The sequence below is a fragment of the Myodes glareolus genome, chromosome 4 (genome assembly GCF_982192425.1).
Source record: "Myodes glareolus chromosome 4, mMyoGla1.1, whole genome shotgun sequence".
Taxonomy (NCBI): Eukaryota; Metazoa; Chordata; class Mammalia; order Rodentia; family Cricetidae; genus Myodes; species Myodes glareolus.
This window is the reverse complement of record NC_142029.1, coordinates 22,768,759-22,911,273: the sequence shown is the minus strand read 5'-3', so window position 1 is coordinate 22,911,273 and position 142,515 is coordinate 22,768,759. Positions and strand designations below refer to the sequence as shown.

The 142,515-nt window shown below is 49.9% G+C and overlaps 1 protein-coding gene across 3 annotated transcripts; it reads left to right on the top strand.

Annotated features, from left to right (window-relative positions):
• Positions 1 to 49,903: 49,903 nt before the first annotated feature.
• On the top strand, positions 49,904 to 124,029 carry Smad6 (SMAD family member 6). Of its 3 annotated transcripts, none has more exons than XM_085689219.2 (5): positions 49,904 to 50,010; positions 51,058 to 52,395; positions 59,931 to 59,987; positions 64,514 to 64,591; positions 123,078 to 124,029. In XM_085689219.2, the coding sequence occupies exons 2-5, from the start codon at positions 51,573 to 51,575 to the stop codon at positions 123,608 to 123,610; spliced, it is 1,491 nt and encodes a 496-aa protein (XP_085545345.2). In that variant the 5' UTR covers positions 49,904 to 50,010; positions 51,058 to 51,572; the 3' UTR covers positions 123,611 to 124,029. The 3 variants fall into 3 exon arrangements, with proteins under 3 accessions (XP_085545345.2, XP_085545344.2, XP_048280215.3); XM_085689218.2 differs by lacking the exon at positions 49,904 to 50,010 and adding an exon at positions 50,460 to 50,596; XM_048424258.3 differs by lacking the exon at positions 49,904 to 50,010 and adding an exon at positions 50,603 to 50,970.
• The last annotated feature ends 18,486 nt before the right edge of the window (positions 124,030 to 142,515 follow it).

Sequence of the window (142,515 nt, the reverse complement as noted above, 5' to 3'; positions counted from 1 at the left end):
TCCCACAAGGTCCCCAGAGAAAAGCAGGAGGCCAACCCTGGCTCACTTCTCTTCCTCTTTCCCCCATGACTAACTTTATTTTTAAGTTGTATGTCTCTGTGTGCATGCGTGTGTGCTTGTGTTTCCGCATGAGTGTGGAGGCCAGAGGTTAACCTCAGCTGTTCTTCAAAATTCTCCACCTTGTTTTTTGAGACAGCATTTCTTTTCTTGCTGATCTGGAACCAGCTGCCAGGGGCGTCTCCTTTGCTGGGACTGTGAGTGTGAGCTACCATGTCCGGCTCTTGTAGAAGGTGAATTTTGCGGTTGAACTCAGGTCTTTGTAGAGCTTAAAAGGCAAGCGCTTTACTGACTGAGCCATAGACTCCATCCTTCCCTATGACTAACTTTAGAAAGAAATAAAGCTCTTTGTTCCCCCTTTCCACCTGCTCTCAGACCCCTCGGGGAAAGCCCCTAGCCCGGGAGCCAGGGCTTCAGCCCTCACCCTGAGTCCAGTGGCACCCCAGAGGCTGGGAAAGCTGGCTCTTCTAGATGGCTGGAGGGTGGGAGGGGTCTGAAATTTGGAGCCAGAGAACCAATTCCTAGCCTGACTTAGCTTCCAACTGGCTATGGAACTCTGGCCCCAGCCAAAATCCCCAAGACCACTGTACCCGCGGCATGCTGTGAGGAGACACTGGCGCAGCAGCCAGCTTGGGAATCAGGACAAACTCAGTGACTGCCGACCGGACCCACAGCGCCTCCAGCATCCTGCCGCCAGCTCTGCAGGCTGCCCAGCCTGCCAGGGCAGCTGAGGCCCCTTGGAGCCGATGGAATCAGGGCCCTTCCCTTCTTTGTGTGCTGGTGCTTCCTTCCCCTCACAGAGAGCGCTTGTTGCTGCTTTATCAGGCCCTGGGGAAAGCCGGGGCCAGCCAGGCTCCCAGCTCAGAGCCCCTGGGAGGCCGCCAGCCGGGAGGGAGCAGACATCCAGGCTCAGTCTCCAGCCAGTGGTGACTGGTGGCTGGGCCATCCCCTCCCTGCCCCTGACCCCAGCAGCTCCAGTCTGTCGGCCTGGCCCAGGAAGCCAGCCCTTTCCTGGCATGTCCTGGGGCCTCACAGCTTGTCTGTCACAGCGGTCCCTAGAGACAACAAGTGCCTGGGAGAGCTTTGCCCCCAGCTCAGGGCTTCTTCCCTAGTAGCACATAACCTTGGGTTTCTTCAAGATCAAGAGTGAAGTAAGGGGTCTGAGGTCTGAAAGTCGCTGTGCATCCAGGCCCATGATACCCTAGGTTTATGTATTTGAACAGTAGCGAAGATGAGGTCCACTCCAGTACTGAAGGAGAGAAGGCACGTGTTCACTCAGCCTACAGCATGTACTCTCAAAAGTTAATAGTGAGGACATATGAAAAGATAAAAAAAAGCTTTAAATCATGGGACAGGTACGTCTCAGTGAGTAAAGTGCCTGCCTCAAGTTTAATCCCTCAGAACTCCACAAAAAACCCCTGGGCTTGGCGGCATCCACCTGTAACCCTGGCATCGGAGTGGCAGAGAGAAGAGCTTGCTGATCAGACAGTCCAGCAGGATCTGTGAGCTCCAGGTTCGGTGAGAGACTCTGTCACAAAGAACAAGATGGAAAGAGACTGAGGAAGGCCCCCGGTGTTGACCTCTGACCTCCACATGCACTCTCACATATGTTCGCACACACATAATGCAAGCGTGCAGACATCTTGAACTGTGGATACACACATGTGTAAGCAGACATAAGTCTTTGATCTCCAGGATTCTGCAGTGGGAACGATTAGAGAAAACTTTCTCAGCTGCGGGGGGAGGATGGGATGAAACGGGGGAAGGGAGGACTGGAGTGATGGTGTCGGAGTGCCTGGCACGGCTGGGCTGATCTGGTTGTGTCTATCTTTGCAAAACATTTGTTCGCTCGTTCAGGACTCTCACCCAATGTCCCAAAGCTTTCCGGACAGCTAGGTGCTGTTGGTCCCAGACTCTGATGTACAGCCAGGACAAAAGGCTGGGAAATGGGACATACTGGCATAGCCTTGGGAGCAGGTCTCAGTGGTGGCAGACTTGCTAGAGAACAAGGGACATGTGCGATGGGTTCTGGTGCATGAACAAAAGCTCTTTAATCTAGAAAAAAACATATTGAAGTCACCCAGACCCAGAAAGACAAATATCATATGTACTCACTCCTAGTGGCTTTTAGACATCAAGCAAAGAAAAACCAGCCTACAATTCACAACCCAAAGAACCTAGACAACAAAGAGGACCCTAAGAGAGACATACATGGATCTACATGGGAAAGAGAAAAAGACAAGATCTTCTGAGTAAATTGGGAGCATGGGGGTCACAGGAGAGGGTAGAAAGGAAAAAGGGGAGGAAAGGAGAGGAGCGGAGAAAAATGTATAGCTCCATAAGAACAATACCCTCCCCCGACTCATAATGTTCTCACAGGAGACACAGACCCATGGGTCTGGAGGCACAGATGTAGGACAGGAGCTTAGAAAACAAGGGTGAGTCAGGTCCCCTTCTCCTGCATAAGTAATGCTAAGTCATACTGGACTCTACCTGGTGACAGTGTCCTCTTTTGTAACAGGAGATGTCTGTGAAAGCCAGAGCCTTTAGTACTTTTCTGTGCCTATCCTTCGACCTCAACAGTCCCCATACTCCTCAGACTCCCAGGCCTATGTTGGATTTGTGTGTGTGTGTGTGTGTGTGTGTGTGTGTGTGTGTGTGTAGTATACTTGTTTGTGTGGGGGTACATGCGCATATGTGTGCTGTGGAAGGTGTCAGAGGTTAACATGGAGTATCTTCCTTGATTATTCTTCCATTTATTTATTTATTTATTTACCACACACACACGCATGGTACGCACCTTTTCTCCATAGATCATGCCTTCAAGCAAGCTATGTCAAGACTCACCTCTGTAGAACAATCTGGAAAAACAGCCCTTGCTCAGGTGCCCAGGACTCAGCATTCTGGAGACCAGCACTGAGTCAGTGACCAGAGTGCCTGGGTGACCAGAGAGCACAGGTGGTTCTGCTTAACCCCGAAACCCCAGCATGTTAAAGAACTCTTGGTGTATAGAGTGTCCTGGAAATCTGTGGATGAACGGGTAGGAGGACAGGTGGATGGGTGGAGGAATGGAGGAGGGGCAGCTAATACATCACTACTCTAAAAGTCAACGATTCATTGACTTCCTCTGTTGCCAGCATCTGGGGTGTGGTGTAAATATTAACAGGTGAGCAGCTGGGTATGGGGGCTGCTAACTGAGCCTTCCTGGGCCTCTGCTATATACAGTGGACTTTTTCTGGGGAAGCTCTTACAAGGCTGGGAGAAGTGGTTCCGGAGGTTGGCAGTGGCCTGGGCCGACTTCCTGGCTCTCCAACTTGTCAGTGGCCACGGCACAGGAATGGACCCGTCAGTGCTGGCCATCCATTAGATCTCTCCTAACTGTCATAGTGTTGGATGCAAATGGAGGAACTGAGGCCTTTGGGAAAGAAGGCCTTGGCCCAGATCTGATCATTGGCCTGCTGAAAGGGTGGAAGGTCATTCAGGTCCAGTTCTATGAATGATTGATTGTTCTCAGCAGGTACCTTGGAAAACTGGAGGAGAACCAAACCTGAGGCCTCTGTGAGAGCAGTGGGTGTTCTTAACTGCTGAGCCATCTCCAGCCCCTAATGTTCTGCCATTTTTAAATGTCTGTATTCTCTTCTTTTCCTTCAAAGTCCGTGAGATCACTATAAAAGCAACTACATGAAAGAAGTCACTATATGCAAGTCTGTGCATTTCTGTGTTGATAATTATTATTTATTTATAATTTCTCTGTGTGAAAAAGAATATAAATGTGTGTGCATGATCTTTGTGTGTGTGTGTGTGTGTGTGTGTGTGTGTGTGATGGTGCCCATGTGCTAGGACAGGTGCTTAGAGGTCATAGGTCAACCCTGGGTGTTGATCTATACCTTTCCATCCTGTTAATACAGGGTCTCTTGCTGCTGTGTCTGCCAAGCTAGACTGAATAAACTTGTAGCAATTCTTCTGTCTCAGTGCCTCAGTAGAAGGGCTGGGATTGTATACACTTGCACTACTTTTTCCTACTTTTATGTGGGCTCTGGGGTTCCAAACTGGGACCTCAGGGTTGTGTGGCAACCACATTTACCCACAGAACTGTCTTTCCTGACCCATTCCTTGATTTTGTTCTGATGGAAGGAAATCTGGGCCATGCTGAGGGTCTGTAGCCCGAGACTCACATTCCCATAAGCCAACTGTCTCCTTTAAACCACACACCCTCCCTGCAAAATCTTTTCGTGAAGGGGCTGGAAGAAGGTTAGTGGGCAAAAGTGTTTCCAGAGCAAGCATGAGGATCTGAGTTCAGTTCCCAGGACACATGTAAAAATCCAGGTGTGGTGGCATACCATTGTAAACCTAGTACTGAAGACCAACCACAGGAGGATCCCTGGGACTTACTGGTCAACCAGTGCGGTCTTATTGGCAAGCCCAGTCTCAAGACCTTGTCTCAAAAATAAATGAATAAAGCCAGGCGGTAGTGGTGCATGCACTAAGAGGCAGGTGGAGCTCTGTGAGTTTGAGGCCAGCCTGGTCTACAGAGCTAGTTCCAGGACAACTAGAGCAGTTACACAGAGAGACCCTGTCTTAAAAAACAAAACAAAGTATAAATAAATAAATAAATAAATGGAAGAATAATCAAGGAAGATACTCCATGTTAACCTTTGACACCTTCCACAGCACACATATGCGCATGTACCCCCACACAAACAAGTATACTACATACACACATACACTCACAGTTACTAAGAAATAACTAGGGATATATCTTAGTTGCTAGAGTGCTTACCTAGCATTCATAAAAGTCTGAGTTTGGTCCTCAGAAGCATAAATCTAAGGTGGTCCATACCCGTTATCTAAGCCCCTGGAAGGTAGAGGAAGGAGGGTCAGAAGTTCAAGGTCGCCAGCCGGTAGCTCACGTCCTTAATCCCAGTGCTTAGGAGGCAGAGGCAAACAGATCTCTGTGAGTTCATGGCCAACTTCATCTACATAGCGAATCCTAGGCCAGCCTAGTCTACATGGTGAGATCCTGACTCAAAGGCATGCCAAACTGAGCACATTGTGAGAGACTGGGTCATAACTGTCCTGAGTGTCAGCCTTGGCAGGAGTCTGTGCCTTGAAGCTTCCCCCCAATATCAAGTGCAGGGAGGCTTCCTGGGGAGGGAATCTTTGGGCAGAGTCTGTAGACAACCAGGAGGAAGACACAGGAAGTCAGAACTTGGTTCTGAGGCTGACATGGGACACAGAGACAGCACTAACAGAGAAGAGGAGCTGGAACAAAACTGTCTTTGGAGGACAGTGGATGTGGCAAGGCTAGCTGAGTGCCTAGAGATAGGAAAAGCTGGGAGGAGGGGTCACTGTGCTTCTTGCTGGGGGAGGCGTGGGGCATTTAGACCTGCTGTGTTCACAGAAGCCGGAGAACGGTAGTTAGGGTTGTTACTGGGGTTGTTAGGTCAGAGCCTGTGCCTGAGCAGACCTAGCAAGCTAGGCTTGGCTACACAGCCTCAGTGGCCAGTTAGATAAATAACATTGAAAACAGACAAAGAAGAGCTATTCATTGTGACCACATGGAAAGGGGATCAGAGAGGTCCAGTCACTTCCGAGTCCATCTTTGGGGTATGCATAACTAAGCAACTGTGGTCTTAGTGGTCCCGCCCACCATCTTGTCTCAGCTTTGGTTCGTCCGGCAAGGTGGTTTGATAAGAGGTCAAAGCAGCACAGAATCTCTGGGAGACAAGCTGTCTCTGTAGCTGGTGCCAGGATTTTAGCCTTTTCCTTATACCCAGCATGAGATTCCTGGGGGGGATTTCCAGGTTCCTGAGGTCCCTAATCTAAACAGTCTCTGTAGACTATCTATCACAGATTGTCACCATACAGCCCCACAAAGGCAATTAGGGTCTGAGGTCACTCCTGTCTGGGTGGCAGCAGTATCTGTGAACAGAGATATCTTGAGAGTGGGAAGGGGGATCCGAGGAGGGGACCTGGGATGGAGGACACTCCGGGTAAGGGGACCACCGGGAGTATATTTGGCCCCAGGAAGGTCAAGCTGCCAACTGCCTATTGGGAGGCATCCAAGACAGCTGAGGACAAGACCCCACATTACTCCCATGGACACCTGCCACTGTCCCCTATCTGGCTTCCCCTTATCGTTACACAGTGGCCACAGAATTCTTATAAACCAGACCACAGCACTCCTGGCTTCTAACTGCCTGCCTTCAGCGTCTTCACCTGGACCCCCCTGACTCCCCCGGGGTTTCCCTTTATTTTATTTCATTTTTTTGAATATTTATTTATTTATTTATTTATTTATTTATTTATTTATTTACTATGTATACAATATTTTGTCTGTGTGTATGCCTGAAGGCCAGAAGAGGGCACCAGACCTCATTACAGATGGTTGTGAGCCACCATGTGGTTGCTGGGAGTTGAACTCAGGACCTTTAGAAGAGCAGGCAGTGCGCTTACCTGCTGAGCCATCTCTCCAGCCCCCCCCCCCGCCCCCCCCCCCCCCCCCCCCCCCCCCCCGGCCACCAGGGGAGTTCCCTTTAATGCTGTTTTTTTCTGTTTTGTTTTGTTTTATTTTTCGAGACAAAGTTTCTCTGTGTAGCTTTGAAGCCTGTCCTGGAACTCACTCTGTAGACCAAGCTGGCCTTGAACTCACAGAGATCTGCCTGCCTCTGCCTTCTGAGTGCTGGGATTAAAGCCCTAGGCCTAGTGACTTTTTTTTTTTTCAGGAAGCACTAGAACATGCCTCTTAGCTGCCAGTAACTTCAAATTCCCATTTTATTAGGCCAAGCTCCCCCTGCCTCACCTACCCTCATTAGAACAGGAATCATATGGGGGGTGGGGCGCAGCTCTGCTGTGGCCTCCACAGTGACAGGCAGAGCAGAACCTAGCACTGAGCAGGGACCTGGGAAATATGAATGCTGGATTTTGGGATGAAAATAAAGAAAGAGCAGGAGGAATCTAATGTATATAAGAGCCATTATGCACCGGATGCTGAGAGGAAACTTGGGGGGATTGAGGTTTTAGCCAGGGTGACTTCCAGTCTGTCTTCCAGTTCCTAGTTGGAGGGCAATGATGGCCACCGCTGGACACACAGCGTGTGTTCAGAAGATGCTGGTAACCGAATGTCCTCAGACCTAAAAGGACAGTCCCTGGGGTCCCGGGACTAGACAATAGATTCCTCAGAATGGTGGTTTTCCAGAGAGGGAGGATCCTTAACTCCACTCTGCATTCCTGGGCCACCTAGGGTATAACAGCTCCTTACCTTCACTGGCCCCTGGAGGCGGCAGAGTGAACATTGGGGTGGCCAGGGGCCCCCAGGCCGGATGTCTGAGCCCGGCCTCAGAGCCGCCTTATCATCGTCTGCCGCCTGCCGCCTCCCTCACAGCTGTGCCGGCTCCGTGCTGGCGGCAGCGTCCCCCGGGGCTGTGCGCGGGCCGAGCTGGCTCTGGGTTCCTGGGCTATGTGACCTGGGAGCAGCAGAGCTGGGCTAGAAGAGCTCTGGGAAGGACCAGAAGGAGTGGGGAACACTGTCCAATCCTCCTTTCATGGAAGAGATATTTGGAGTCCATTGCCCAAATCATCCATGTTCTCATGAGATCCTGCGCCCCTGCCCCCCTCATCCCCTCCCTCTCCCCCGCACCTCACCATAGGCCTGGAAAGGTGGCAGAAGTCGGGCCAGCTAGTCCCTATGGTGTCTGGCTCTGAGGTCAGCCTGCAGGTTAGGCCCGATTGGACTCTGGAATCCACTGGGTTCCGTCTAGCCTGGGTGAAGACAACCAGGTCTCCATACGTTCCTGGCCTCTCTGGCAACCTAGAGAGACGCTTTCTCAAAACAAAAGGTTAAACAGGGTTAAGGCTAATTCAGTAGGAGCACTAGCTAGGCCCTAGATTTATCTCCAGCTTTGTAAAACAAAGCAAGACCTTCCAGAACAGATGGATGCTGAGGCCTAGAGCTCCCTCCTTGAGGTGGGGCATGGTGATAGTGAGGTTCCTCTCTGCTTGTGCACCCAGTAGGGCTCCTGGCCCTAAGGAGAGTCTGAGACACCGTCATCAGCAACCCTGGCCAGGTTGTTTTATGGTGTGTCAGACAAAGGGAGGATCTGAACTGAGAGGAAAGGCAGGAACTGGCCTTGTGGGAGTCCTTGGGAAGAAGAGGAGCTGGTGACACCTGGGAGGGGACCAGGGGGTAAACCAGATGGTACGGAGGAGGAAGGCAGTGCACCAGCAGACCCGGGCCTGGAGGCCTGGGAGAGGGATTTAGACAGAAGGATGCAGAGGTGGCTGGGGAGTGGGGAGAAAGGTAAGGCTGGGCCCCGCTGAGCAGACTCATACACCCAAGACCAGCGTGGGGAGTTGAGCTTATATCCCGTAAAATATAAAAATCACAACAGTCAGTGGCATGCCCATTTTACAGTTGGGTGCATGCTCCCCAAATTGGGAATATGAGCATAAGAGAATTATCCTATTGTAGAAGCCCCAGCTGCAGGGAATGCAAGTATAGCAGAGAGGCTCTGGGTTCCCGCATGTCAGTCTCCTCCTCTTTCTTTCTTTCTTTCTCTTTCTTTCTTTCTTTCTTTCTTTCTTTCTTTCTTTCTTTCTTCTCTCTTTCTTTCTTTCTTCCCTCCTTTCTTTCTTTCTTTCTCTCTTTTTAGACACGGTGTTATATAGCATGTGAGGATGGCTTTGGATTTTTCTTTTTTTAAATACTTATTTATTTACTATGTATACAGTGTTCTGCCCTAATGTATTCCTACATGCCAGAAGAGAGTACCAGATATCATTATAGATGGTTGTGAGCCACCGTGTGGCTGCTGGGAATCGAACTCAGCATCTCTAGAAGAGTACCCAGTGCTCTTAAGCTCTGAGCCATCTCTCCAGCCCCCTGGATTTTTCTGTGTAGCCAAGGATGACCTTAAACTTCTGATCTTCCATTCTTCATCTCCTGAGTGTTGGGATTATAGGCATGTACCACCACCACCATGTCCAGTTATTTAATATAGTACCCAGGGCTTCATGCATGCTAGATAAGCACTCTACCAACCCCAGCTGAGCTACATTCCCAGTCTCAGCTATGCCTTTATGAATACTTAGGGGTCCTAAGAGGTGCCTGGCTTGACTTCATGGGCCTAGAGCTGGGCCCAGGATTCTGTATTATCACACCACCAGTGTCTTAGCTGGTCTGGGTCTGCTGCTCACCCCCAGGCATTTGGGGGTCTTGCAATCTCTTTCCACTCTCACCCCAAAGGCACACACTCCCCACTCCCTCCACTGTGTGCACCCCAGGCCCTTCCTTTTCAGGCTCCCCTTGCAGAAAAGTGAAAACACATGGTTTCCTGGGCAACCACATCCCTCCTCCCAGCTTGCTTGAGACCTCCCAGCAACTAACTCTGCAACTCTGTGTGGTTCAGAGGAATATTTCAAATACCAGCCTCCCCAGGCATGATCCAACAAAGGCTCCTCCCTCTCAAACCCTTCTGTCTGAGGAGCCATAGCTCTGCTCCTCTCAAACCTGTGGGCATGGGATCTTGGGAAACGGTCCATTCCATCACCTTGGTTACCACATAGGTTCGTTCTGCTTACCAACTCTCACTGAGAAGGTCATTGCTCTGTGGCCTTAGGGGTCAGTTTAGCTGGGGAGGTTAGAACTTGAGAGAGAGGGAACTCATCTTAGGGCATACAGCAAAACTGGTTTGACAAGGTACTGAAGTGGAAGAGAGGAGAGTTGATGGGTACTTACTGTCTGCCAGATGTAGGGTTGGCATCTTTGAAAACTAACCCTATAGGGCCATTTTTAAAAAGTTTATGCATATGAATATTTTGTCTGCATGTATGAATGTATGTATACCACATGCATGTGTGGTGCCAGCAGAGGCCAGAAGAGGGTGTCAGATCCCCTGGAACTGGAATGCTGGGAATTAAATCTGGGTCTTCTGCAAGGACAACCAGTTAGTCATTAAGTCGTCTCTTCAGCCCCTACAAGACCGATTCCTATTCCCATGTTATAGCTGAGGACAGAGCTCAAAGAGGTAGGGGACTTTACCCTGGATCACTCAGCAAGTAGATGACATGGCCAAAGACTGTCCCGAAAGCCACTGTCTCCAGATTAGAGTCAGAAAAGTCATGGGCACTGAAGATGCCTGCCTGGTGTTCACCTTTTCTGTTTGGAGAATTTGACTAATGGTCTCTAGGGGCTCAGATGAGGGCCTCTCTTCTGTCTATTCTTAGCCCAGATCTCCCCTGTCAATATTCCTATATATTCCTGGACATCTTTAGATGGGTGAATAGAGACAGGAGCCATTTCTGTTCTCTCTCTCTTTCTTTCTTTCTTTCTTTCTTTCTTTCTTTCTTTCTTTCTTTCTTTCTTCCTTCCTTCCTTCTTTCCTTCCTTCCTTCCTTCCTTCCTTCCTTCCTTTCAGACCCATTTATTATCTATATAGTGCTCTGCCCACATGTATGCCTGCAGGTCATAAGAGGGCACCAGATCTCATTATAGATGGTTGTGAGCCACCACGTGGTTGCTGGGAATTGAACTCAGGACCTCTGGAAGAATAGCCAGTGCTCTCAACCTCTGAGCCATCTCTCCAGCCCCCACCATTTGTGTTTTTCATGCCATCTTTCTGGACCTCAGTTTCTTTCCTGGTGGCGGTGTTTGTTCAGCTTTGTTTTTGAGACAGGGTTACACTATGTAGCCCAGACTGGCCTTGCTGCATTAAAGGTGTGAACCACCACGTTTAGGTGTTTGGAATAGAAGAGACCAAGCACACACGTGCATTTGTGAAAATGTGGTATGTCAGTTTCTCTATGTGCAATCAGGAGTACGTAGGTCATTTCTGTGTCATTAGGTGGAGGGGGACAGGTGAGCATTTGGGTATAATTTTATCTGTGTAGGTTGAGTATGACTGTGCAAGTGGGTGTGATCAAGGTTGAGGGTGATGTGAGATCAAGTTTATTATAACTGCTGTGAGAGGGTCCTTGTGACTGGTTATCTGTGTTGAAGCATGTGTATGTGAGAGTCTAGGGACACTTTGGGCTGTCTGGTGGTATGTTGTCTGTGATCACGTGTGTTCATATGTGAATATGCATGTGATTTTGTGTGTTACTCTTTCTGATCTCTTCAAGTGTTGATTGGGCACAACTTTCCTCCTCATGTTCCCATAAGGGTGACGACGCAGGATAGAAGAGGGGACCCTAGAGGTACCCATGATACTAGCAGGAGGCTCAAGTACACTTCCCTATAGCCAACTCAGGGGACCTCCTATTGGTGCTCGCTCCTTGCTAGAGAGCTTAGGATGTGTGGGACATGTTTTCCACCCTTTCCACCCCAATCAGGTCTCTCTAGGGAGTAAAAAAAAATACACTAAGAGGGGGAACACTCCCCAGAAAGCAGATTTTATTGAAACATTTTATGACACACAGCCACCAGATGAAAGATTTTCTAATTGTAGCAACTTTCTCTCAAGGCCTCTGCTTTCCGAGCTTAGAAACGAATGGGGATAGAAGCGACTCAGGGCAGACGCTGTGCTGTACCAGGCTTGTCCTCCCACTCGTAGGGTCAGCTTTGCCTAGTTTTGCTCTCGGTAGATGGGCAAATGACCACTGGAGAAAAGGAACATTGAGAGGACCAAGGAAGACTGGGTGATAGTCGGGTCAGGCGAGGTCGTTCCGGTCCCTTCTCAGGAGCTGGAGCTACTCTAGACCTTTGGCAGATGCCACTCCAGCTCCATCCGGGGATCCTAGGCCGGAGGGTGTTCTACCCCAAAGGCATCTGAAGATGCCTCTGTCGGAGGTTGGAACCGAAGCACAGGGTGCTGCATAAGCACAGGAGAGCACCTGACTAGTGGATGGAGCCCAGGACCCTACTATGCCTTCTCTTCATTTGACGGCAAGCAGGGGTAGTCCCTCGGGACTCGTCTGAGGAAAGCTCAAGGAATACACAGATGAGGAGCGTGGTGTGGGAGGGGTGAGGTGACAAGTAAGCTCAGGGAGTATAGATTGGCCAGTGAAGTCAGGGAGGGCTTCCTGGAAAGGGTGGCATTTCAGTGGTGGGAGGGCTAGGCTTGCAGGGCTGCTTTCCAGCAGACACACACACAGACACAGTCAAGTCGGAGCTAAAAACAGGTTAGCACTTACACACTTAAATAAAATTCTTCTAATCTGAGGGCACACTAGGGCCCACTGTAACTGTGAGTGAACATCACGATTGTCATGACACAAAACTAGGGATCCCTAAGACTGAGGCGGTATTCCTTGCCTGACGGCATAGGATGGGGGCAGTGGCTGGCAGCTAGACTCCAGGCTGGGCCAACAGGCCTGCGGCTCGACACGTCCCTTCTATTCCACAAGGACTTCCTGGGAATGACCAGGGCCTCTGTGCAGTTCCTGTTCCCAGCGGCTCACAGTCGCCAGGCCCAGGGAGACAAAACGTGCAGGAGTGTAGTAGTGCGGGGAACAATATGGCTAGGGTGGAGGAGGGTCACAGGAAGCGGGCAGGGACAGCCAGGAGCGGGGCTGGCCTGGGGCTTGGAGGGGGGGGCGGTCATTCAGGGACTTGTGACTTGATAAGGTAAGATGACCACAAAGGAAAACAGTCCAATGAGGCGCCAAAATGACCCATTAGACGAGATGTCCAGCACAGGGTCAGATGTTAGCTCTGGAATCCTCAGACCTTCCTAAAACAAGGACCTTTAACGGTATCAAACCCAATTTATAGTGGTCACTGACATCATCTAGGTATAATAACCCTGACCTCACAGAAGAAGAAATAGATGTTCATAGGGGTGAGATGGCATGGCCATGTTTATCTCAGGCATGGCTGAGCCAGGCTATGCCACAAGCCGGTCTGACCGTAGAGTTTTGCTTGGTGTCACCTTTGGCTTTCTGCATGGCAACAGTACCCCTAGAAACTGCATACACCTGTGCTCAGGCCCAGGGCCTCTTCGTGGGCCTTACTTAGGTCATTGCCCACAAGGTCAGCATTCCCGTCCCTCATCATTCCTCCTCACATGACCTCCAGTAAGCTGGCATAGTCGTCCACGCTATAATCCCAGAACTTGGGAAGAAAGAGACAACTTGGGCTATAAGAGACCCCGTCTCAAAACAAATCGACAGATTAACCAAACCAAACCAAAAAGCCTCCAACAAATAAGGCCATTTTATCACTAGAACATAGAGTTGAGGAACATGTTTGAGAGCTGGAAATGGGGCAGCATCTGCCTGATATAGAAAAGGCCTGAAGTTCAATCTCAGGTACTAAAGAAACAAAAGATCTGAAAACTTTCAGGAGGGGGCGGATCTTGACTCACAAAAGTAACAAGAAAACTGTAAGGGGCTGGAGATGGCTCAGCAGTTAAGAGCACTGGCTGTTCTTCCAGAGGACCTGGGTTCAATTCCCAGTACCCACATGGCAGCCCACAACCGTCGGCTACTCCACTTCCAGGGGAGCTGGCACCTTCACATAGGCATACACACAGGCAAAACACCAGTGCACACAAAAATAAATACATTCTTTAAAAAAAGAAAACTGGGGAGGAGGAGAGGGAGTGGGGGGAATGGGAGGGTGTTGGGAGGAGGGGCAGAAATGGAAACTTTTATAATTTAATAAACTTTGAAAAAAATAAAAAAAAAGAAAACTGTAAATCAAATTAATAAACAGAATAAAATCCCTTGTGCTACAGGACTAGTGGACTTAATGAACATCATGGTGGTGGGGGAGCAGCCTTTGAACGACTATAGGCTGAGTTGTGGCTGGGAGGCTTCTAGGCTGGTAGCTCTGTGACCATGAACCAATCCTTCAACTTCATTGAGCCTCTGATGGTTTTATTAGTAAAATGTAGTTCTGTTTTTTGCTTTGTTTTTGCTTTTGCTTTTTGTTTGTTTTGTTTGTTGTTTGTTTTTTGAGACAGGGTTTCTCTGTAGCTTTAGAGTCTATCCTGGAACTCACTTTCTAGACCAGGCTGGCCTCGAACTCACAGAGACCCACCTCTCAAGTGCTGGGGTTAAAGGTGTGCGCTGCCACTGCCCGTGGTAAAATGTAGTTGTAGCGGCTTGTTTACGTGGGGTAGGAGGGTGAAGCACACTGGGGGACAAAGTACCTGGCTGAGCATGGAGTCACAGTCAGCTGCTGATATTGGTTCAGGCTGCCCCGCCCAATTTCAGGAAGCCCTTTATTTCTTTAAAAACAAGAAAGGAAACAAAATACCCAACAATTATTTATTCTAATTGTATGCTGTAGCGAGCAGTGTGTGTGTGTGTGTGTGTGTGTGTGTGTGTGTGTGTGTGTGTGTGCGCGCGCGCGCGCGCGCGCGTGCACGCGCTCGCAGTCAATGCACAAGTGGAGGTCAGAGGACAGCTTGCAGGGTTGGTTCTCTGCTTCCACTGTGGTTGCCAGGTTTGGTGGTGGGTGCCTTCACCCACGAAGCCATCTCGGTGGCTGTACTTTCTTAGGGCGAAGGAATGCTGGTGACAGCCTTAGAGATAAGGGCAAGCTGATCCAGCCTTTTGTGTAGGGAAGATGTCAGCTGCGTCTCCTTCAGCTCCTCCCCAGCCAGCCTAGCTGAAAAATGACCTGTGCGTTCAGCCTCAGGCTTGACTCCGTTGTGATGAACAGCCAGCTTCTCCTTTCCACCAAGGTCTGCCAGGGTTCTGGAGCCCAGCTCAGATTCATCTCTGTTTCTTTCATTAAAAATAAATAGGAAGCTCCATTGAGATGCAGTTGACATACAGTGATGATGATATGTTACTCGGAATGTCCAAAGTGATAAGTTTTGATGTATGTTTCTGCTCATGAAGCCATCCCCATAATCGGGGAAACCAACAAGCCCAGAATTGCCAAGTTCCTGAATGCCAGTCTGGTATCCTACCTACTCTCTCTGCAGTTGACCCCATCCCACCCTGCCCCTGGCAGCACAGCCGCCTCCTGTGTTTAGACATTAACTTGCATTTTCCAGAATTCTGTGCAGGTTTGGCGAGGTGGCTCAGTGGGTAAAGGAGCTTGCTACCAAGCCTGAGGACCTGGGTTTGATTCCCCGGAACCGACATAGTGGAAAGAGATCACCAACTCCACAGAGGTGCTGTGGAATCCATGCCCCTCTCAGACAATACTTAAGTGTAAAAAATGTGAGTGCATGTGGTGGCGCACACTTTTTGTAAAATGTATTTTTACTTTATGTGTGTGAATGGTTTGCCTGCAAGTATGTGTGTGTACTACTGTGTGGGCCTGGTACCTGAAGAAACCAGAAAACGACTCTCAATCACCTGGAACTGGAGCTATTGATGGTTGTAGGGAATGAAACTGGGGTCTTCTGCAAGAACAGCAAGTGTAGCCAGACGGTGGTGGCGCATGCCTTTAATCCCAGCACTCAGGAGGCAGAGGCAGGTAGATCTCTGTGAGTTCGAGGCCAACCTGGTCTACATACTGAGTTCCAGGACAACCAGGGCTACAAAGAAAAATCCTGTCTCCAAAAACAAAACAAACAAACAAACAAGAACAAGTGCTCTTAATCTTCTGCCATTCCTCATCCACATGGCAAACACTTATAATCCCAGCCTTAGGAGTAAGGAAACCCCAGAGCTCAGGGTAAACAAAGTAGAAGAAGGGAAGTTAGAGTGATGTCTTAGTGGGTAAAAACCTTTGCAGCGCAGTTCTGAGAGTGGAGTTCAATCCCCAGAACCCCTCCCTCCACCCTCTTTAAACCAGACTCTATGGCCTACATGTGTAATCCTAGCTCTCCAATGGCGAGATGGAGGCAGCAATAGAAGAACTGACAAGAAGCTCACAGGCCAGCTAGCCTGGAGCTTACAGGTAGTCATAAAAACAACCAGGTGGGAGTTGAGAAACACCTCCTGGCCGGGCGGTCAGGCAGTGGTGGCATACGCCTTTAATCCCAGCACTCGGGAGGCAGAGGCAGGTGGATCTCTGTGAGTTCGAGACCAGCCTGGTCTACAAGAGCTAGTTCCAGGACAGGCTCCAAAGCTACACAGAGAAACCCTGTCTTGAAAAAACAAAACAAACAAACAAAAAACAAAAAAATACCCACCTCCTGGAAGTTGTCCTCTAGTCTCTACATGTGTCCCATCATGCATGTGCTCACACACACACATACTACTTAAAAAATTAAGTTACAAAAAAAGGTCAGTGGCTGGAGAGATGGATCAGCGGTTAAAGAGCACTGACTGCTCTTCCAGAGGACCTGGGTTCAATTCCCAGCACCCACAACTGTCTGTAACTCCAGTTCTAGGAGATCTGACACGCTCACACCAATGCACATATAAAGCAAAGCTAAATAAAGTACTAAAAAAATTTTTGAAAAGAAAAGAGAAAGAAAAGGTCAGAGTAAAAAGCTAAATAAAGTACTAAAAAATTTTTTGAAAAGAAAAGAGAAAGAAAAGGTCAGAGTAAAAGTCAAAGAAATAAAAACCACAAAAAAACTGGGTGGTGGTGGCCCACATGCCCTTAAATCCCAGCTCTCAGGAGGCAGAGACAGGCAGATCCCTGTGAGTGAGTTCCAGGACAAGTAGGAGGGTTGTACAGTAAAACCCTGCACCAAAAAACAAAACAAAACAAACAAACAAACAAACAAAATTAAAAACAAAAACAAAAAATACACAAAAAAATGAAAAGCATAGCTGGGCAGTGGTGGCTCACACCTTTAATCCCATCACTCAGACAGAGGCAGGTAGAAGATCTCTGTGAGTTTGAGCCTAGCCTGGTCTACAGAGCAAGTTCCAGGACAGGCTCCAAAGCTACACAGAGAAACCCTGTCTTGAAAAACAAACAACAAAACAAAACAAAAACAAACAAACAAAAAAGAATAATAAAGCCAGCAAGAAGAGACATCATTACCAATTCTAAACATGCTTTTAAAAAATGAAGGCATTTTTATTTCCTGGACACATGTTAATACATTTGACAACCTTTCTTTCTTCCTTCCTTCCTTCCTTTCTTTCTTTCTTTCTTTCTTTCTTTCTTTCTTTCTTTCTTTCTTTCTTCCTTTCCTTTTCTTTCTTTCTCTCTCTCTTTCTTTCTTTCTCCACAGGGTTTCTCTGAGAAACAGCCCTAACTATCCTGGAACTACTAGCTCTGTAGACCAGACTGGTCTTGAACTCACAGAGATCTACCTGCCTCTGTCTCCTAAGTGCTGGGGTTAAAGTCATGTGCCACCACCACCCAGTCACATTTCTTAAAAGACATACTTTTCGAAGCTCATTCAAGGAGAAGCAGGTAACACAGACAGTCCCGTAACTATTAAGGATATTCATTTTATCATGAAGCGAATGGCAAACGCTCACTAGAAATGAGTCTTTCAAGAACCCTGGTGTCTAGGCCTTCACACTGGGCATATGTTGGGCACAGGTCACATACAGAGGAACTCTACGTGACCATTTGTCTTTGCGACCATCCATTCCTGCCTGGAAAGAGTTGGATATCGCGTGGGAGAGTAACGGTGGAGTCTGACACAGAGACCTAAAGCAGAATAAGCTGGAGTGGGGGAGGAGGGGACCTCAGAAAGACGAAGAATATGTAGAATATCTGCTTGCTTTAGTTAGGGCTGTGATAATGAAATGCTATCCACCTGGGTGGTTTAAGTAACGAATTAAATTTCCCACAGTGCTGGAGGCTAAAAGTCCACAGTCAAGGGACAGGGATGCTAGTTTTCTCAGAAGCCTCCTTCCCTGGTTGCAGGAAGCCGCCCTTTTGTTGTCCCACCGTGATCCTTCCTCTCTGGGTGCTCATCCCTGGGCGTCTCTGGGTAGCTAGAGCCCCTCCCTCCAAGGTAGCCAGTTGGATTGGAAAGGGCCCCATGTTAATGGCCTCATTTTGCCTTAATGACGCACGTGTGTGTGTGTGTGTGTGTGTGTGTGTGTGTGTGCGCAGGTGTACCTGCCTGTGTCTATGAAGGCCAGATGACAACCTTGGATTTCATTCTTCCAGGGCACTGTACATCTTTTGTTTTTCACAAAGGGCCTATCCCAGGCCTAGAACTCACTGCTTGGGTTCGGCTAGGGGGCTGGAGAGCCACAGGGATCCCCTTGTCTCTGCCTGTGTGATACTGGGATTACATGTGTGCCTGTTTGTTTGACTCAACATGGATTCTGGGGATCAGATTCAGGTGCAAGGCAAACACTGTACTAACCGAGTCATCTCTCTGGACTCTTGAAGGACCTCTTTAGAGCCTCTGCTTCCGAGGACAGCCCCACTCTGAAGTTCTGGGAGTTAGTCAGTCAACCGGTGAACTTGGCAGTGCCACAGTTTCGCTCATAAAAATCAAATGGCAACCAGAGCTCATCCCTGGGCCGAGAGGACAGACCTGGAACTTCCAGGAAGGTGGAAGCATTCCAAGAAGATTTCCTGGAAGGGAAATTTTAAATTTTGGTCAAAAGGGAATTAGAAAGAAAGACTGGAAATTCCAGGCGAATGGAACAGCAAGAACACCAGCCTGGAAACAGGACGCGGTTCAGGAAAGATAAGCTGACTGTCTGGATGAATCACGGGGCTGATTGTCCTGGAAGGTGGAGCACGGTTGTAAAAGGCCTTGAAAGTTGGGAGAGCTCAGGGCTTTATTCTGCTGCAATAAGGAGCAGAATAAATTGTTATCAATAAATTGATAACATTTGGGTTCAAGAAAGAGGGGAGAGTTATACGAGAATCAGGGAAATCTATGCGGAGCAAGCTAGTCATTTAGAGTGGGCGACAGAAGCTCCTGGCCTGCTAGTTACGTGGTTGGCATTATCACCAGGTTCCTGGTTCAAAGCGCCTGGAACGGCATACCCTCGATGGCCCCTGTAATTTAGGAGCAAGGCGGGCGGAGAAAGAGGGGGGCAGAGGTGTGACTCCTCCTCTTCCCTCCTGACTCAGCAGCGTTCACCCTGGAGGGAACTAAAGCCTGTAAGGCTAAGGCCTCAGTAGAGGTGGCGCCAGCTCTGGAGACTCATCTTGTGTCTGGTTGCCATGGCATCCGGCGCTGCATAGGAGGGACAATCCGGGTTCCCCGCACCCCACACCCCCTCTGGCTCCCGGAAGGAGGGTGATCACCTGGCCTCTGCGCTTTCCTCAGCGCTGAGGGTTTTTTTTTTTTTTTTTTTGGTTTGGAAGCAACACCAAATAGCTAGGTCTCCCGGAGCTTGTAGCCGGCGGAACAATTCTAAGGGCAGTACTTTCCTTTCTAAACTGGGGGTGTGCTTCTAGGCTCGTCTGGGCCCCGCCCCCTCCAACCTTTCCACTCCGGCCACGCCCACTCAATTTAAACTTGCCGTTGCTGCCTTTGGCTCCACTCAAACTCACCCCTACTACCCTGTTAAGAGCAGCCCTGTCTGTCCTTCCTACTGACCGCGGGGAAGATACTCAACTCCTCTGTAGTCGTACCCACACCTGTAGTTTGGAAGTAAAGCGCCACCTCCTCTGCTTGCTAGGAGGAGTGAGGGTGAACTTGGAAAGCCCCAGAATCCTAGCAAGCATTATGATGGGCATGCTAAACTTCATTGACAACCATCAATGTTCTTGCCTTTGCTCTTTTGGAGTGTCTTAGTCACTAGCCTAATGCGCTTTATTCGTTTTTACACCCACCGGATGTGGTGCAGAACTGGAGGTTCAAGGCCAACATTGCCTATACAGTGAGTTTGAAGCCAGTCCACACTCCCTGAGACCCAGCCTTGAAAAAACATAAAACAAACCGAATTCCATTACAATTTAATTCAGGAGAGAGAGAGAGAGAGAGAGAGAGAGAGAGAGAGAGAGAGAGAAAATCCAATTTAAGAGAAATAAAATATAGAAGCGTCTGCTCAACTTCAACCAGGCCTCAACCTTGTTGGAGTTTCTAGAATGTTCTACCTCCCACCTATCCTCTACACTTTCACAGGAAGTGAGAAATGCAGGCAGAATACAAACTGACTCCTGCCTTAAACTGCTTCAAGCTCTCCACCTCTCTCGTAAAATGCAGACACATGCTTTTATGTACAGAACCCTTACACCCAACCTGCGCTGCTACTTTCTGCTGCTGGTATCTGCCACCTCACACTAGAGTGTCCCCTGGAATTTCTTAGCCATGCTTTGTTCTTTATATATGTTGGGCTCTCTCTGCTTGGAGTCCTCTGTGTTCATTCTTTTTTTTAAGGAGAGGCATCATCAAAACTGCTGTGTTCAACTGGGGTTTCAGTGTGTGTGTGTGTGTGTGTGTGTGTGTGTGTAAGCACCTGGACATCCAGTTTGTAGGCTGTAAAGGCTCTAACAAAGAATACAGAGGTAATCCTTGGGGGCTCCACTGCGGAGAAACTGTAAAGAATGAGTTCCTTTGTCTCCCAGGGTCTTCTTCCAAACCCCTTCCTGCTCCTCCTCTTCCTGGTCCCTGTCTTTTTTTTTTTTTGAGCTCCCAAGAGGAGTGGCTCTTTCCAGGAACTAGATAGCCCATCAAAGTGCTAGCCAGGCCCAGCCGTGCTCAACTCCTGAGATAGATTACATCAGGAGCCTTCAGATAGCAGAAGGCCTTCCTGGGGACTCTGATGGGAGACCTGTAGTAACCTTTGCTATTTGCGGGGTAGCCAAATAGAAACTAAGTGACCCCAGGCAACTTTGGTTCAAGGAGCCAAAAGCATGTACTTCCTGTGAGGCCCAGGTTCCCAGTCTTGTTCTGAAGGAAGTACTTACCAACTGGAGGATCTTTGAGCAGACTCAGTCTCTAGTTAAGCCAAGAGTCACCCAGGCGCGGAAGGACATTTGCTTCTTGATATTCTGAATTGTGTACCATGTTTGCATCTGACCTGTCACTTATTTATTTAATGTGTATTTGTCTGTGTCTATATGTGTGTCTGCCATGTTTGGGAGGGTGGCCATGGAAGTCTGAAGAGTGCGGCATTGGAACCTCCAGAGCTGGAGTTACAGACAGCTGTGAGCCACTCACCATGGGTGCCAGCAACTGAACTTGAGAATTTTGGAAGAGCAGCCAGTGTTCTTTACCAGTGAGCTATATCTCCAGACCCAACTTATTTTTAAAATGAGTATGTGTAGGCAGAGAGTGTCGCGCTTGCCTACCATGCATGAAGCCCTCACTGGATTCAGTCCCCAGCATCATTTAAACCATACATAGTGGCCCTTGCCTCTAATCACAGAACTCAGGAGGAAGAGGCAGAAGGACCAGAAATACAAGGTCATCCTTGGTTACTGTGGTGGTTTGAGTGTGAATGATCCCCATAGGCACATATATTTGAATATTTGGTCCCCAACTGATGGAAATGTTTGAGAAGGATTCAGAAACATGGCCATATTGGAGGAGATCTGTCACCATGGGCATGCTTTGAGGTTTCAAAAGCCCACTCCATTCCCAGTTAGCTCTCTCTGCCATGTGGAGATGATGTAAGCTCTCCGCTACTGCTCCAGCACCATGCCTGGTCGCCTTGTCCCCACCATGATGGTAGGAAATATCCTTTGGAGTTTCTCAAAGAAACACTTTCTTTAATAAGTTGCTTTGGTCATTGCGACATATCACAGCAATAGAAAAGTAATTAAGATAGTTATATAGCAAGTTCAAGGCCAGTCTGGGCTCCCCAAGATGCTGTCCTCCCCTCAAAAATGTATCCTGAATAGTAATCAGAGGAGACACTTTTGGTGTTAAAATAACAATTGTGGCTTCTGGTCTTGGGATCTGAGTGTCACATTAGTGACTTCTCAGATCTTAGGGGGGCTCAGAGTAGACACAGGGAGATACCTATGTAGACTTGAAGGGTTTAACGTCCTTTTCTCTGACCTAGACACTGCCTGCAGCTCATTTCAGTTGATCCTAAGGAAGGCTCAGGCTGGTGGGTAGAGTGGGTGGCCTCTGAGAATCTGGTCATAAGAGAGAGTATGTGTGCGTTTGTTTGTGTGTGTGTGTAGATATATACACACCTGCACATGTGGTAGTAGGGCCTGGTGCAACTCTGAAGTCCATAACATGATCTCTGTCCTCAGGTGATGCCCAGGATATCTGTGTGTGTGTGTGTGTGTGTGTGTGTGTGTGTGTGTGTGTGTGTGTGTGTAGGCCATCAGTCGACATCAGGTATCTTCTTCCATCACTTCTCCATTTTATTTTTTAAAAGAATTTTTGTTTGGGGAACTGGAGAGATGACTCAGAGGTTAAGCGCACTGGCTGTTCTTCCAGAGGACTTGGGTTCAATTCCTAGCACTCACTGACAGCTCACAACTGTAACTCTAGTTCCAGGAGAACTGGCACCTCACACAGATATGCAGGCAGGCAAAACAAACAAACAAACAGACAAATAAGTAAACAAACAAATAAATATTTAAAAAAGAGAATTTTCATTTTGTTGGGCGATGGTGGCACACGCCTTTAATCCCAAACACTCCAGGCAAAGGCAGGTGGATCTTAGTTTGAAGCCAGCCTAGTCCACATAAATTTCAAACCTGGGAGAAATGACTGAGGTGCCTATTTAGCATAGCAAAGCTGACCTGGTTGCCAGGTTCTCCCTGCATCCCTCGGTCCCTACCTGTTATAGGATCCTTCTAGCTGGTATACCCCACACCCGTACTCTGACCTCTCCGGCTCTGGGGGCTGGGCTGTTTTGCTATTCCTTATATAATCCAACTATCTTGGTTTCCCATTCTTCTAGTACCTTTAGGCCTCCTGGCTGCTGCATGTGGTTCCCTTCTCCCCACATACATGGTCCAGCTCAAGGTTGTGTGCACTCTGGACTCTTCTAGAGGTCCCTGCCTGTCAGGGTCCAGCCTTGACGGGGTTTATGTGTTCTAGGCTAGGGGCATGTGGATTAGAAATTTTAGGCAGAAGGAACAGAGATACAAGAGAAAAGAACAGAGACACAGAATAGAATCAGGAAGGAAATCCACTTAATACTGAATCTGCCCAGTTTCTTTCTTATGATCTTTAAATACCCCAATCCAAAAGAGGGGAGGAAAGCAAAAAACTTTTTTACCATCTTACCCAAAATACCAAATAACCACTCTCTAGGTCAAGATATCCTATTAATAGCCACACCTTAAATCAAATCTCAGTAACCTCGAAGGAGCAAGACTAGGCCTGAACTCTCTGGCCTTTAGTCAAGGCGGAATGGATCTACTTCTGTGGGCCCCACACCTGCCTCTGGCTATGCTCTCCCACGTATCTACAACCTTCTCCTCCACCCACGTAGGAGAAGCCAGGTCCTATCCACTCCTTTTTATTTTATTATGGTTTTCATTCAATAGTGAGTTCAAGGATGGCCAGGGCTACACAGAGAAACCCTGTCTTGAAAATGACAAACAAAAACAAAAAAACAAAAAAAAAGTTATTTTATTTGTATGTGTCTGCATCTGTGTGAGTGGATCTCACATGTGTGCAATGCCCGTGGAGGCCAGAAGAGAGCACTGGAACCCTTGGAGCTGGAGTTACAGGAGGTGATGGGCGCTTTCTATGGGTGCTGGGAATGGAATTTGGGTTCTCTGCAAGTGCAGCCAAGTGCTCTTAACTGTTGAAACATCTTTCAGCCTACCTCCACCTTAGTGGAGGCAGAGGCAGGAGGATCTCTGTGAGTTTGAGGTCCAGGACTGGCTCCATAGCTACTGAGAAACTTTGTCTCAAAAAAAAAAAAAAAAAAAAAAAGTCCGCTGTGGTCTAGTGAACGGCTCAGTGAGTAAGGCACTTACTGTCAAAGCCCAAGAACTTGAGTTTGATTCCCTGGAACCACGTGGTGGAAGGGAGAGAACTGAATCCCACGAATTGTCCTCTGACTCCACACAAACATCATGAAATGCATACCCCTCCAAAATAAATAACAGCTAAAAATTTCAATGTTGGGCATGACCTAGAGTGATGTGGGGCTGGGAGCCATGTTGGGCTAATGACAAGGAAGCTGTTCTCCAGCCCCTGGTGCCATGGCTTTCACTGAGCTCTCTCTGGCCCTTTCGGAAGTACTTTACTGCATTTGTTTAATGGGGTGTGGACTGGAACATTCTGAAGAGCATCCTCCAATTGTAGAGATGACGCTGGTGATAATGATGTCTTGCAAAACCATGAAGTTAAGATCCCTGAATCTTTGAGACCAAACAGAGCTTTTCAGGTTATGATACCACTCTGGCCTTGGCTTCTTCAGTGAACAGTCAGTCAGCTAGCCACCCCATACTAAATGTTCAGGGGCCCCAAGCCAGGGCAGCCTCTGGATTCCCACTGCTGGGCGCCGCCTCGGGCTTATCGCCTCCCGACTCCCTAGCAGGCAGACTGTCTCCATTGCTGCTGAGGGTAGCTGATAAAGAGGACAGACCCTCCTGTTTATTGTGGCCCAGTCTGTGGAGAAGCAGGCCTCCCAGTGGCGGCCCTGTCTCCTCTGGGAACAGGCTGTCTGTTTGCCAAGATACCATCACATTCCTGCAACCAGAGGCCACCCCAGGATGGGTGGGGGCGGGGTGGACAGTGGAGGAGGAAACAGGACAGCTGCAGGCCTCTCTGTTCCCTGGGGCCAGTTCTGAGAAGGTCCATTGGGGGGATTCTCAGTTCCCAGCCTGCTAAGTGCACAGCAAAGCCTCGCAAAGGGCATGCACAGCCCACATTGGGCTCATCACCCTGCAGAGTGTCCACGGGTGGTTGTGCCCAACCCATAGCTCATGGGGGCTGCATGCCACTGAGGCTAATGATGAGTGTTACCCAACACAAAGTCATAACGTTACTTAAAACATCACAAGGTTGCTTTGGGAATTTGCTGTTGTTGTTAACTCTATTATGTGTTTCTTAACCATGGACTTTGTACATGACAATATCATGTCACAATGTCAGAAGGTTGCACCCGCCTGCACAATTTCCCGCACATTCACACAAACTTGAGGTCTGTCTTCCAAACAGCTTTCCATTTAGGTAGTCAGGGATCATACAAGGTTTGGTATGAAGGGAGATGCCTGGCAAGATTGAGACAAGATAGGGGCCAGGTGATCCTCCAATGGCCAGATCAGCTGACATTCATGGCCAACCCGAAAAGGGTGCTCGTTGAGGGCAAATACTGCCAAAAGCACTATGGGGACAGGCTAGAGGGATGCATCAGTGGGTAAAGTGGGTGCTTGCTGTCCAAGTGTGAGGACCTGAGTTCAATTCCCAGCACCAGTGTAAAGAGCTGCCTGTTGTGGTGTGCATGTGCCAACCCAGGGTTGAAAGGTGGAGACAGGAGGATCCTGGACTCACTAGCCATCAAGTCTGACTGAAGCAGTAAACTTCTGGGTCAGTGAGAGACACTACCTCAGAAAAACAGCTATAGAGTGACCGGGTGGACAACAAACAAGGGACTAGACGTGAAATTTCCCTGATTGGCAGATAGAGAGAGGGTCTGTGAGTAGGGAATAAAGACGGTGAAGTTCCAACTTCCAAAATAACCCTTCCAGCTGCCAGACAAAAGCTTAGGAGCTGAAAACAAAGACCTGGCTGCCGTTTTCTATAGCCAGTAGGGCCCCTTCGGCTTTGGACCTTGGACTGGTTGGACAAGTTCAAGGATGAATCCAGGCTTGTTTATCCTAAAGTTGGGATCCCATCAGCCTCCCTGCCTTTGTTCAAACTGACCAACCCTAAATTAGGAGAGGAAGACTCCTCAAAAGCCATTCACAACCTCCAGCCCGTTGGGCCGCAGCTCCAGCCCCGCCTCTTCTCTCATAGGGCTTTTCTCTCTGTGCATTGCTGTGTGAGTTTCCTACCCCTAAAAATTTGTTTGCAGCTGCAGAGATGGGCAGCTCCAGGGTGAACTGGCTTTGGAGTCAGGCCTGTGTTCTACTGCTTGGACCAGTGCTAAAGAACCCTGCCGTGGAGAATGAGCTCACTGAGCCTCGGCTTCCTCACACAACATATACAACATATACAGTAGTGTTATCCTCCATTGTCCTCCTGGATAAACTGCCAAGGTCTTGAGGAGTTTTGCTGGGACCTCTCTGGGTGTTGATGTTTCTTCACAGAAGGAGGGGGCAGGTCCCTCACCTGAGTGTTTAGCCACCCCTCCCAAACAGTTGTAGGCGATTCTATCCTAATTGCCTGTAGCTTTAGGACCTCTGGGTGGGGCTGGCATTTATAGCCAGGGGAAATACTAGGAAGGGGGCTCCATCTAAACAGCCTTGGGGAAGTCAACCACCTTGCTGGCTGCTGGTTCCAATGGGGCATGGTTATTTTTTTGTTTGGTTTGTTTTTGGTTTTTCCAAGGCAAAGTTTCTCTGTGTAGCCTTGGTTGTCCTGTAGACCAGGCTGGCCTTGAACTCAGAGAACTGCCTGCCTCTGCCTCTCAAGTACTGGGATTAAAGGAGACCCCACCACACCCAGTTTCCACGTGGCTGTTTTAAGGTCACCATTGCTTCTGCTCAGTGCTCTGTAAGTTAGCCTCATAAACTCTTTGGTTCCCCGAGATGGCACTGATGGAGTGCAGCTTTGGTTTGTGACTGGGACTTCAGGGGAGACTGTGGGTAGATGTTGCCCAGTTGCACCCCCACCTCCAGGGTGAAAATTCTCAGCCACGTATGGTTAGAGGAAGTGTATGTGGGGTAAGGATCTAACTGCTGAGGCACAGGCAGGTTTGGAGTGATATTTTATTTGTATTTTAATAAATAAAGGTTGCCTAAAGATCAGAGTGCAAAGCTAAACCACTAGCAGCCAGGGCGTGGGGACACTCACCTTTAATCCCAGGACTCAGGAGACAGAGGCAGAGGGATCTCTGTGAGCTCAAGGCTACCCTGAGTTACAAGATACGGATCCAGAAACAGATCTAGGGGGTGATGGCTCACACCTTTAATCCCAGTGTTTGGGACTCACATACCTTTAATCCCAGCACTAGGGAGGTGGAGACAGGAGATATATACTAGGCCGAGAGAGGAACATAAAGGGGAAAAGACAGGAACTCACTGGAGTGTGGAGTCTGAGGTTTGGTGGAGACGCAGTGCAGTCTGGGCAGTCTGAGGATCGCTCCTTTGGTCTGAGGTAGAGGGAAAAGGACTCTCTAGTGGCTTACTGCTCTGCTTCTCTGATCTTGAGCTTTAACCCCTATATTTGCCTCTGGGTGTTTATTAGTTGTGCTACATGGGTTGTCTTGGCAGAGGGTGGAGAGGCAGCTTCTCTAAGTGGGAACTTCAGAAGGGAATCTGTAAAGAGAGACGCTATCACTCGGTGAGAGAGCACAGAGGAGTACTGACTTCAAAGGGGGTGGCTAGAGTGAGTGGTTGAGACCATTACTTTGGGACTGGGAAGACCTGAATTTAAATCCAGTATCTAGCCCCGACTCCATCATTCCCCTTTAAATGGAACTGGCTGCTGAATCTGGGGACTCTCATGTGCTAGCACTTTGCTCTCCCACTGAGCTGTATCCAGCTTTCTTTTTACGTGTTATTTTGGGACAGCATCTCCTGTATTAGTCACTTTTCTTGTTGCTGAGACTAAATCTCTGAGAAAAGCAACATCAGGAGGAAGGGCTTGTTTTGACTCGGTCTGAGCGAACACTGTGGTGGGAAAGGCCTGGCGGCAATGGCAGCCGGTCCCTTCTTAGCCACAGTCAGAAAGCAGAGAGAGACAAATGCTGGTGCTCAGCTCCATTTCTTTTTCCTGAGTCCAGGGTCTTCAGCACACAGAAGGCTTCAGCTCACAGTGTGAGGCTTCCCACCTTGGTGAACCCAGTGAGAAAGTCCCTCACACACATACCCAGAGGGTTGATTCCTACATGTTTCTAGAGTCTGTCTCATTGACAATCAATGTTACTTAGTCTCACTAAGTTGTCCAGGCTGGCCTTGAACTTGTCATCCTCCTGCCTCAGCCTCTTGAGTAGCTACGCTGCCAGGCCCAGCTTAATACCTAGCACTTGATCTGCATAGTTTTGGGGAGCCGCTCGGTGCCTCAGTTTATAGAATGAAATCTCTAAAGTAAGGTTCCCCCTAGATGTGCGCAGAATGGATGGCATCGTTTAGAGAACTTTGGAGAGAAGTTGGGTGGGGGGTTCTGGCAAGGCACACAGTAAATGCTCAATATGTGTGCCTGTCAGCATTGTTCACAAGGACCTGGGGGTGAGGAAGAGACGGGAGTATGGTTTGTTGCATGATGGCCCAAAGATGTCAATGTCCCTGGAAACTGGGACGGCACTAGGTAACATAATCAGGGAGAATGAAGGTTCAGATGGACCTGTTGTTAACCAGCTGACAACGTATGGAGATTGTCCTGGGTCCTAGATTGTCCTAGGTCCTAGAGAGGCCTTAATCACAAGAGTCCTCCCTGCTAGGTGGAAACAGAGACAGAAGAACCACAATGAGTAGTGTGAATGACTCTCCCCAAGTCACTGTGGCTGTGACATGGAAGAGGACCCACAAGACAAACAATGCAGGCCACCGCTAGAGGTTGCACAGGGCAAGTGAGTGACTTCTTTAGTCCCCTGAGCTTCTTCAGAGGCCCAGAGCTGAGCTGCTGAGACAGTGCAGCAGGTGAGTGTGCTCGCGGTCAAGCCTGATGACCTTGGTTCAATTCCCAGACCCATGTGGTGAAAGGAGGACGCTGGCTCTGGCAAGTTGTCCTTTGAGCTCCACATGCATGTTATGTATGTATGTCTCACTCCAAATAAGTAGATAACATGTCTGTAGGTTTGGGGTCTTAAAGAAAAGGCAGGAAGCACTAACGACACTTATATTTTAGCACAAGGATAGCCATTCATGTTTCAGACGTCCAGAACCGTGAGAGAATGGATTGGAATTGTGTGAAGACACTGTGTGATTGTCACTACAGTGAAAGGAAGGGAACAGGTGTAGGCAGACTTTCTGTCCCACCAACTGCTCCCCAAATAACCACACAGAGAGTTAATATTAACTATAAATGCTTGATCAACAACTGAGGCTTTTTGTTTGTTTGTTTTTGTTTTTCTGAGGCAGGATTTCTCTGTGTAACAGTCCTAGTTGCCCTGGAACTAGCTCTTGTAGACCAGGTTGGCCTCGAACTCTCAAAGATCTGCCCGCCTCTGACTCCCTAGTGTTGGGATTAAAGGCGCACACCACCACCACCCCGTTTGTTTAGACTTGTTTTTAGTTAGCTCTTTTAACTTAAATTAACCCATTTCTATTAATCTACGTGCTGCTCTGAACCTTGTCTACCTCATGGACACACTTCCCATCCTGCTCGCTCTGCATCTCATGGTGCCTCCTCCCACTCTTCCCTTGTTCTTCCCAGCATTCTCTGTGTCTGGTGGTCTCACCTGTACCTCCTGCCTAGCTACTGGCCAGTCAGCTCTTTTATTAAACCAATCAGAAGGTGCCTTGGCAAAGACACATTTTTACAGTGTACAGAAAGATTATTCCGTAACAGCCAGGGATGCTGAGCCTTGAACACTAGAAGGCTGGTGGCAGACAGAGGTAGACAGGGATTGGAGGGCAGCAGCATCAGGAACAGGGGAAAACCTGTGTGTCTACGCAGAAATAAAGAAATGGACAGAGTTCTCCAGTCTGTAGGGTCAGTGTCCTTGGCAATGGCTGAGCCACTTCCTGGCAAGAGTTGGGATCTTCTTCTTTATCCCTTCAGGAAGGTTGAATTTGTGTGTCACCTGCTTTGGTCAAACTTTTGTAGGTTTGGGGCCTGGCCTCGGGAGGTGTTGTTACAGCGCCAGCTGTTTTTACCACCTGCTCTAACCCAGAACCAAGCCTGAAGGGACAAACAGCTTCTAACACGGCCCAGTGACCCCCCCCCCCCCCGGCCCCGCACCGCTTCCCGCAGCTCATATCATACTGTCCCCAGTTACTTCTTCCATTGAGTATGGACTATACACATGGTTTCTAACAGTGTACTTCGTTGTCCATGCTTGGCTGGTGCTTTTGGCTGCAGAGCTTCTCTCTCTCTCTCTCTCTCTCTCTCTCTCTCTCTCTCTCTCTCTCTTCTTTTCCTGTTGGCTTTTCCTGGAGGAACATGGCTTCTATGTCGTAAGCTGCTCATGTGGTAAGGAAAAATGCCTCCAGCGGAAGCCAGGAAGGACCAGAGCCATCAAAAGCTGTATGAAGGAGCTGTGTGTGGTGACACACATGGAACTCCAGCATTCAGGAGGCTGGGCAGGAGCATTGTGGACTTGAGGCTAGCCTGGGCTACATGGTGAGATCCTGTCTTAAGGGAGAAGAAAGAGGAGAGGGAGGAGAAGGAAAGAAGAGAAAAAGCAGAAAAATGAGGAGGAGTTGGGAGGCAGAAGAGGACCAAACCAATCAACCAACCAACCCACCACCAACTCAATGACCGACCAACTGACCAACCAACCAACCGACAAATCAACCAACCAACCCACCACCAACTCAATGACCGACCAACTGACCAACCAACCAACCAACCAACCAACCAACCAACCAACCAAAGAGACCCAGTCCAGAAACGAAGCCATGTAGCCGTGTGAGGGACTTAGAAGTGGGTTACTGTTCTTTGAGGTTTTCGTTTTGTTTTGTTTTGTTTTTAAGGCATGGTCTCAAGTACCCCAGGCTGTTTGCAAAGTAGATAACATGCCTGTAGGTTTGGAGTCTTAGAGAGAAGCCTGAGGATGACCTTGAACTACTTATCATCTTGTCTCTACTTCCTGAGTATTAGGTATACAAATATGGTCCTCTATGCTTGGTTTGTGCCATGTAGGAGACTGAGCCTGCACATCTTTGTGCATGCTGGGTGAGTGGTCAGCTGAGCCAGTCCCCACTTCCTGGACCTCGGAAAGTATGAGGATCTACATTTGTTGTTTTTAGTTGTGTAATTTGTTATGAAGCAACAAGCAGATGACTGATACACCTCCAGGCTGGTCACGATGATGCTGACATGTGACCTGGTCATTCCTTTTCATCTAGTGGTGGTCAGATGGTCTTCAGACATGGAACAAACCACTCCTACCTAGCCCAGAGTGGTAAACAACAGTTGGCCCTACGATTGTCAAATCATCTCAGGCATTTTGTTAAGCTGCTGACTTTGGAGCGGTGTGCCCACCCACAGCTAACCCAGGTTAGTTGGAAGACGTAGTAGGAACTGACGTAGAAAGTGGGTGGGGCAGGCTGATGGGAGATTCAGGCAACGTGGTGTCTGGTTTGCTGACATCGTAGCGGGTATTTGAGAGGTGCAGCCTGTAAGGAAACTTCTAGCAGTACAAGGTACATGACTCAGAGGTACAGGGAACTTGGGGGGCCTGCTGTCATGAGGTAGACAAACAGCTTGGGGAGGCCTGGCAATGAGTTAAGTGGAGGTGTGGGAGAGGCACTGGGGTAGGACTCATAGAAACAGTTACAGCAGACTATGGTAGGGCAGGATGTCCTGATGCCTGTAGCTCCCTGGCAACGAGGTTGGTGCCGTCCCCTCCAGAGAGACCTCTGTGGAGGCAGGTAAAGGGGGTTGCCATTTTGTCAGAACAGGCTCAAGTTCAAGCTTGCTCTTTCATAACTGTGAGACTCTGGTTCACCTCTCTGAGACTTGCTTTCTCATCAGACATGGTAGAGCAAGTTAAAACCCCAACTTCAACTCAGAATGCTGGTCTGAGAGACAGCCTTTCAAAGAATGGCTTCTTCCTCTTCATCCTCCCTCCTCCTTCCTCCCTCCTCCAGGAGCGAGAGAGGAAAGAGTTCACATAGCGACATAAAGCAAGCCCATCAAAGCAAGAGTGTGTCATCCTGAGTGCGGAGACTGATGTGCCCCATAGAAGCGTCTGCCACATCTGCAGCTGGAGTGTTGGAATGTCTGAACAAATAAACAAAACAAGGAAGGAGTAGGAGAGCCCAGGGGCAGTGGTGCACTCCTTTAATCCCAGCACTCAGGTGGAGGCAGAGGCAGGTGAGTTCGAGGCAAGCCTGGTCTACAGAGTGAGTTCCAGGGTTATATAGTGAGACCCTGTCTCGAAACAACAAACAACAAACCAACCAACAAACAAACAAAAACAAAGGAGTAGGAGGGCTGGGAAGATGGGGATGCTCACCCACAGAGAAGAAAGTAGAGAGAAGGTTTTGAGAAACTCCAATGACAGTGACCAGGTAACAGATGGCCCTCAGGATAGACAAACATTTCCCAAATCCCTGTGACTTTCAGTCATTGAATTTTTTAGTTAATTATCATTTTTCAAAACTCTTTTTCTATTATTTCTATTTTCTATTAGGATGTCTTTGTTTTTCGAGATAAGGCATCACTTTGTAGCCCTGGCTAATCTGGAACTCACTGCATACAACAGCAGGGTGGCCTTGAACTACAGAGTTTTGCCTGCCTCAGCTTCTTGAGTACTGAAATTAAAGGTATATACCAACCATGCCCAACTTTATTAGGATTTTTTGTTTGTTTGTTTTCAAGATAGAGCTTCTGGCTGTCCCGGAACTTGTTCTATAGATCAGGCTGTTCTCAAACTTACCGAGATTCTCCTGCCTCTGCCTCCCAAGTGCTGGGATTAAAGGTGTGCACCACCATGGCCAGCCTTAATTAGGATTTTTGAAAACATTTTTAAAAGTGTGTATGTGTGTGTGTGTGCATGTGTGTGCGTGTGTGCGTGCCTGCGCGCGCAAGAGAGAGAGCGAGAGAGCACTCAGGCATACTTAGCATGCCATAGTGGTTTGGTGACAAGAAGTTTTACCTGCTGAGCTGTCTTGCCAACATTTAGTATCATTAGTTTTGTTTGTTTGTTTTTTCAAGACAGGGTTTCTTTGTGTAGCTCTTGCTATCATGGAACTCACTCTGTAGACCATGCTGGCCTCAAACTCAGAAATCTTCCTTTGCGTGGGATTAAAGTGCTGGAATTAAAGGTGTGTGCTGCTACCACCGGGCAGTTTTGTTTGTTTGTTGACACTGGGTCTGAACTCTGGGATCATAGACCTGCATCTTTGTGCCTGTTTTTGGTGGTCACCAGTGTGTTCCAAGTTTTAGTCACTCATGGACCCCTGCTGGAAGAAGCACCAAGTTGACATGCTTCCCCAGGGACAACAGCAAAGAAAACAGACGGTGACAACCCCAGGCTGCTTCTCAAGTGCTTAGCCTCATTCTGCTTATACTGCACTGGTCAAGGTCATGACTGAGTTCAATAAGAAAGACAATAGAGAGGCTGGAGATGGCTCGGTGGTTAAGAGTGCCTGGTGCATTTACAGTCCCAAGTCAGTTCCCAGCATCCATGTTGCTCACGGGGGAACTAGCTCCAGGGGAACCGACCAATGCCTGGTCTTCTGACCTCCACAGGCACCTGCACTCTTCACACATCAAGTACATTTGACTTTTGAATGCGATAGTTTGTTTATTATGACAGTCTCCTACAGCCTAAAGCGGGCCTCAGACTGTCTAGGTAGCCCAGATGGGCCTTGAGCCCCTGCTCCTCTGTGTCCTAAGTGTGTAACTACAGGCACAGGCCACGGTGTCCGTCTTAGGTCTGAGATTTTGACTAGCAGGTGAGAGAGAGCGTTGTGGAAGGAAGCCAGGATAGGAGATAAACTCATAAAAACCACAGAATGGTCTCGATGGAGGCAGTGATGTTCAAGGCCCAGGTACTAGTGGATTCAGTATCTGTCTAGGGATGTGTGACTGATTCACACAGATGGCCATATTTTCACTTTGTCAGCACAAGGCAGAAGTCAGGGCACCCCCTGGACCTCCCTTCATAAGGTGACCTAACCATTCCCTGATACTCTCTCCTCTAATGCCACCATGATGTTGACTGAGTGTCAACATGAGGAGGGGCACATGCATTCTGTCCATTGCAGTAATCCCAGTTATTTAAGTTGAATTCAGTTGGATAGATTATAAGAGAAAACTCAAAATAGCAGCAACTAAGTGAGGTGTTTTCTCCTCACAGACAAAGGCAGGAGACGAAGAGGCAATCCAAGCCAGATAAGGTTATCCTAGCAGTCTAGGCCCGAGGTTCTTCTCTGTCTCGGTTCTGCCATCTCTAGCGTGTGACTTCAGTCTGCAGGGCTGCTCAGTGTTCTATAATGTCTCCTAGAGACCGTCATCACAACCTTACTCTAGATCACAGAGGAAAGAGGGTAAAGGTCACGGAAAGAGGCTTCCCACTGTGTTGGCTTCCATCACACAATGTTTCTGGAAGTTTTACATAGTGTTTCTACTTAACCTTATTGAGCTTAAATAGCCAGCACAAAAGGTAGGGATGATCATGTGACTATACTCTGGCCTGCCTAGTTCCCCAAACCCACAGTATAGAATCTGTACATATAAAAATGAAGTTTTTTTTTTTATTTTGTTTTGGTTTGGTTTTGGTTTTTCAAGATAAGGTTTCCCTGTAGCTTTGGAACCTGTCCTGGCACTAGCTCTTGTAAACCAGCCTGGCTTCGAACTCACAGAGATCTACCTGACTCTGCCTCCCGAATGCTGGGATTAAAGGCATGTGCCACCACCACCCAGAAAAAAAAATGAGTTATTTTGTATTTGAGAAAAGGTGTGTCTATGTTACTGTTTTATTGCTGTGAGAAGACAGCTTTAGAGAGATGGTCCATGAGCATTGTGGGAGGAAGCAGACAGGCATGGCTTTTGAAACCCACCCCCAGTAACATACTTCCTCCATCAAAGCCACACCCCCCAATCTTTCTTAAACAGTTCCACTCCCTGGTGATGGTGACAGTGATTAAACATTCAAGTCTAAAAGCCTTTGGAGGCCACACTCAGCCAGACCACCACAGGACATACTGCACTTGCCATAGGCACCAAGCTCTCCTGTCCAGAAGCCCACTGTTCTAACATGCTGGAGTGATGAAGCAGGTATCTGGCTCACCCTGGGCCTGATCTCAGCTTGGCACAACCTCTACCCTTCCCTAGCACCTTAGCAACAAAGGTCTGCCTCTAGTTATCACTGGGTTGATGCTACGATTTGATTTTTTTCTTTCTTTTTTTTTAAAAATATTTATTTATTTGGTACTAGACAGAAGGCTCTATTGTTTAGAGCATGTGTTGCTCTTTTAGAGGCCTGGGATGTGTTTCTTAGTACCCACATAGCAGTTCATAAACCTCTCTAACTCCAATCCCGGGAGATCCAATGCTCTCTTCTGACCTCTCTGGGCACCAGGCATGCATGTGGTACATATACATGCATGCACATAAAACAGAACAACCAAATCTAAACCAAAACAAAAAATCAAAAAACAACTTAAAATGTATTCATTTATTCTTATATATATGAATGTTTTGCTTGCATGTGTACCCCATGTGTACAGGACCTACCGGCAGAGACCATGGAGATAGTGTTCAGGTCATATCTCCTGGAACTGGAGTTACAGTTAAGCACTCTATAGGTGCTGGGAACAAAGCCTGGGTCCTCTGCAAGAGCAGCAAGTGTTCTTAGCCACTGAACCATCTCTCCAGCACCTAGATTTTGTTTTCTAAAAGGAGGAATAATTCCTCTTCCTACATCTTTAAGAAAAAGACCAAAAGTTTTAGGGAGACATTCACCTTTTAGGAAGAAAAAGAGAGATGTCTCAGTTGGTAAAGTTCTTGCCATACAAGCACAAGACCTGAGCTCTATCCTCAACACCCACATAAAGACACAAAGCCCACATGTAGTGGTGCACGCCTGAAATCCCAGCACCAGGAACCCGACTGAAGTGAGGAACCCTGGGCTAGTGAGAAAGCTCAAAACTAAGGTGGAGAGTGGCTGAGGCTGATGCTCTGTGTTCCTCTCTGGTCTCCGTGTGTGCACTCACATGGGTACGTGCATCTACACACATATTTATATGTATGTGCACACAGGTTTGTGTTTTTTGTTTAATTTTTCCAGACAGAGTTTCTCTGTGTATCCCTGGCTGTCCTGGAAGTCGCTCTGTAAACTCAAAAAGACCTGCCTGTCTCTGCCTCCCGAGTGCTAGGATTAAAGGCGTCCACCACCACCTGGCTAGGGGAATCGGATCCACTGGAACAGGAGTTACAGACAGCTGTGAGTTGCCATGTGGGTGCTAGGGATTGAACCTGGGTCCTGAAGAGCAGCCAGTGCTCCTAACCTCCAAGCCATCTCTTCAGGCCCAGGTTTTTGTTGTTGTTGTTGCTATGTTTTTTGTTTTGTTTTGTTTTGTTTTGTTTTTTTAAGCAAGCCTATTTCTATGGAGAGGGGAATATGACCCCAGCTGTGTGATATGCAGTCTAGGTGGGTGGGAAAATCCATCTTCCCTAGGCACGCATAGCAGCTACCTTAGATAGAACTCATCACACAGGCCTGGCCTGAGCTTTCTGGGCAGGTTTCTCCCAGGAAGTCAGCGGTCTCAGTCTGGCTGGTTATGCACAGCCCAGCTCTGTTTCTGGGAGGAGGCCAGCCGGGGTCATCTCACCCCACTTCCCCCTTATTTGAAAGGACCTTGCCCTTCTTTGTATTCAGGGCTTAATTTGAACAAGTTCAAAACCGCCTTGTAGAGTTCAAGATCATTATAACAGCAAAAACGCAGTGGAATAGCACACCACTGCCAGTTAATTATGAAAAATCCCTTAATAGCCAACATTATTATAAATTATATACCCATTATGACAGGAACAATTGAACTCTCTGTTTTTCTTGCCCAGCATTGGAGCTCCAAACAATACTGTCTTGTTGGGGAGAATGACCTGGATGTACTTGGAGGCAAGTTGGCAGTTTCTGTGGGCTACCTTTGCTGACCACAGGGACCGTGGCCCTCTAAGGACATTCTGCTTCTGGGAGAGATGAGGCAATGGGCTGGCCAGGCCTAAGAACTACACTTGTCTCATACCTGCCATCTTCCCCACTGCTATGACTGCAAGATTCTTCCCCACAAGGCCTCCCAACCACCTCTGCCCTGGTCCTCGCTTCTCTCTACCTATTCGTTGACAAAAGGATGCCTCTAGGCAACCTCCCTTATTTAGCCCTCCTCCAGCTCCAGACCTGTGGAATATGAATCCCCTTCTGATAGTCGGATATTTGCAGTCAGATAGATAAAGTAAGGGAAAACTTTTTTTAAAAAAAGCCAAAACACATGTATACTATGGAATTCCTTCCAGACCAAGATGTGAGCTAGAGAACACAGGTTCTCCCTTAACTCAAAACTGTTACTATGAAGCTGACCATGGAGACATGTTCCTGTCATCCCAACACTTGGGCAACAAAGGCAGAGAGAGAAAAGTAAGTTCAAGGTGAGCATCAGCTGCAAAGCAAGACCCTGTCTCAAAAAAAGGCAAGAAAAAAGTTAAAGGGTCACAGAGCCCAAGATCTCCTGGATATGTGTGTGAAAAACACAGGCTTTGACTAAACCATGTAGGGTTATTTAGCAGACCTGAGATGGCTTTGGGAAGGTTGGTATGTAGGGGGACAATACCAAGGCTCCAAGAAACCACTGACAGAGAGTCCTTCAAATTACCTTTCTAGTTATAAGGAGTGTTCCCTGTCCCCTCTATCCCAGGGTCCCAGAAGGTTCTGGGCTGAGAGTGGCACCCAAAGTAGATCCAGGACACTTCCTCCATCCTCCCTCCCTTCCTTCCAACTGGCTCTCACCTCACGCAGCCCAGGATAGTCTTGAACTTGTTGTGTAGCCTAGGATGGCCTTGAACTTCTGACCTTCCATTTCTTGAGTGCTAGGATTACAGGGTGTACCACTACACCCTGTTTATTTGGTGATAGAGGATTGAATTCATGGCTTCATGCATGCTAGGTAGGCACTGTACCAATTGAACTACATCCCCAGCCTGAGAGATTGTCTTTAAGAAAAAGAATACAGGGGTGGGGAAAGCTGGAGAGATGGTTTAGTGGTTAAGAACAGTGGCAGCTCTTCCAGAGGACCCTGGTTCAATTCTCAGCACCCACATGATGGCTAACAACCATCTGTATCTCCGGTCTCAGAGGATCAGACATCCTCTTCTGGTCTCTGAGGGAACCAGGCACGCATGTGGTACACAGACATCCATGCAGGAAAAACACCTATCTACATAAATGACTGTATCAATGACCAGTATGGCATGGTACCCTAAGGGTATCTTGACAGTGACCAATAGCTCTCTAGACTTCTGACCCCTTCATGAAGAGGGAAGCTATGGTCCTGGAAACTTAGCTAACTGCTCAGTGTTAGTGAAGTCATGGCGTTTGGAGGAGAATATACAACGGCAAATTTACTAAACTAGCATAATCTCTAGCAACAATCTGTAAACATTTGTCCTTAGACCCATGGATAAGTAAGTGTAGTCTTGACCCCCTCATCAAGAAACTTGCTATTGCCACAGACAGAGACCATTACCGAAAACCATAACCCGTCAGAATGCAGACTTGTGGAACCCAGTTCCAGCAGATACACTGGCAAAACACTCCCATGGTCAAGGCTCAGAACACATTGCGGAAGGGAGGGTGGAAAGAAGATAAGAACCCGAGGGTCAGGCATTTGCTGTGAGACTGTGTCTCTTAGTAATGTCAGGAGCTGTGCCATTAAAGTCTCACCAACATGACTGCCCAAACTCGAGCTGACACCAATGTACATGCCAAGATGGACATATATATATATATATATATATATATATATATATATACACATGCATGTAATTAGTGAAGAAAGAGGCCATGGATTTGAAGGAGATTGGGGAAGGGTATATGACTTGGAGGGAAGAAAGGGAAAAGAGAAATGCTGTAATTATATTATTATCTCAAAAATTGTTGAAAAGTAAAGAATATAGTGTTAAAGACAGGGGTTCAGAAGGGCCTCAGGTGAGGAATGTCAACTCTGTTCTGCCTCTGGCAGCCCCTGAGGGACCTTATGGTCTCAGAACTTGCCCAGGTGAGAGGCACCTGCCCTGGCTTACTCCTTCTTACTACAGCAAGGAGTTTGTAATGGCAGGGCCTTAGGCTGTGTGTTGGATGGAATGAGAAATGTCCCCCACAGCCTCTGGCATTTGAAACTTGGCCCCTGGTTGGTGGATCTGTTTGGGGAGCTTTAGGTGAGGCAGCCTGGCTGAAGGGGGCGGGCTTTGAGAGTAGAACAAAGCCCTGCCTGCGCTGGCGTCCAGTTTGCTCCTTCTGCATTGATCTTGGGGTGTAAGAGGTGAGCATCCAGCTCTCTGCTCCTGTCGCATGCTGGTTCCCATGCCCACCCAGCGTGGCGACTCACCCCTCTGCAGCTGTGAGTCCAAACAAATGCATCCATAGGTTGACTTAGTCATGTGTTTGATTACAGCGACAGACAAGTAGCTAATGTGGCCCGTGTTAGAATTACCAGCGGGGCTGCAAAAACCCAAACAAAGGCCAAGACTGAGGGTAGAGCTCAGTTGACAAGAGAGCTTGCCCAGCACGCCATGGTGACTCTCACCTGGAGGACCAGGATTTATCAGGCTAGGCTAGCTCCAGGCTTACTGTGGCTACATCATGACAATAACAAATAGGCACCAACAAATCCAGCCTGAGGGATGTGGTTCTTATGTCAGCACACTTGTCAAATATGTTTTCAATTATTTATGAGAGTACGGAAAGATGGCCGCATCTCGGGCCTGCAAGAGTCATTATGCTGCCCGTTTACAGCACCAGGCCCTGGAGGATGCTGGTGACTCTGGCCTCCATCCCTTTCCTGAATGAGGACAGGCAGTGTTTCTGATGGGTTTTCTGCACACAGGGTCTGGAACAGGCAAAATCCTGAAGCCAGCCCTGGCCTGGCTGGAAGGAAGACAGAACACACAGAAAGTCCCAAGCAAGGCAAGACAGGACGTGCCCCACTGTCATCAGCCCTTAGCACTGCCTCTGCTTGCTCCTGTCGGCTTCATTTGTCACTTAGTCATGTCCTGCTCTGCAGGCCAGTGGACAGTCTCAGAGACGAGAGTTCTTTGATAAACAATTCTTTTGTTGCTTTTCTTTTTTCTGCAACCGATGCTTACAATTTGGACGACAAGTTCGTTGTTTCCGAGCCTTTGGTTGAACTGTTTCTGAGGAATCTGCCTGGGGAGAGAGCAATCAGAAGGGACAGACAGGTGCCACCAGGGACTGTAGGCCAGAGGGCAGGAGACAGAGAGTAGGATGTAGCTTTTGTCCCCAATAGCACAGTCTAGATTTTGTGCCGAGTGCAAGTATTAGTGGTTTACTATTAGATGACTTAAAAAAAGCTGTATGTGGGGGGACTGAGATGATTCAGTGGGGAAAGTACTTGCCACCAAACTTGGTGTCCTAAGTTTGATCTCTGAGATTCACATGGCAGGAGAAAGCCAACTCCTGCACGTTGCCCTCTGCCCTCTCTCTCCAGGACACATATGCCCTCCAAAATTAATTAGTGATAAAGACAAAAAAGAAAAAAGTTGGGTGTGGTGGGGGACGCCGCCGGTAATCCCAATCCAGGTGGAAGACTGGGGCAGAAGTGGGTAAGTTTGAGGCCAACCTGAACATAGTAAGACTCTGTCTTGAAACACAGCAACGACACAGCCCAACCAAACGAAACAAGCAATTGAACAACACCCCAAACAGTTCTGTGCTGAAGCGCGGTCTAGCTTCTGTCTACCTGTGCCTTCCTCTAGCATAGTGCTTTCCAAGCTTCCTCGTGTTTCGACCCCTTAATATAGTTCGTCATGCTGTGGTGACCCCCCAACCATGAAATTCCTTTTGTTGCTACTTCATAGCTGTGGTTTTGATACTGTTATGAATTGTAATGTAAATATCTTGTGTTTTCCAAGAACCCCTGCTCTAGAGGCACGCATCCATATTTACCAGACATAGCCCCAGACGGTCTCCCATGGTAGCCTGGAAGTCACAGTAATCCACCTATGTCATGACAAGCAGGTACCACCAATGCCTGGCTGTATTGTACATCTTTCCAAAGACTGTTTAGACATCTGTAAACAATTTTTTTGGGGGGTGGGAGGTGGTTTTGAGACAGGGTTCCACTGTGTAACCCTGGCTGTGCTGGAATTCTGTAGATCAGGCTGACCTTAAACACACAGAGATCCACTTGCCTCTGCCTCCCAGGTGCTTGGACTAAATGCTTGCACCACCACTGCCCATCTGCAATTTTTTTTTTTATGTGAGGTGAGCAGGGTATAATGGTACACACCTGTAATCTTAGCAACCAAGAAGCAGAGTCCAGGGAATCAAAAGTTCAAGTCATCCTCAGCCACACAGTGAGTTCATGCCCAGACTGGATTACATTACACCCTGCTTCAAAAACAGGACGAAAAATAAACAAGAATGTGAAGTTTAGTTTAATGGGGCTAGGGATGCTGCTCAATGGTTAGAGTTCCCGCCTACCACTCACATGGGTGCAGTCCCTAGGACAGTGGGAGTGGACCTGCAGCACAAGGCCAGTTGTGGTCAACCCTTAGCCCTTTTTAAAAATCATTAAAGATTTGTTTTAGTTTATATTTTATGGGTATGGATATTTTGCCTGTCCGTATTTCTGTGTCCTATGTGCATGCAGTGCCTGCAGATGCCAGAAGATGGCGATGGACCCCTGGAACAAGTTACAGAAGATTGGGAGCAGCCATGTGGGTGCTGGGAATTTAACCTGGGTCCTCTGGAAGAGCAGCTAGAGGCTAGGCTGGTGTGGTGGTGCACGCCTTTAATCCTAGCACTTGCAAAACAAGGCCGGCTTGTTCTATACAGCAAGTCCAGGACAGCCAGAGGTACATAACAGAGGGACCCTATCTCAAAACCAACCAAAGAAACAAGAAAAGGTAGTCAGCGCTTAACCACTGAGCCATGTCTCCAGCCCGTCCAGTTATTTTTTCAATTGCTTTCTATCTTGTTCTTTCATCTTCAGGATGACTCTTTTGTTTTCAGCAGCTGACGGTGAACCATCATTCCTCTATTAAACACTATAGTGAAACAATTCAGGTTGTTTTTAATATTTTGTCTCCTCCCACCCCAAGATAGGGTTTCTTTGTATAATTTTGGAGCCTGTCCTGGCACTCACTCTGTAAACCAGGCTGTCCTCAAACTCATAGAGATCCTCCTGTCTCTGCCTCCTGAATGGTAGGATTAAAGTCGTGCACCACCACAGCCCGGCATATTCTGTCTTTTGTTATAAAATAATATTTATGGAGTGTAACTTCTCGTTCTTCAGAAATAGCACAGACGGAAGCACATCTGTCTGGGGTGTAATTGGCTGAGCGTGAGGACCAAGAGGTACAGGCTGAGTGTGAGGACCAGCAGGCCAGACCTAGCTGCAGAGTGGAGACCCCATTGGACTGAATCTGACAGAAATTCCAATCTGCCTCCCTTCTCCCAGCATTTCTGGAGTAGTCCCAGGGTGCTAGACTAAGGATGTGGAAAGTTATCTCCAAGAACGTGCTGCCAGGAGGTGGTGGCACACGCCTCTAATCCCGGCACTCGGGAGGTAGAGGCAGGTAGGTGGGATCTCAGTGAGTTTGAGGCCAGCCTGGTCTACAGAGGATTGTTTCACAGGCAAACCCTGTCTCATAAAAACAGACCAAAAAAAAAAAAACCCAAAACCAAAACCAAAAACTAAAAACCAAACCAACCAAACAAACAAACAAAAAAAACGTTCATGCCAATACTGGGGCCCTGCAAGGAAGGGAGACTCAGGGTTCAGAGAAAAAGGCAGATGGACTGCCAACAGTAAAACCTGGGGTGTTGGAGAGCTTGTGGGAAGCTCTCTGAGGTCAGGAATCCCAGAGAGAAGAGGAGAGATGCAGGTGAGCTATCTAAGGGCATGGCAGCTGGAAGGCTACCCTTTAATCTCTGGGGGACCGACTGAGGGGGTCTCCAACTGGCAGCCTGGTTAGAGAGGAAGACAGAAGGCTCCCTCTCCATGTGTGGAGGAGTGACTGACTGTGCACATTGTACTTGGTTCTTCAGATAATCTAGCCTTGGAAGGCTGTGCTCAATGTGAATGTGCTCTTGAATTCAGGCATGCATCCGTGTTGTTGGATACTTTCTTAAATGAGGATCTCTGTGTGTCTCTGAAGGTTGGGAAAGTGAGGCTTTCCTTGAATCAGGTCTTGGGTCAGTCTGGGGAAAACGTTCATAGTGGTAGTGACAGTCTTGAGGGGTCTTGCCTCACTGGTCAAATATTCATGGACATTTTCATTCTACTCCCTGGTATATCTGGATTAGTTTTAATATTCAAAATGGAATATGTTATAAATAAATATATACCATAGAAGAGGGAGGGAGGGATCTGAGAGAGAATAGGGAGTGGGACAATTAAAACTCATTATGTAAATGTATGGAAAACCCAAGCAATTAAAAAATTTAAATTGTACATATATGTATGTATTGTATATATATATAAAACATATATATATATATAAGAAAAATATATCATGTAAAAATACATTTCCTGGTGCTGGGGAATGTAACTCAGTTTGTAGAGTGTTACCCAGCATGCCGGAAGTCCTGGGTTATTGCTAGCACCTTATAAATCTGCCATGGTACACTCCTGTACTGCTAATACTGGAAGGGTAGAGACAAGAGACTCAAGAATTCAAGTTCATAGTTGATTATACAAGTTCAGGGCCAGCTTGGACTGTATTACACTGTTTTGAAGGAAGAAATAATTTCCCAACACCTGTGAATCAAGTCACTTGTCCAGGAAAAAACCCTTAACTTCCCAAGGCCCCAGAACCCTCACTGCCGGGGTTGACCTCCTTGGCCAGCCTTGGTTGTGATCCCACTAAAGCAGGCTACCCAGTACCCATGTATTTCCTGGAGACTGACTGTGGTACCCTGGCAGCAGAGCAGCCACATCTCCAACTGCTTCGCACACATGCCACCTCAGTTACTTCCCTCCATGTCTGGGCCCAGTTCTAAGACTTCTGAGGCTCATTTATCGCTTGTTAAGCAGGCAGGTCCTGCCCCGCCTGACTCAGGGTCGTCCATACACAATCCTAACCCTGATTGCCAAGCCAGCCACTTTACAGTGAGAGGGGGCCTGCCCCAGAGATTAAGAGTTTTCAACGTTGCCACTAATGTAGCGGTCCCACTGGGTGATGACTGGCTCTGTTTTCACCTCCCTACCATGAGCTATGGTTTACTGAGCTCTTATTCCAGGTCAGACACCATGCTTGTCTTTTCTTTTTTCTGTTTTTCTTTTGTATTCTGTTTTCTTTTGTTTTGTTTTTCGAGACAGGGTTTCTCTGTAGCTTTGGAGCCTGTCCTGGATTTAGATCTTGTAAACCAGCCTGCCTCAAACTCACAGAGATCCACCTGCCTCTGCCTCCCAAGTGCTGGAATTAAAGGCATGCACCACCACTGTCCAGCTGACACCACGTGGTGTGTGTGCATACTTGTGGAAGCCAGAGTTCAACCTTGAGTGATGTCCTTCCTCCAGCACTGTCTTTTTTTTTTTTTTTTTTTTTTTTTCTTTTTGTGATACAAAATCTCTCACTGGCCTGGAACTTGCCAAGTAAAGCTAGGCTGACTGGCCAGGGAACCCTAGGTCTCCACCTGTCTCTGTCTCCCCATTGCTAGGATTTCAAGCATGTACCACTACGTCTGTGTTTTAAATTTTTATTAATTTTATTTGTGTGTATATGCCTCTCTCTCTCTCTCTCTCTCTCTCTCTCTCTCTCTCTCTCTCTCTTCTTCCTGAGACTGGATTTCTCTGTGTAACTGTCCTGGCTGTCCTGGAGCTTGCTCTGTAGACCTTGAACTCCTGCCTCCCTGGTGCTGGGATTACAGGTATGTGCCACCACTGCCTGGCTGTGTATGTATCTTTTATGTGGGTATATGCCCATGAGTACAGGTTCCTGAAGAGATCACAGACTCTGGATTCCCTGAAGCTGGGGTTACAAGTGGTTGTGAGCTGCCAGATGGAGGTGCTGAGAACTGAACTCAGGTCCTCTGGAAGAGCAGCAACCGCTTTTCACCGTGGAGCCGTCTCTCCAGCCACCATACCCATCTTTTTTACTGTGCATTTTAGGACTTGAACTGCTCCCCATGCTCACAAGGCAGCTATTTTTCAGAATGAGCCCTCTCTCTAGCCTCTCTACAGTGAACTTTGATATTCCAAACCTCCTTCTAAGGTCTCAGTCCTCTAAGACTCAGATCTTTATAAACTAGAAGTGATAGGACAAGCCTGTAACCCCAGTAGTGCTGGTGGGGGGATGAGGTGGGGGTGGAGTCAAGAGGATTGGAAGCTTTAGGATAACCTGGGTTACTGACTGAGCTCTAGGCCGATTTGTCGCAAGACCCGTTCTCAGGGAGGAAAGAAAAAGAAGAAAAGGAGAAGAAGAAAGGATTGGGCAGTGTAAAAGAAAGATTTGGAAGGTAGCCCAGCTGTAGTATGTTCACCTCAAAAGCATGAGGCCCTAGATTCCATCTGCATTCAATTCACCTTCATGACCACCACCACCACCACCACCACAAAATACCCCCCAAAAGGAGGAGGAAGAGGAGTTGGGGAGGACTCAGGTGGTCTGTTTGTAGTCAATCATCTGGTAGAAAAATTGGATTTCCTGTCTAGGTCAGTTGGACATTGTGGCCCAGTCTCTTAATCATTAGTCTTCCTTGCCTGCACCTCTCCGGTGCAGGAGGCCTGGGGTGGTTAGAATAACACTAGCAAGTGATTCAAGAGGGCTATGGAGCTGGGCATGGTGGTGCATGCCTTTAGTCCCAACACTTGGGAAGCAGAAGCAGGGGGCTCTCTGTGAGTTGGAGGCCAGCCTGGTTTAAAGAGTGAGTTCCAGGACAGGCTCCAAAGTTACACAGAGATCCTGTCTCAAAAAACCTAAAAAACTAAAAGTAAAAATAAAAAAATTCAAAGTTACCCTTCACTATATATCAAGTTAGAGGCCAGCCTGGGTTATATGAGGCCCTATCTCAAAAAATACAAATAAATTCCAAGTATTATGGGCATCATCTTCAACATGTAACAGAAGAGCCTAGATATGTACATCTCAGCCATATCTACTGCTCCCCTTCCTCCACTGCTTCCAATCTGGTCCCAGCTGCTGCTGATCTGATCACTACCTGTAAGGCCTCCTCCCAGGCTCCTGCACTGGCCTCAGGCTACTCTCCACAGCAGTTAGAGGAAATCTACCAAAACAGAAGATCAGCCTGAAAGCCAGCCTCCATTAAATGGTAGAACACTTGCCTAGCATGCACAGGACCCAGGGTTTGGTCCCTAACATTGCAAGTCAACAATATAACTTAGAAAGTTTTGCCTCCCCCTTGCTCAGAACCTTCGGTATCTTCCAACTGACTTAGAATACAAGCCAAAGACCCAGCAATGGCCTGCATGAGCCCACATCTGCCCCCAGTATTTCTCTAACCTCTTTACCTCTGTGAAGGTCCTGGAATGTTCTAAACACATGCATCCCAGGCATGCTCCTGCCTCAGGGCCCTTGTGCTCGTTGCTACCCATCCCTATAGCTTTTTGCAAGCAGACAATGTGATAGAAAGCCCCCCCCCCCAACTACCACTATGATTTCAATGTCACCACAAAGACTTCAGTTTCATTATAGCTTCAATAAAACCTCATTCCCTCATTCCGATGTCACCTTCCCAATGAAGCCTTCCCTCACCTACCTCCTCTCTCTTCCCCCTTCTTTCTTTTACTTAGACCTTGGTGTTTGTTTCTAGTACTCTGAGCACTGTGCTTGTTTTGTGGTGGTCTGTCTCTTCCTACCAGATTCCATGATCTCTGGAATTTGCTTATTGAAGGTTCCCCAGCTCTGAGAAGAGGGCAGAGCTCCCAGCAGAGCTCAACAAATACCAATGAACCCGAAACTCCATTAGAGTATATGGACATTTTTCCCCCAAGGGAGAGTCTGGAGAACATGTATCAGAGTTTCAGAGGACTCTCTACCACTTTCAAGTGTGCCTCAGCTCTTCCACTTGGGGTTATGCTGGCAAGTGGATTTGCCTACCAAAGGAGCAGACAGCTCCGCTTAGCCAGTTGGCCCTATGGTTGGTCTATAAGATTTGAATGTATAATTGTTCTCCATAGAGTTAATAGGCAGGATCTGGGGATCTGCATCAGTCTCTGTACAGGGGTTATCATGAGTCTTCTGGTTAATCCATTTAGTTATGACAAGAGATGGCCAGGCTTTGTGATGACTTCTTTGTTTGTAAACTGTGCTCCCTAGATCCAGATTCCTTCCCACCACCCAGAAAGCAAGCTCTAGCGTTTGTGATTTCTGCTGTCTCATGCCTCGTTCCTCACCAGTTAGTGTGGAAACTTCCCAAGGGCAAAAGACCAATTTTTTTTTTTTAGAACCAGGTGTACTCTAAGGAGGTGCTCACTCACCTGGTTTCTACTCTGCCACCTACTGGCTGTATGACCAGAAACAAATAGTCTAACCTCTCTGTGTTTGTGGCACTTTAAAAGAGTCTAGGAAGAAAGAACAAGATCTTTCTTGTATTGCCAGGAGGATGGGAGAGGAGGATGCCTAGGAGGGTTTGGCCAGGTAGGATGGAGAATTCAATGAAGTGGGGGATTTTAACTCAGCTGCCCTACAGAGACTGAGTGTTTGGGGGGTCAGGAGAAGTGAGGCAAGTGTCCTCTCAGACAGAAGGGTTCCCAGTAGCCTTATTCTGATCCATGCTGATGAGGGTGGCCTGGCCTGACAAGTTGCCCATCTCTGCCCTTGTAGGCTTTGTCTCAGAAGAGAGAACACGGAACCGTGCTGTGGGACAGTACTGAAGTGCAGACACATGGAGTGCTCCGAGGAGAGAGGAAGGATGGAGGAGACAGAGGGCTCAGAGTCACCTCTTCCTGGGTGACTTCCTGCAGCTGTAGGACCTTGAGGATGGGCAGCTGGGATCCTGCCTTCCTCCTTCCCTCTCTTTTCCCTACATCCTAGGGAATCCTGGCTGTTTAATTGGGTGGAGGTCAGAGCTGTGGCTCCACAGGCCTGTGAAGCTGCGCCCTACTGCACACACCCTCTAGTGGCTACAAGGTGTGCCAAGCACTAAGCTGGATGGGCCCTGAGAAGGAGCAGGCCTTCAGCAGAGTGCAGATCTAAGGCTTCTTCTCACTTAATGTTGGCAGCTGCCCCCTGTGGTTCCTATTCCCACTTTATAGCGGATAGATAACCCACACTTATCGAGTGGAGAAGTACCGTAATATTGGTCCTGAACTCAGGTCTACCAGACTCTGGTCGCAGTGAGGGGTGTCCTTCCTAGGTACTGTCCCCACCCTACATCTCCCACTGAGTAAGTGCCAAGAAACTAAATTTTGCTTATGTTAGCAGCCCTCTTACTGATTCCTTTTTTTTGATCATTTATTTAGTGTGCGTTTACGGTATATGTGTTGTGGGTGTGTGCATGTGTGAGATCAGAGGTTGACATTGGGTGTCTTCTCGATGCCTCTCCTTATTTCTTTGAGACGGGATCTGTCACTGAAGCTGGAGCTCATCCATTCAGCCAGGCTGGCTGGTCAGAGAGCCCCAGATATCTGCCTCTCTGCCCGAGTCTCCCCACATCTGGGCTGCAGACCAGCACCGCTGTGTCTGGTTTTTACATGGACCGCTGGGCATCCAAATTTAGGCCACCATGGCAAGTACTTTAGTGAGAAGCCATCTCTCTAGTCCCTGGTTTGAGGTAGCAGGCTTCTTGAAGTCCTGCTTTAGTCTCTCCTGGCCTGGTATTCCTCAAGGACCTTGCAGGAAGAGATGTTTGTGCTAGGAGTGTAAGGGGCAGGAGAGACAAAAGCCTCAGCTCATATACTTCTCCAGGGCTGGGGGTATGGGAACTCTTTTGGAAGTATCCTACCCTTCTGTGCCTCAGTTTCCTTATCTGCACACAGAGAAAATAAAAGACCGTGAGATGTAAGTGAATACATGCTGGTTGGCTTGAAACTTCTGCTACCGGGTAAAGAGCTCAAAGCACAGGTTGTTATTATTGTAACCTAAAGTCAAGGCAACAAATATCTTCGTAAAAGAAACATACTTGATTTCTTTTTATATTTATTATTTTATTTTGGGCGGACTTTTGGAGACAAGGTCTTATGCAGCCCCAGGCTGGCTTCCAGTTCAAGATGTAGGCCAGGATAGTCCTGAACTCCTGATCCACCTCCTAAGTGCTGGAGCTAATGGGCGTGCACAATCCCATAGGGCTTTCTTTGTATTTTAGGAGCCACCAATTTCATGGATGAGAAAGAGACAAACCAAAAGGCAAGTTCGTGTGGGTGCTGCCGGTCCACTTGGGTTGTGTACACTTATTAGTAAGCCCTATTTCCTGTAATCTTCGCTCTGTGAGGCAAGCATCATCTCCAGCATTTTTAAAGGAGAAACAGTGGTGAGGACTATTCCTATTTCACCGTGGTCAAAACAGTAAGGGGTGGGCGAGACAATCGGCCCTCGCAGCATAGGAGTACCTGACTCCAGGTAAGGCTTGCAAGCAAGGCCCCTCCTCCCAGCGCACACCCAGACCTGGCCCTGGGCTTACACGCCGCGACGACACCAGCCCATTTCAGGGGTATCCTAATAGGAGGGGGGGGGAAATCACAAGTCCACACCCCATCCACTGCACCCTGCCTCCCTCGGGGAGCGGCGTCCAGCCCTAAGCCAATGAGAGTAGCGGAATTTCTTTCATTGAGCTCCCGGCTCGGCTCCTGCCCGGAAGGGGGCGTGGCGCTGCGCCGGGGGTGGGGCCGCGACTCACCAGGGGAGGGCGGGGCCGGCCCCGCGGCTGAGCCAATCGGCGCCACGCCCGGGAGGGGGAGGGGGAACAAGGCCTTTTTTCCCCTCCGCGCGGGACCAATCCGGACTTTACAAGCTTGAACTTTTGCCACCCTCGGACAAGCTAGCACGCCCGAGGAGGTACCCCGCCGCGCCGGCTCCAGGGCAGGAGCGGCCTTAACCCTTCCCGTGCCAGGCCCTGCAAGTCTGTCCCCCAACTTGCCCCTATTTTCATAGTGGAACATAGCTGGGGAAAGCACGCCCCTTCATCCACATCCCTCTCGAAGGTTCAGAAAGTAAATCAAAGAAGGGAAAAGGAAGCGCCCGGCCTTGAGGGGGCCCTGGGACGCCAGGCAGCCTGGCGGGATAGCCTAGGCGACCGAGAGGAGACTTCCAAGAGCAAGCGCACTCCCGCCTCTACCCCACCCAGTCCAAGTCCCCACCTCCGGCTATCCTGGAGCTCTCTCGGTCGAAGTGTTCTCTGCCCCCGTAGCCTGTAGTGAGACCCCCTAGTTCTGAGAAGGAGGTACGTGGAGCCTTCGTGGGTCACAGAAGATCCCGGTACCCCAACTTCTCGGCCGCCCTCCTAGTTCCCCAGAGACGCAGGGCAGGAAGGCGCACACACACGCCCATTTTTATTAGCCGGCGCTGAGGCTGGGGGTTTGGACCGACTCTAAAGTGCGATGAGTGTTTGCAAGTTTGTGCACAAGTCAGGGTTGAGGCAAAGGGCCTCCTTGGAATCCGGGTCGCTGTGGGTTCACCGAGCAGAGCTGGGTAGCAGGGTGTGTGTGTGTTTGCTAGCGCGTGTGCGGGATCGCTCGTATCCGTGCCCAAGGCGCGACGTGAGCTAGTGAGCAAGTCGCGGGCGCTGTAAACCTCCGGGCGGGGGTGCAGGGGCGGGAGAGGGGCGGGGGCCCGGGTTCGTCCCGCCCCGGGAACCAGCCCCCTCGGAGCCTCGGGCTCTGCAATGGGACGTGTTCTCCTTTAAGAGTTAAGAAACTTGAAACCTTGTTTGCGCAACAATCAGCGCCGCGGAGCCGCCAAAGTGTCTAGACTGGCATATGATGGGAGGCAGCCAATGACTCCGCGGCGCTCCTCCGGGGGCCCTCAGTGTGCGTTTGAGGAGAACAAAAAAGAGAGAGGGCGCCGAGCGGGGGAGCGAGCGAGGGAGCCGAGCCCAGAGAAAGAGCCGCCGGGCGCTGCCTCGCCAAACCTCGCTGGGACCGCGGGGCCACCGGGAGGCACTTTGGTGGAGGGGGGAGGGGGGGCGACCTCGGCAGCCGCGGCGCCCGGAGCGACCCAGCGCAGCGTGGGGCGGGCTGCGACCTCTGCCTCGGTGGATTGCATTTTTAATTAAGGATTCCTAGCAGCTCTTGGGATTTTTTTTTTTTTTTTACGGCTTCCACTCATGTGTTGACACTCGCGTTCAGGAGAGATTTGCCCCCAGAGCACCGAGCGCCCGAGACCTGAGACGGAGTTGCTTTTCGTGCGTGCAAATCCAAGCATTTGGGGTTTTGTTTGGGATCTTTTTCTTGCTTTGCTTTTATTTTTATTTTACTTTATTTCATTGCAGGGATCTGGGAGTTATTCACAAGCCTGAGTTTCGGATCCTGCAGGGAAAGCCCATGCAGCGCAGCACTTGGCTCTTGAAGGCAGAGTTGTGCAGACACATTTGGGGGTACGACGCAAGGGCTTTGTGCTCGTGTACCAGCCGCGCAACTTTTGAAGACTCGCCGTCCCATGCGGGGTGTTTCTAGCATCGCTTCGCCCGCGACTCCCCTAAGGCTCCAGGGCGGCTGGAGTTGAGCAGTCCCGGCCCACCGCGGTCCATGTAGCCCGCTGGTCCCGCGCGGACTGCGGCTCGGCGCGCGCGTGTTACCGGCCCGGCCCGGCCCGGCGCGAGCTCCCTCATGTTGCAGCCTTGCGGTGCCCCTTCGACGACAGGCTGTGCGCGGTCTGCACGGCGCCCCGCGGCAGAGCTTCATGTGGGGCTGCGGCCCGCGCAGCCGGCGCCTCGTTGAGGGAACGGACACCTGGTAACCGGAGACCGCCTCCCCTCCCACCACCCCAGGCGCCAAAGGATATCGTATGTTCAGGTCTAAACGCTCGGGGCTGGTGCGGCGACTTTGGCGAAGTCGTGTGGTCCCTGATCGGGAGGAAGGCAGCGGCGGCGGCGGCGGTGGTGGCGACGAGGATGGGAGCCTGGGCAGCCGAGCTGAGCCTGCCCCGCGGGCACGAGATGGAGGAGGCTGCGGCCGCTCTGAAGTCCGCTCCGTAGCCCCGCGGCGGCCCCGGGACGCGGTGGGACCGCGAGGCGCCCCGATCGCGGGCAGGCGCCGGCGCACTGGGGATCCCCCGAGGCCGGTATCGGAGCCGGGGGTCGGAGCTGAGGGCTCCCTGCTGGATGTGGCAGAGCCTGGAGGCCCGAGCTGGCTGCCTGAGAGTGATTGCGAGACGGTGACTTGTTGCCTCTTCTCCGAGCGGGACGCTGCGGGCGCGCCCCGGGACGCCGGCGATTCCCCAGCCGGGCAGTCTCTGGAGCCTGAGGAGGGTGGCGGGCCTCGGAGTCGTGAAGCCCGATCGAGGCTGCTGCTTCTGGAGCAGGAGCTCAAGACGGTGACGTACTCGCTGCTCAAGCGACTCAAGGAGCGTTCGCTGGACACACTGCTGGAGGCGGTGGAGTCCCGCGGCGGCGTGCCGGGCGGTTGTGTGCTGGTGCCGCGCGCGGATCTCCATCTGGGCGGCCAGCCCGCTCCACCGCAGCTGCTGCTCGGCCGCCTCTTTCGCTGGCCAGACCTGCAGCACGCAGTGGAGCTGAAACCCCTATGCGGCTGCCACAGCTTCGCCGCCGCCGCTGACGGGCCCACGGTGTGTTGCAACCCCTACCACTTCAGCCGGCTCTGCGGGCCAGGTGAGAGCGCGCACGGGGTCGCCTCGACCTACTCCTTCATCTTCTGATCCTTTTCTGTGGCCACCTCTTTGTGGATGCTCTCGGGATACTCCCTGGTACTGGGGAGCCTGCAGTGGGTTGAGGAAAGCTGAGGAGTAGGTGTCTGCAACTTCAAATGGTAACTTCACTTGTAGCGCCAGCAAATTTAGAAAGGGGCATGTTCGGGTTTTCTATATCCAGCTTCTGGGACTTAAAGTAGATTGCAGCTTTGTGAAAAGGGACAGCAAGCCATGGAGAGGCCAAAGGAGTAGGCGACATCTCCCGTTTAGGGATTCACTCCCGTTGGTTGCCAGCTTCTAGCATTTGTGTGTGTATTCCTATACCCTGTCTGTGCTTTTCTGCACCTAGGTTGATATGACTGTAAAACTGTTTGCGGGCAAATGGTGCCTAGCGTCAAAAGTGTTTGCAAAATGTTTTACTTGTCCCTTTCTATGCTCTGAGCCCAGATTCAGCAGGACAGTCTCTCTTGTTTCCAACATCCTTTGGGGGTGGAAGGCCAGGCTCCTTCATCATTATAGCTCCTATAATTCTTGCCTTCAGCTTCCCTCTAGAGTTGAGAGGGTCCTCAGGCATCTGAGTCAGAGGCTTCTAGCTCTTTTGTTACTAGCCCCTTTGTTCTCCTGGGATCTTACGCACACACCCTTGCTTACCTAGGCAGGCTCAGGTGCAGGAGCAGAGGTGAGGACAGATGAAGGCTCCTAATGGGCCCAGAGCTTACACACACATACACACACACACACACACACACACACACACAAACTTTTTTTTTTGTACCACGAGAAACACTCATTTTAGATGTAGTTGAACACATTCCAGGCATTGGAGGTTTTGCTGGGGAGAATGGGACAGGTAGTTAGGCTCTGGTCAGTTCTCAGGTCTTCCTGACTCAGTGTGGAAAGAAAACAGGAGTTAAGGAAGCTTGACCTCTCCCCTGTGTACAGATGAGGGTCTACTGGCTTGAAGAGAAAGAAAGTGGCCCTCCTGTTATTGTGATTCCTGACGTGTGTCCCTCGTGGTCTGTCCTTCCAGGCTCAGTGTGGAGACTTTGGGTAGTCCGTGGCTTTCTGTGCCTGGAGGCTAACTGACAGCTTCCCCTGGAGGAAACTGCAGTTTCTCTCTCTGGGGGAAGGACCCTATTTGTGCTTGTATTGCCTCCTCTCAGTTTTTTTCCTAGTAGGAGATGGATGGTGGGGCTCGCTATACTCTTCCTTAGGGCCCTACCTAATGGATTTCTTCCCCCTGTGGCTAAATCGCAGTATTAACAAGTTTGCTGAGCATTTACACTGCACCAGGTACTTTGTGTGTGTGTTGCGGGGGGGGGGGGGAGTGGGGAGAGAAGGGAGAGAGAGAGAGAGAGAGAGAGAGAGAGAGAGAGAGATTCATGCTGTCAAGAAATCCTCCTGGGAGGTGGGAAGAAGTGGGAAGGAGGTGAGGGGGTGGGGCTAGGTCAGTGGTCTGAGCCATCGGGAGGGCTGTGGGTGTTCCTGTAACTGGATCACCTCTGGGAGTGCCACGCCTTTAACCTGGAGCAGCCTCAGAGGAGGGGGTGGACCTAAGGAGGGCTTGCTCAGGTGGGTGAACCGGATAAGGAGGAGCTTTTTGCAGGAGGCCTTAGGATCGAACCCCACTTAGTTCCTACTCTTTGCCCTAAGAATTGGCCCTGCTTGGCCAGGGGGAAGTTGAGAGGGGTCTGATGAACTATAGAATCGGGACCTAGGCTCTGTACAGTGACCTAGGATGAGTGTGTACGTGTGGAAAGGCTCTAGAGACATTTTCAATTGTACTGAATATGGGAACCTAATTCCCCACTTTCCCCCACGAGGTACTTCCCCCTGGGCGGGGGTGTGGGGGGACATGCAAGATGAATCTGTTCCCTGCCTCTGCTAACCCGAACCTAGGGAGGGCTCTAGTCATCCAGCTGGGGGCACCTTTGAGGACTGTGGTTGTGGGAAAGAAGCAAGAGTTTCCAGTAAGCCCGGTTGACCCTCTTGCCTTCCCTGAGACTGGGGACTGGGGAAGCCCTTTGCTGCGCACTCCGCCCCCGGGGCTGGCCGCCAGCCTGGCTCCTCGAAATGGGCGGGCACATAGCAGGGGTTCAGCCGAGCGCGTCCTGATAAGGAGACCGCTCCTCCCTACTTTCCAGCTCAGGGAAGCGGGTTGGGGCATGGGGCAAGCAGGCAGGCAGACAGACAGACTGTCTGTTCGCGCATACAACTAGAGTAAAGTGCATGGGAACACCCAGCACCAGTCATTCGCGCCTGGCCTCCACCCTCAAGGATTCCCAGTGTGAAGACACGTGGGAAGGATGGGCCCCCCTCCTGTTCTGAGCCTGAGAAGTTGATGGCCCTGGCCTCCTCCCATCTGTAAAGTTCTGGGTTAGCCAGAACTGAGGTGAAGAGGTTCCAGGCAGGTTCTAGGGCCCCTAGGTTTTGTCTTAGAAACTGGTGTCTCGCACAGAGGCCTTGCCCCGAGTACCAGGCTCAGTGCGTGACAGTCCGGGGCCTCTGGGAGCTGTCTTTCCTGGGCTTTTCTGTTTAGGGCTAAAGGCAGCGCTGAAGCTTGGTGGGTGCCTATGTGGACGGAAATGTGGAGAAATACCTTAATCACAGCTCTGACCTGTTTATAGAGTTCCTTTCTCCTGCAAGTATCCATTAACTCTGGAATGAATCTCCTGCTCTTTGCTTCCCTACTTTTTTTTTTCTTTCTGTAATTATATTCAGTAAATTACTATTATCCAAATTGTGCCCGGGAAAGAGAGAGAGAACTTCTAAAGGGCTGGAGGAGGCTGCCTAGGAAAACACAGGGTTCCCAGGCCAGGCCTGGAGGAATTAGAATGGGCCAGAAAGTTGTTCCTTTTATTTGGCCTGGCATTATCCCTTTGAAATGAGATCAATTTCAAGTTGGGCTTCCCGGCCCCACCCCTCCCCCTCGCGGCCCCTCGGCCTGTCTGTCGGCTCCCCGCTCCTCTCTTGGAGGTGAGGAAGCAGTGATAATGCCCAGTTTGCCTCTTGCTGGCGCCAGCCGGCTGCGCTGTTTATCTGGCTGCTGGGGGAATCTGGGCAGTTAGGCTCCTTCGGCCTTAAAGCGCCAGGAGCTCCTTTTCTGTCCTCCCGAACCTGAGACTTGGGGTTGGAGCCTTTAGGTTCTGAGGGAAGAAGAAACAGGCACCCAGAAGGCCCCCTCCACGCCCGCCTGCCTGTCATTTCTTGGGAGGGGAAAAAAGTCGGAGGCCCAGGCAAGCGTGTGGGCTTGTCCCACAGCAGAGCTGCCCTACAAAGATGGGTGGAAAGTAATGTCACATGGAAACTCCTGCCAGGCTCCGAGAGAGGCTGTGAGCTTCCTTCTGGCGCAAGATGAAGGTCTAGATCCCAGAAGGCTAGGTAGCCCCTGAGGGCTGACCAGAGGGGGGCTGGGCTGCGCTGTTGGCTCCTGACTGACAACTCAGTTTTTGGAGGAAGTTAGGGGGAGATTCTTCTAGTCCATGACTTGGTGCTGGAGGTCTGAGGGGCTTGGAGTTTCTGATGTCTTTATCCTTTTCTCTTGATCATGTTCAGTTCTCTCAGAGGATCCTGCAGAGACTGGGAAGGCTCCGTTAGAGTTTACAGTGTGTAAATTTCCAAATCAACATAAATCTTATTTATTTATTTATTTTGGTTTTGCGAGACAGGGTTGCTTTGAGTAACAGCCCTAGCTGTCCTGGAACTCTTTCTGTAGACCATGCTGGCCTCGATGGCACTGAGAGCCGCCTGCCTCTGTCACCCAGGTGCTGGGAAATTAGCATAACTCTGAACAAGGGCGGGAATATCTTCTAGACAGTGGGTGGAGAGCGCTAGGGGTCAACTTGAAGATTCTCTCTGATCCTGTGTCTTACCCAGTGGAGGGCTCACCTAGCCTGCCTGAAAAGTGTCCCTATGGTTCCATTCTCCTAACTTCTGGAGGATGTGTAGGAGGGGAGAGGGAACGACAGGTAAGAATTATTGGTATTGTTCACAGCACATCATTCATAACAGCAAAATGTGGAACCAACCCAAATGTCCATTTGTGGTGAATGGATAAACAAAATATGATGGAGCCACACAATGGAATACCATCCAGCCGTAAAAAAGGGTGAAGTGCTCACACATGCCAAGGCATGGAGAACACTGTTGAGCAAAAGAAACAGACACAAAAGGCCATATAGTGTATGATCTCATGAACATGAAACTTTCAAACTAGGCAAATCCATAGAGACAAAGGGTAGATTAGTGGTTGCCTGGTGTTTAGGGTTGGAATATAGGAAGTGACAGCTAATGAGGATAGGTTTTTGTTTGTTTGTTTGTTTTTGGTTTTTTTTTTGTAATGGTGAAAATCTCCTATGGTTAGATCATGGTGATGGTCACGCAACTCTTTGAATTGTACCCCAAATAACTAAACTGTATACTTTAAAAGGATGAATCTTGTGATCTGTGAGTTTGCCTCCCCCCCATTTAAGATTACCTGGTGTTGGTTTCCAACAGCGACAGGGATGATTTATGTAGCTGCCTTCCAGCATGGCCTTGGGCATGTCCTTTACTGACTGGATATGAGGTGCCTCATCAATAAAAAAGGAGCTGAGAGCTTTTGTTGGTGGTGTAGGCCTGTAAGTCCAATTCCAGTGCACAGGAGGCAGAGGCAGGAGGATGCGTGATGTGTTTGAGGCTAGATTGAGCTATGCATTGAGACCTTGTTTCAGAGCCAAAATAAAAAAAATAAATTGAAAAAAAAGGGGGGGGGTTGAGTTTGGCCAAGCCTTCCACTTCCTTTGACCTTTGACATGCTAGAGCACTGTATTCTGGGCTGGTTACTGTAAGTTTTATACTTTTTACTTTCTAGAAGGATCTGTGGTTAGACTAAGTCCCCTCCAGAAGCTTAGCTGTCCTTCTCTGGCTGCATGTCTGCCATCCTGACATCTGTTTTCTTCTGTCTCACTGACGATGCTAGGAACCTCTACCCAGGTGTGACTGAATAGTGGGTGCTTCAGATGGGGAAACAGGATGAACATTTCAGAGTCCCTGGAAGAGACCCTGGGGATGGCCAGGGATATGCCTGCAGTGTGTTCAGGAGGTAGAGACAAGAGGATTAGTCGTTCAGGGTCATTCTTGGTTATACACTGAATTCAGGGCTATACGAGATACTGTTTAAAATAACTGAGAAAGAGATGTTGCATGGGAAAGGTTGGGATTGGTAATAGTTGCTTGTCACACTCTGGCTACTGCCTCTGTTGCTGGAGACGGGTGTGAGGGCAGATGTCTAGTCATGCCCTGGGTTTCAGGGGTTGTAACAGGGTGGGCACCAATTCCCCAGGGAGTCACTTCCACTCCCCAGACTCAGTCCCCTCTCCCACGGAGCTCTAGGCCTTTCCATGCTGGGCTGCTGGACCTCTCTCAGGTCTGGCCTCTGGGGCTGAGGAGGAATGCGAGGAGCTCTTACTCAGAGTGTGTAGTCTCCCTCCCTGGGTCCTGTTTGAGGTCACGGTAGGTCCCTTTGGCTCTCAGATCCTTTCTCCCACTCTTTTGTCTTTGCCTGGAAACATTGAGCAAGTGAGCACTGAGTGCAGAGGGGCCAAAGTCAGGCCTGAGCACAAATCCCAACTCTGCCATGATTGTCTTTGGTGGCAGGAGCCAGTCAGTTTGCCCATCTGCAAAACGGGAATGTGGATACCATCTTCTGTGTTTATTTTTTATCCCTGAGAAAAGATTAAATTGAAACAGGTGTCTGATGAGCATGATTAACCATCATGTTCCTGAGGTCTGTAAGAATTAGAGATGGGGCTGGAGAGACAGCCCATCAGTTAAGAGCGCTGACTGCTCTTCCCGAGGACCAGATTCAATTCCCAGCACCACACAGCAGCTCACGAGTGTCTGTGACTCCAGTTCCCAGGGGATCTGACGGCCTCCCACAGACATGCATGCAGGCAAAACACCAAGGTACTTGAAATAAATAAGTAAATCTTTGAAAAGAAAAAGCATTAGAAGCAATACAGAAATTTCGAAGTATCTGGCCCAGAGTGAATGTTCAGGTCTCCAGTGTTTTTGCCCCCTGGCCTCTCCTGGCCTCCGTCCACAGAGAGTCCCTGCTCTAGATTCAGCCTTGACTTTGGGGAAGCCACTTCTGGCTGCAGAGGACAGGTTGGTAGGAGAGGGGAGCCTCCTTTGGGTGTATGGAACGCACATAGCTAATGCTCCTGAAACTAATGGTGCCTTATTATAATTGCGAAAACACTCATTACCCCTGTGTCATTCCTGATACCCACCTAATAATAGTTATTACCCCTTTATTACTGTGGAGTTTGTTTTAGCTTGCGATCAGATGGGGTTCAGTTTCATTTACAGAAAATGGAGGGTCATTTCATTCACCCAGATTGTTACTTAGTTTAGCAAATTGTTACTTCCCCGTAAAGCAGAGCCTAAGAAATTCCTCTGAAGGCAAAGTATATGTTTTGAAGGAGGAGTATTTTAGGCAAATGAAAGGCAGCCCAAAGGAAAACACCGTAGACAATCAGGAATCAGGAGTCTGAGCTGCAAGACTGGGACCCACCCCTGGCCTTGACAAAACGAGAGGCTGAGGCCAGGGTCTGGAAGGAACGGTCTTAGAATGGGAATGGATCCAGGGTGCCAGTAACCCTACTGTCCTCTCCACACCCAGGAATGGTGGTTCTCATGTGGATGAAATACTTTTTAAAGTTTATTGTTGTTATCATGTATGTAGTGGGGGCGCATCCATGGAAGGAAACACATGAGAAGATAAGAGGGCAACTTGAGGTCATCTGTCCTCCCCTTCTACCATGTGGGTTCTGGGGATCAAACTCAGATCCTTAGTCTTGGCAGCAGCTTCTTTCCACGCTAAGTCTATCTAACCAGCGCTCTTCCCTGCCCCCTTCTTGCTCCCCAACCATGTTTCCATGTGTGGGCCTTCTGAACTCTGAGCTGGCTTGTCGAGCTTAACAAATAAAAATTTAGGGTTGCCCATTCAGTTTTCCTTTCAAACAAGCAACACAAAATTTCAAAGTGAGTATATCCCAGCTATTCTGAGGCCTGTGCTTAGACCAAGAGACTGTACTCGGTGTTTAGCCCAAATGCAAACAGAGCTGAGCCTCCTGTATATGATCTGGCAGCCCAGGCGCTGACTACTGCCCTGGTGTTTTCCTAGTTGTAACGATAATAAAGATGCTGTTTATGGGATGTGACCAAAAGCCGTGCTAAGCATTTCACATATGCTATCTTTTGCCCTTCTGGCAAAACCAAGAGGTCTATGATTATCACCCCTGTTTTATAGTTGAGGAAATCGTCTTAGAGAGGTGAGGGAACTCTCTGGCGCTCAGAAAACATAGGTGGCGCAAGTAGGGGCAGAGCCCGAGGGAGCGGCAGAGATGGTGAAGGCATGGAAAACTTCCTGGGGTCAGAGGTTATTATTTGAGGAAGCTAATAGTTAAAAGCACGTGGAACACCAGGTGTGACATGCTGTATCCTGTCTTCCAGAATCACCGCCACCCCCCTATTCTCGGCTGTCTCCTTGTGACCAGTACAAGCCACTGGGTAAGTGTGCCCTCCCCTGGAGGGGGTGGGCTGAATTGGGTGCTTTCAAACAGGGCGAAGTTTTACAAACACTCCCACGGTTGGGATGCTGTAGAGAGAGAGAGACTATTTACATCTTCAAATTCCAGGCTCCTCGTTAACCTCTATATGACCCTTAAACATGGGCCTGTGGGAGATGAATGGGTTCTGACTTAAGCTGCTCTTTGGAGGTGGGTTGGGATTTCTGGGTCTCTTTTCCTCCCTTCCTCTCCCATCCTTGGGTTATCGTCCACCAGTGTGTTAACTGGGAGTGTGACAGGCAGACCGGGCATGGTGTCTTTGTTGAGTTGTATCTGTCCTTGTCCCCCACCTGGAAGGTAGACAGGTGCCCTAGCTGTCTCTGAGGGAACTTAGTGGAGACGGTGTGTCATTTCAGATAAGTCCCCTGCAATGGCAAGACGTGTTTTCTCTACGACTTAAGTGTCAGCTCATGATCTGGGTGCACTCATACAGTTTTAAAAGCAGACGAGGGGCTGGAGAGATGGTTCATGGGCTGAGAGCGCTTGCTGCTCTTGCAGAGGATGTGGGTTCAGTTCCCAGCACCTACATTACACTAGGTGGTTCCCAACTGCCTGTAACTCCAGGGAATCCAATGCCCTCTTCTGGTCTTCAAGGGCACTTGCTTGCCCTTGGATGTGTGTGTGTGTGTGCGCGTGCACATGCACACGCACGCACGCATGCACATGTACACACACACACACACACACTAAATGAGTATTAAAAACAGAGATGCCCTAGGTCCTGGGCTCTCCTCAGTGGATTTAGAGCAGTGCTGTAATCTGTGGTGTTCCAGTAGCAGGTGAACCAGCCTTAAGAGTTCCAACACAGCAACTTTGTGACCAGCAGTTACTGTGAGGCCCAGGCCTCCAGAGTCCGTTGGCATGGTCTGGGTGCTAGAACATTCCCAGTTGACCACAAAGACTAAGTTTATGGTTGAAGCTTCCTCTCTGGAGTACATGAACTCTGACTTGAAAGGTTACCTTCCAGGGACTCGGGCTCACCCCAGGTTCCTTTCAGCTCTTCATCCCCAGTGAGGTCAGAAAGATATCCACTCCAGAGTTGCTTGAGGAGTTTGATCCATGGCTAATGGAGCAAGGGCTGCTCCTCAAGGGTGTTGGAGGCGGTGGCTGAGTAGCGATGATTGTGTGCCTTGTGCACAGGGAGCTTTGTTTACTTCTTTGGGAACTAGAGGGGTCATGGTCTTGTGGTACATGAGGAGGAGTCAGCTGAGTGAGGAGAGGGAGACTCCTAGCTAAGGAGCTGCAGGGCTGAGGCACCAACCCAGGGCAGGCACAGCTCAGGCTATGGCTTCCCCATCTTCCTGCCATAGATAGGCCGGCCTCAGCATCTCCTGAGTCAAGGCAGTCATACCTGTAGAAGATGCCTCTCTCCATTAGCGAAAGAAAAAGTCAAAAGTTCATAACCAGTGACAGGATCATTGCTAGAGGAACTGTCAGTCAGCTCGGGGGCGGGGTGGGGGGAACAGACAAGCCCTGGGGAGTGACTATTTAGAAGCTAGCAGGTATCCCATTACTTCACAGGTGGGACACCTGAGTCCCAGAAAGCAAACAGGACCCTTGCTGGGGCTCACATAGCTCCTTCTTAGCATAAGAAAGAGATAAGAATGGCCTTTACTAATTTGGATTGAAACAGGATCTCCTTATACAGTCTAGACTGCCTTTGCTTCAAACTCTCCATCCTCCTGCCTCAGCCTCCTGCTCGCTGGAATTACAGATGTGCACCACTGTGGCTGGCTCTGTTCTTATTGTTTTAAATGGTGTGGAAAAAAGAAAGAGAGTTGCAAGAACCTTGCCCTGAACAGGGAGGGTGCACAGAATGTAGGCGGTCTGAAGGCAAACAGCCGGCACCCAGTCATGCTCCCCCACGTTGCCCATGGCTGCTCCCCTTTTTGCTACTGTGCAGAGCTGAGCAAGTGGAGCACGTTGTGAGGCTCCCATGACTGAAGATGGTTGCTCTTCTAGAAAAAGATAGTGACCTCTGATGCTGCCGGTTGCTGCTGGAGGCGCATCGTGAACTGGGACTCCCATTCATCCAGGATTCCTCCATGGCTTGAGGTGGTGTTAGAGGCTGGGAGAGATCTAGGAGAGATCTTTCTATAGCAGCCACCGCAGGAAGACTGCCCTTGAGTGCTTCCCTGGAAAGACTGGGTCTGAGGGCATGGCAAGGGTGTGCCAGGTGCTGAGTGGCTTCACACGGTAGGAGTCACTCGCCGCCTTTCCTACCCTTTCTGACAATTCAGGATGCTACCTATATAGATGTAGCAGTTTGGTTCCCGGCACCCACGTCAGGTAGCTCAGAATTGTTGGTGATTCCAACTCCAGTGTACACATACCTACACGGAGCCACACACCTACGCATACAAAGAATGTCAATTTAAAAAAAAAAGTATTAGGACCCAGCCCTTGACCTGGTGCTGCTCCTTCAGATGGAAGGTGGTACCGAGGCTCCAGGCATTCTGCACGGGGACAGTGGGTGTTAAAGGAGAACTCAAGATGGGGAAGATGGCTCAGTCAGTAAAGTTCTGGGACATGAGTTCATTCCCTAGATATGGAGGTATGCCTGTCCTACCCCTGAAGAGGCCCAGACAGGAGTTCTCCCTGGGACTTGCTGACCAGCCAGCCTAACCTGCTTCGTGACCTAGGCAAGAGAGAGACTCTGCTCGTAAAGCAAAGTGAGGAATGGCACCCAGAGCTGACTTCTGGTGAATACCACACACATTTACAATGTGCACCTATGTATACACACACACACAAACATGCAAACAGACTTGCAAAATTTTAAATCTTTATCATTGAAGAGTTTTTTTTTTTAATATTCTTGTGTCTCTATTTTCAGTACTGTTACCAGCAGATAATATTTTTTGTTGCCTTGAGAAAGAGTACAATATCTTAAAAAGTTGGGGCTGGAGAGATGGCCCAATAGTTAAGAGCACTGGCTGCTCTTCTAGAGGGACCTCGGTTCAGTTCCCAGCACCCACATGGCAGCTTACAGCTGTCTGTAGCTCCTGTTCCAGAGGATCGGATGCCCTCACACAGACATGCATGCAGGAAAAACACCAATGCACATTTAAAACTATTTTAAAAGATGATTATTTCCTTTACCTTGAATTTTACACACACACACACACACACACACACACAACTAGTTAATTTCTGTGGCTCTCTGATCACGAGACCAGTAACCAAAATAAAACTCAGCATCTGGCAAGTGGGAAATGAAAAAAAAAAAAAGCCAAATTAGTTAATGTTTCATCTTTCCTGCTCTTCAAGCTATGTGGTAAAAGGAAAAAAAAATTCCTGCAGGCTGAGATGGAATTCTAGCTAGCTGGAGCCTAAGCTGAGGGACTTGTACCAGGAAACCTCCGCTCCTGGTGACTGCCGGGCCGGCTGGGGCTAGCCGAGCCGGATCTGGCTTGTGTTGGGTGACCAGAAGATGAAAAGGTTTTAGGCCTTCTGGTCCATGCCTTCTCAGCTCCTGGCCAGGCCTGTCCTTTACTAGGGACAACCCTAAACTGCTCGTTGCAGAGGCCCAGACCTAGGGGGAGAAAACCTCCCCAGTCTTCCCGTCCCCCAGAGCATCAGTTTATGAAACTGGTGGGGTGGAAAACGTTCCCTTCCGTCTCAGCGCACCGCAGGCAGGGGATGGCCGATGATGCATGCCCTATGAAGTGCCTAATTAAGCCTGCTTTAAAACACAAGCATGAATGCAAAACCCGGCCCAAGCTCCACAGGCAGTTTTGATGGTGGGGAGTGGGAGAGGTCAGAGAAAGCAAAAGTTAACCTGAGAACAAACACTTGGGTCTTAATTAGAGGCATGTGGGGACAGAGGTGGCTGGTGATTTGTTACGTTCCTCCAGCTCCAGGAGGAAGAGAGGAAGAGAAGAAGGAAGGAAGCAAGAACGAACAACTTCAAGAATTTTAATGGTTGTGATTAAGTTTAGCAGCTATGAATTGTTCAGGGACTTAATTTAACCTTACCCAAACAGGCTTCAAGTTGGTGCTTGCTCAGTCCCCTGATTGTGTACTATTTCTGTGGTCAGGGCCACCGAGACTCTTCCAGGTGTCAGGGTCACAGTGGTCTGCGTTTTTCCAGAAGAGTTCCGGGGCTGGATGGTTGACCCGGTCCTGGGGAGATCCTGAGACTGGGTCGTCACAGAGTGACATCAGTAGCTTGTGAGGGGGCCGTGGGTGTAGCTCAGTTGGTAGAGTGCTTGCCTAACATGCATGAAGCCCTGCATTGCATAAACACAGCTTGGTGGTACATGCCTGTAACCTCAGCATTTAGCAGGCAAGAGCAAGAGGATCAGGAGTTCAAGGTTCCTTGGGCTGCATACTGAAATAGAGGTTAGCCTGGGCTACAGGAATAAATACATACTGAATAAGTGGTCGCCAGGGACATCTGACATTGTGCACAGGAACAGGTATCTTTCAGCCAACTGAGTTCTCTTTCTTTTCCCCCTCGAACAGATCTGTCCGATTCCACATTGTCTTACACTGAAACCGAGGCCACCAACTCCCTCATCACTGCTCCGGGCGAATTCTCAGGTTGGCATATTTTCTTCTCACTTATTGCTGTGGCCAGTACCAATGGGGATAGATGTGGGTGCATTCATGGAAGGAGTTTTGGAAAGATTTTGATGTCTTGTGATTTTTGTGCTCTGATCCGCCCACCCTGTGAATGGGAAGATGGCCAGTATGTATGTGTATATGTGTGTATGTGTGTGTGTGTGGTGTTGTTGGAGATAAGAACTGGGTATGGCGTTGCATGCCTGTCAGCCCAGTACTCAGGAGGCTGAGGCAAGAGTTCAAGACCAACTTGTGCTACAAAGCTGTGTGGTTTATGTGGTTAGAAACCTGAAGATAACTTGCTGGGTTTTAACTGGTGTCTCCACCATGTTTCTCTTATTCCCGTGACTTAGAAAGGCCTCTCCATTATTGTAGTCAGGGACATATTCCTCAAGGTGGATGGGTCACACATAAGTTGTCTTTCCTCTGTTCTCATGGGGAGGGCCCATGGGTAAGCAAAGGGGATAGCTTGGGCAGACTGGCAGGGGAGAAGTTTGCTAAAAACTGGTGGTGTCTATGCCCCGTACTTGGCAGTGGATGGCAGGAAGCAGGGGAAGGAACCCCAGCTTTGGTGCTGTCCCCTAATTGTCTGAAATTCCCAGCTGCTGGCCCTAAAACCCCTTACATTCTTGTGAAAGGGAGGGTAGGGGGAACAGGGGCAGGAGGGCCAGGGACTTGGTTGGTGAGGTCTGAGTGACCTTCTGGAAGCATGGCAGGTAGGGTGTGCTGTGCGGCAGCTGGGTTTGTGGCCTGGGGGCAGGGGTGGCTTGCTGAGCCTCTGCGTCTTTTCCGGACTCCACACCCAAGCTGTAAAAGCAAGGTGGTGGGATGAGTGGTCACTGTGAGCCAGGCCCCACCCCAGCACCTTCCACGGTCTCAGGACAGCTGAGCTGTAGAAACTCACAGGTACAGTGATTCCTTGTGTCCCTCAGGGCCACAGGAACCTTGCTACTCCAGCCTGAGCTCCTTGCTACAGCTGTGCCATCCCTTCCCCTCATCTGGGACAGTTCAGTGTAGCCCAATGAATATATTCCCAGAGTTCCCCTCTGTCACTTGTCTAAAGTGACACAGTTCTGGCTGCTCCCAGACACCTGTCCATTTCCCTAGCCTTGCGCCCTTCTTTGTCCATTCCCTGGTCTCCCCACAGTCCTGGGAGGAAACCCCAAAAGTGTGCCTGTTTTAAGAGATGGAGACAGAGCCAGGCGGTGGTGGCGTACCCTTTAATCCAAGCACTTGGGAGGCAGAGGCAGGCGGGTCTGAGTGAGTTCAAGACCAGCCTGGTCTACCAAGTGAGTTCCAGGACAGCCAGGATTGCTACACAGAGAAACCCTGTCTCTAAAAACAAAACAAACAAACAAACAAACAAAAGAGGTGGAGACAGAAAGCAAGACCCTACAATGAGCTCATGGCTGCCGTGGTGCAGGTATCCAGATCTCCTGTTTCCAGCTCCTGTCTGCTCTCTGGCCCCTGATCCTCTAATCAGGCCACTTTTACTCTCTCCTCTTTTTATTCGGTATATTATCCCATCCTCAAAGATCCAGCCCAGGTAGTTGGATGTGGTGGCACACGTCTTTAAGGCAAGCACTCTGGAGACAGGAGCAGGTAGATGTCTGTGATATAGACCAACCTTGTCTGTAGTTCCTGCCAGCTGGGGATACATAGTGAGATCTGTCACAAACAACAGCGACCACCCCCACATACCCCGTGACAAAAACCATGTTAGAGATCCAGCCAGCTAGGTGGCACACAGTTAGGCCACAGCATTCTTTCTCATCTGTCACATGTGACTCTGGAACAAGGGGCTCTGATTTTTTTTTTTTTTTTGCATTTATGATTCTGGGTTCCTGCCAGTTCTCGTGGCTATTGTTAGCTGGGTTGCAGGACAGATGGGCACTTTGACATCCTCTTTCCTTGTTAATAGTGGAGACTTGCCTGTGGCTTTCACAGTGTGTTTGCACCAGAGGAGGCCTGGTGCCTGATTCCTGCTTGAAGGAGTGAACCTCAGCACACCTCCGGAGGCTTTCCCTCAATCTGGCCCCTGCAGAGAGCACCCCACTGCCCCAGCACGTGGGGACTGTAGGCTGAACTGTGTTGAGGTGGTCTGTGCTGGGGATTTCTGCCCAGATAAATCAGAGCTGAGTCTGTAATACTGGGCAATGAAGAGACCACTGCTGGTCTTGACTGTCATGAAGAAAACGTCTAATGGTTGGCATTCTGAGAGTCTAAAAGATGAGGGAAGAAAGTTTGGGGTTTCCCATGTGGGAGGATGGAATGAGGTGGTAATGGGCTTTGGACTGGGCTCCTGATGGCCCGAGTAAGCAAGTGGAACATTTTTTTTGGGTCCTCCTGGGCCTTGGGCTTTGTTGGTATTGGCTGTCACTGGAGGACAGACTGGGGGAGGGGGTCCTTTGCAGGTGGGGAAAGGCCCAGGTGGTAGCAGGCCTTTGTGGAGAGTAGAGTCATGGCTACTTCATCCTGTGGGGATAGAGTGATGTCACACAGGAGGGCATCGAGGAGTCCAAAGGTCAGGGGCGGAGTGGGCACAGGGTGTGGGTCACACTGGGGCATTTGATGGTCAGGGACCACTGGGTGGCTGCAGTGCTGATAGTAATGTTGGTGTCCTTTGACCTCACACTCAGATCAGTATCGGCTGTTCTTTCTCTCCTTGACTCTGTCCTGCCATCCAGTGAGACAGCTGGGATCCTTCCAAGTGTACCCACAAGGTCCCTTCTTGTACAGCACCCCAAAGCCCAGTCAGACTGTCTTCTCTGCACGGCTTCCTTTCACTGCTGAGTGGACAGTCCCAGTTTGCAGGATGCACACGGGGAGGTTTGGGCAGAATAACTTGACAGAGACTTGGCCGGCTTCAGTGCCAGAGCTGGGGTGAGGTGAGGGCTCACTGACATGGGACTTGATGCGACCGTGCAGCCACTGAGCAAGCCCACCAACCGACTGTGCCATCCTTCCCTTCTCCTATGTCTTGAGGGCTTGGTGCCCTTGACGACCTGGTCCCTTTCACAGAACAGACGTCTTGCACACAGAGACAGTCACAGCCTGGCAGAACTTCCTGACTCTCTGCAGCTCCTGTTCAGAGTCTCTGTTCTTTCCTGTCCTGTGACTGAGGCCACACTTGGAGATGGCAGGATTTAGGGGTTAGTCACAGGCCCAGGCAGGCAAGGACACGTGAGGAACTAACTGCAGGAAAGGCCTCTTTCTTGGGGATGCTTGAAACTCTGGTGCTATGGTTTCCTTGCTTCGTTTGGCTCTGAGGTACCGTCCCCTGTTTATCCAGGGTCCCCTTAGGTATCCAGTCTTAGCATGGGCTGTCAGTTGGGCTCTGTGGTCTACACAGGGACACTGAAGGTCAAAGGGCACAGGTGATTGCACCCACATCGCTCAGGTGGAAGAGGTAGATGTGGGACTTCAGCCAGATTCCGGAGACCCTCGCACCCAGTGTCTTCAGTGGGATTTGAGTCAAATATCCAGCCTCAGGGTCTCTTCGGGGAGTGCTCTTGGAGCTCTGGTGCTGTGGGTGCCTTGATTCCCTGCGTCTGGAGTGCTGTCCCCTGGCTACCCAAAGTCCCACTGGGCGTTTTTCTTACAGCACTAACATTCCTCTCCTGTTCCCTCGACTTCAGCTCATTTGAGGATGAGGTATGTTGAGATAGAGGAACTCACTCCAAGGTGTGAGTGGCTGTGGGTTACAGCTTCTGGAAGGCAGACTATGTTCTCGTTCAGAGAACTGCAAAACAAGAGGGCAGAGAGAACTGGTGTTTTGAGGAGAGCTGGTGGGGCAGGCAAAATTCGCCCAGCATCCCCTACTCCAGCCTAGAAGGACAGTTCAGTGCTCCTGACATGGGAACTTGGCGCCCTGGATGAGGGGAAAGAGGAAGGAGTCTCTGCCAGTCCAGGCTGTGTGCTGGCTGTCCTGTGAACTCGACTCATTTCATGAGAACTCAAGGTGGTGTGCCTCTGAGCACTTAGGCCTGCCTAATCCGGTGCCAGGGCATCTACCTGGTATTTTGCACCTCACCATCACCCTTTGGTGAATAATCAAGAGCCTATCAGGTAATTGGCCAGGTGTTTATTTAGCCTGGCATTATCTGTATGCCATATAAGCTGCTGGTAACGAGGACTAGGCAGTCGCTTCCCATTGGCCTTGACTGTGTGTGCTGGCTTCTCAGTCTGAGCTCTGTCAGTGAGGGCATACTCCTCCTTAGGAGAAGGCAGTACCACTGAGGTAGTGGGGCTGAGCTAGATCTGGTATCTACCCAGTCAGAAGCTCCTTAGGGACCCAGGCCCTGTTCATGCTTACATTCTCCATGCTAGCCGTTTGGCTTAGAGAAATTAAGAGACCGGCTGTGAACCACACAGCAAGTGGTAGCTGGAGCTAAGTCAAAAAGTAGGTGGACCTGTGTTGTTTATCCACCTGCTCCCTGGTAGGGATGGTACCTCTCCTATGACTGTTGCCTCTCGGCTGAGTGTTCATTCTTTGCTTACATCTTCAGGCACAGATGACAATGTCACTGTCTCTCCTTGATTGCTGGGATCACACAGGCAATCTAGCATAGGCTCTGTGTCTCTGTGTCCCTAAGGGCTCCATCAGCGTCAACCAGCACACATCTAGCCTTGCAGCAACGGTGAATGACAGGCACGGGCTTCGCAACAGTTAGCTCTGGGTTCAAGTCCCTGCTCTGCCTCCTGATTAGTTGAAAGGGGGTGGTTGCTTAGCTACCCTGCCCCTCAGTTTTCCCACTTGTGGAATGGGGACAATAATAACCTTTAAAGAAGGTAACTGAGCCTCCGGTCAGTTACCTGTGTAGTCCTGAGTGAGGTGTGTGGCTATTAAGAAGTATCTGGCCAGGAGATGAGACCTGTATCAGTTCTGCCCTCCAGGTGCCCATATCAGGTGCTGTGGCAGGAGGCAGTTGGGAACTTGTTGAGAGACAGTCAGAAGTCTCAGAAGAGGGGGTACCCAGGTGGGGTTTTAGAGAATGGCTGGAAGTCTGTCATCCGTTTATTTATATGTGCATACGTGTGTGAGCTTGAATGTCACAGTACACGTGTGGAGATTACATGACAGCCTACGGGATGTGGTTCTCTTCTACGACACATGTGTGTCCTGGGGATGCAACTCAGTTGTCAGGGCTGGCAGCAGACACTTTTATTTTACCCAATGAACCATCTCACCAGCCCTGGGTCAGATTTTAGCCAACATTTTTACCAAGTCCATAGCATGCAGGGATACAGGGCCAGCTTAGCCAGTTTCAGTGCAGTTACACCTAGTGGCCAGCGGGGCCTGGATGCTACTGTCACCGAATGGTGTTCCTGGGGGGAGCCTTAGGGACACTAGGTGGTTTGGAGAATGGGGACAGTGAGGAGGAAATGCTAGCTGAAAGGTGGTTTTCTTAGGCTTTGGAGTGAGGATGGTGGCTCTCTGTGGGGGGTGGGGCGGTCTCATACTTGATCCTGGGGCCTCTCTGGATTAGAGAGGCACCTTGGAGTGATTGCGGGGGAAGAAGTGAGGCCCAGTGCTGTCCCCACATGAGCTGTATCTCCAACTGGCAAACCCCATCCCAGGTGTTTTTTTTTTAATCTCCATTTCCCTCCTCTAAGCTCCTGGCACTTCACAGAGGCTGCCTTCTCCCAGGCTGGATGCTGGAGGTGACAGGGCATGCAGAGTGATAGAGGTGGCTGTGTGTGTGTGTGTGTGTGTGTGTGTGTGTGTTAAGGCCAAGGGCCATGCCAGGGAGCATCATGAGAGAAGGCCGATTGCCAGGGTGGGTTCCAATCTTAGCTTTATCCTTTCCTGCCCGTGACCCCAAGCCAGCAAGGTCCTTGCCTCCCACATCTCAGACTGTGGTGCGCACAGGAGTCCACTGGGTCAGGGATTTCAGGCTCCATGGTGCCGGTGTGCCCCTGGATGTTGGTTCCAGATCTTAGACCATAGGAGGAGGATGCAAAACTGGCCTTTATGGCCTACACCGTCTTAGCTGCTCTTCTCATTATTGTCCTGAAGCACAGTAGTGGCTTGAGACACAGCAACCCAGGCGGAGAGGACTGGTGTCCCGGGTGCCAGAACTCTGTTGGGAATGTGGGTGTTAGGAAAAGCTTCACGGAGCGGGCCATTCTGGGTTGGGTTTTGTAGGCTGACTAAGCGCCTGCTCCGAACAGACTCTAAGTGTTCTCCTAGTAAAGGGGACAGCTTGTGTAGAAATAGCTGAAGGTAGGCGTGGGAGGGATGGGAGGATGTAGAGAGACGAATCCCGAGACGTCGTCCTGTATGTTGAAGGAATGGTTAAAACAGAGGGATTGTAGCCACTGGGGCCAGGGAACCCTAGGAAGTCCTTGGTCCTGAAAGGACATTGTGTAGCATCAAGCTGTCTCATAGCAGGGGCTCATTTTGTGAGCAGAGAAATCCTGATAGAGTTCATGAAGATCAAGACAGAGCAATCATCACACATAAATTTAATGACCTTGGGAGCACAGAGCCCTGTGCCAGGCGCTTTCTCAAGTGCCATACATCTATGAGTTCATGGAATTTTCCAGCACCTCTATGAGCAGCCGCTTTATTAGCCAAATTAAAGGAAGAAATGACTGAGGCTCAGAGAGGTGAAGTTGCTTGTCTTGGTTCACTCAGCTGGAAAGTGGTAGAATTTGGAAGCTGGAACCCTTGGCTGGCCCCCATGGGGTCTCCCAGAGTCTAATAAGGTGCCCTGTCTGCCCCCTGGAAAGTGCACAGTCTTTGAGCTTCTGGGGCTTCTTTGCCCTCAGGGAACTAAGATTCAGCATGAACAGATGTCTGTTGACTCCAAATAGGGCACCAGTGACCAGCATTAGGATTTTATCCCAATCCAGCTTGGAGAACCAGCAAGTTTACTGGTTTACTCACAGAACATGGGTGAAGGGTACTTAGAGGAGCTTTTATGATGACTCCAAAGTGCCCACATCACTGCAAAGTTCCACCCTACCATGAATGGCGATGTCATGGGAGCCGTACCATAGTCTCCTTGCTGTTAACGTTCTTCTTCTACACCCTAGCACCTTCCCAGAGCCCTGTGACTGGGGAAAGGCAGAGGCAGTAATGGCTGGACTCCCAGGATCTTGTGATCCTCACCTCCCTCTCCCTAACTAGGGACTGTCAACAGCTCCTTGACTGTTACCATAGACCTAGCTTTCATTGTATCGTTCTGCTGAATTAGTTGCCAGGGCTACCAGGCCAAGATGGCGATGGAGTAGCGGGCATCTTGTCCTATGCCACAAGGCATCTCTGCTCCTCGGCTGGTGGCGGGAAAGGAGTGAATTACCAGGGAGCCGCTGGGCTTGGCGTGCATGGCTGGGGGTAGGGGGGCTGGAGATGTTTTCTGGGGTGCCCTGACTCTAAGCCAGATTAGATGGCCTCATTCTGGTCTATGGCACTGTGAAAGCAGCAAGTTTTCTGAGGACCTTCCGGAAGGGGCAGTTAGCTACCTCTGTTTAATTTTGGCCATGTGCACCCTTGGCCTTCCCTCACACTTCCTCTCTAGTCCAGTCTCTGCGAGCATCTGCAGCACTCAGGGGCTGCGCTCGAAAGTTTCTTTGTCTGGGTTGAGTGGCATCTCTGTCATGAAGAAAATATCTCCTGAAGATGCTTGACCAGATATTTTCGTATGAAACAGTTTCCTTCCATGGTCTTTGGCTGCTTGTCCCTTTTTTGTGGAAAGAATAATTGAGATGCACGGGCCTGTCCCCACAGTCACCAGCCTGAGAGGGTAAAGTCTGAGGTACTGACTCCCCAGAGCAGTCTATCGTCCCCCTTCCCCAGCCCTGAGTTCGAAGGTCCTACTCATCTTATGATAGAAGTTTCTGAATTCGGATAAACAGAGGTCTCAGGTTTGGAGCTGACCTCAAAGCCACCAGCCCTGACTGTGAGGTGAGTCCTTGCCAGCACACTGGTGACCTTTAAGAGAGGAGTGAGAGGCTGGGAAAATGGTTTAGTTGGTAGAGAGCTTGCTTAGCATACACACCGCCCTGAGTTCAATCCCCAGCACCTCATATACGGGGCGTGGTGGCCATACCTGTAATGGCAGCGCCTGGAAGGTGGAGGCAAGAGGATCAGATGTTCATGATCATCCTCTGCTACATAGTGAACCGGGGGGTCAGTCTGGGCTACATGAGACCCTGACTCAAAAACCCTGCGAGTGATTTTATTCTCTGAGTCACCCAGGATCAGGCTAGAGTGGACAGAGTTGGAGAAGCCAACCACCATTGCCCGGTTGGGGTGGCGCCAGATTGGTGAGGTGACAGGAAGGTCACTCAGGTGAGCTTGGGGAGGACTGGGCTGGCTGGCCTGTGTGCAAAGAGGACTGAGAATCAAGGAATTCCACTGATAGGCCCATTTTACAGTTGGAAAGGCCGTGTGGTGGCAGTTTGAAAAGACCAAAAGGCAGAAGGCCTGGGCTTCCTGGGTCCCTGGCTGGGTGGAACTACTTTCATACTTCAGAACCACTGGGGCTGTCTCTGTTCTCTGCTCAGCGAGACAGAAGGTGGCAGCTATCTCTAGATGGGCAGCCATGCAGAATTCGGACAGAACCAGAGTTCTAGAGGTGGTACAGCCCAGTTCTGTGTTCCAGACCAGACGCCAGAGTTTCCTCAGCTAGACTGGAAGCCCCAGCAATCCTCCTGCCTCTGTGCCATTCAGGTTGGGACTACAATTGTGTTCAGGACCACACCCAACTACTTATGTTGGTGCTGGGCTCTGAACTTTGGTCCTGATGTCCGCAGAACAATGCTCTTTTTACTGATCTGTCTCTCTGGGCCCCGTGTCTAGTTTCTTTCATTCAGCAGAGTGTGGATGTCAACACTCAGCGCTGCTGCTGGGGTCTGACTGCCTGCCGTTCTCACTTCTGGGCCGAGTTTTGTGGGACAGGTGGAGGGTCAGTGAGCTCTATGCGTCTAGGTCATTTATATCACAGTTCCAGGAATCTGGGGCTCCTAGTTTGAAGCTCCTACCCGTGATGCAACAATAAACGTTTTTGAGCTGGCCTTCTCAAAGACACAGGGGTAATTTCTCTTGGGCACATACCTGGGAGTGGAGATGCTGACTAGCCATTAGTAGCCTGTCACCTTTTACTAAAGGCTCTGGGGATTGTTTCCAACGTTGTAGCCTAGGTGTGCATGTATGTGTTTGTGTATATTCAGGTGTATTTGAAGGCCGGGGGGCAGCCTTAGGTGTCATTCCTTGGGATGCCATCCACCTTGGTTTTTGAGACACAGTCTCTCCACTGGCCTGGAACCTGCCGAGTAAGCAGGGTTGACTAACCAATGAGCCCCTCAGCAAGCTGCCTGTCTTCACTTCCCCAGTGCTGGGAGTAAAAGCACATGCTACCACATCTGGTTTTTTGTTTTGTTTTCCTCCAGCCCTTTAATATTGGCCTTGGGTATTGAACTCGGGTCCTCACGTTCACAAAGCAAGCCTTTACAGGCTGAACCTTGGAGACAGTCTCCCGTGCATCCTCCTGTCAGGGAGGCAATAGAAGGGGAGGATCTGCTCGTTCTAAGCAGCAGAACTGGGCCTAGACGTGGGGTCTTTCCTCTGGGCCCAGGGCCCTGTCCATAGGACAGCAATGCCCAACCTGTCACTCAAATAGACCTGAGTGCTGAGCCTCGAGCTTCTCAAGCAGAGGCCCTGGGCAGTGCACTCTGGGAAAAACAAAAAGGAGAAAAGAGTGGAAGGAAACTCAGCACTGGAAAAGAAGCATGTCTCCAATGAGCCAGGCCTTTCACTGAGAGCCAAAACAGGACATTCCTGGGCCCCAGGAGCCACAGCCAGCTTGGCCTCTCCGAGCCGTAAATCTTGCCGGGAGCTGGGTTGAGATCGTCCCTGGGACACAGAGACAGGCAGTGTCCTTCGGCTGTTTGATGATGCCTGGCTGCGGGGGCAACTTCATCATCTTCTCCGTGCGTTTGCTGTGGCCCAGGTGCCAGGGGCTGCTTGTAGGCTGCAGGAGGGGCAGTGGGCCACTTACCCTAAGGGTCTCCTCTGCCTGCCCACCCTCCCTTTCTTGGGTCCTTTGATGGGTAAGAGGTGTTTATAGGCTTGATTCATGACCCAGTTACCAGGGTTTTCCACGGAAATAACTTATTAAAGGGGCCGGGCACACAGCAACACTAAAGTCAAGAGGGTGGTGTGCATCAAAGGCAGCCCTGGGACCTGCAGTCGGAGCTTCGAGGGGTCCAGGGCTGGAGACAAGGACCAGGCCTCGGAGGGACAGGCAAGGGGGTGGCTGTGCTGCAGAGAAAACACTTAGGCTTAAGAAAGTACCACAGCCAAACTGACATTCAAGCTATCGGAAAGAAACACGCGAGCTGGGATCTGTGTATGGGTGGGGGTGGGGTGGGTAAGGCCCAAGGTCCCAGGCCAACCCCACCCACAAGGAATGGGGACACACATCCAGTGCCTCAGCTCTGCTGTCATGCCCCTTGGCACAGGGCTGTTTGGGGGAGGAAATGCCAAGGATGCACACTGCCAGGCGCCAGCCCTAGGAGGATGGGCAGAGCCATCTGGTGGAGAAGAGAGGTTCGGGAGAGGAATTTTTCAGGCCTTCCCTGCCCAGGTTTTCGTCCTCTTGATTCAGTATCCTATTTGGTTTGGTTTGTTTATTTTGAGTTACTCTCCTATAGCCCAGGCTAGCTTTGAACTTGCTACGCATCTCAGAATGGCCTTGAACTTCTGATTCTCCTGCCTCCACGTCCTGAAGGCTGGAAATATAGGCTTGTGCCGCTGTGCCCAGCTTTCCATGATCTGTGGGTCTAACCCAGGGTTTTGTACATGCTAGGCAAGCACTCTACTGCCTGAGCCACAGACTCAGACTCTTTTTTTGCCTTTGTATGTGTGTGGTATTCATGCATGTGTATGTGATGGACATGTACAGAGATGGATGCTAGATGCTTTCTATGGCTTTACCGCTCTGGCTGGAGCTGACTCTTTCTTAGGCTGGATCTTAAACCTCTGGGGTCTGCCTGCTTTTGCTCACTTTCCCTGCTCCAGGATGGGGGTTCTAAGTACGCTGGTGTATGTGCATGGTACCACCCCCAACTTTTATTTGAGTGTGGAGATTTGAACTCAGTTTCTTGTGTGTTGCTTACACTTCACCTGCTAAGAGATTTCCACAACCCCTAACTTGGTTCTGAAGTTTACTAAAATCCCTCCTTTTCCAGGAAGCCTTCGCAGACTGTAGCCCTCAGGAGCTTCTCTTTTCTGTGTTTTCAGTGACTGTTTTATTTCTACTGCACTCGTGCAGAGGATGCAGAGGACTGACTTTGTGTAGACCTTCTGTCTCCTGTGAGACAATGCATGGCTTTTGGGCAGGACCTGGGTCCGCTTCTGCCCTTTGGCAACACATCATGCGGGAGGTGTGGTTCAGAGTCACTCCCCTATGACTAGACTGCTCTTTGATATAGTCATGATGGTCACAGCAGGTGTATCATAGTGACCAAGTACAGAATGAAGGGCAGACATCATGCTATGTTTCTTATTCTGCACACTTACTCACTCCTAATAAGATAGGTCTGATAGTTATTTGTGTCCATTTTATGGAAGGAAAACCAAGGCTCAGAATGGAGAAATAAGGTGCACAAGGTTGACAAGTGAATAGGGTAGCTGGTACCTGCACCCAGATCCGCCTGTCTCCAGAGCCTGTAACCTTGGAAAGACACTGTACCTCTCTAGGTTGGCATGGCCCTTAGACTCTATCACTAAGTTCACCTGTAGCTAGAAAAATAAATCAAGCCATCTGGAGCCAGCAGGGTTTGTTGTTTGTCCCAGGTAAGGTACATTGTATGGTGGTTTTTTGAGACAGGGTTTCTCTCTAGCTTTGGAACCTGTCCTGGAACAAGCTCTTGTAGATCAGACTGGCCTCTAACTCACAGAGATCCACCTGTCTCTGCCTCTCGATTGCTGGAATTAAAGGAGAATGCCACCACTGCTTGGCACATTGTGTGTTCTGGAAGCTTTGTTTCAAAGTATCCCGTTGCATGAAGTTTGCCCCTTTGTAACCATTACCACACAATTAAGATAGAAAATAGGGCTACTAGGGAAGTGTAGTCATAAGGTGCTCTTATATAGGCTTGATGTGTGTAGACGATACCATGAGTTTAATACTCAAGCATCTGAAACACTAGGTAGGACTGGGCAGGAGGTTCCCGCCTGTAATCCCAGCATGAAGAGGTAGAGGCAGGAGAATCAGTTTCAGGTTGTAGCACAATTAATAAAAACCCAGAGACAGAAATTGGGGTTCAACGTGAAGGTCAGACAGGAAAGCAAAACAGCCAGCCACTGGTTCTTACCTCTACCTCAGTTGGAAATGGAGATCCTGCCTCCAGGAATCTCAGAATGAGACTGTGCCTGAGAGCTGTCTCCTCCCATCTTATATTCCTCTCTAGGGCTGGGATTAAAGACGTGCCCCACTACCGCCTGGTTTCTATGGCAAACTAGCATGACTGCTGGGATTAGAAGTCTGTGTCACCACTGCCTGGTCTGTAAGACTAATCAGTGCGACTCTTTTGCTCTCTGAACTTCAAGCAAGCTTTATTTAAAAAGCATTGTATTTGTTAAAGTACAAATGAAATGTCATTACACCAGGTCATCCTCTGATGCCTCAAGTTTAGGCTAGCCTGGGCTGTGTGAGGCATCTCAAACAAACAAAAGACAAACATTGTCTTTGGGTTTCCTCATGAAATCCAGGGTTCATGTCACTTGTGTAAGTGTCCAACTTTTTTACTGGTGATATATATTGTTTCTCTGCATAGTTTACTTCTCTATATTTTCTTGGGTGACGTATTTATCAAGATCTTTATATGACTTTTATATTGTATTGCATGCTTATTGACTTAGGCTGTTATTTATATATTCCAGGTATCAGCCATGGAGAAGATATTTGAGATATTTTCTCTCAGCTTATGGCTTGTCTTTCCGTTTTCTTCATGGTGTCTTTTGAAGAGCAGAAGGTTTCCATTTTGTTGAAGTTCACTTTCCCAATTGTTCCGCCTCATGCTTTTCTTGCCTTCTGCAGGGCTTTTCCAAACTTCAGGGCCACCAGATTTTCTGCTGGAGATTTTATTGTTTTGTGTTTAGGTGTCTATAATCTATGCTGAATTTATTTTTGTAAAAAGAGGATAGATAGATAGATAGATAGATAGATAGATAGATAGATAGATAGATAGAGGGAGAGAGGTCTAGACTTTGTTTTAAAGACAGGGTAGTAGGATAGTAGTAGTAGTCTTGGCTGACCTGGAACTCACTCTGTAGACCAGGCTTGCCTTGAACTCAGGGATCCTCTTGCCTCTGCCTCCTAAGTACTGGGTTTAAAGGCGTGTACCACCACCATCACCCAGCAGGTCTAAATTTTTTTAAATGAATATCTCCTACCATTGATTCAAAAGACACTCTCTCTCCTTGGGAATTACATTGGTAAGTACCTTTGTCAACAGCCAATTATGAGACTGGGCTATGGCTCAGCACTCTGGTGGGTAGAGTGCTCGTCTGGCATGCACAAAGCCCAGTGTTCAATCCCCAGCACTGCAGAAGCGAGATGTGATAGCTCACACACATAATCCCAGAACTAGATGGTGGAGTCAGGGGGATCACAAGTTCAAGGTCATTTTCTATATATAGAAAATTCAGAGGCAGCCTGGACTACCTTGTTTTCAAACAAATAAAACCGTCCCAAACCAACAACCCATCCCCCTCAAAAACAAAAACCACAAATGTTTTCCAGTTACATACTACTAGTCATTAGAAGTACAGTTAGCTTAAAAATTTTAAAAAGGTGAGTTTTCCTTTTTTTGTGCTTGTATATGTGGAGGGTGTGCTGCCACAGTCAGTACATGTGTAGAGGTCATAGGACAACTGTGGGGGTCAGTTCTCTCCTACCAGGAGGGTCTCAGATGGACAGTTCAGGTTGTCAGGTTTGGAGGCAAGTGCCCTGACCTGCTGAGGTTTGGGGAATGGCTAAGACCTTATTTTGGAATTTTCTCCTTTTTCCATGGATCAGAAAGGGCGGAGTCTTAGCCTAGGATGGCATAGTGACTGATGGGAGAGCCCTATCTCCTCTCCCTCCACTCTATCCCTGCTTTGAGCTACGTAGTCTCCAGAAGGAGACTCCGAGGCCAGAGGCAGCCATAGGTGCTGGCAGCAAGGAGGCCCGAGGCCCTTCCAGGATTGCTGACACTCAGAGGTGGCCAGTTATGTTTGAGCGTTATCAAAATCTAAAAGCCCCAGGCTTGAAAGAGCGGATTCTGACTGACCTCACCCTGAGGTACTGAGTGTGGAGTTTAAAGGCCTCTGTAACTCTTTGGTTTGGAATGGAGCTCTGGACAGGGCTGGGGAAAACACTGGGACCTGTTAGGACTGGCCTCTTTTGCTCCACCTTTGGGAAGGGAGGCAATTGTCCCTCCCTTTGTTACCACAGAAGTCCCAGGAACCTGGCAGACAGGGTGCAGAGGGGCAGACCAGGGCTGGTGAGGGCCCTCGCTAGGCCTTCAGTTCAGAAGGCCAGAAGTGGCTCTAAACATTTGCGGACTGTCCATTAGTCCTGACTTGCATTGGCACCTCTGAGTTATCCCATGTTACAGGTGAAGAAGTTGAAACCCAGAAGGGTGACCCTCACCTTCTAATCACTCTGGGAGCGAGTGAAGGAACTGTGATTCAAACCCAACTGTGTGTACTCACGTGTGTGTATCTGTATATGGGAGGGTAAGCATGAGAAGAACCTTGGGGTGCCACTTTTTGTTCTGAATAAAGTTGCTCATTGGCATAGAGCTTCACCAAGTAGGTTAGGCCAGCTGGCTGGAGAGCTTCCGTGGTTCCCATGTCCTGTCTCTGTGTGTCTCTGTCCCCATCTTGCATCAAGAATGCAAGTGTGCCCATTGCGTCAGGCTTTTTTTTCACTCTTGCACAGCAGGCGTTGTATCGTTGGAACTGTCTCCCAGCCCCCAGTGATCCAAACTCCAAAACTGTGCAGTGGAGTGTGGCGCCCTGTAGCGCAAGGGGTTCTGGAGACAGACAGTGGTGTTGGCTGTACGGTTTTGTGGGTACACCTACTGCCATAGGACTAAACTCGAAAGTGGTATTAATGGTAAGCTTTGGTCTATTTAAATATTCTCTAGGTTACATGTATTTATTTGCGTGTGTGTGTACACGCGCCATGGTATGTATGTGGGAGTCAGTTCTTTCCTTCTACCATGCGGGTCCCGGGGACAGAACTCCAGTTGTCAACCTTGGTGGCCAGTGCCTTTACTCACTGAGCCATCTCGCTCGCTGTGCTTGGTGTGTTTTTCTTTTCTTTTCCCTTTTTTAGATTTTAAATTTTATGTACCTGCATGTGTGTGTACTGTGTGCATGCCTGGTGCTCACAGGGGTCAGAAGAGGGCATTGGACCCTCTGGAACTGGAGTTGCCATGGACTATTGGGAACTGGACACTAGTCCTCTGCAAGAGTAACAAGCACTCCTAACCTCTGAGCCATCTCTCTCTCTCTCCCTGGTGTATTTTTTTTTCATAATTGCTTCTACCACCCAGGTTGCCTTTTGATGTCACAGGTTCACAGTGTGGCAGAGGGTAGATCGTCTTGTCTCAGGTCCAGGCAGAAGGCCTCAGGGGCTTTAACCAGCAGGGTAGTGTGCTGGCGTGAACTCTCGAGAACAGGAAAGCTGGGGCCTTGGCAGCACTCAGGAGGATGTGAGGACACTCATTGTCCCGAAGCTTTTGATTCATATAAGAAAGGCGGGGCCCGCAGTGACCACAGCCTGCTGGGCAGCACAGTCCTGCCGTCCTCCAGGACTGGACTGGAGCAAAAGTAGATGGCTTGGCGCCTGCCTATTGACCCATGCTCTTTGTCCTTTGGCATTGCTGGGAGCTATGACTTCTTCCCCTTCCAGAGAGAGACTGGAGCAAGATCAGTAAGGACATCTAAACCTCATTCCCCGCTGGGCTTGGTGTTCACGCTGGTGAAAACAGCTTTTGGGAAGCTAGGCAAGAGGATGTGAGTTCAAAGCCAGCCTCAGTTACAAGGGACCCTGCCTGAAAACACAAAATCTCCTGACGCAAAGTTTTAAGAGTAAGGAGGCAGCAGGGATATCCTGTGGAGCTTCCTTCCTCCTCCTTTCACCAAAGGGAGACTCAGATGAGACCCATGAAGTCCTAGGTGTAGGATTGGCATATAAATACAGGTTGCCCCCTTCTATTTTAAGGAGTGTATTCATATGAGGTGCATGGTGACAGGTGAGGGATAAGCTTTCCCATACATGCACAGGACGTCAGCTGTCAGGTGTCTTCCTCCAATTTATTTATTTGTCTACTTATTGTGGCAGAGTCTCTCACTGAACCTAAAGCTGCCAGACTGGCACCCCAGTGCTGGGATGACCAGGACATGCCTTGTTGCTTGGATTTTATTTTGGTGATTATGGGGATGCAGATTCGAGTTCTTATACTTGTGCATTTTACCCACTGAGCCATCTCTCCAGGGGCGCCCTCCACCACTGCTTTTAAGACAGCACCTCAGGTAGCCTGGGCTGACCTTGAATTCCTGATCCTCCTTCCTCTACCTCTTAAATGCTGGGATTACAGGCGTGTACCACCCCAACCTGCTCCCACTGGCACTGAATCTGAAATTATTAATGAAAACAATTTGCGTAGGCATGTCCCCCACAGTGTTTGGGACAGTGATACTAGAATGTTCTTCACCGAACATGGGAGACTCACAGTTTGCCTGCATAGCCTGTGAGTATTTGGCAGCCCTTCCCCTGACTGTCTGATTTACAAAGCATGGGGCTGATATACAACACTGACCGATGCGGACCCACACATGGCTTACGGACTGTTGTCTTCTCGTATCTCCTGGCAGCAGAACTCCACAAGGGTAGGGTTCTCTGGCCATGCCTGAGCCCCACCCCAGACAGCTAAGGAAAGCAGAGCCTCCCCAGTACACCTCTCTGTCCTTGTCCCCTCAGGTGGGTGAGTTCTGCAGGTGACTTGAAAGGGTCACCTGGACCAAGGATGACCTAGTCTAAGGATTCCTGGCCTGAGGATTCAGATTCCGTCATGTATGAATGTAGAAGGGAAAACCAGTGGGGGAGAGGGAACCTCTAGAAACTTCCTGAAGCCCCTGCCCTAGTTTGTGCCCAGGAATGTGCTAGGGATGGGCTGGAGCTCCAGCCTCTTGGGAACTCACACCCTTCCCCAATTTAGCATCATCCCAACAGTCCACGAGAAGAGAAGGGAAAAGTTCAGCAGGTCTCCCTGCACACGGACTTTGCCTCAAATTGCCAGGACATCAGGTTCTGCCAGCATCTCCCAGGTTCTGCTGGCCTCACTACTTAGTGCCCTGCCCCGCTGTTGTCATTCTTCTGTCAACTTTTCCTATGTCTATAATGTATACTCTGTGTAAATGTCCTCTGAGAAAGTCTTTCTGTACACACAGCTGGGAACAGGTGATAAAGCGCTGCAATTGTCCTCTGGTAATCCCAACACTTGGGGGCATAGGCAGGCGGATCTCTGTAGACCAGGCATAGGAAGTCCCAGGTCAACCAGGACTACATAGTGAGACCCTGCCTCAAGAACAAAAGCAAGCCGGGCAGTGGTGGCACACATCTTTAATCTCAGCACTCGGGAGGCAGAGGCAAACGGATCTCTGTGAGTTCGAGGCCAGCCTGGTCTACAGAGCGAGTTCCAGGACAGGCCCCAAAGTCTCAGTGGGGAAAAACAAAAGAGCAAAAGCAAAATAGCTGTCCTCTGACACCCCCCCCATGCAAATGTTATTTATACCCTTTCCCTCCCCAGATTTAAGAAGTAATTTAAAAAGTTCTTGTCCTTGGGGAGCTCCTATCCTTGGGGAAAAGGGACAGACAATCCTGGGGCCAATAGGACATTGCAGACTTACAAATAGATTGACACATGCCTCTAAGAATTGGTGATGACTGCCTGAGGGTGGGAAGAAGGAAGAGGTCTATGATGGACTGAGTGTGTAGCTCCGCTGAATGCCTGGCTAGATGGACAGTTTGACAGCTGGGGAAGGCGCTTCACTTTTGGAGCAAGGTCATGAGCAAAGGGAGCCAAAATGACTCTTGAGTTATTGTAGTGAATTCGTCGCCATCCTTCTTGGGATCCTGAGTTGCTTTGGGAAAGCTGAAGCTCTCTCTCAGCTGCAGGTGAAACCCAGGAGTGGATCATTCCATCTTGTAGCCTCTGAGACACTGGAGAAGGCTGTGAATGTTAGTGTCCATCTCCCGGAAGTTCCTGGAGAGAGTTTATGCAGGCCTTCTGTCTACAAGGGTGTGTGGTGGGTGGAGAGTGCAGCAGGGTCCATCGGGTACAGGGGTGTGCAGGCCCATTTTGACATGCTTCTGTTTTCTTGTTGCTTAGAGGAAGCTGGGAAGTATACAAAGTGCCGAGAGATGCAGGGAAGGGAAAGAACACAAGACGGGAGATGCTGGGAGCTCCCAGAATCAGGCTCTGGAAACAGCATCATTGTTCTTATGGGTATTTTGACCTTTTCTGCTTAACCTTTCCCCCTTGTTTTAAAAAAGTACAGTTTTGGTGCTGGGGATGTCGCTCAACAGACTAGCACTTGTCTAGCATTCACAAGGCCCTGGGCTTGATCGCTGTCCTCACAGTAAACACAGATAAAAGAACTGATCACCCCACAAAACACATATATACATACAATTTTGTGTTCTGCCCATTCTCCTTAACATTATATAAACGTCTTCCTTGTTATACTCGTTCTTTCTTTTTTCTTTCTCTCTCTCTCTCTCTCTCTCTCTCTCTCTCTCTCTCTCTTTTAATATGTTTGTTTTTTTCAAGACAGGGTTTCTCTGTGTAACTTTGGAGTTTGTCCTGGCACTCGCTCTGTAGACCATGCTGGCTTCAAACTCACAGTGATCCGCCTGCCTCTGCCTCTGGAGTGCTGGGATTAGAGGTGTGCGCCACCCCCCGCGGTCGTTGCTCTTTTTATAAACATTGCTTCTGATGGCTTTGCTCTGTTATGGCCCAGGGCTCTAAGGATAGACTTCTTGAAGGGCAGGGCTTAAGGAGACCAGAAGGGAAGTTCTGTGCAGTGAGTCCAAACGGCTCCAGTGTGGGCTCTGGGATGCCACAGATCAGCCAGGGGCTAGCAGGAGTGGTGAGTGAGGGCTGGGGAACTTTCTGCCCCACCTGCCTCTAGAGAGAGCCCACATACATCAACCATTTCCCTACCTGGTCCTGAAGGAGCCAGAAGTTCAAAGGAGATGGAGATTTTTGTTATTGTTGTTATTTCTCAGACACAAATTATTTCCATCCGGAAGGCAGGGAGAGGAGGATCATTGGAGTCCTCTGGCCACCGGCACGCAGCCAGCCTCATAAATGCCTGGCAGCTGGACAGAGACACAGCTAAGGCTCACTGTTAATAGTACTGCTGATTCCCCAGCAACAACGGAGCCCTCCCTAGCACCTCTGCCACTCCACCCTCAAGGGGACTTGCGAGTCAGATACTGGGTGGCCGTAGGTCCCCACTGAAGTATGAGCAGAAGGAAGGGGCAAAGACTGGCTCACATTTGCTATGGAGTTGACTGTAGTTCAGGCCAACTGATATCAGCAGAGCTGTTTGCTCCTGTGCCTGAAAGGGGGTGTAACCAAGAGCCAGGGTCTTAACTACTGAAGCACTTACATGTACCTGGCACAGGACTGAACACCGAGGGCGTATTCTAAATATCTTTCCCATGCACCCATCTTTCTTAATAATTTAATTTTTGGATTTTGTGTGTTTGTGCCCGTGTGTGTTCACCATGCATGTGCAGGTGCCAGGGAGGCCAGATGAGGGCATCAGATCCCCTGACACTGGAGTTCCAGGCTGTTGTGAGATGCCATGTGACTGCTTGGACCCAGACCAGGGTCCTTTAACCGATGAGCCGTCTATCTCTCCAGCCCCTAGATAGGTTGTCTTTATCATTTCATTTTATAGATGAGGAATCAAGACTCAAAAACGTGAGGGAACTCGACAAAGGTCGGAGCTAGTGAGTAGCAAAGCCTTATTGTAAAGCCAGAATTTTGTAAAAGAGAAAGGGAAGAGCAAAAGCGCAAGCCTGCCTGACACAGTGCCCGGCAGGCCGCCCCACCAGTCCAGCTATCTGCATTGAGGTTCTGAGGCTCCTTCCTGAGACCTCAGGAGGGACGCTGCACACTGACTGTTTATCCCAGTTGGGGTGATCTTCCTGAAAGGGCCACAGTTCAGGATGGGGCTGCAGGAGCCCAAAGAAGGGTGTGCTGAGAACCAGGTCAGAGCAGGGTAGAGCTCAGCTGAGAGATCAGGTGATCAGTGCCAGTGCTAGGCTCTTCCCACACCCCATGCACAAATCTCACCCCAGCCAGGGCTCCTCCGTCTACCTGCAAGCTGGTGTTCCATGCAGAGTACCAGGCCCAGGTCTGCGGACTCAGTCTCCAGGGTAGGGCCTAGGAGTGTGCAGTTTGGGGGCAGTTTTAAAAACTGGAAGTTAAAAGGGTGGGTGAGATGGCTTCGTGGGTTAAGTTTGTCGGTGCAGGCAGCCGAGTTCTCTCCCCAGCGCTCACATAAAGATAGGAGAGCATTGGCTCCCCAAAGTTAGCTCTTCCGACTCTACCGATGTGTCCCCAGTTCTTCTGGGGACTTCTGTGTCCTTGTGGGGACCCCTGTGAATGTCTGACAGTGAGATGCTGGGTACTGGGCTGACAGTCCGAGTCACGGTCTTTCAGAATGAGGATGACTCGCAGAGCTGGGCGTGTGAATCAGGGGGTCGAGTTCTTGCCTCACTTGCCCCGGGCTCTGTCCCCACTGCTGCATAAATGGGGTGTAGTGTCCTGCACCTGGAGTCCCAGCCCTTGGGAGGTAGAAGTGGAAGTTTGAGGTCATCCTTGTCTACACAGAAAGTTTGAGGCCAATCTGGACTAAGTGGGAGTCTAGCTCAAAAATAATAAATAAACAACAAACAGACAAACAGATAGCTTGCCTGGCTTCCTACAGCTTTTCCAGCGAACAGAGGCCCCACCCTGTAGCCCCTAAGAGGTGAGTCCAACCCTAACTCAAGCTCAAGCGACTCATGGCAACAACAGGCCATGGGGAGCCCTCCCCCTCAAGTCCCCTCTGCCTCAGGCCTCTATGTCAGTGTCCCCCTCACTACCATGAATAGGCACTAGGGCCTAGGCTGTGCCCTCAGAATCCCACCCATACTTTCCCCAAATGCCCCTTGGAACAGCACAGGGTGTCTAGAAACTTTGTCCCCAGCAGTCGGGGTTCCATGAGAACCACAGAATCTTGGAGTGGAGAGACAAGTCTCTTTCTTTTATTTTTGGTTTCTCAAGACAAGGTTTCTCTGTGTAGCCCTGGCTGTCCTGGTGTAGTCCAGACTGGCCTCGAACTTGCAGAGATCCACCTGCCTCAAGGCAAGTGCCACTAGCTGCCTGGGGCGTTAAGTTACCTTAGCTCCCAGCTTGTCAGTGAAAGGGCCGCGATCTTACCCCATGCACCTTCAGCATCCAGCAGATGATGCAGAAAGCCCTGTCCTGTGCTAGAGTGAGCATTGCTCTTCACTGGGACGGTCAGACCCCACATAAGTCAGCCCTAGTAGTGCTGTGGTCCCCTGTATAGTAAATGGTAGCTCCCAGAGTGGGACCCAGCCTGTCCCTAGGAGGGCATGGAGGGGCAACCTTCCTCACAGCTCAGGGGTCCTCCTGTCAAACTTTTCTGATCTCAGCCTTGGTAAGGGCCCACACCTTGGCTACCTAATCTTTTTCTCTGTGGGTCTCGGTTGCTGTATCTGCATAATAATCGGTCCTTTCTTCCTGGTCCTCTGTGAGTCATCAATGCCTATGGTGCCTATGGTACAGAAGTTGCTCAGGGAAGATAGAGCGACAGCTGCTCCAGCTAGCAGAGCCCCTACCCCCTCATCCCTTACCCCCACCCGACCCCCGGTTCTGAGAATCTCTGCCTTCAGCAGGAGAATGGCAATTCTGGATAGGGTGTTTTTCTCCTAATATACCATCCCCCCTTAACACACACACACACACACACACACACACACACACACCAACACAACAGGTCTGTCGTGCTGTGTTCTCCTGGAGCATCAGGTGTCAGGGCTCAGAAGGTGAGCAGGTGGCCTCTGAGCTGACATCAAGTCAGATTTTAATCTGTTAAATGGGTGTGCACTTGGAAGGGCTTTTGTGAGTCTCAAACGAGATGGCATAAGAAAGGCCTTGTGCAAGAAGTTCCTTCTTGGTCGTCCTTTGTCTGTTAGGCCCTCAGTTTCCTTCTAGTTAACACATGAACCAGTAGAATTTTCTTTTACTGTATGTGCGTATATGTATGTTCACATGTATGGTTGCTCACATGTATGTGCACATGTTTGTACATGTGTGTGCATGTGTGTGGGTGCCTGAGGTTTATATCAGGGGTCTTCCTTAATTGTTCTCTTCCTTATTTATTGACGTGAGATCTCCATTGAACCAAGAGCTCCCGATATGGCTAGTCTGGACAGTTTATTTCAGCGTCCCCAGTCTGTCTTCTGAGTACCAGGATTGCAGGGTTGCCGTGTCTACTCAGCTTTTAGGTTTTTTATTTGTTGGTCCTGGGGATCTGAACTCTGGTTCTCCTAGCAAGTGTTTTTGAACACTGAACCACCACCTTAACCCTGTGGCTGTGTGTCCCAGGATATATGTGTGTATGCAGTATATACACATTAACCCAAGGAGGTCAGGAAAGGGAATCCAACCTGCTTTCCCTGCCTGGATAGTCATCTCCAGCTTACCTAGTCCTCTTATTTTTTCCCTCAGACAAGTTCACATGTAGCTCAGACTACCCTCAAACTTACACGGAGCTGGGCATAACCTTGAACCGGCTCCTTGGACTTACCTCCAAGTGCTGGGATTTTACATGTAAGCCACCAACACTTCATTCCTTAGTCTTCCTCCCTCCCTCCCTCCTTGTCTCCCTCTCTCTCTCCCTCCCTCTCTCCACTCTCCCCCCCCCTCCTTTTTCTTTTCTTGTAATTCGTGATTAATACAGAGCATTTAGAAAGCAAGAAAAGCCTAAGGGAAAAACAAGCTACCCTCAACTCTTGTTACTCTGAAAGCAAATAATCCCGTTGTCATTATAATTATTTGGAATATCTTTTTCTTGTCATCTTATTTCTCAGTGAATAAAGGAGTTAAAAAAGGAAGTTAAAACACGAGCTGGGGAGGTGTGCTGTTTTCTGTGCGTTGATACGCGTGGAAAGAAGAAGCCTACACCATTGCGGCGCCTTTCCTTTCGGCCATATTGAGGACATTTCCTTAATTTAACACATATTCCCTGTGACCTTCAATGGCTGTTTAGTATTCTTTCTCATGGACCCGGCATGTTTACTCAGTTAGTTCCTCAACTCTGGGCTTTTAGAGGGGGCAGAGTTTCGTTTTTTTGTTTTTTTGTCCCTCTCTCTCTCTCTCTCTCTCTCTCTCTCTCTCTCTCTCTCTCTCCCTCTCTCCCCCCAGACCATGATGAACGCAACCTCTGGTCAAGCACGCTTGCACTCAGATCCAAATCACCAACAGTTTCCTTCGGATAAATTCCTAGAAATGGGATTGCCGTGTCAAAGGTCATGCACATTTAAGGTCAAAGTGCCCTCCTGAAAGGCTGCATCTGTTTTCTCTCCCAGCAGCGATGGAAGAGGGGACCCAGGTCCTGTAGTTCTCAATCCTTTGCAATTTCCAAACCTGGAACCCAGAAAAGGTTGGGGGAAAAATTAAAAAAAAAAAAACAAAAAACCAGTGCTCTGGGAGCGACTTCCTGCCAGAGGAAGGGAGGCATTAGGTAAATAGTCCGCTCCCAGATTTTGAGCGAATGCCCTACAGCCTGCTAGGCCAGGCTATTGGGAATATGTCACAGGGCTCCTACCTGGCCTCTGTCCTCAGGTGGCTTCCACCTGCCTGCAGGAGGAGGACCACAACAGACCCACGGACATCACCTTGCGACTCTGGCTAGGGCTGCATAGAGAGCCTCATCAGCAGCAAGCTCCTAATAACAGGCTGTCTTGTTCATGACTTCACCAAGCCAAAAGTCCGGTCACTGCCCACAGTTACTGGCTGAGTGGGCAAGCATCCATAGTTCAAGAAAGGGGTGAAGGGTAGACAAGGAAAGAACACAGGATGGGGTACTATGTTGGACTGCCTGCATGCTACACTCCCCTGTCCTCGTTCTAGGTCAATGTAGGACCTGAGCATTGAACCCAGGCTTCGCTAAGCTTCGCTTTTGTTTTGTTTGTTCGCTTGTTTTATTTTTAAGAGGTTTAGTCTTGGTTCTGGGGCAAGGTTTTTCTTTTTTTTTCCTTTTTGTTATTTAGTTTTGGACCCAAAGTCTGGACACCTGTGGTCAGGAGGTGGTAGGAAGAGTTGATTTGGCAAGACTCTAGCTCCCTAGGTGACTTGGGGTGAGGGTCATTTGCTGTCCAGCCCTGGTTCTTGCTGCCTTCTCCTCCCACCTCCAGTGGGGAGAGCCTGTCAGTCAGCCTCTCCCCTGGCCCCTCTGTTTTGAATAAGATTGTGTACTGTTTGTTTTCAGGAAGAGTGGCCCCAGCCAAGCATCCTGCTTTGGAACTCTAAGTTCTAACTAGTTATCCCTCTCCCCAGCCCCCAGCCCCGTCTTCTGGTGCCTTTCAGGCTGGTATGCCTTCTGCCTCAGCTCCTGACTCCACCAGGGGAGTCTTCTTATCCACCAGGCCTCCACTAAAGCAGCTCCCAGTGGCTCCCTATTCTCTGCTAAGTTTCACCCCTCCTTCCCCAGGGTTCTTGACACAGAACCTAGCTACAGGCTGGGAAAGTACACTGTAGCACAGCCTCTGCCTCCAGGTTGTTGTGTGACCTTGGGTAAGTCCTTTTCCTTTTCTGGGCCCTGGATGCTGAAGGACAGGGAATAGTTGGTAGTCAATGCTCTCTGGGTTCTTCGCACATCTGTTTTCATCTATAGTGATGATTGCGTTGTATCTGGTGGGAAGGCCCCTGAAGTCCCTCCGCAGCCCTGAGGCACTCCTTGTCATACCACTCCCTGTAGTAGGTTTGGAGCCGGAGCCAAAGGCCCATGCCAAGCACGAGGTGTGGCCTTCAGGGGTTTTACAGGTGCCTGGCTGGCAGCTTCTGTGATCTGCTGGAGGGCATCGAGGCAGGGCAATGGAGCAGGCTGGACTTGGTAAGAGAAGCGGGCATGGCAGCCACACAGCCTGTGATTCCTGTCCTATTACATGTTTGCAAGACTGGGGTTTTCTGTCCCCAACAGACTTGGAAGCTTTCAAAAGACACGTGGGGCTGTGTGTAGGGTGTAGGATGCAGGATGCGACTAGACTGTCATGTGAGTTTCTGGAAGTAAAGGTCTCCCTCCCTGCAAGCTGGCTCTTTATTCTACATCCTCAGGGTCCTTATCTGCAGCCTATTGTTTGCTGAGCACATGTTTCTGTTCCTCTCTGGCTTCGCCCTGGGATGGGTGGTACATGGACTGGAGACAGGGCTATGTACAGACCTCCAGCTCAGTGGTCAAGAGCACTGGCTGCTCTGCTAGAGAACCCAGGTTGCATTTCCAGTACCCACTTGGTGGCTCGCTGCAGACTGTAATTCCAGGGCCAGATGGTCAGGTGCCCCCCTTCTGGCCTCCATAATCACTGCATGCACATGGTGCATAGACATACTAGGCAAAATACCCGTGCACATAAAAAATAAATTGTTTAAAACGTCGGTCCTGAGGCTGGCTATGTCGCGCCGTTGGTAGTGTGCTTGTCTAGTATGCACAAAGTCCTGGTTCTGGCTTCCAACCACATAAGATGAGCATGCGGGATGTAGCTGTTGTCTCAACCCTGGGCGTGTGGAGGCAGGGGCATCAGAAGTTCAAGGTCATGCCCAACAACACAACAAACTGCAGGCTTGCCAGGGCTACATGAGACCCTGTCTCAGAAAACGAAACAGAGCCAGGCGAGTGACTCACACCTTTATTCTCAGCACCAGGGAGGCAGCGGCAAATGGGCTTTTGTGAGTTCAGACCAGCTTGGTCTACAGAGTGAGTTCCAGGATACCCAGAGCTTCATAGAGAGACCTACAGAAAAATCACTTCCTTTGGGGAGGGTGCCGTCTTGAGACATCATTTGGGTGTGGGAAGAAGATACAGTGACTACCTTGGTTTTTATATCTGGGGTTGCGGCTGCTTTCAGCTGTGTCTGACTTCAGGCTTAGGGGGCAGGTGAAGAAGAGTTTCAATTTGGAAGTGTCTTGATAGAGGCTTGCTTGTGAATCTGATGGTCAGGGTCCTTCTCGTGAGCGCAGCAAGTGCCCCATCAAGGCAGATTCAAACATCATCACATTTGAATGTGAAGAATTGAATCCCTTCGGCTGCTGTGTGGAGCCAGCGACCCAGGGCTGCAAAGAACATGGGCTTTCAGGGTCAACATTACTTTGAAATCTAAATAAGGGATAGGAATATTTAAGCCACTTCCCAGGATGTTGTGCGTTGGGACAGTTAGCATGTTAATTATTGGGATAACAGCACTAATATGTGAAATTCCTTCTGGCTGATTTTCGTTTTACAGAGTAATCCAGTTAATATAGCTTGTCCCATTGCTCTTCAGGGGCAGCCCTCAGCCAAGAGGAAGGAACAAAGATTCTTTTCTCTGTCTGGCAAGTGGGAAGAGGGTGCATGGTTTGAGGGGCCACAGGGTGAGTCCTCTGGGACGTGGATGGCTATACGCCTCTGGCTGGCGAGGTGTTCATAGTGGGAACCATTTGTCCAGACTGACTTGTGGGTCCTGGCCAATCTTTGTGAGTCCCAGCCCATTTCTTCTCTAGGAGTTCCTGAGGCTTAGGTGGAGGGAGCCTTGAGAGTTGGGAGGTGTTGTTGGCAGAGCCACCTGGCCATGGGGACCTCCCAATCCATGTGCCGGCATTGCTGTTCATGTGAAAATCATTCGTGGGGAGCTTGAATTCCAAGTCAGCTTTCCCAGCCTCTGTGTGTCCCCCCCTTAGTTGTAGCTGTTGATTAAGAACTGAAAAAACGGGCTGGTGAGATGGTAAAGGTGCATCCAGCAAGGGCGCCAAGCCTGACTCTCTGAATTCAGTCCCAGAAACACACACATAGTAGGAGAGTAGCAATTCCCACCGGATGTCCTCTGACCTTCAGACACAGGCCAGGGTCCAAATAAATACATAAGCATATTATACTTTTCTAACGAGTTGGAAAGTAAGAGATCTGATTCTACAGAGGTTCAGCCAGAAAGTCCCAACTCGTAATGTAAGTGTGGTGCCTCACTGGAAAAGAGCTTACTGTGTGTGCACCCACAGAGGTAAGGCCAGGCATGCACGCCCCTGTAATTCCAGTATAGGCGGGTTGGGAACGAGAGGATCCCTGAGACCTGCTAGCTCCTTGGTGAGTCTCAGGTTGCCTGAGAGACCATTATCTAAAAAAAAAAAAAAATAGGTAGACAGCAATTGAAGAAGACACTAAATTGACCTCTGGTCTTCATACACAAGCATGTGCACACACATGTGTAAATACATATACACACATACACGCAACAAGATCTCATACACACACAGATAAAATGTATGGCTCCTGAGGAAGGACACTGAAGTTGATCTCTGGCTTCTATATACACATATACATGTGTACTTGCATACACATAGGCACACATGCATGTGCAGCCCCTCCCCGCCCCCCACACATACATTCCCACACGAAGAATGCACAAGTGCAAGCAAGCATGGTGGCACCTGCCACAGAGTGAGGCAGGTGGCTATCCAGCTTGAGGCCAGCCTGGGCAGCTTGGAGAGACCCTGCATCAAAACAAAGAAGTGACTCCCAGGGCTTTCGGGTGACTGGACTGTCAGGGACTGTCTGTGGTGGCCGCTTCTGCCTTGGCTATCGGTTCCTTGGCCACTGATTACACCCATCTGTCCCTTTCAGACCCTCTGCCCCTCATCCTATTCACCCTTGCAGAGGTGACCTGCCGTCTCCCCTGAGCGCCCCACTTCTCCCGAGCCTGGCACCTAGCCAGCCCCACATCCTAACCCGGCCTCGCTGTAGCCAGATCCCCCACCTCTAATCACAAGCCTCCCCAGGCACCATAAATCACCCTAAGAGCGCATTCCTTGGGGGATTTGTAAAATAATCAAAATATTTGGGGGAAAGACCTTCAGATTACTTATGGCTATTAGTGGGATCCATATATTTTGGCACCAAGCATGGCTTAATTGAAAAAATATGTGTGCACGATGATTTCTTTCTTTCCACCACTCCGCCCTCCTCCAGAAGGAGTAGGCTCAGGGAAGAGTGGTGGTGGTGGGGAGCCGGGGAGGAATTGAATATCAAAGCATTTGTGTAGAGGACCTGTTTACAGAAGGGTGGAAAATAGAATGCTCCCTGGGAAGCAAGCCCTGCCCATATAGTCCGGGATCATTAATAGAGCCGAGTTACCCTGCACATAATGAACCTTTTAAGAGGCCTGGGACAGCTTTCCCCTTTGCAAAACAAGTTTCCCTCGAATAGCACCATTCACACTGCTGAGGGCATTGGGTTACAACAATAAATAAAAATGAACAGTGCCCCGAGATATTCAAGGAATGCGCAAACGCTTCAGTGATTTAGTATGAGAAAACACGGTTTCAACATTTAATTGAAGGGTACACTTTCATCTGAAGGTTAGCGTTGGAAACTGCCCTGACTCTCCGTAGTAGCTCTCAGGGCCCTTTTCTGGGAGGGAGTCACTCTGCTGCCCCCCCCCTTGCTCTTCCACTCCCTGCTGCTCAACTCCTTAACTTGCCTTTGCCTGGGATTATCGGGAAAAGGAGACTCCGCGGGAGTTTCCTTGTAAAGCCATGGGCAGAGACTTGGTAGAGGTGTGCTTTTCCAAATGTCCCCAGTGTTTTCTTTGCTTGGGCGTAAACTGGGCAGTTCTGGTTGGTCTCTGGCCCTCTTTGAGACTTAGTTTCTTCCCTGCCCTCTCCCTTCCCTATTTTTTTTTTTAATTACCATTTCCCTGCTCTGGGCTCCAGCATCTCAGACTGGCCTAAACTGGCTACAAGGCTAACACTCCCTTACACTCTCGACCTCCAGTACTGGGATCCTGTGCATGCACACACCTGCTTTACACAGTACTGGGGACCAAACTCAGGCTCCCCTGTACCAGCTCAGTTTCTAACGTTGTCCGTCCACATGCCTGGTACCCAGACTGAGTGTGGCTTCCTTTCTGCTTCTGTAGCCTGTATCCAGTTAAAAAAAGATGAGTAGACATCCTGCAGGGCCTATGCAGTTCTAGGAAAGGAAGGAACAGGGACACAGTATCCCTGGACAGCCACTGGCCTGCCCAAGCAGTATTTAGTAGGAAGTGCCAGGTTACTGGGACAGTGGAGCCAATGAAGGCCTGTTGTCAGACACACAGGCTCTGTGTTTGCAGGCAAGGTGGCCAGTCTTGGCCAGTTTTTATCCTTCAAGACTACCGTGTGCCCACGAACACCTGAGAGCACACACATCCCTGCGAGGGTGTTTTCTCTGAAAGGTGAACCGATGACCCTTTGTTGATAACCTGAGGTGGCCAGCCCTCCATCCTACCCCCCAGCTGCCAGGGGCACACAGAGGGGCTTCTCACAACCTGACCCTGGAGGGGCTTGGAGTCAGTTTACAATGAAAGATAGCAAGGCCAGTCACCTCTCAGGGAGGCAGAGGTCTGCCCTAGATGCTGCCCCGGCAGGCCCTGGGGTGGCACACGCCCCTTGCTCTGCAGGCATTTTTCTCTTATCTCCCAGCTTGACTGGAGGGGCCCTGAGGACAAGGATAGGCTTTCTTCTGTACACTCAGAAGATTGAGATGTCCTGTGGCCAGTGGATGTTCCCAGAGTGACTCACCAAACTCCACAACGTTCTCCATGTGGGCACCTCTTAGGAGCTGGCCTGTGAATAGCAGCAGGGCACGGAACTCATAGATAAGCATTGGTCCTTGGTCCTTCAGCCCTCCTCGGCTCTCAAGGAACCAGGGCTTGGCTTCCACACACCATGTTCAATGCCAAGGGGAGGTTTTCTTAATTTGGGTGTTAGAAAGAGCAGGGCTCGAGACAGAAAGGGAGTTGTCCCAGAAAAGGCTAGGTCAAGGGTAGGGTGGGAGTGGGGACATTTGGAACCCTTTGTCTCTGTGGGCAGCTGAAGCTGTGTCCTGTGGGGACTTTGGGAACCAGTAGGATATGCATTCTGTCCTCTCTGGGGTGATGGGGCTGTGTCATTATCCCACTACTCCTGGGTGTGCCTGCCTGGTACCCGAATGAGCTCCTAGCAGCCCCGGTGTGGTAATCTGTCCTGAACTGGTGAGGCCTCAACATTCAGCGATAGTATGGGCTTAATTCATTCAGCTCACGTCTGTTGAATTTCCATGTGCTAGTCCCTGGTGGTTCAGAGAGGCCTCACCCTTGTGGTGAAGCTTGTGTGTGTGTGTGTGTGTGTGTGTGTGTGTGTGTGTGTGTGTGTGCGCGCGCGCGCGCGCGCACAGGTCTTCTGTGGGAAGCTGGGGAGGATGTTGGTAATGGAGATATGCAGGCATGGTGTTCCTCTTCTTACAGTGGAATCAGAGAAAGGGGTTAGTCCCAGCTCGGTTTCTTGAAAGCTACTTACCTGCAGATTGCTAGCCTCAGATGGCAGCCTGCAGGGTACCAAATGGGCACCCTTTCCTCACCCAGCCCTCCCGTGGCCCCCAGTGCCGCCTCCACAGCAGGAAACTCAAGTCCAGGCATCTCCCAAGCCTCTGCTTTCCTGCTAACACGGTCACGTGTCAAAGGCAATACCTTGTTAAATTGGTTGGTGGGGAGGTGGCCCACCATGGGGGAGGCCACTTGACCACCCTGGCTGGGACCCTATGGCAGGTGCTTGGACTCATGGGACCTTGGCTTCTGACTGTCACCCAGCATTTCCAGCACTTGCACAGGCCCAGGTAGAACCCAGGAGGAGAGGAAAAGGTTCCAGACATACTAGTGATTTCTCAGGTCACACAGGACTCTGTGACACCCGGAGCTCAATGGCCAGCTTGCCTTTTCTTTGTCCCCTCTGTAGGAATGTGCTGTGTGAAACACTTGAGCATATAGCACTACAAAACATAGCAAAAGCCCTTTGCTAATGGACTATTAAGTGCTTGACCCCGAGCTTTCTTTCATTCACTCCTCTGGAAAACCATTGAGGGTAGTGTTCATACTTGTACTAATGTCACTGAGACCCAGGAAGCTGCTATTGTCTTTGCCCTCAGGAGAAATTTCTAGTTATACTGGGATAGGTGTATCAGGGGACTGGGCTGGTTGTATTAGATGGTGTGGTCCTGAGGAACTCACCCCATCATCTGGCAGGCCACAGACCTGGTCATTGGCACCATTTGTATAGAGGAACCCCCAGCTGGAGCCGGGACTGATCCCAGCTTGCAGGTAACGTGGGGGACTTTTGAGTCCTTCTTCTAAGACAGATATTCTTTATAGTACTGTTGCTGGTTCTCCCCTCAACATGCTCACAGATTAATGGAACAGATGCCCACTGAGAAGCCCATACAGACCTCTGTGTGTGATAGTGGGAGTGGGCCAGGTGGGGGTGGCGAGACTTTCCTGAGGAGGGGGCCACTAGTCTGGATAGGGTATCTATGGTGAGTGGCATCCAGGGGGCAGAGACCTAGGATGTCAGAGGATTTCCAAAGATGTGCTGTGGTCTTGCTCATTAGATGTGGACATCATGATGGACATTCCAGAGTTTGCCTGATTGTTTCCAGTGTGCCAGGTACCCAGGAGCGTCATACATCCCTGGCTGGACTTCTCCACAGCCTCTCACACAGGCCTTGAGGCCCACTGGGGCCATCACACTTTTAGGATCGGATATGAAGGATACGTGGTAAAGCTGAGGGTGTGCCCAGGAATGGGTAGAAAGAGTCCCCAGTCTGTTCTGGTGTCCCCTTAGTAGTGGGCAGCTTCTCTGGGCTTTTTGTGAGTCAGGCCATCACTGGGGAGTCCTATGGCTCCTCCCTAGCTCCAGTTCTGCTGCTCTGAGGTTCATGTCTTTTCCTAGTCTGGCTCCCTTGGGTGACCTTGGACATAGCCAAGCAGGAAGACAAGGTTGACTTGGCATCTCTCCCGAATCCCTCCATGTCCCTTTGTAAGAGGTGTCAGAGGTCGTTCAGCTCAAGAGCCCATTCCAGGGAACTGAAGTTGTATGATATCAGAGACGAGACTGGAAGGTTTGGTGACCCTGACTTAGAATGATTATAGAGTGGCTTATCCAGTCCCTGCCATGGTAAGGTGGTTCCTGGGATCCATAACTTTCTCTCTACCTTTCCTGGTTTAGACCTTCCCACCCCCAAAGCCCTCGCTGAATTTGAAGGGGAAACTTGACCTTAACCTTGCAGCACGACTTCATAACTCCGGAGTTTGGGGGACCTGCATGTTGCTGAGAGCAACAATGCCATATGGGAACTCAGGACAACTCCCCGTGGTAACTAGCGCCACACATAGCCCATTCCCTCCAGCATCCTATCCTTGCCAGCCCCTGAGCATACACAGTCCTTGGGCAGCTCCAGTCCCCTCATCCCTCCCATTCTAAGCAGGCTGTCCTTGGCCTGTGTCTCCCGATGCCCACATCTGCAGCCAGGTGATTCTACCAGGAGGGGCTGGGCTTGTTTTGTGATGAAGGACTGTTCTAGTTCAGTCCACTCAGCCCCACTCCCTCTATCTAGACTGCGTCCACAGCTCTGTTAACTCTGCTGGGTGGGAGGCGCTCAACACTGCGGGACCTCCTTTTATTTTTAATTACTGTGCACAAGGTGGCGGTGGCAGGGGTGGGAGAGGGAGGGGAGGTTGTGTGCACATGAGTGCATTTCCCAAGAATCCAGAAGGGTGTCAGATTCCCCAGAGCTGGAATTACAGGTGGCTGTGAGCTGCCAAGCGTGGGTACTGGGAACTGAAGTCTTGCCGTCTTGTGAGAGCAGTATGTGCTCCTAAGTGCTGACCCGTCTCTCCAGCCTTAGGCTCTCTTCTGCTGCCCAGTGAAGGGGCTCAGTCACCCTCCATGGTGTACACTATGTGGATTTCTCAGAGGGTCTCTGGGTTGCCAGGTGGGACTGTGTGAAATGAGTACTCGCTGGCTTACCGACAGCCATTTTAGTATTTGTGTGTCTCCCGGAGTCCCGACACCTGTCTTGAGGGTGTCAATCACAAGGTGATTTGGTATTGAGGTACAGTTAATCACAATCCTGGTTTTACAAATGACTTTTCTGAGGCTCAGAAAAAACCCCCACCTTGCCTTTTTAGACCGGTGGTTCTCAACCTGTGGGTCGTGGCCCCTTTGGGGTCGCATCTCAGATATTTACATTACAGTTCATAATGCCAGCAAATTCACAGTTAGGAAATAGCAACAAAAATAATTTTATGGTTGGAGGTCTCCACAATGTGAGGAACTGCAGTAAAGGGTTGCAGCGATAGGAAAGGTGAAAACCACTGATCTGGCGATAGTGTCGGAGCTCAAAGGTGTACTGCAAATGCCAGTGCAAGGGTCGGGATGAGGATGAGGGTGGGGCTCAGGGGGTGACCTATGTGATGCTTGACTTGCAGTTCCTGCTGTTACTGTGTGACCTTGGCTAAGTCTTTCCCTTTCTGGCCCTGTAAATTACGATACACTCATACTACATCTTTTTATAGTAAATCTTGTTTGGAAGTTCAACAGTGGGTGGGTTGGTTGAAGAAGGGTTGTTCATTGGCTCCAGTGCTGTCTGGACCCTTCAAAGGTTTCATACCGGTGTGTAGGGTAGGTCACACCGCTCAGCTCTAAGAGTCATCCGGCCTATACTCTGCTCGCTCGCCTGCAGCAAGCTACCAGGTAGGTCTTCCTGGACTTCCGGGCCCCATCAGTGTGGAAACAGGACTGTATTCCCCACTGTGTGAGGAAGATCAGCTCAGGACCCATTCATTGCTTTGCCTCAGTTTCCCACGCGCACCAGGAGAGGATGTTTGGATTCCCTCAGGCCTGGTGGGAAGGGGTGGGGCAGCTGTCATTTATCTGTTTTAGATGGTGGTCGCGATGGGGTGGGGGTGGCGGGCAGCGTGTGTTCCACTGTTAAATACCAAGGCAGACCTTAAGGCCCAGGAACACTAGGGTAGCTCCCTTAGAACACGTGCTTAGCATGAGCTAAGCCCCAGTCTCATCCCCCACACTGCAGAATCAACAACCAAGAAGTCCCCACCACTCTGCTTTAGTCGCATTTACAATACTACACTGGTTACTTATTCCAGCCCCAAAGTCTGGCTGCAGTAGTCCTCCCGGTCCTCCCTGGACTCTGTGGGTCCTCCCAGTCCTCCCTGGACTCTGTGGATTCCCCCAGTCCTCCCTGGACTCTGTGGGTCCTCCCAGCCCTCCCTGGACTCTGTAGGTCCCCCCAGCCCCCCTGGACTCTGTGGGTCCCCCCAGCCCTCCCTGGACTCTGTGGGTCCCCCCAGCCCTCCCTGGACTCTGTTTGTCCTCCAGCTCTCCCTGGACTCTGTGGGTCCCCCCAGCCCTCCCTGGACTCTGTGGGTCCCCCCAGCCCTCCCTGGACTCTGTTTGTCCTCCAGCCCTCCCTGGACTCTGTGGGTCCCCCCAGCCCTCCCTGGCCCACAGTGGGTCCCTTGTATGTTATAGGGTGCCTTTCTCTTTGCTGCTCACGGCCTCAGCAGTACCCCAGATTGTGGGCAGTAGTTACTGTTTGTACCCCACTTTAAAGATGACTGATAGAGGCTCCAGGCTGAGGAGCAGCAGGGACACCCCCCCCCCACAGACACACACCATATGCCCTGGCTTTTGGGCTCAGCTTCCACCGCTTAGCCAGGCGAAGCCACAGTGGGGCTGTACTTCAAGGCTTGGGAGGAAGGGAAAGAGTCCCAGGGTTCTGTGCTCCTAGCCATTTTGGTAAGGGGGGAAAAAAACCATCCTAATTAGAGGTGACAGTGGTGACTCTGTCTGTGTGTTCACTTTTTCCTCCCTCCCCCCCCACCCCATATCCCCCGTTTGCTGTATCCGTGGGAAAACTGGGGCACAAGGTACCACTGCAATTACAGAAAAGGCAGACTGCTTGGAGGCTGGGGGAGGGGCGGTGTGTGGGAGGCCCTCTTGGAAAAAACTTTTATTTTTTCCCTTAGATTTTATTTTATTTTATTTTTCCTTTCGTTTGGAAAAGGAGCCCTTTGCAGTCGTCCTGTCAGAGTTAAAATAAGGTTTAGATTACAGGCCAGCCCGTGGCTTTTCCCCTTTCTTTCAGAATTTTTGCCAACTTGCAATTTACTTAATGAAATCCTGCGATTCTGTTTAACGGGGATATTTTTTGCAGATGTTGGTTTAACTTAGCTTTGCAAAAATATGTGAACTGTGCCATTTCTTTTCCTATTTTTAACGGTTTCAGGATTCTGGTTCATCGGCTCTGCCTGCTCTGCCATGCCAACAGAGCTGTTTACTCCAGCTCTGAAATGCATGTTTCCATTGTCCTGCCTGCCCTCCTCCCTCCCTCCCACGTACCCACAAAGGGGAGGGTCCCCTCTACATAGCAGAACCTTCCACCCAAAAGCCATCTGCCCCAGTGGTTGAGGACAGCAGCGTTACTGATAGTCTAGCCCCCATGGTTTGAAGAAACAAAAGCCAGAGTGGGGAAGTAACCTGCCCTGGGTAACACAGTTAGTCAGGAGGGAGCGCCTGGAGGCCACAGCTTGGAGTGGGGACAGGGCTGCCTCTTTCCCTGAGAAGGCATGTTCCTCCTTCCCTATCTCAGCCAGTCTGGGCTACATAGTGAGTTCCAGGACAGCCAGGGCTACATAGTGAGAGACCCTGTCTCAAAACAACAACAGCCAGGTGGTGAGCGCCTTTAATCCCAGCATTCCGGAAGCAGAGATAGGCAGATCTCTGTGTGTTCGAGGCCAGCCTGGTCTACAGAGCGAGTTCCAGGACAGGCGCCAAAGCCACACGGAGAGACCCTGTCTCAAAAAACCAAAAAAGCTCACAAACAGAAAAACAAACCAACAATTAAATTGTCAAGAAGCAGATTATGTCTCTCTGAGGCAGTCGTAGTGGATAAAAAGCCCGACTGCGAATCCTCATGCTTTAGGTGGAGCCGGGGCCACTGCTGTTGACTGTCGTAAGTTCCCCATCTGTGAAGTTTAGGTGATAACCTAGTCTCCCAGCAATGTTAGGATCTAGTGTAGAGGCTGCTGAGACCCCAGCAGATGGCTAGGGAATGCCTTTGTAAACTCACAAACCACTGCATCCTGATGGAATGTTGGGAGATGTAAGATATATACCCCAGGCCTGCCTCAGAAGGGGCAAGTCTGGGTCTGGGAGTGCCCAAGAGCCATAATACACACAGTGGGTAGTGCCCGGGAGCCATGGTGCACACAGTGGGTAGTGCCCGGGAGCCATGGTGCACACAGTGGGTAGTGCCCGGGAGTCATGGTGCACACAGTGGGTAGTGCCCGGGAGTCATGGTGCACACAGTGGGTAGTGCCCGGGAGCCATGGTGCACACAGTGGGTAGTGCCCGGGAGCCATGGTGCACACAGTGGGTAGTGCCCGGGAGCCATGGTGCACACAGTGGGTAGTGCCTGGGAGCCATGGTGCACACAGTGGGTAGTGCCTGGGAGCCATGGTGCACACAGTGGGTAGTGCCTGGGAGCCATGGTGCACACAGTGGGAAATACCTAAGAGTCATGGTACACATAGTGAGAAATGCCCAGGAGCCATGGTGCACACAGTGGGTAGTGCCCGGGAGTCATGGTGCACGCAGTGGGTAGTGCCCGGGAGCCATGGTGCACGCAGTGGGTAGTGCCCGGGAGCCGGGAACTCCTTTAGTTACCCTTACCCTAATTAGAATCTGCCAGAAAGGCAGAGACCCTGGGCACCGAAAGAATGGGAAGACTGGTTGGTCTGTGGAGCAAGCAGAGGCCCAGAGACAGGATGGGACTTGTTGGAGCTGCTCTCTCCCTCCTGTTGCTCCTGGGGACACCCATTAGGACCCTTCTTTCTCAAGGCTGAATCTCTTGCCTCTGGGCCCTGACCTGTTCTGACTTGTTTCAATCCCTCTGGGCTCTGATCCTCAGCTGTGGGATGTCCTGTCCACATGGCTGGAGACCCAGCAAGACAGTAACTCAGGGCCCTGAGGGGCCTGTCCCGCACTGAGCATGAACACTGCTGTGAATGCTTAGGTGACCACAGGCCAAGAAGGAAGTGCTGGCAGGTGACAGAATGGGAGGCCCAGGCCAGAGCTCTCCAAATGTAGGGTGGCTTCCCAGTGGGACAAGAGAGGGACAGCCACACTAATATGACTGGTATGACTGACAGGGTGGGGACCCTCCTTGAAGCAAATGCCACACTGACTCCCTTTATATCAGGTTACTGTCTGTGGGATGCAGCTGTCTTAGTCAGGTTTTTATTGTTGTGATAAAGACCATGGCCAAAAACGGCCTGGGAAGGAAAGGGTTATTTCAGCTCACACCCCATCACTGAGGGAAGTCAGGGCAGGAACTCATGGCAGGAACCTGGTGGCAGGAACTGAAGCAATGCCATGGAGGCGGGCAGCTTTCCCACTTGACAGGCTCAGCCTGCTTTCTCGTAGCTCTCAAGACTACCTACCCACAGGTGGCTCCACCCACATTTGACCGGGCCCTTCCACATTTGTCATTAATTTTAAAAAATGTACCCCACATGCCAGTCTGATTGGGGCATTTTCCCAGTTGAGGGTTCTTCTTCCCAGATGACTCTAACTGGTGTCAAGTTGACATAAAACTAACTAATCAGAACAGAGGCACTTGGTAGAAAAGTGCATGGAACTTTGTTGATCGAACTTTCTAAAGACAGAAGGTCCCAATAACCCTGTCTGGCTTTGAACTTCTATATAAACCGGATTGACTGCTATAGAGATCTGCTTGCCTCTGTTGCCCAAGTGCTGGAATTACAGGAACATACCACCAAACCTGGGCCTTTTCCTTTCCTTTCCTTTCCTTTCCTTTCCTTTCCTTTCCTTTCCTTTCCTTTCCTTTCCTTTCCTTTCCTTTCCTTTCCTTTCCTTTCCTTTCCTTTCCTTTCCTTTCCTTTCTCCTTTCCTTTCCTTCCCTTCCCTTCCCTTCCCTTCCCTTCCCTTCCCTTCCCTTCCCTTTCCTTCTTTTCTTTTCTTTTTTCTTGATATAGGGTCTCACTAGGTAGCCCTGGTTGGCCTTGAACTTGAGCTCACCCTCCTGCCTCTTCATCTCTACTGAGGGAACTTACAGAAGCAGGCTGCCCTATCTGGACTTGACCTAAGGATAGTATTTATGGGGAGCTGTCTGTCTCATGTATTCTAGACTGGCTCAGGGTTCACATAGCCAACGGTGATCTTGAGCTTCGAATCCTTCTGTCACTACATTTGGGGTGCTGACATCATAGTTGTGTGGCACATGGCTGGTTTATGCAATGCTGGGGACTGAACCCAGGGCTTGGTGCGTGGTAGGCAAGCACCTTACCAGATGAACTACATCTGCCCTCTTTTGGCTCTTTAGGACTTCTGCTTTGTCATTAGACCTGTAGCGGTGTGATCTTCCACACAGTATAACTATATGATCTTCATTTAAAAAAAAAAGTCAAAACAAATGGATAAAGCAGTGGTCTCTTTCCTGCTGCTTCCCGGTTGCTCCTAAGAGTTAACTCCTGGGGCTGGAGGCATGCTCAGTGATTAAGAGCGCTTTGCTCTTCCAGAGGACCCAGGTTTCGTTCTTAGCAAACACATCTGGCGGTTTACAACCACCTATAACTCCAGCTTCAGGGGATCCAAAGCCCTCTACTGGCCTCCATGGGCACCTGTGCACACATGCACCCCTCACTAACATACACGCAGAGTTAATGTGTATATGTGTGTTTTTTAAATAAAACATCTAAAAACACCTTTGGTGCTCATAACTGTGGATAAGTAGGAGCAAAGGCGCTCACTGATTGGTTAGACCTATTGGCCAGTGAGCTCCAGGGATCAGGCTGTGTCTCCCTCTGTCCCCCTGAATTTCCTACCCACCCTCCCAGCTCCGAGCACTAGGGTTCCAGTACCCAGCTTTTCTGTTGGTTCTGAGGATCCAAACTCAGGTCCTCTTTGTGTTTGTGCAGCAAGCACTTTAGCAAATGAGAGTCTCCCCAGCCCCTCGCTGGAGATTTAGAATGAGAATAATGTGTCTTACCTCTGTATTGGAGCCTGGACGGAGAAGTTTCTTCAGCACTGGACACCGTGTCCACTCCTCTACTCAGCATTGGCACCCCACTGTCTAGTAGTCCGTGGTTAGTTCTAGGATCCAGTGGAAATGGGGACCAGAGTCCTTGCCTTTTATAGTCTGCAGGATGCATACTGTATTCCCCACTGTGTGAGGAAGATCGGCTCAGGACCCATTCGTTGCTTCGCCTCAGTTTCCCATGCCCACCAGGAGAGACTGTTTGGATTCCCTCAGGCCTGTGGGAATGGACAGTGGGGGCGGGGTGGGTCCACACATGACACCAGTACTCACCTGGTCAGAGGTGCCAGGTCTCATGCTGGGCTCCCAGCCAGCCTCTGCAGCCACATCCTTACTGTACCTTTTGTGGTTCTGGGGTTAGATCAGAGAAGCCCACTGGCGCCTCGTCTTCCACTTGTGGGCTCTCCCTGCTTTGTCTTTTCCCACTGTGTGGCTCCCCATACTTCATCCACTTGACCCCTCACCTCCAAATCTCTGCTCACCCTCTCCCCATTAGCTGGACTTGCTGTCCCTCATTTTTGATGTTCTCTTCGGGTCGTGTCCTTACAGACAGAGGCATGCGAGGCGCGTCTTGTGCATTTCAGGCAGAGGAAGGAAGGCGGTTCAGCCAGGAGCCTTCCTGCCTGGAGTACAGCCTCAGACTGGATGTGTGTGTGGATCTTGGGCCACCCTCTAGTCGTGACCTTAAACGGATCAGGAGGCCCTAGTTTCTTTTCATCAGTAAAGCAGGGCAGTTAATAACCATCAGCTCCCAGGGGCCTTCTGAGAACTGGGTCTGCCTGCCATGTGGTGAGCTCACAGAACATGCTAGCTGTTAGGGCGTTCATCTTCCAGCCGTTATCTGTGGCAGGTGCTCTTGACCCATTACACAGCTGCCAAAACAGAGGCCCAGAGACACTAAGACCATTCATTCATTCCCTGTATTCATCTGTACCAGTAGTAGAGACAGGATTTGAACCCTCCTCCTGGGTTCCGAGTCCCACAAGAAAGGTTTGCGCTCTCCCAAGGGCCTGTCCTCAAACACACCCGGACCCACTGAGTCAGTCATCACACTGGCTCCAGAGTGTCGCCTTCCCAGCCGGTCTCCCAGGCCTGGCACTGGAGGAGCTGCGTCCGTCTCATGCTGGGAGGTTGATTTGGTCTGGTCTCCTTGTCCTTGTCATCCGTTGATGAGGAAACCAGCTCTCCCACCTCCGTGCCAGGCTGCCGAATCCTCCACACTCATGCGATTATGACCCAGGGGGCCAGCAGAGGGGCCTCCTAATCTTGTGCAAAACACAGAATCTCAGACTCCACCCAGGACCCATGAATCAGAGTCTCCAGGGGTGGGGCCTGGGAATCTTGACATGAGGGCCCCAGTAGAAGACTCTTTTAACCCTTTTCTGTTGTGGAAGCCAGGACGAGAAGAGGAGGCTCAGGCTTTGCGGCTGGGAGATCCAGTGAGCTGTGACCTCCCAGTCTCTGGCCTCTTACCTGGGCCATGACTGCTGTCATTCACGACACTGTCCCTGTCCTGCACAACCTGCGCCCCCCCTCAACCCGCCGCCAGCCTCAGATTGTCTCGAAGCCTTGTACAATGGAGGTGGCTGTGAATGGGTGTGCAGAGAAGCTTTCTGGAAACACAGGCCTTGCTCGCAGACTTCCTGTGTCTTACAATGTTATCTTCAGAATAGGAAACTTTGCCCCATTTTTGCAACGCACATCCTCTGCCTGAGAGTCCATGGTGGTGCCGGGGCGGGTCATTTCTCAGGCGCAGGCCGGGAGTTATTCCGACAGCCAGGGGAGGCGGGGGTTCTCCCTGCTACCCGTAAGAACAAACAGACCATTTTTGCAAAAATAATTCACGTGGCGGACTTGTTGGTAGTACTTGTCTTTGTTTCTCCGGCTTGTTGGTACCCACAACAGGGGCCCACCTACCAGGTCAAGGGATTTCTGCCTCAAAACCTCGGTTTCCTCTTTTCTAAATGGAGGAGGTTGAGCTCAGTGACCCCCCAGCACTGAAGTTCATCAGTTCTCCACAAATTCGTTAGAACTTCTAACTTCCCCCAGGTTCCTCTTTGAGGCAGCATGATGTTGCCTTTTGATATCAAGTTGCAAAGCCCCCTAGAGTTTTCAGGGTTCTGCTAGTCCTACAATAGGCAAGCCCCCTTACCCCCAAACCTTCACGTGACCCACTGGGGTGGTGGCCAGTCTCCCCAGACCACAGAACCCGTTCGGAGGCAGAAGTAGGACTGTGACTCAGTGTCTGTAAATGGCACTTTCTATGAATTTGGAGGTCACTCTGGAATTATTCATGTTGTTTTGTTTGGGAGAAAACAATAAAAAATAAAATGTGTATAAGCCCCTAAATAATTCGGAGCTGACCAGAAAGAATAAACAAGAGCCTCCTCAGTTTCCTTTGACAGCCCTGGTATTTTCTCACTTCAATCTCCTGCCCCTGCATGCAGTAGGCATTTGTCTGGTGCAAGAGGAACCACCCTCCCAAGTAGATGTTCTCTGCTCGCATCTCTGCTTGCAGTTCTGCTGGCTGGAACCCAAACCCACAATGACTGGTTTTTGAAAACACCCTACCCACGCTTTCCCTTCAGGGAGTGTGCTTCCACCATTTCTGAATGGAACTCCGTGGGTTCAAGGCCTGGGTAGGGTGGTTTTCTGTTGGCTCTGTTGTGAGCCAGCAGGAGGGGCTCTTTGTAAGGTAGAAGTGGTTGGACTCTGGCTGTCAAGAGGAGGGAGAGGGGTTGAACCGCTCACCTTGCAGTCAGACTGCACGACTGAAGAGGTCAAGGTCCCCATAGTGTCTGTGGGTGATGTCCATCTTGAGCAAGGCACACTCACATGGCAAACTGTACTATCATTGTCTGATTGATATGTATATATTCCAGGGCTGAGATGGAAACCAGGCCTTTGCGCCTGCTAGGGAAGCATTCTGCACCAGCCTTATGGATATCAATATGTAAAGCTCACCAGAAAGGGGCAGAGGAGTTGGTAATGTAAGAGAAAAGGGCATCCAGTCTTCCTACCCTGAAGGATGACTCCTCCTCAGAGGACAAAGAGAGGCCCTGGCCAACCTTGGGATCTACTTCAAGGCTGACTCCTTCACCCTGAATGCAGTCAGGGTCTTGGTGAGCTAGAAGATTCTAAAATGTCTACAAGGGAGCCAGCTGCAGAGCTGCTGGTGGGAGGTGGTCTTGGTGGGCTCTGATGAGCATCTCTAGGACCAGGAGCTAGAAAGGGAGGTGAGAATGGTCCTGTGTACTAGAGTCTGACCAATGTCTCTAAAGTACTTGGAGGGGTCCTTAGGCTGCAGTGCTGTGGGTTAGCGCTAGGACAGAGGTACCCTGGGGAGACTGTCGGCTCTGGGTCTGCCTGGCTGGACTCCAGCCCCCACGTGCCTTGAGACCCAAGAGGTTGCTCCAGACTGTGCCCTTAGGGACCTGCCTGGCCGGAACCTGTCAGTAACCTCTCCCCCCACAGACACACACACACACACACACACACACACACACTATCCCCATCCCCGTCAGCACTGCCTTCCCGACTTGGCAGGGCCACCTCTCCAAGCTGGAACAGCCTTCGGTATTTCCAGTTTGGCCCCCTGCCCACATCTCTGGGGCCTTGCAGTCTGTCCCTCTCAAGCCAGGACCAAGGCACCCTATCAGCTGACTGCTTCACAGACTCACAGGACCTCTTCCTGCCACCTCCCCCCAACCCCACGCACCATGTTTGTCTGTGGGCTCCTCAGCTCCCCTGACTTCTTGTGTGTATGTTACGGCCAGGGCCACATGTGTGCAGATGCGTGTGCAGGAAAGTATGTAGTCTTAGAGGTCAGCCTTGCATGTTGGTTTCTCAGGAACATGTTTTTTCGAGATGAAGTCTCACTGGCCTAGGTCTCCCTGCTTAAGCTAGACTGACTTGGCCATCAAATCTCTGGGATCCTCTTGTTTCTGCCTCCCCAGGGCTGGAATCACAAGTGCGTACACTACCACATCTGGCTTTTTATGTGAGTGCTGGGGCTCGAACTCAGGTCCTCATGCTTGCACAACAGGTTCTTGATTGACTAAGACACACACACACACACACACACACACACACACACACACACACACACCTCCCCTCTTCTGCCTTCTTACTGACCACCTTAGTCCACTCACAGCTTCCCTGGGAAGAGCAGATCTAATCTGTAAATGGCCCCAGAGGGAGGCCACCAGTTGGGCATCTTGGTTGTTAGCTGCAGCTGATGTCTGAAGGTTTCCTTGCCCACTCTCAGTGGGAATGCCTGAGCTGGCAAGGTCCCCTGGCCAAAGGCCCTAGGAAATGCTACTTCTTGAAACTGGGCACAGAAAACTGGGTGACCTGTAGAGCCAAGAGTTCCCACTGTTTTCTGGGTGGCCATTGGCTACCAGAGGAGGGCCAGGGAAGTTTAGCTATCCCGTTGCCTTCTCTTCCAAATAGAGCTCTCTCGAAAACTCAGGGTCTCTTCATCAGCTCAGGATGACGGGGTGAGGGGCGACAGGAAAAGACACTAAGAACCCAGGTTTTGTGGTTTTTCAACCGTCCCAGACTGCTGCTGGCTGGGATGTTTCCTGGGAGCGTTCCCTGGCGCGCTGCATTACGGACAGATGAGCGCCGTGTGTAACTGGGATGCACTGTTTATATAGTGCTAGTAAGATAAACAGTTGTTCTAAATTGTATTTATATTTTGCATTTGTTTATCAAAACTTTTCCTCAACTTCGACCCGGCTACTTTCAGAATTATTACGAAGCTTAGATTTATGAGTCCTAATTACTGATGCTTTATTGCACATGCGTAATAATTTATTTTGGCAAAATGCGTGCTTTATGTTCAGAAGCCTCAGTGCTTAGGGAGAAGGGAAAACAAAAGTCTCCCTGCATCCTCAGAGCATCAGAGAGCTCTGGGGTCCCCAATCATGAGATGGGTGTGGGGCAGGGCTATGTGTTTGCAGATGTGTGTGCAGGAATTATAGCCTGTGTCCTGTAATCCCAGCTACTCTGGAGGTTGAGGCTGGAGGATCACGAGGTCAGGTCACCTTAGGCAATTTAAGTAAGAAATTGTCTCTAAAGAAATAGTAAAAGGAGGATATAGCTCAGTGGTAAAATGCTTGCCTAGCATTCAGGGGTTCCTAGGTTCAACCCCCCCCAGTACTGGAAGTGGGGAGCAGATATAGGCACACAGTAGGTAAAGCAGGAGATGCAGAAACCTTCTGGACTGTCTCTGTACCGATTCTCTGGCGTGCATAGATTGACCAGCTGTGACTGAGATCAGGGCACCACCGTGTGGTGTGGGGCTAGTGGAGGTAGGTGACCACAGCCTGCTAGAGCAGTTACCACCAGCAGCAAATTCTTCTTGCTAATGATCCCATGTATTTTGTCCATTCGATTTCTCTATAGCTAGCAGCCCTCCTGTCCTCCCATCTCAGCCTCCTGAGTGTCTAGGACCTGGATTCTGGCCTGATTTTGACATCACCCAACAGCAGCCACCATTTCGCTTTCCTGGTGGCACAGAGTGCCCTTTTGAACTTGTAGTTTACTGAAGGGAAAGATCTCTATTATGTTTAGGAATTAAAGACACTGGTTGATCTTAGGGCTGTGCACTAAGCTGCGGCTTACTCTGTTCTCCCAGTTGGATTTTCTCCTCGTCTGTTTGGATTTCATACCAAGGCTGGTCACTTGGTTTCTTTTTTCTTTTCTTTTCTTCTTTTTTTGAAACAGGATCTCACTGTGTATCCCTGGCTTGTATGAAACTCACTGTGTAGACCAGGCTGGCTTTGAACTCACGGACATCCGTCTGCCTTTGCCTGCTGAGTGCTGGGACTGAAAGTGTGCCCTACCTTTCCCAGCCCACGTGGTTTCTTCTTTGAGTCTCCCAAAGGCTTGACATGGACAGAGGCATGGGTCTCACATACACGGACAGTTTTTGCCTGTGTTTCACATTTCTGTCCTCCCTCCAGTGTCTGAATGTCTGTTCCTTCGTCATCTATTGTAAGGTGAATGGTTGGATGAACTAAGAAGTGTTGCATAGTCCAGGCTGCTCTTGAATTAGCCACGAAGCTGAGCAGTGACCTTGAACTTCTGAGCCTCCTGCCTCTACCTCCTAAGTGTTGGGATGATCGGTGTGTGCTACCTACCTCTGCTGGTTTATGCAGTGCTAGGGATTATTTATACCCATGCATGCTAGGCAAGTACTTGACCAACTGAGCTACATCTCTAGTGAGGCTTTAAGCTTTGATGTCACCATTCTGGCCAGTGAGAATGATCAGATGGGAGGCCTTTGTATTAGCCCCCATCTACAAACACAGTTCCAGCAGGTGGCCAGCACAGTCCCTTATTCTGAGGTCACCTAGGATGTGACTTACGTCCCTTTCACAGGACTGGTGCCTGCCAAGCCACCATCAACCTTTCCTCCTCCCTCCTCATGGGCACTCGTGGCCTGTGGGCTGCTGGCATCTGCATTCCTAAAGTCTAGGCCCAGTCAGCCACTGAGGAGGTTCCCAAGTGGTCCAGCCCGTAATCATGGCCATTGTGTATTCCCTCTTAGTCATGGGCCAAGGCGAACTTCTTCTTCTCCCTCTGCAGTTAACTACCCCTGGGTTCACTGAATATTTCCAACTCTGCCTGGGTGGAGGTCAGCTCCCAATTATTAATTAATCTGGGAGGTGCAGGTTGCATTCCTGGTCACCTAACCACTTCCTCTTTGGTAGGCAACCCACGGGCCTTTGAGTGACATCAAGTCTTTTGCAGTATCCTGGCCATGTCTTGTGGAAAGGGTGTTTAAAGCCAGAGCTAAATAAAGATGATGGCAGAAGACCCAAATATCCTGATATCTCCTTCAGACCACTTGGGAGCCACCTCCAGATGCCTCAGTTTCTCAGTCTGTAAAATGGATGGGTGTGCTGGCAAGTAAGAAAACCAGCTCCGCCACCCAAATCCATGTCCCTCCCTATCCCTCCACACTTACAGACTTGACAACCCAGGGAAATCAAAGTCTCTCCATTGCCAAGTCAGGAAGCTGTGAGCTTTAGGTGAACCCGCAGCCTTCACTCCTAGTTTCGGTGGAAGCTCTGGCTCAGCCCCCCACTCAAACCCCACCCCTCAGAAAGCCCACCAAGGGGGTGGCTCCTCCCCCTGAGCTGCTCAAGATGATGCCTACAGGGTATTTAAGACCCAGACCCTAGGTCTGCTAGGTAATTTCTTGTCTTCCCGCTCTCAGGAGCGAGAGTCACCCAGAAGTGCTCGGCTCTGCTTTGCTTTGCTCTGTTTGTTAAGCCTGGTCTTATTAATTTGGCTGGATTTGGCTTATTGCTTCGGTGGAGGAAAACCCCCCCCCCCAAGCCAGGGAGTTTTAAAATATGTATCACTCCTGTGCCTTCAAGTGCTGGGATTGCAGGCAAGCACCACAATGCTCCACTCCGTCTGTGGATGGGACATTCCCTGGAAGAAGTCAAGGCTTCTGAAGGCCGATCCATGTGTGCCATCGTAGGGCACTTTCACCACCCCTTAGAAGGCATCCTTGCTTAATTAAACATTTGCTTCACCTTCTTAAAAATTTTAATGATTTCTGCACTTTTATTTCGTGTTGCCCATCCCCCATCAGACAGGTAGCCTGGGCCCTCGGAGATGCAGTCACTGGCTCAAAGAAACACAGTGATTTGGAATGGTGCATCTTCGCTTCTCACTGCCCTTGGGCATATGCATCAAGATATGGGGTGGACAGAGGGTGCACTGGGTGGTAGGATTCAAAATGCAAGGAGCTGAGCTTTCAGTAGCGGGCTGAGGGGGTGGGCTTCTGCCAGCTTCAGCAGGTGCTGGAAGACAACTTTAGGGACTTTGTTTTGATGACTTTATCGTGGGTCAATGAGAAAAACATGGAGATGCCCCAGGTCTCCCTCTGTGGGAACCCGAAGTGGAAACTTGGAGCACAGTGCCACCTGCCACATGCCCCGTCTGTCCCCACCTGGACCCCTAGAGGGTAAATGTTGTTTGATGTGGTCTCAAGTCCACTAGGGAAGTCAGGCTGACCACGGACATCGAAAACCTGAGATGATGGACTGGGGATGTGGCTTAGTTGGTAGAGTGCTTGCCTGGCATGCCCTAGGCCCTGGGTTCAATCTCCAGCATTTCCTAAAGTGGGCATGGTGCACGCCGGTATTCCTACACTTGGGAGGTAGAGGCAGGAGGATCAGAAGGTCATCTGTGGCTGCAGAGGAAGATTGGCCTGGTCTCAAAAAACGGGGGTGGGGGTGGGGGCATCTGAGATGGTGACCTAGTCCTAGCCTCTTGTGAGCACATAAAATAGAAGAGGCCCCAGCTTCCCATTCTTAGCCAGACTCTCCTGGGGCAACAAGAAAAATCAGGCTTTCCCCATCCTAGATGATAAGTAAACTTTGAGGTTTAGCATCTGACTTGGGGTAAAGCAAAAAGAGGCCTAGGAATGGGAACAAAGGTCAGAGTCTTTTGTGATGGGAACTGGTTCTTTCCCTAAACCAGGCTGATTCCATAAGCTGCTTAGCTGCTTGTCCTGGCCCTCCCTCCCTCCCTCCCTTCTTTCCTCTTCCCTTCCTTTATCCCTCCCTCCTTCCCTCTACTGCACACACTTTTTAAAAACTTTTTTAAAACTGATTTTATTGAGCTCTACATTTTTCTCTGTTCCCCTCCCTACCTCTCCCCTCTCCACTTCAACCCTCTCCCATGGTCCCCATGCTCCCAGTTTACTCAGGATATCTTGTCTTTTTCTACTTCCCATGTATGTCTCTCTTAGGGTTCTCATTGTTGTCTAGGTTCTCTGGGATTGTGGTTTGTAAGCTGGTTTTCTTTGCTTTATGTTTAAAAACCACCTATGAGTGAGTACATGTGATAATTGTCTTTCTGTGTCTGGGTTACCTCACTCAAAATAATGTTTTCTAGCTCCATTCATTTGCCTGCAAATTTCAAGCTGTCATTTTTTTTTCTGCTGTGTAGTACTCCATTGTGTAAATGTACAACATTTTCCTTATCCATTCTTTGGTCGAGGGGCATTTAGGTTGTTTCCAGGTTCTAGCTATGACAAACAATGCTGCTATGAACATAGTTGAGCACATGTCCTTGTGATACGGTTGAGCATCCTTTGGATATATACCCAAAAGTTGTATTGCTGGGTCTTGAGGAAGGCTGTTTCCTAATTTTCTGAGACATTGCCATACTGATATCCAAAGGAGTTGTACCACCTTGTACTCCCACCAGCAATGCAGGAGTGTTCCCTTTTCCCCACAACCTCTCCAGCATAAATTGTCATCAGTGTTTTTGATCTTGGCCATTCTTACAGGTGCAAGATGGAATCTCAGAGTTGTTTTGATTTGCATTTCTCTGATGACTAAGGATGTTGAACATTTCCTTAAGTGTCTTTCAACCATTTTAGATTCCTCTGTTGAGAGTTCTCTGTTTAGGTCTGTACTCCATTTTTTTTTTATTGGATTATTTGTTCTTTTGATGACCAATTTCTTGAGTTCTTTGTATATTTTGGAGATCAGAACTCTGTCTGATGTGGAGTTGGTGAAGATCTTTTCCCATTCTGTAGGCTGCTATTTTGTCTTGTAGCTTTACAGTTTCAGGTGGTCCCATTTATGAATTGTTTCTCTCAGTGTCTCCTGCACACTCTTTTTTCAGTCCTTCCCCACCTGCCTGCTTCATCTGGGGGTTTCTTGTCCAGGGCTAAGGACTTCCCTGCTCCTTGGGGTTTGGTGGTCTTTTCTTACACTGACGTTATTGGGTTTCATTCTGTGTCTCTAGCCCCATCTGCCCACCCCACTCGCTGTCACGGAAGAGCTGGCTTTGACCCATCTTTCTCCCTGTAGCTTTTTAGAGGGGCTGGCAGTGTGCTGTCAAGCTCAACACTGAAGCCTGGGGAGAGACTCCCTGGGTGAAAGGTAGTCTCTGGCAGGGAAAGACTGGGGTGCTGTAGATGAAAGGCTGTAGAGGGGTGTGATGGATGTTGTACCCTCTGACTGTCCCTCTGCCCACCGGGGTTAAGCCTGGGGCTCCTGGGGAGACAGCTCTGCAGGGAGCAATCAGCAGAGCTAGGTGAGGCTTATTCTGGCTCAAGATAGGAAGCGAAGTTCTTCTTTTCAGAATCTGTTTAATTGTGCAGGAGATAGAAGAGTGGAAACCGTACCCAGTACAGTTCAGGCTGCCACTCGGTTCCACCAGAGGCCAAAGGCTGAGCAGGCCAAGGTCAGGACCCCGAGGTAGAAAGGAAGGCCTTCCAACAGGATATGCTGGGCCTCTCAGAAGCTGGTTACCAGATTCCTGAGGGATCTAGCACCCTCCTGGATGGCGTCTCTAAGGATAAGTCAGACCACCATATGGATGAGCAGCAAGAAGGTCCCAGCAGAGAGGGTTACTCAGGGGCAGGATCCCCTCTCTGCAGTTGCCGAGGCAACTCTGACTTGGGGCCTGCCCTAAGAATGGGGTGCTAGAGAACTCCTTACTCGCTCATCGCTGCAGGATGTAGCCTTTTTTTGGGCAGCACCCTCTGTTGTACCCCTCCCCCCACAACAAGGCACTCTCTGCTGTGGTTTGGAGGAGTGGAGCATTTGGATGCGAGGGAGAAGCTAACAGGACACACAGTTTCGGACCAGCACAGGTTCTCTGGGTAGTGGATAGAGGCTGTATTTGAGAAGCTGTCTGTCCTCCCAGGGAGGTAGTCGACAGATAAGCACTCTCTACCACTGAGCTACATCCCAGGCTAGAGGACCCTTTTCTAGCATCCCATCTTTGCGGGGGCCCGCATAACATCTTAGAGCCGGCAGCACTAGAGGTTTGGGCATGGTGCCTGTGATGTTATCCTTGCTACTGCTGGGGTTGGCAGCTTGCATGGGAATAATACCAAGAGCCCCCATCTCTAAGCCTATATAGCCAGGAGATCAGATCCTAATCTTGCAACTTCCTGGCTGCTGACTTTGGACACAGCCTTCTTCGGTTGACACAGCTCTTTGATCAGAAAATGGGAGGGACTGGGAGATGGCTCAGTTGGGAAAGTGCCTGCTGCCCAGGTGTGAGCACCTGAGATCCTATCCCCGATGCCCACATCAAAGCTGGGCAGGGTGGCTCACACCTATCAATCCCAGTACAGGGGAGGCGGAGACCTGTCCCTGGGGCTCTGTGGCCAGCTAGTCTAGCCTAATGGCTAGCTCCAGATTCAGTGAGAGTTCCTGTCTCAAATAAGGTGAATGGCTCCCGAGGGACAGCAGCTGAGGTTGACCTCTGACCTCCTCACATATGTTCACACACACAGACAGACATCACACAAAAAACCCAAGCCCAAGAAGAGCTGAGAGGATTAGCAGTTTGACCATGTAGTGCCTTTAACCTATTTTGCTCTGCCTGGCATTGGTAAAGGCTTCCTTCAATGTTGACTGATTTATTAGTATTTATTACCATTATTATTATTATTATTATTATTTCTCCTTGTCTTGATTCCATTAGCACATCTTATCTTTGCCATGGTCGTCATCCCCCATGAATATCCTTGTGGAATTATGCATTATATAATTGATGTAAATAGTTTGAATGCAGGCTATTTATATAATATAATCTAAGCAATTCTGAGATCTAGTAAACAGGAGTTAGTGATACCTGTTAATTTCCAGGATGTTCATTTCCAGCCAGGCATCATCTGATGCAATTACAGTCGACCCCAATGCCCTATGGAGTAACCACTAATTGCACCCCTCCTCCCATTTTACAGTTTAGGAGACCGAGGACCAGAGGGGCAAAAAGACACTTGCCTGAGATAGCCTAGTGTTACTGGCATTTTGGGGGTACAAGCTGGTCTCCGCTGTCCTTCCCCTGTAGGCAATTAAAGAGAGACGGAGCAGTGAAAGACCGAGAAAGGTGACGTGTTCAGTGTTGCCACAGCAGGAAGAGAACAAGCACAGAGGTCCAGTGACGACCCACCCAAGGCCATCTCTAGGGTACTGACCTGGGAGGCTCAGGTTTAAATAGATAGTAAGAGCTATGTGTAGCTAAGCAGTCCTGGTCCAAGGGGTGGTCTTGCCCATCAGTGATCCACCATTATCTAGGATCCAAGCCCTCCACAAGGCCATCAGACAAGTTGTCAGAGTTGTGTGAAATCTTCCCCCTTCTTACAGACACCAGACTTCAACCTTTTCCTGCTCCCAACATGAGATTCCTGGGGAAATTCCAATTCCTTGGGGACAACTGTCTGATAGCCAAAGGGAGGAGCACAAGTGTCTCTCTTTAGAATATTTTCTGTCGGGACTGTTACAATTGCTGGCGAATGGCAGAGCTGGGGTTTGCATGCATGCTGCCCTGCTCCCGATCCAATGCTTGAAACCCTGCCCCATAGAGCCGATACCAAACTGGTCCCAGTTCTATTGCTGATTCCTGCTGCGACCTTGGCAAGCCACTTCACCTCTCTGGACCTCGAGTTAGCCCTCCCCGATATCAGTCAAGAAGGCTGAGTATTCCTGGGCCTTCTCCTTCATTTTGGGTTCTCCTTCTCTGCACCCATTACACTCCTGCCAGCAGAACAACCAAGTAGCCCTCTGGGAATCGGGAGGACCGCACTGTCCCCAGACTGGAGACCCACAGTGGAAAGAGCCCCTGTGGTGGGCCCTGTGCAGGCCGGCAGCAGCAGTGGCCAGAGTGCCTGTGATGTAATGACCGATTAGGAACTTCCTCTTGGAAGCCGCGCTTCCTCTGGGAGCAGAGGTGCTGGCTCTGAGGTGGGGGCTGGGAAGGTGGGTGGGAGCTGGGAGGAGGAAACCCCTGTCAGCTGGGCCGGCTTCTGGACCGCGTTCAGCAGAGGCTTGGCTGGCTCTAAGCCGCTGACCATTAACATGGCCCTGAGCGCATTCTTTCCCTGCCTTGCTGCAGCAGCCAGGGGGAAGGACAGGCTCTCCCTCCCCTGCGAGGAAAGTGGGCCATTAATGACTGCTGCTTGCTGGACGGGCTGCAAAACCTGAAGCCATTTCTGCAGCTCCAAAGGACAAAGGAGAGTTCAGTGGAAACTCGCTTCTTCCCCTAAGTTTGATAACAAAAACTACTTATCTAATGGGCAAACAAGGCTTTAAAAGGGGTGTTAGGTTAACCAGATGCAGGGCCTGCGTAATTGCTCCCAGGCCCCGGAGCCGCAGATGAAAAGCTGTCGGTTGTTTGAAGGGAACTTGAAGCCACAGGCATGACTTGGGACAGAAGAAAGTAGTTTTCCAGGGGGGTGGAAGGCCCCCATGCAAAGGACTTAGAGGAAGCCCTAGGCTTATTTCCAGTTCTGCCAGCAACTTGTTGTGTGACCCTGAGCTAGTTGCTTCACCTTTCTGGTTTTTGAAGAGCTGGTCTCTCTTCTCAGCACTCTGCAAGAATTGAATTTGTTGGTCCTTGCCTGGAGTTTACTGCCAAGCGGTCTTTTTATTTTATTTTAAATTTCTTTAATTGGTGGTCAGGAAGGGGGTGTAACCCAGATGGCTGTGTAGCCCAGCAGAAGTTAGGAATATGGTGGGCACGGACCACCCCCACAGGCCTCTGTCTTCTCATCTAACTGGGGCATGTTTTGGGTTCCTTCCTGGGATGGCTCACCCTGGGCATTGTGGCCGAAAGGCAAGGGGGAGGGCAGGAAAAAGTTTTACTATGCTCAGGCTTCAACTGGGTCCTGTGGGGGAGCGCACAGGAACGCACTCCTGCCCTTTGTTTTGACAGAAAATTGCTGATTCGAAGAAGCTAAAGGCATTTCTTGGGATTTCAACCCTCCCTGCCTCCTCCAGACTCCAACCAGCCCTCTTGAGGTCCAGTATCTCCCCCCCACACACACACACACACGCACAATTACATGTTGGTCTCTCGGCACCCTGACTGGGCAGAGAAGTCTGGGGAAAGACTGCGTGGCTGGGCCCGACTGTGGAGCTTAGTTGGGACGGTTGCCAGGTGCTCTGAGCAGGCAGCCACCACCCTCTGGTGGCAGGAATATGGGTGCCTCTGAGAAACAACAGGGGGCTGTCACCTGGGGACCTGCTGAGACCACCGTAGAAAAATCCTGCTTAGCCTAGTGTTTGGGTTATGACTCCTCAGACTGTACCCCAGTTCCCATCATTCCTGCCCAGGTGGTCAACGATCCTGATCCCTCGTTTTTGTTTTTTTTTTCTTTCTCCTTCTTTACTTTTATTTTTTATTTTTATTTTTTATTTAATGCAGTGGGGAGGGGGTGGAACCTGGAGCCTCGAACACGAAGACAAACCCAGCTCTACTGTTGTGTTTCCTATCAGCTGTTCGGCCTGCTTAGAGCTTCCTGTCTCTGGCCTTCAGTGGCTTTTCCATGTGTGATTTCCTTGGCCAAGCAGGTGCACTTGAGGGTGATCCGTACTGCTGTGTGTCTGTGGAGTTGGGGCCTTTCATTGCTGAACTGTGTTGTTGTAAGTGCCACCCCATCCTTGGTCGGTGCATGGCTGAGCAGGGCTCCAGGCAAGGGAATGACCAGAGCTTGCTGGGGCTAGCCCTTTAGAACTGAGTTGAAGTTACTTCCTTGTTACTCAGGTAGGAAGACTGAGGTTGAGAAAGGAGCAGTTTACTGATCCTGACTAGAAAGAAAGCCAGGGCTCCCAGTGTTTCTCCTCCTCCCACCAACCCCTCCCAGCAGGACCCACAACGGGCTGGGAACTAGGCCAGGCCCTGAGCTGGCCAGGGATTCAGAGGGGGGAAATGGGAGTGAGCAGGAGTTTCGGTCAGGCCTCGGTCATCTTTGATGTTGCTCTGGTCTGACTCCCCCGGTATTTATTTGCAATTAAAGAGATGGTTCCTAATTAGGCTGGTGGCTGTGGGAGATGACAGGACCAGAGCTCTGGAGCCCCAGAGAGAAAAGGTTCTTTCTATGAGACACTAGCCCCGGTGAGGAGAGAAGGGCCGTGTGGGCTCATGGGTACAGCCTGCCCGCTCACGGTCGCTGAGGCACACTGGTTTATGGCTGACACGTCTCCACAAAACCGAGTTCTTGGGAGCTGTGGGTGTGAGCACAGAGCCACAGCCAGTTCATTCTAGCCATTCAGTTTTCTTTCCTTACAGGGCAGGTCTGTCACCACGGGTGTCAGACCAGGACCTAACCAAGGTGCCTCATAGAGTGTAAAAAGGGCTCTGCCACCCACTGTCCTCCTGAAGCCCCTCTGAGTACCCTTGCCTGGGTTGTTCCCACGGGCCCAGAGCCAGTGAGCAAAATGATTGTCTTTTTCTACACCTGCTTGATTTACTGTTTGAGTTTCTAGCAAGTCCACCAGGACCTCCTGTGAGCAGAACCCTCGGTGATTGATAAGTCTCCAGTAGGGGGTGGGGGGGTGGCTTGCTGGTGGTTGCACAGCTAGTCCCGTGGCTGCAGCCTTTGTCCTATGTCATTCAAAGTGTTTGATTCATTCAAGGATCTTAGGTCCTGGCCCCAGTTTTGCTACTCTCTGCTTCATATCATCAGGCAATCACTCTACACCCCACCCCCTCCCCCACCCCCTGCAGCCCGGGTGCCACCTTCCAGGTATAGATTGCACTTGCAGAACCCACAAGCCCGCTCGAGACCAAGTTTTCCTTAGTTCATGGAGGGAAAAAAAGAATTAGAAAATAAGTACCCATAGGACGAAATAAAGCAGAGATAAGAAATAAGTTCTGTGCCATTGCGCCTCACCCCATTTCCCTCTTAAAGTGTGGCGTGGGTTTGGGGTGTTACTCAGTGGTAGAGCTCTTGCCTAGCATGCCTAAGGTCCCGGGTTCATCCCTCTCTCCACAGTATATACATACACACACACACACACACACACCCCTTTCTAGGGGCACCTTGGTATCTCCACCAGATGAGAGGATTCTGAGGAACTCTGAGACTCAGGGCAGGGGTCACTCTCAGGGTCCGGGCCCACTACCCTTCGCTGCCCTCAAACCTAAGGCTGAACTCACCTTCAGGGCGGGCTTCCATGAACTAGGCACATGACACTTATGATGTGCTTTGTTTATTTCCTTCCTCTGCCTCAGTGTGCTCACAGCGTCGTAAGGATGGGGGAGGAGGACCCAGAGAGGCCATGAGAGATTTCTCTGCTCATATGTAGATGTAGGGAGTCTGAGGAGTAGGCCATCCCCAGAGTCACCGACCCAAGCAGGCCCTTTGTCCGGGACCGGAGGATGCTGGGGTTAAAGTTGGAGAGGGTGGTCAAAGAGGGCCCTACAGGGCAGCAGGCTGGCTACCTTCTGGAATTTGGAAGCCAGTTAACTTAAGAGCCGCAGAGGGTGGGGATGGGTCCAGCACGGGCATCCAGAGTCAGACAGCTGGAGCTGTTCACCCCAGCTCATAAGGTAACCAACCACTCCTGTGTAGGATCCTGTGGCCAGGCTAGCGATCAGGGCAGGGAGCTGAGAGAAACAGCAAGTTCAGCTGGACTTGAGTTGCAAAGCCTTTGAGAAGCTGGCAAGGAGAAAGTATCTCCCCCGACTCCACCCCCACATCCCCCTGCATGCGCCCCCTGGCACATTCCCTCCTTTACGAGAAGCTGGACACGGTGCTACATTGTACCCAGTAATAAGAGAAGCTGGACACGGTGCTACATTGTACCCAGTAATAATCCGTTCCCTCAGTCAGCAAGGGAAGCAAGTGCCTACAGGACTCACAGGCCCTTAGATCAGTTGCCATTACAGATAGGGAAACTGAGGCTTACAGAAGGGAAGTGACTTTTTAAGGAAGAGCCTGCCTGGCAGACATTCTGCCTAGAGCAGCCATTGAAACTCCTTTGGCAAACCTCTGTCTTCAAAAATATTGACATTACGATTCATAACAGTAGCAAAATTACATTCATGAAGTAGCAATGAAAATTTATGCTGGGGGGGGCGAGGTCATCACAACTGGAGGAACTGTATTAAAGGGTCACAGCTTTAGGTAGGTTGAGAACCACTGGCCTAGAGGATGGAGAAGAGTGCCCTCTAGCGGGTTGACTTGGGGTCTGGGTGTAGCTCAGCGGGAGATTTCTTGCTTGACTTGTGCCGGCTACCCTGCATGTTATCACTGGCATCACACGCACGAGGTGTGCCCTCAGTGAGGCTGGCTCCAGATTCTGGGCTGCACAACCTGGGATTCAGTTTCCTCACCTATGAAGGCAGTGCGTACCTCATAGTAGGTGCCCAGAGATGCCTGGTACCCACCCTGGCTCTGCTCCCAGCATACTCAGGCTCCTACACTTAGCTTCTTGACCTCACTTGGTCTAGCTCACTAGAGGAAATCCCGCTGTCTGTGAGCAGTACCGGAAGCTCATGGCCACTAAGCATAGCCCTGTTTTTCTGGTCCTTGAGTTTCCCAGGCCTGTGCCAGACTGATGGGTACAGAGAGGAACAGTGGCTTGGCAGGATGGAGTTCTGGATCGTTCTGATCCTGGTCACCTGCCATGGACTCGAGCTATCTAAGTCTACTTGCCAAGGACACTTAGTTGACGGTAGCCAGGATCTCCTTGTTGTCCCCTGCTCCCCTTTTACCCAGCTTTTAGCTGGTGTGAAGATTGACTGCCCTCAGCAGACGGAGGAACCTGACTGGCACCTGAATGGCAAATGGCAAAGAGCCTGTTCATAGGGTCCTTGTGCAGCCCAAGGTGGCAGCCTACGGAAGGCCTCTTGGGGCAGCTTCCTGCTAGGAGTCAGGCAGCCTTGAATGGGTGAAAAGGTGTCCCAGAGCCCAGGGCTGAGAATTAGGACTTGAGCGGACGCTGAAGAGTTGACCCCATGGTCCCAGTGATGATTGCTCACCTGGGCTTAGGTTGCGTGTTGGTCAGTTTCCCTGGGAAGAGTTGGGTAAATGTTTGGTTCCGTGTTCAGAAGGCCCTGGCCAGAAGCGGGCACGGCAGGTCATGTCACCTCGCTGGGTAGTCATGGTGCCCGCTTGCCTCTCAGAGCTGTGAGCCCAAAGCAAAGACAGGCTACCAGAGGCTTTGGCACCTGAAGTGTGCCACACCCAAGGGCTTGGGATCTGGGACTGCCTTCCAAGACAGACCTGCCTGCATGAGGTCCTCACGCGTGCAGAAATCTCCCACTTTGACTGGGGGCAGCGTTTCAAGGCCGCCTGAATAGCACAGGCCACTGCTGTGCTGTGTGTACAGTGGGAAAGCTAAGGCTCAGAGAGGAGCTGCACACACCTCAGAAATGACACATTCATTGGAGAGCAAGGCCCACTTTTTAGAATAGCACTTAGCAACCTCCAAGTGATGCTGCTCAGAAGTGGCTGTGGTTCTCGGAGAACTGGAAAGCCAACTTGGTAAGGACCGCAGGGAGACTGAGGCAGGCAGGGAGTGTCAGCATCGTTCTTTGCGGGGGGGGGGGATGGGGGCCTCAATCTGTTGCCCAAGCTGGTTTGGACCATTCTGCATCTTCCACCTCCTAGGACTTAGGACAGCAAAGTATGCAACCATGCCTTACTCTAAGAGATCCCTACCTTAATTACCCCTGTCCTATGCTGGAGGCCCCCTGAGGAGCTCTACTGGGGTGGAGTATTGGACTGAGGGGTTCGAATCACATCCTGGTGGGCCTCTGTGCACCTTGGGCAGCCCCTGGTGGCCTTAGAAACAGGGTCTTATAAGATTGCTACTCTCCCTTGGTAGATTATAGGTTCTATTTGTGTTGGTTGGTGTTTATCTCTCCTAGATGTAAAATTATAGTGGGCAGAAGCTGGATGTGGTTCCTATCTGTGTACCCCAGGGTCTAGCACACAGTAGGCATCATGGTTTGCATACTGTAAGTTCATCGTGGGGAGGAGGGGAGCACACTGCTCAGTTGGTAAAGATGCTTGCTACCTAGCTGGAAGAACTGAGCTTGATTCCCACCACATATAAATACAGACAGACACAGATGTCTTGGTTTTTTTCTTTTTTTTTCTCCCCACCAAGACTGGGTTTCTCTGTGTAACAGCCCCAGCTGTCCTGGAACTAGCTCTGTAGACCCAGGCTGGCCTCGAATTCACAGAGATCCACCTGCCTCTGCCTCCAGAGTGTGTGAGCCACCACCACCTAGCAATTTTTATTATTTTAAAGAGAGATAAATCCCCACAGTGTGATCAATTATTTGACGGTCTGGCACACAGTGACCTGATTGGTACACATATGCTGGTTGTCCTTGGAAAACCTTGCCTAGCCTCCCCTAGCTTCCGCACCCGCCGTAACCTTGCCATTTCCTGTGCTTCCCCTGCAGATGCAAGCATGTCTCCAGATGCCACCAAGCCGAGCCACTGGTGCAGCGTGGCTTACTGGGAGCACCGGACGCGCGTGGGCCGCCTCTATGCGGTGTACGACCAGGCCGTCAGCATCTTCTACGACCTACCTCAGGGCAGCGGCTTCTGCCTGGGCCAGCTCAACCTGGAACAGCGCAGTGAGTCGGTGCGGCGCACACGCAGCAAGATCGGCTTCGGCATCCTGCTCAGCAAGGAGCCAGACGGTGTGTGGGCCTACAACCGGGGCGAGCACCCCATCTTCGTTAACTCCCCCACGCTGGATGCGCCCGGAGGCCGCGCCCTGGTCGTGCGCAAGGTGCCACCGGGCTACTCCATCAAGGTGTTCGACTTTGAGCGCTCAGGGCTGTTGCAGCACGCAGATGCCGCCCATGGCCCCTACGACCCACACAGCGTGCGCATCAGCTTCGCCAAGGGCTGGGGACCCTGCTACTCACGACAGTTCATCACCTCCTGCCCCTGTTGGCTGGAGATCCTCCTCAACAACCACAGATAGCATCGAGGCTGCCACTGCGCTGCAGCGTCCCCCCACCTCCGGGGGTCAGCGCCCAGAGACGCCCCCCCAGGGACAACCTCGCCCTCCCCCCAGATATCATCTACCTAGATTTAATATAAAGTTTTATATATTATATGGAAATATATATTATACTTGTAATTATGGAGTCATTTTTACAACGTAATTATTTATATATGGTGCAATGTGTGTATATGGAGAAACAAGAAAGACGCACTTTGGCTTGTAATTCTTTCAATACAGATATATTTTTTTCTTTCTTTCCCTCTTTCCTTTTTTAAAGAAAATTATACAGCAGAACTAGGTGGAAAACCTGGGTTTGGTGTATGGTTTTTTTAAACTATTAATGCCCAGACAAAACTAATACCAGTCACTCTTGATAATAAAGTGTTTGCATTATAGCTTTTTTTTTTTTTTTAAGCTATCTTTCTTGCAAAGAGGAAAACTTCAGGACTTCAGTAGGCCTTGGAGCCATCGGGGACATGGTTTCAGTGCGTACTGGATTTGGAGCAGAGGGAGTCAACTGAAAAGGGAGCTGTTCGGATGTGGCCGCACACGCCTGTAATCCCAGTCCTTGAGAAGTGGAGGCAGGAGGATCTGTACTTGAAGGCTGTCGGCAGCTAAGTAGGAGTTCTAGGCTGCAGAACAAAGGAAAGAAGGGGGAAAGAAAAGGAGAGAGGATTTGTTTGTGCATAAGAACCAAGCTGGGGTTTGTTCCTCCTTGTCCAGGCTGCTGGGGCGTGTCCACTGAGTGCTGGAGGGGGTGGGAGAGGGAGAGGGAGAGAGGAAGAGAGAGAGAGAGAGAGAGAGAGAGAGAGAGAGAGAGAGAGAGAATACAGGCCTGTCTGATAGCAGAGGTTCCTTCCTGGTCTGGTCTGACAGGAGAGGCTCAGGTCCCTCTCAGAGCTCTGAACAAATTAGAAAACACCATCTCACCACAGTCTGAGGAAGAAGGATGGAGACCTACTTCCCATCTTGAGCCCTGGAGTAGGGCTTCTTAGCCCTACCTTGATAGTGTCTACCTTGATAGGGGACACACACACACATACACACACACACACACACACACTTAAAATCTGCCACATGAGCTGTGTTAAAGGTATATGAAAGGTAGAGAGGATGGGTTCTGATTCATTAATGGGGCATTTTGAATCAGTTGGGCAAGTTGGTGGTTGGACGGCCCATCACACTGTAGGAGCAGAGAGTATGAGGGCAGTTTTCCGGGGGCTATCCTCACAGAAGGGCTCCGTGTCTTCTCTTGGAGACTTACATGGACATGCGGAGCTCCGAGGAGTCTGTAAATTAGTCCACCGCAGCAGTTTAAGTTGCCACTATTTCTTCTTGCCCGCGATTGCCGTGGCAGGAGCCAGGTGCTTCTGGCGGCTGTGCAGAGCTTATGTCAAGCTAGGCATCTGTCTGTGGCGGCCTCAGGCTAACTGAGCTGAAAGCTCTGCTCCGGGTCCACTCACAGGGTCACTTCCTCACCGAAAAGTCCAGCCCTCAGAGTTCTTATGACAAGGCTTTCCCAGAGCAAGGCGTTCACGGGACTGACCAAGCTGGAAGCTACCGAATTCCACAATCACATCAGCTCTGCTGCCTTCTGATGATCCGTGTGAGCCCTTTCTATCCCCACGTGTGGTGGCCTTCAAGAGAGTGCAGGTGGACAGGGCAGGTGATAGGAATCACAGATCATTTAACTTCGTTTCCCAATGTAATTTACCCATCGACTGTCCCCACCTCTGGTGATCCTGTCCCCATGCCAAAGATCACTGGTGTCCCTGGGCTAACCATAGTTGATCCTTCCAGGGCCTCCCCACTGAGACCCCCCATCCTTAAGACACTAGTCTCTCCCTCGTGTGCTGTCAGGACCTGATTCTTAGTGTAGGGTCTGGGCTGCTACAGGCCGTGAGTGAGTCCAGGAATAAGTTATATAGGGTGCTGAAGTAAAGTTGAACACTTCTGGGATCTCTACCTCATGGGACAAATGCCAAGATAGCAATGGGGGTGGAGCCGAGGATGTGGAGTGGGGGATATGGGGGAGCAGGGAAGGAGTGTTTTCATAGGTTTGTGCTCTGAAGAAAGGCCCCTAACTCAGAACCAGTGTCACTAAGACAGCCAAACCGAGGAAAGGAGGCTGGGGACCCTCATCACTGGAATAAAGCACCAGGCTGATGCTCCACAGGCAGTGGAAGGTGGGCTGGGTTCTAAATGGACCCATGAAGCAACCAACACTGGGCTTTCTTTAAATTTATTTATGTATTTATCTTTGTGTGTATGAGTCTGTGTGTGTGTGCCCTGACATCCACGGAGAAGAGGTCAGAGGTCAATTTGCAGGAGTAGGTTGACTCCTTCCATCAGATGAGTTCCAGTGATCAAACTCAGGTCATCAGACCTGCAGCAAATGCCATCTTGTTGACCCTGAGATGAACCTCTTAAAGACCATTGGTAAGGGACCCAGCTGGAGGAGGGGACTGAACCCAGCTGAGCCCATAGCTGCCTTTTCCTTTCAAAGGACATTCATTCGTTCGTTCGTTCGTTTGTTTTGTGTATGTGCACAGGTGGAGGCCTGAGAAGTCTCCTATCACTGTGTGGGTTCCAGGTCCTTAGACTGGCCACCTGTGTCGTTACCAGCTTAGCTAGCTCACTTGTCCTGTGACTGCCTTTGCACCTAAGGGCCTGAGCTCTGCTCCAGCCCCTCAAGTTACAGGTCAGGGTGCTGGGTCCCTGGAGATGGTCGAGTTGCTAGTCGGCCATCTTGGGCAGCAGCTGCCTTCAACCCAGTACCCGGCAGTGACATCCTAGTTACCCCCCAGACCACCCAAGATCTGGTGACTCATGCTCCAAAGAGATGCTTCTAAACAAAGCCCGAGTCCTTGGAGAATGCTGAGAGCCTGGTCCCTGTTAGCCCTAGAAAAAGAGGTAGGTGGGATTTACTGTCCCCAAACAGATGCTCGGGCAGCTTATGCCCCAAGGGGACACCTGAAATGGACTAAGGTTTTGAAGGAGAGCTAATACCACTGGGCTCTTTCAGTTCGGCACACCACCCCCATCTCTGCCTCTGCCTTTGTCTTTGGGAATATTTGAGGGTTAGGGTTCAACCACCGATTTGGGAAAAGCAGGCTAATGGGGAATGGTGGCCTGAGTAGTACTTTGTGCTCATGCCTCTAAGTGAGGTTCAGAGAGGGAGTCTGAGTGCCTGAAGTCACACAGCATGTGCACACTTTATTTCTCTCTAGGGAGCTGCTGGTCCTGCAAACCTCTTCGTCTCTGACCCAGCCTTCCTCCACCCTACAGTCTCCTACCCCACACATGGCAGAGGCCTAAACACTCCAGTGCAGGCTGGGCGGTGGTGGCACGTGCCTTTAATCACAGCACTTGGAAAGCAGACGAAGGAGGATCTCTGTGAGTTCGAGGCCAGCCTGGTCTACGGAGCAAGTTCCAGGACAGAATCCAAAGCTACACAGAGAAATCCTATCTCAAAACAAAACAAAACAATAAAGCCAAAAAACCAAAACTCCAGCTGTCTCTGGCTGTAACTGCCTTATTCTAAGTGACCATGGGCAAGTGACTTACTTGCCACCTCTTTTTTGGCTCCCTCATCTGTAAAGGTGGGCTTGACTAGGACTGGGAACTCTAAGAGCATGTGAATTCATGCTGGTGGCACTCAGAACCAGCACACATTGAGGATTCAGTGACATTACCAGGGGACCCAAATGGCAGCCCAAGAGGGTTGGACTGGGTTTGGATACTCAGCAAGTGGGAGGACTTGAAGCTAGATCTGTCACTTTCTGGCGATCCTGGCCAGTCGCCTGCCACCTGATGTGCCTAGTCGTGGCCGCCCAAGCCCCTCTGCTTCTCACTCCAATCCGTCTCTACCCAGAATGCTATCCATTAACAAGTGGGAGTGTGCATTCTCCGTGGTGCAAGGCCGCCTTCCTGTCCCTAAGGATGGAGGTCAGCCTTTAGAGTGTCATTGGCTCAGAGGTGATGGTGGAGGGAACCTGGCACTGCCTGACTCTACCCGGGTCCCTCATCTCCCATTCACCAGCTTCCTCCTCTTCAGGCTCTGTCTGATCTGTCATCTCTCCAGCTAGCCTGCTCCAACCATATTCTCACCATCATGCCTCTAAGCATCTCCCTTCCCCCAGGGCTCTGCGCTAGCCCAGTCTTGGGCACAGGGGACAGACCTAGGATGTTTGTAGAATGAAAGGGTCACAGAGAGCAGGGATGTGGGTGTATTCTATAAACTCTAAGGGACCAGGAAGGCCTCCAGAGGGGTGTGTTTATTAGGATGGTGTGACAACCCCCAGCTGGCTTTTCTCATAGTCACCAAGACTACTCACCCTGCCTGAGGCTCAGGGACTCAGGACCTGCAGCCTTATTTTATCTTAGATGGTCATGGAGATGGGAGGTCCATTGGGTGATGTAGAAGGCAGGCTGGGGCACTTCAGTGCTGGGAAATTCCCAGAGTGCCTCTAATTCTATTCCCATAACGGAACTAAGGACCAGAGAGGGTGAAGTGCTCACTGGGGCCACACAGGAAGCCAAATCTGGATCACCTTCAGTTGAGGCCAGCACCAAGAGAAACTTTGGAGAGGCAAGGAAGACAGGTGGTTGGGGTTTTATTCTGGTAAAATATATGTAACAGAACTTATGTGTGTGTGTGTGTGTGTGCATGCACATGTATATGCATGTGTGTACACATATTTGTGTGCATTTGTGCATTGTGAGGATGTGCCTGCATGTGTGCATACATCCCTGTGTGTGTGCACTTGTGCAGGCAGGTGCGCATACATACTGTATTTGTGGAGGTCAGAGGTCAATCTCAGGTGTCATTTCTCAGGAACCATCCACTTGGTTTTTGAATTAAGTTAACTATCATTGTGTTTGTGTGTGTGTGTGTGTGTGTGTGTGTGTGTGTGTGTGCGCGCGCGCACTTATGCTTGCCATGGAGGGTACATGGAGGTCAGAGGACAACACCATGGAGTCGGTTCTTGGCTCTGAGAATGAAAACTTAGGTTATCGGGCTTGCACAGCAGGTACTTTTCCACGTTGAACAATCCCACCTGGGTTTCTGGTTGGTTTTGTTTGTTGGGTCAACATGGCATAAGCTAGAGTCATCTGGGAAGAGGAAACTTCAGTTACGAAAATACCTCCGTCAGTTGGCCTGTGGGCAAACCTGTGAACACTCTCTTAATTGATGTGGAAGGGCCCAACCCAGTGCGGATAATGTAATCCATGAGCAGGTGGTCCTGGTATAAGAAAGGTAACTGAGCCAGGCATGGTGGTGCACACCTTAAATCCCTTCACTCTGGAGGCAGAGGTAGGTGCATCTCTGTGAGTTCAAGGTCAGCCTGGTCAACAAATTCTAAAACAGCCAAAGTTACACAGAGAAACTGTGTGTGTGTGTGTGTGTGTGTGTGTGTGTGTGTGTGTGTGTTGTAAGCGGGTAGCTGAATTCCCAGCACATGGAGGCAGAGACAGGCAAATCTCTGAGTTCAAGGCCAGTCTGATGTACAACATGAGTTCCAGGACAACTAGGACTATACAGAGAAAGAAAGAAAAGAAGAAAAAGTAAAAAGAGAAAGGGATCTGAGCAAACCAGTAAACAGCACTCTTCTGTGGCCTCTGCGTCGGCTCTTGCCTCCAGGTCTCTGCCTTGAGTTTCTGCTCTGACTTCCCTCAGTGATAGACTATGGTGTGGAAGTATAAGTCAAACAAACCCTTTCCTCACAAGGCTGCTTTTGGTCATGGCTTTCCATCACAGCAATAGAAAACCAACTAGGACAGCAGCCCCATCATGTTTTCTGAGACATGTTCCCTCACTGGGGCTCTGGGCTTGAAAACAAGGTTTAGACTAGCTGGTGGGTACATCCCGGGGTTTTACCTGTCTCTGCCTCCCCAAAACTGGGCTACAAGTGTGCACACCATGCCCACTGGTTTTTCACTGAGTGCTGAGGATCAAACTCAGGCCCTTGTGTTTGCAAGAGAAGCGTTTTATAGCAGAGCATGATGGTGCACACTTTTAATCCCAGCACTTGGGAGGCAGACGCAGGTGGATCTCTGAGTTTGAGGCCAGCCTGGTCTACAAAGTGAGTTCCAGGACAGCTTTATCAACTGAGTCATCTCATCAGCGCCCTTTGTTTGTTTGTTTGTTTTAGACAAGCCCCAAACTCACTATGTAGCCAAGGATGACCATGAACTTCTGATCCTCCTGCCTCTACCTCTCAAGCACTGGGACTGGTGTGCCCCCATCACATCCAATTTCATATTAGGCAGGTACTCTATCTATTGAGCGACACCACAATTCCCCTTCTACTTTAAGAGACTGATTTTTATTAGTTTTAACTATGCGAGTGTGTGTGTGTATGTGCACAAGACTGCAGATATCCTCAGAGGCCAGGAGAGGGCATCAGATCTGCTGGAGCTGGAGTAATAGGTGATTGTGAGCTGCTGGATGTGGGTGCTGGGGACCAAACCCAGGTTCTCTGCAAGAGCAGACATGCTCTTAAGGCTGAGCCACCTCTTGAGTCTGTTTCACTTCTAAGAGCATGGTTCAGAGGCACGTGCATCCGTGGCATATGTGGACACGCATCACCATGCCACCACCCCTACCAACCTGGTCTCTGCCCTGTGCTTTCAAAGTCTCTGTGGTACCAGACACCGCATGGGAAGGATGGCGTTTCCAGCTACCGTGTTCCGAGCAGGGAGCTCCTCTTTACTGTTCCGTTCTCAAAGCTCTGTTTAATAAAATGAGTTCCTGGATTTTTCAACTTTGAGGACTCCACGTAGCCCCCAAGAGCCAGCGGAGGCCTGCTGTCATTTTAGTCTAGCCAGGAATGGGGGAGCTACTGGGGAGGGTGAGGAGGTGTCAGGAAAGGCTGCCTAGTCTAGATGGGCCATTGTTAGGGCAGAGGAGAACACACAGAAGCCTCTGTGACCATTATCAAAGCAGACAACAATGGGCTCAGAGCACAGATAACGCACCCAAAATTCCACAGCCTGTGGGAACTGCTTGGTAATCTTGGCATGGATGGTTATGCAATCAGAAATCCAGCTGAATGGTGCTGTCCGCCTCAGTTTCCCTTTCGAACAAAAGGCTGAGAGTTTGATGGTTTCATGGTTTGTTTCTTTGGAGACTAGGGTGTCTAAAAAACTCCTTTTTCTTATCCCAAAATCTATGTTCCAAGAGAGACTGGTAGTGGGGAATTCATGCTGAGCTGGAATGAAGGAGAACAACCCCTAGAAATAGGAGTCTTACCTTTAGTAATAGACTACTGAAGGCTTGTTAGCTACTAGGCATTTTCTACTGGTGCATTGAATTCTCTGTCCACTTGATAGACAGCCTCAAAGAGGTAAAAGCAGGTTGTCCAAGGTCACCTCGCTCAGGAGTAGCAGAGGTAGGAATCACACTCACACTGTTCTGATCCCAGGATCCCTCTGCTGGGACTCCCCTTCTGAGCTCAGGCCCCCAAGCCAGCTCCCAAGGCTCCAGACCCAGCTCTGGCTCCATCTAAGAGACCTTCAGCAACTCCCTCAAAATCCTGAGCCTTGGTGTCCTCATCCACTGAAGTAGGGAGAGGAGTGGGGCCTTGGGCCCCAGAGCAGCCAGGAAGACACGTGGTTACCAGAGTGGATGTTTGGGAACAGCTGAGACAGGCCTGGCCCAGTGAGCAGTGTTTAGTGTTTGTTTCTAAAATCTTGTTTATTGTCAGGGTTTTGTTGTTGTTAGCCCTGTTTAAATAGCATTATTCATTGTAAATGTTTATTTTTAATAGTTTTGCTTTCAATTTCTCATCAATGAGCAACAAACAAAATGCAGCTTTTGGAAGGTCAAGAAATGTACACATAAGCACACACACACACAACATACACACACCCATACAACACACATACACACAACACACCCACATACAACACATACACACACCCGTACAACACACATACACACAACACACACAATATAACACATATACACACACAACACATATACAAAACACACACACAACACACACACCCATACAACACACATACACACAACACACCCACATACAACACATACACACACACAACACATACAACACGCCCACCCATACAACACACATGCACACACAACACACACAGACAACACACACACACACACATACAACACACATACACACAACACACCCACATACAACACATGCACCATACAACACATATACACACAACACACCCACATACAACACATACACACATACAGCACACATACACACAACACACAATATGACACACATACACAACACATATACAACATACCCACCCATACAACACACATACACACAAAACACAATATAACACACATACACAACACATATACAACACACCCACCCATACAACACACATATACACAACACACAATATAACACACATACACATACACAACACATATACAACATACCCATACAACACACATACACAACATATATACAACACACCCACCCATATAACACACATACACACACAACATATATACAACACACCCACCCATACAACACACATACACACACAACATATATACAACACACCCACCCATACAACACACATACACACACAACATATATACAACACACCCACCCATACAACACACATACACACACAACACACACACAGATAAACACATACACCCATACAACACACACACCCTTACAACACATTTATATACATGCGAGCATGCGCGCACACACACACGCGCGCACACACACACACACACACACACAAACACACTATACTCCATCTCCATCTTGTATGTACTTGTCAAAGGCCCAAGATGCACTTTTGTTAGTACTTTAATGGAGACACATTTGCTCGTGAATTTGCGTAGGGGAAAAACAAAACCTTCTGGGAGACCGCATTCATGGTGGACTGCACAGACAGTCTAGATCAGTAGCCTTTTGACGTGCGCAGCAAGCAGGCCCTTTAAGGTGACTCTTTACCTCTTACTTCTTCTTCTCTAACAGGGAGCAAAGAGTTCAACCATTTCTGGCCACAATGACAATTGTTTTGTCTTGAGGGATCACTTGCTCTGGACTGCACACTCTCGGTGGCTTAGAAGGTTGAGGGAGACTGTACAGGTTTCTGCGGCCTCCTCTGGAAAGTGGGCCTGAGCCCAGGTTCCCTGTCAGCTTCCCTCTTGGATTAGAAGAGAAGTGGCCCTGAGCTTTGCCTGTGTTAACAGGAGCAGCCCTGAGACTTTTCTCTGGGGCTACTGACTGACAGCAGACTCACATTCTGCAGGTGTGGAGAAAGGAGGCTCAGTGGGGCTCACTTAAGGAGGTGGTGGCACAAACATGGAATCCCAGCACTCGGGAGGCAGAGGCAGGCGGATCTCTGAGTTCGAGGCCAGCCTGGTCTACAGAGTGAGTTCCAGGACAGCCAGGACTACACAGAGAGACCCTGTCTTGAAAAAAAAAAAAAAAGACAAACAAAAAATGTGAGGGACAGAAACGGTGTTTGCCTAGCATCTCTCTTTGAGCTCCTGAGCTCTTTCATAGAGTTAGTTGGCTCTTGTCCTAGAGAAGCTGGGGCACTGAGGTTGGACCTGAGCAGGAGTGGCCCAGAATCTTCCCCTAAGCCTGGAATACCCAACTGACAGAGTTAGGTGCCTACCGGTTCATCCCCTTCTAGCTGGCACAGCCCAGACCTCCATTGCTCCAGACAGGTTGCGATGCTGCTGCTGTCTCTCAGAGGTAACCCAACTGTCTCCAGCAGCTATTTCTGTCTATAGACAACCAAGTGAAGCTGCCTAAGTGCAGCCCAGCCCAGGCATCCTCCTGGGTAAAGGTACCATCCACTGACTGCCTTGCAAGTCCAGTTCCTCAGGGAATACAGACGAGCCATCGGTCCCTTGCTCTCTCTAGGCTGAACCAGTAAGGTTCTCAAAGCTGGGCTAGATGGTTTATGGTGATTTATGCCTCCAGTCCTCTGCTTAAGATGTCCCCTCTAGCTGGCCAGTGGTGGCGCATGCCTTTAATCCCAACACTTTGGAGGTAGAGGCAGGTGGATCTCTGTGTGTTCGAGACCAGCCTGGTCTACAAAGAGAGTTCCAGTGCAGCCAGGGCTACACAGAGTAATGCTGTCTCAAGAAAACAAAATCATAATCTTTAAAAATTATTATTATTTATATTATAATTTAAAATCCAATTTTTATTTAAATTATTGGTATTGTGGCATGATGTGCACGGGGAGGTCAGAGGGCAGCTTTGTGGAGTTGGTTCTCTCCTTCCGTCTTTACACATCAGGGTGTTTGAAAGGAAATGGCCCCCATAGGGAGTGGCACTATTAGGAAGTGTGGCTTCGCTGGAGTAGGTGTGGCCTTGTGGGAGGAAGTGTGTCACTTTGGAGGTGGGCTTTGAGGCTCATGCCACACCCAGTGGCTCCATTCACTTCCTGTTGCCCTCAGATCAAGATGTATGGGCTCTCAAATCCTGTTCCAGCATACAGCCATGTCTCACACCATGATAATGGACTGAACCTCTGAAAGTGTAAGCCACCTCAATTAAATGTTTTTCCTTTGTAAGAGTTGCCCTGGTCATGGTGTCTCTTCACAGGAACAGAAACCCTAACTAAGACACGTGTGTTTGGGGGATTGGACTCCCTCGGCCTATGAGGGAAGTACCTGTTGTGTGTGCTCAGCCTTCGAGAAATGCAACTGCAGTCTTGGAGAGCTCAGCTGTGTCTCTTTGCAGGAGAACTATTCCAGCTGGCCTTTGCTGACTGTTTACATCCCCTCGTGGACAGCTCTGAGGGTCGGAAGACCACCTGGTCATCCAGCCACTGCCTCCCACCTGCTGAATATGACTCTTCCATTTTGCAAGTGACCTGGGGAGGGGCTAGAGTATAGAGGCCTGGACCCGTGGAGGGGACATTCCTCTGTGCAGGCTATGGAAGCCCCCACTATCCCTGCTGAGTAAAGACTTTCCAGGTCTGGGAAGTAGCACCACATTCCTGTTAGTAACCCCTCACTTATGCTGTCTTACAGAGCCAAATAAACTCATTGGTTCCCCAGAGTGAACTTTGGTAGAATCATGTCCTGATTTGTTGCTGAGACCTTAGAAGAAGGGCTAGACATTAGCAGCAACGCCTTTATCTGCTGAGCCTCATCTTACTTGCCTCAAATTACGACCTTTATAGATACTAGCATCAGTACAGAGAGATGTACACACCCGGACAAAATGGCATCAAATGAGCTTTGTCTCCTCCCCCAGATGCCCTGGTCCTCTTGGATGACCTGTGCTTCTCTCCAAACACTGACATCTCAATAGTACTGTTTACCCGCCCCTTCCTCTGGGATTTATGCCCTAACACCCTCTCCAGAACCGGCACACATAGTGCCTGCACACCAGTGCTTGCTCACGACCTCACAGGGCTCAGGTTAGTTTGATAAATCTGTTTGTGATCTATTTTTTCCTGAACCCAAGAGCTGCTTGAGGTTGTTAATGGTGCTGCCTTGGTTTCTGTGGCCCCAGGAAAAGGTTAAGGCTTTTGACAGCGCTGAATACTCAATAACTCTCCACGAAAAGTACTGCTGGAGCATCTGAAGCCTCTGGAAAGGAAACTGACTTCTCTCCAGTGGTGCCGGGGAAACTGAGGCTGTAAGGGCAGGGAACAACAACTACATCTTCACCTCACTCTACAAGGCAGAACACAGTCCAGATGGATGAGGATGTGAAATTCAAAAACAGCAAAACCAGAAAGTAACTTGCATTTGCAAAGTTCGTGATTTTGATCTCTGGATGGGAAAGGCCATCCACTCCATGGCCATGTCTCCGAGCATGACCGTAAATGGAAGGAATTCTGCAGGAAAAGATGTATGTATTTGTATCCTTAACATTGGAAACTTCTGTAACATCAAAACACGACATAAATAGAAAGAAAATGAAAACCAAATATGTAAAGAGCACTTGCAAATTAAAAAGAAAAAATATCTAAAAACTTCAGTGGAGGGGGCTGGAGAGATGGCTCAGAGGTTAAGAGCATTGCCTGCTTTTCCAAAGGTCCTGAGTTCAATTCCCAGCAACCACATGGTGGCTCACAACCATCTGTAATGGGGTCTGGTGCCCTCTTCTGGCCTTCAGGCATAAACACAGACAGAATATTGTATACATAATAAATAAATAAATAAATTAAAAAAAAAAACTTCAGTGGAGACAGAAACTTTTATAAAAAGAAAAATCAGTTGGACACACCTTTAATCCCAGCACTCGGGAGGCAGAGGCTGGTGGATCTCTGTGAGTTTGAGGCTAGCCTGGTCTACAGAGTGAGTTTCAGGCCAGCCAGGGATACACAGAAAAACCTTGTTTCAAAAAATAAAACAAACAAATAGGAGGGAAAAAAAAATCAACAAATGGGAAAGAAATGTAAGTGGCTAATTGGGACAAACTTTTCTCCTGTTAGAAAATGAGCATCCACTGAAGTGGAAATGGTGTAAGGTTTTTAAAGATTTATTTTAATTTTTAATTGTGTGTAGTGTGTGTGTGTGTGTGTGTGTGTGTGTGTGTGTGTGTGTGTGTGTGTGTGAGAGAGAGAGAGAGAGAGAGAGTGCTGGTACCTATGGAAGCCAGAGGCATGGGATCCCCTGGAACTAGAGTTACAGGCAGTCGTGGGTCACCTGACATGGGTGCTGGGAACTGGACCCTGATCCTCTGCAGGAGCAGCAAGTGCTCTAACCACTGAGCAACCCCTCCAGCCCCGAGACTGCATATTTTTCTTTCTTGTCACTTCTATAAGCTATTTTTGAAATGTTTTCATTACATGGAGGCATGAGTATCAGAATGTAACACGTAACTTGTGAGCTTCTCGGTGGGCTGCCGGAAGGGAACTTGTTTGTATCCTTTTCTTTTCTACTTTATCAGTTCTTTCTCAAATTTCCCACACACATCAAACATTATCTTTATGACAATAAACTTCACTATACATCATAATTATAAGCAGAGATTATCTGTGATAAAAGCCAACCAAGAAGCGCTGGTGTCGAATCTCAATTAAACTCTTCTGACGGCTGCCGCTCCCCTTAATTGAAGTTTTTTGTACTAAGTGATGACAAGCAGCCCTCACACGGGCAACACTGAACAACTGCGGACACACTTGTTCCCGGAAGCACCCCGGCAAGGCTCCGAGACGCCAGGATATTGACCTGCTGTGGCTCTAGGTGGGTCACCGTCCTTCAGGGTTGCAAGTGGCAGCCTTGGAATCACAGGCCACGGCGTGGCTTTCCAGCCGGCCTTCTGTTCTGTGGCTCAGTGGACACCAAGGCGATCTGACCAGACAGTGGGGGATGGGGGAAGAGCCCCCCCCCACGGTCCTTGTAGGGTGGTGGTGAGCACTGAATGTCTCCAACTTTCCAGGAAGCCTGCTGGCTGCTCTGCCTGGAACACAGTGTGCTGACACAGGAGCTGCTGTATTTCCCTGTGCCCCGCAGTCTGCCCTCTCAGCCAGCAGCCCCAGGGCTGGCCAGGACTTGACACCTCCTTGGGAGAAGTCAGGAGAAACCTGAGCTTGTGGGTAATTGCTCTTCATCCTTTTGGTCACTGAATCCCACATGGTCTGCTTCAGAAGCAGGATGCAGAGGGTTCTCAGCCTCAGGTCTTTTTGGGAGAGCCACGAGGCTTCTCTGGGAAGGAGGTTCCCTGAGGGCAGAGACTCTCAAAGCTGGTCGCTGAGCCAGTAACATCATAGCACCCGGGAGTGGATCAGAAGCACAGCCTCCCTGAGGCCACTCTGGATCTACTGGGTGGAAAAGTATGGGCCGGGGCATATACGCTTTTAATGCCAAACTTGGGAGACAAAGGCAGGTACATTTCTGTGAGTTCAAGGTCGGCCTGACCTACAGAGGGAGTTCCAGACAGCCAGAGCTACATAGTGAGACCCTGTTTCAAAAAACAAGGGAAAAAAAGTTGTTGAGAGAGGGGAGCAGCCCAAACAAGTGCAGGAGGAGTCACACAGTAGGAGTCTCACATGTTGCCATAGCACCCGAGGTCAAGCCCTACCGCGGTGTTTCGAAAGAGCACTGATGGTGATGGTGGTGACAACAATGATGGAACAGTGACGGCTGGCTAGATGCTGGGAGCCATCTGTCATTCCATCACCCCTATGATACCCATTTTACAGATGGTAAAACTGAAGTTCAGCTGTGTAACATGAGACTCCATCCCATCCAGATACTTGGTGAGTTGACTGCAGTCTTGAAGTTCATATCCGAGCTGTTCTGCCTCCAAACCAAAGTCTAGAAGTTACCTCAAATCTTGTATTCGCAGTGAGCGTTCCTTTGTATGTAGGTGTGGTACTGGGAATTGAACTTTGGGCCTCACACATACTAGGTAGGTGCTCTACCATGGAGTTATATCTCAGCCCTCAACGGGGGCTCTTTGCGATAAGCAGATTTAAGGTTGTCTACTGAATGCTAAGCCCTGGCACGTGTACTTTTGGTATACAGTTTTATTTAATCTTCAGGATGGTCTCTGCATGTGTGTGTGTGTGTGTGTGTGTGTGTGTGTGTGTGTGTGTGATAATTATTCTCATTTTGAAAATGAGAAAACTGAGACTCAAGGCAAGTCTGAGGTGACATTGAGCCACAGAAAGGCCCTCTTCTGAAAATCCCCTAAGAGGAAGAATGTACTGGGAACGCGCTGGACCACAGCCCCATAATCAGAAGAGACGGTAGCAATGGGTGGGGCTGCTAGATGCATCCTGCCTCCATCTGTGTACAGGAAGCAGCGAAGTTGGAGAACATCTGTGATCCTGGGCAGGCCAACACCAGCTCTGATGGGGCCATGGACACCCACGGCACAGGTTGTCACAAAGATTACCTGTTACACACGACATGCTTGAAGCAGGACCGCTTTCCTTCCTCGATGGTGTCTGTCAGTCGGTTCCCAAGGAGACGTGACTGTAAATCTAGTCTGGCATCACACCCCAACGCTCCCTGCCAGGGCGGTAACTCGATGTGACGGTTTCTGAAGTGACGGCCGGGAACATGGCTCAGCCAGCACAGTGCTTGCCTAGAATGCAGGAAGCCCTGGATTTGATCCCCAGAACTGTGGAGGCGGGAAGGGCAAGACTGTAAGGTCATCCTTGGCTGCATGGCCAACTTGAGATATTTTATTTATTTACTTATTTGTTTCTGGAATGAACCCCAGTTGAAACTTTTTTTTGGTGCTGGTTTTTAAGACAGGGCTTCTCTGTGTTGCCCTGGCTGTCCTAAAACTTGCTTTGTAGACCAGGCTGGCCTCCAGTTTTTGAAGATCTGCCTGCCTCTGCCTCCTGAGTGTTGAACTACCTGGCCAGCTGAGATTCTTGCCCACTCAATGCCTTCATCTATATGGCCATGGTAGGCAAAGGTAGTGGGGGGGAGGGAGGTGCACGCTTGAATCATCACCAGAGGCCGCCCCAGATCAGGTCAGAGTGCAACCCCACCCCAGCTCCATTGCCCTCACTCCGAGCCAGGGTGCAAATGGGCACAGGCCACTACTCCTCCCTGTTACCCCTGCACTCTTTCCAAGCCTCCAGAGGGACTCCTCAGTATAGGAACTGACAGCCCTGGCAACCTGCTACCCCAGCAGTTCCCACAGACCCTTCCTCAGACACCCAGCACAGGTTTGCTTTAGGAAAAGGGGTAGTTCTCATTTCTCCATCGACGCCCCCCACCCCCACCAGCTTCAAGGGCTCTCGTCGATATTCTAGGCTCTCTCTCTCATGAGCCTCTGTGGTCCCAGCCAGGGACCTTAGCGGACCTTGACCCAGGCAGGATGATGATCTATCAGAGCAGGCTATATGGCCCTACTGTGTACAGAGGGAAGAGGTGAACCCCCAGAGGTGGCTTATGGCCCCCTATTATATTGGCTTCTTTTAAATTGAAATACATAGCACATTGATTACACAATAAACCACAACTATTTCATGGATCGAATTAAGTTTTATTTGGGCAAATTACAACCTTTCTTACAGTTGAGTCTTTGTGAAACCATTCCCTTTTAATAAAAGCAAGCATTTCTGGGGCTGGCCTTCCTGAACCAAAGCTCTGTAGTGGGTTGGGGACTCAGACTGGGGCTGGTATGAGGATGGGATGGAAGGATGAGAGAGAGAGAGAGAGAGAGAGAGAGAGAGAGAGAGAGAGAGATATCTTTTGGGTACCTCTAGGGAATAGATTTGTAGATTTGGCCACCCCTTCCCTTATCTTCCCCATCCTTAGGTTGTCATGGAAATTTGCAGATAATTTTTCATTAAATAAGGAGAAAGTGGCAGTGGTGGCAGGAAGGCATTTCCCGGAATCTGAGGGGAAGCATGAGTCACTGGCCTGCTGAGGGAGTCCTGTGTGGCCACCTCCGCCTGGCCCAGGAGGCCTGGAGTGCAGAGACAGCCGTCAAGGCTCACCAGGCCAGGCCCACATAGTCACGCCTGCTGTCCAGGCTGACACAGGCTCCAGGAATGCAAACAAAGCTGGGTGGAGGGGCCTTCTGAGGGCTGGGGTGCTGGGCCAGGCAGGAGGCAGCAGGCCTGGAGGAGAGGCCTCCCCTTCGGGGTCATTGACACCCAGGCTGCTGATAAGATTTCTACCTCCTGATGTGATGAGACCCAGCACTGGCAGCTCTGGCCTTCAGGCTTCTCTGGGAAGGAGCTTCCCTGAGATCAGAAATTCTCAAAGCTGGTGCCTGAGCCAGCAGCACTGGTAGCACCTGAGAATGGATCAGAAGCACAGCTTCCCTGTGGCCACTCCAGACCTACTGGGCAGAAAAGCATAGGCTGGGGCATATACACCTCAGCACACACCTCAGCGGCAGCACACATAGACCTCAGCACACACCTCAACGGCAGCACACACCTCAGCGGCAGCACACATAGACCTCAGCACACATAGACCTCAGCACATACCTCAACGGCAGCACACACCTCAGCGGCAGCACACATAGACCTCAGCACACATAGACCTCAGCACACACCTCAGCGGCAGCACACATAGACCTCAGCACACACCTCAGCGGCAGCACACATAGACCTCAGCACACATAGACCTCAGCACACATAGACCTCAGCACACATAGACCTCAGCACACACCTCAGCGGCAGCACACTGGCCTGAATGGAAACCCTGATGTGGAGCCCAGCAACCTGTATTTTAACTAGCTGAAGGCTCACTTAGTAGTCAACTTCAAACCCGTATCTGCTGGTGACATGTTCAACAAAGTAAGATATAATACGTAACTCCTGCTGCTGTGTGCCTGGTCCCCAGGTCCCCAGGTCCCCAGGTCCCCAGGTTCCCCAGGTCCCCAGGTCCCCAGCTGCCTGCTTTACGTGCTCAGACTCAGTCCACTGGTCTGCCCTCTGGGCTGACTTCTCTGCTCGTTCCTTTGTACGGGGTGATATAAGGGCTCTCGGTCCCTAGAAGCATTGGAGATACTGTCGCCGAATCCCCTGGTAGCTTTTCTTTTCTTTTCTTTCCTTTCCTTTCCTTTCCTTTCCTTTCCTTTCCTTTCCTTTCCTTTTCTTTTTCTTTCTTTCTTTCTTTCTTTCTTTCTTTCTTTCTTTTTTTTTAACTTTTAAAATTTGTTTGGTTAGTTGGTTTGTTTTTTGTTTTTTCAAGACAGGGTTTCTCTGTGTAGGGTGGACCATCCTGGAACTTGCTCTGTAGACCACGCTGGCCTCAAACTTATAGAGATCCACCCGCCTCTGCCTCCTGAATGCTGAGATTAATAAAGATGTGCCGCCTCCACCTGGCTCATTTTACTTTTAAAAAATTGTGTGTGTGTGTGTGTGTGTGTGTGTGTGTGAGAGAGAGAGAGAGAGAGAGAGAGAGAGAGAGAGATGATAACTTGAAGGAATCCATTTTCTTTTTCTACCATATGCAGTGCAGGGATTGAACTCAGGTCATCTGATCTGGGTGCAAGGACTGTTAACACTAAACCATCTTGCTGACACCGTAGGTAGTTTTGCTTAAAATACCTTTCAGAGCTCCTGCCACTTCATAGGTCATTGGTAGGCAGAGCTCTATTAGAACCGGGAGATAAGGTGGCATAAGAGGAGAGATGAAGCCTTACAAGGCCAGAGAAACGATGTACAGCCCAGGCTTGTCTGGCCTTTTGATCTTGCAACATGGAGTTATCGTCTACAAAATTCACACTGAAGGACAACTCAATTGAGTTGTTTTAAAAAATTCTCAAAAAAAAAAAAAAAAGCAAAAGCAGGCTGGAGAAATGGCTCAGAGGTTAAGAGCATTGCCTGCTCTTCCAAAGGTCCTGAGTTCAATTCCCAGCAACCACATGGTGGCTCACAACCATCTGTAGTGAGATCTGGTGCCCTCTTCTGGCCTGCAGGCATACATACAGACAGAAATTTACATAATAAATAAATATTAAAAAAAAGCAAAAGCCAAAGCCCTTATAGTGCTTTAAGTTTATGGTTTTGTGTTGGGCTGTATTCATAGCTATTCTGGGCCACGGTCAGACCCAACTATAATAATTATCATTATTAATAGCATTAGTAAAGGCTGGGAGCCTGGGAGGCATGCACAGTCTTGAGTCCTCCCCCAAATTCAGAGAGTTCGCATGTAAACAAGACCCCTGGGGGATTCATGTGCACATTCAAATTCATGAAGTGTGGAGTAAGCCTGGCACAGTGCTGGGAACCAGGCCCTTGAGAGACAGAAGCAGAGGCTCAGAAGATGGTCAAGGCTAGCTTGTTCTTTATAGTCAGACCTTATTTGAAATAGAAAAGTGGAGGGGGAGAAGGGCTGGGGAAATAGCCCAGGTAGTAAAGTGTTTGCCAGGCAAGTGCGAAGACCTGAGTTCAATCCCCCAGAACAACAACAACTAAAAAAGCCAGTGCTGGTAAGATGGCAGCAAGCCTGACAACTT

What these genes read in the sequence shown, in the direction of transcription:
- Smad6 (XM_085689219.2), top strand. Translation starts at nt 51,573, where the DNA reads ATGTTCAGGTCTAAACGCTCGGGGCTGGTGCGGCGACTTTGGCGAAGT. An exon ending in TGACCAGTACAAGCCACTGG is followed by an intron (nt 59,988 to 64,513) that starts GTAAGTGTGCCC and finishes CCCCTCGAACAG; the next exon opens with ATCTGTCCGATTCCACATTG. An exon ending in TGCTCCGGGCGAATTCTCAG is followed by an intron (nt 64,592 to 123,077) that starts GTTGGCATATTT and finishes CTTCCCCTGCAG; the next exon opens with ATGCAAGCATGTCTCCAGAT.